Genomic DNA, 107,615 nt, shown 5'->3' with positions numbered 1-107,615 from the left:
TCATGGGACATGGCCCCTAGCGATGACCTCAGGGGAAGGGTCAGTCCCTGGGTTGATGCTGTGGTTAGTGATAACCCGGCAGGCAGGCCTCTCCCTCCGTGATGACGTCATGGGAAGGAGGCCAGGCCTCAAACAGGGACACAGGAGGAGGGATCTCTCCGCTGTAACATTCGGGAGGAAGGCCTAGGCTCTGGTGAAAATTTCATTCAATGCAGTGTCCTCAGAGGCAGCCCCGCCCTCCGGGCCACAGGCCCATCTGGGTCCCAGGCCGCTGGAGTGTGTTGGGGGATCCAGGCTGAGACGGGGCCCGGCGAGGCCGCAGCCCCCAAGCCCGGGGCCTGGCCTCAGACAGTCACCTCGTTCTTGCTGGCGGTGCGCAGGTGCTGGGGCAGGTGATGGCCAGGGATGAACTGCAGCTGCTCCAGCGTGCCCTGGCGCTGGAAGGGCGGCCTGCGGGCCAGCGTGCCCCCGCCCCCGCCGGCGTCTGCCATCCAGGCGGGCTGCGGAGAGCCGTGCAGGCCGTGGTGGTGGTGCGCGTGCAGGCCGGGCGTCGGGGGCAGCGCGTGCAGCGGCGTGGGGGGCCCCCCGGGCCCCAGCAGCAGGTTGGAGTGGGAAGCAGCCAGGCCGGCGCGGGAGGCAGGCTCCGGGGGCAGCGCGGGGCTGCGCGGGGGTGACAGTAGGTGCTCGCGGCTCTGGCGCAGGGCCTCGGGTGAGGACAGGAGCAGGTGCTCCTGCGAGACGAGGCGCGCGCGCGGCAGCGTGAACTCGTAGCGGGCCCGGCCCCCGTCACCCAGCAGGTGCTCCTGGGACATGACCCGCCGCGGGTTGGGCGCGGGCGCCAGGCCCAGCTCCTCGGGACCGCCCCAGGCATCCATGCGGTAGCCGCCCCCGGTGCCCGGCCTCTGCAGCGTGTGCAGCGGCAGCGTCCCGCGGGGCATCTCCCCCAGGTGCCAGCGCTTCAGGTAGGCTTCGTCCAGGTCCTTCTCGGCTGGGGAGAGGGGGAAAGGCACAGAGGTTAGACCCAGCCAGCCTAGAACCTTCCTCCTCCCCGGGCTTCCCTACCTCCTACATCGGGGCTGGACCCACACCCGGCCGGGGACCCCAGGCGTCGCCCAGCCTGGCAGGGGCACAATTTAGTCCAATCAGGCTAGCCATGCGGCCCCCAGGCCCCCCGGACTCCCAGACCCCTCCTGCCATGCTGGGCAGGTGCCGGGGGTGGGGTGGGGGTCGTTTCCTTTTTTTCTTTTGCCTCGGAATATCTTTTCTTTTGGGAGTAGAGCACAACGCTTGCTTCCAAGGCAGCATTTTTGCTCTCTTTCATCTGTTTTTCAAACTTGGAGATGCGACCCATGCGTGGTGTGTGAAGTCTGTTTTGTGGGTAGTGACCGGCACTTTGAAAGATGAAACGGCAACAGAGACAAATGTAGTTGAACAATAAAAAAATAAAATAAAAATGAAACAGCACAGAAAATTCTATTTACCAGAAGGCATCTCCATGAGAAGGGAATAAGGGTGAATACTGGTTCACACATTTTTTTAGTTATGTGTTATTGAAATATTAATGGGTTGAAGTAACATAATCCCTGCAATTTGTTTAAAAATAATCCACCAAAAGATGGGATGTAGGGAGAATAGGTTACAAAACGTTGCTCACTGTTAAAGTTGGACGGTGGGAACATGGGAGTTCATGTGTCAATTTTCTCTCCTCTTGGATATGTTTGAAAGCGTTCTTTTATAAATAGAATTTTCTTTTCTTTTTTTATAAGTAGAATTTTAATAAAAAATTTATTTGAGCCAGAGGGTACTCCTGGAAGCAAGATCTCAACAGACCGAGATAAATGCTTCCAAAAATGTCCTTAGTAACAACTTCCAAAGCTTTTCTGTATTTAAAAATATGCAAATATACATAGATCTCATGGTCCATAATATCAAAAGCATTTCTTACTGTGGCTCTCAGTTTAAAATGTTTGAAGAACACGCCACTGCCAGGGGTAGGCCACTGAGCCAGAAATGTCCAATCAGAGTCACAGCGATTGGCTCAGGGGTGAATGAATATGTGATGTTATTTGGATCGAGGGGACCCAGGTCTGGGATTGTTACTGGGATCACTGGAAGAGACTCCTTTCTGTGGGTTGAATGGCAGCCTGAAAATTCTCCAGTCACTCTTTGCCACCACAAGGGGGCAATCTGCCTGAACACGAAGCCAGCCCACTGTTCAGCAAAGCTGAGGGTTGTAGAATCCTGGGGATAGCTCTTGAGCGCCTGGATCCAGCCACACCTGCAGCTCGTGATCCATAGCCTTCCCGCAGTCAAGCCACTTACTTCCCTTTGTTTTGTGTGTGCGTGCACACACACGCACACTGAAAATTGTATTTCTGTTAATTGCATGTACAAGTCCTGATACATACAGTACATCTTGGGGTGGCGCAACACCATGAATTTGCACTTAAAAAAGCACCCCAGGTAATTTTGATACAAAATACTTCAGGCAATTCTGGAACAAACTTGGAGAAGAGCCTGAGGGAGTATTTAGTGTATTTAAGTGTGGCCCAAGACAACTCCTCCTCTTCCAATGTGGCAGAGAGGCCAAAAGGTTGGACACCGCCGCCGCCCCTTTAGAGGTCTGTTGAGTCACTGTCCACGGTCCTGAACCCAGGCCCCGGCCCTGATCCCACCTCATCCATCTGCTGCTTCCCTTCCCAGGACTCACCCAGCCTCTTGAGGGAGGAGTAGCGGTTCAGTTCCGATTTCATAGCGGCCTCGTAGGATGGGGGCAGATGAGAGAGGTTGTGGAAGGACCGAGAGCAGGACAGCGTGGAGTAATGCAACGAGGGGCTGGGTGGTGGGCCAGCCCTCCAGTCTGGGACAGAGGGCACAGCTGGTATCAATCCAGCCCCTCCTCCCTCAGGCCTGGGAGTCCAGGCCCCCGGCCCCTCCGCCCTCAGACCCAGGAGTCCAGGCCCCCGGCCCCTCCTCCCTCAGACCCAGGGGTCCAGGCCCCCGGCCCCTCCTCCCTCAGACCCAGGCGTCCAGGCCCCCGGCCCCTCCTCCCTCAGACCCAGGGGTCCAGGCCATCAGCCCCTTAAGGAGTTGTGTCTGGGGTTCTACCCCCTCAAAGCTCCCACTGGCTGTCCAGGCTGCCTCTGCTCACATCTCCCATGTCAGGAGACATGCTCAGGACATGTAACGGGACAAGGGGCAACTGGCCCTTGCTCAGCACCCACTGTGTGCCATGCCCCAGGCTGGGGGGCAGATGCCTGCTTCTTCCCACCAGTGCAGGTGGGAGAGAGATGACCACTTCCGGTGTCCAAATAGGGAAACTGAGGTTTGCTTCGTTACCTGGCTAGACTGTGAGGACAGGCTCACAGGGTCTCACACCTGCTCTATCCCAGGCACCCAGCCTGAGCTCACTCAGGAGCGGGAAGGGAAGGAGCCCTGTGGTCCCCAGCCCAGTCCTGGTCCGTACCCAGTGCAGTGGTGTGGTGCTTGGGGCTGTTGATGTTGAGGTGCAGGTAGTTGTGGTGCAGGTTATCTGCGGGGAGCAGGAAGGGAGGTGGCGTCACCACTGTTGCCCGCTCCCAGCTGGCGCCGCTGTCCGGGTCTCAGGGAAGCCTCCCCACTTCCATGCCCTTGGTCCCCAGCTCTGGTCCTGCCTGCCTCCTGAATCTCGGCCCTGCCTTGGCTCTCCCACCTGGATTGTCAAGCCAGCTTTCTGGCCATTGACCATCACGTCCAAGGTCAGCCCTGTCATGGTACTCCAACACCCACACCTGTCCCTGCCCCTCTGCTGCTTGATGTGCTTCCCATGCCTTGCCATCACCCACCGGGGACAGTCCAAGCTGACGGTGGCGTTTGAGGCCTGCATGACTTGGCCCCTGGCTGATATGGGAAGTCCCACCTACCACCCTCCTCTGAGCTGCACTTCGCTCTGGCGCCTGACTGAGCCCAGCTCAGTCCTGCCACAGGACCTTTGCACATGCCATTCTCTGTCTTGAATGCCTGCCTCCCCTTCTTTGCCTGAAGAACTCCTACTCATCCCTTAAGATCCAGCTCAAATGTCTCTCTCTCGTTACCAGTACTCAAGCCCAGCTCGGGCCTGACCTGCGCAGCCTGGGTCATCATCCCAGCCTCTCCCCCTCACACAGGATAGTTTCCCCCCCCCCCCCCCCCCGGCTTCTGACTCTGCTCTAAACCCCTCCATGGCGCCGCACCGCCTTCAGGGCAGAGACAGAGCTCCTAGGCTCAACCTGGCACTCGTGTGTGCCCACCCTCTCTCTGGCCTCAGCCACCCTGCTCCAGCCCCCCAGAACCCCCCAGCCCAAGCGCCTCCCCTCACCCTCCCGGCCACTGCTCAAGCTGCATTTCCTGGAGGAGCCTTCCTCCTCCAACCAGACGAGACCCTTTCAGCCTGTTCCAGCTCCCTGACTTCTCCTGGAACTCACCATGGAATGTGAGGAAAACAACAACGGCTCACATTTACACGGTGCCTTTTCTGGGCCCATAAGGGCTCCCAGCGTTGGGCTCCCTTGTTTGTAGGCCTTTCACAACAGCCCTATCAGGGGAGTGCTGCCTGGTTCTCATCTTATGGGCGAGGACACGGGCTTGCCCCACATCACCCAGGGGCAGAGCCAAAATGCCCGCCTGGGGAGCCTGGGCCCCGACCAGTTCTAATTCGGTAGTTAGGCACGTGTGGTGTGCGTTGGCTGCTGGGTAGTCTGACATGGGGTTCGTCCCGTGCAGGGCCCGAGAATGTCTAAAACTAAGTCATCGTGGCTTCCATGGCACCCACCCTGTGGGTCCACAGGGGTGAGGGAGGGAAGGCGTTCTCACTGCGGGGGAGGCAGGGAGACTGCTGTTGGGGGCGGGGCCTGGGCAGTCAGAGGTGGGGCCACCCAGAGAGGGTGGGGCTACAGGGATGAGGGGCGTGGTCAGAGGCGCAGCCCAGGTCACACTCACCGAGATTGGAGGACTTCATGGTGTTGTAGAGGTTCTTGGGTGTTCTTGGGGTCATGCTGTCAGAAACCCCGACCCCCGGGGTCAAGGAGCTGCTTCGCGCCCGGTCCGGGCGGTTCCCTGGTCCTGCCTGATGCCTCAGAATGTCCACCAGAGCCCTAGAAATGGCAGAAGGATGGTCACTGGCCTGGCCACTGCGGGTGGGAGAGGGAGGCCCGGGCTTCTTTCCCCTCCCTATTCTCTCACCTTTGGGGTAATCTGTCACCTCTGCTGGGCGGGGCTTCTCGCCTTTGGCCACGCCTCTCGCTAATAGAATCTGAGCACTGTCAGCCCAGAGGTTCCTGGGCCCACACTTCCGGCTCGTCCGGTCCCTTCCCAGTACATTTGGATCTCACATCGCCCTCCCTGCGGCCCCACCCACCCTGCCCTGGGCGCTCGATCCTGTCTCTTCTGCAGCCTTCCCCAGGGGATAAAGGGTGCCCCATTCGCCCAGCTATACAGGCCCCAAAGCTTAGACTCGCCCTCGCCTTCTCTTTTTCTTTCCCTTGTGTTTCTCAGAAATCTTGTGGATTCGATCTCCAAACTGTATCCCAGATTGGACCACTTCTCACCACCTCTGCTGCTACCAGGTGGTACCTCTCACCTGGATTATTGCTACGGTCTCCTAACTGGTCTCCTGCTTCTGCCCTTGTCCCTTGCAGTCTTGTCTTGCCACACAGCCTAAGCTCAGGGCGCTGTGAGGGTTCCCCATCACCCTAGAGTAAATCTGGCTCTACCTGCTGCTGTCTACCTCCTTCCCACTGCTCTCCAGCTGTATCGGCTCCTTTGATGTCCTGCAAACGCTCCACCTCAGGGCCTTTGCACATACTGTTCCCTCTGTCTGAAATGCCCTTCCCACCGATATCTACTTGGTTTGCTCCTATCCTTCAATTCTGCTCAGAGAGGCCTTTCTTGGCCACTTTATATAAACCAGCGCCACCTCCCCCCCAACTCCTTACTCTGCTTTATTTTCTTCACAGCAGTTATGTGTATGTATTTACTTGCTTCCTGTCTTAGCTACTAACTTTTCTGATAATGGTAGCCAACATTTATTGAGGGCTTACCGTGTGTCAGGACTCGACATGAATCAACCCAGTTAATCTTCATGACAGTCCGAGTGGGTAGGGAACGTTTAAGAGCCCCATTGTGCAGACGAGGAAACAGAGGCACAGATAGTTTAAGCGAATTGCTCCCCCGGGTCACACAGCCCCAGGCAGCAGCCCCAGGCAGCAGCCCCGGGACGGGAAGCCGGGCTTAACCACTGGGGCAGAGGCCTTATTTTGCTCACTCCTGTCTCCCCAGCTCCTGGTCCGAAGAAAGTGCTCCAGAATTTAGGTATGTGGTGAATAAATGAGGCGTGAGCCTCCCCGACACATAATAGCCAGATATTCCCAGGCTCTAGAGGGTGGCAGCCGCCCTGGTCTCTGACCACGCCCCCATCCCTGTAGTCCCGCCCCCCGTGGTTCCACCTTCCACTGCCCAGGCCCCGCCCCCAGGCTCCATACCCTCCCGCCCGAGCACGCACACACCTGGGCACGTTGATCTCCCGGTGCGCCCTGGGCGCACGGGACGCTTTGCTGAAGGCCACTTTGGCGCCGACGCCTACGGCCAGGGCGAAGCTGATGACCCCGCACACTACGTAGGCCGTGCTGCCGCCGGGGCCCTCGCCCCCACGTACCCCAGCGCCCCCTGCCCGGCCCCCTTCCAGCCACCCGGCCTGGCCGGGCCCGGGTCCCCCGCCCGCACCCCCGACGCCCCCGGCGCCCCCAGCCAGTGGTGGCGGCGTCGTGGCCCAGCGTGGCGTGTCGTAGTTGGAGCAGGAGGCCTGCGCTAGGCGCATGTGACGGTGCTCGCAGCAGAAGCGGTAGTGGCAGGTGCCGCAGCAGAAGCGGTAGGAGCCGGTGCTGCAATTGAAGGTGGCGTCGTACTGGCCCATGACGTCGTAGTAGCCATGGCAGAGCTCCGCCGGAGGGGGTGCCCGTGCTGCCGCGCCCGTCCCGCTGGCGGGGCTGGTCCTCGTGCTATTGGCGCCCGGGCCCGCAGCGCCCCCGCCGCCGGTCAGGGCCCCCGTCAGGCGCCGCAGGTGCGCCAGCAGAGCGGGCAGCGGGCCCGGGGGCTCAGCGCTCGTGGCGTTGGACGGGCGTGCCGCGGCCTGGCCGGCGGTCGAGGCCAGGAGCAGGACGATCCCGAGGAGCAGGAGGGCCGGCATGGGTCGTGTAGGAGGTGCGACGGGGCCGCCAGGCTGAGCGGAGAACTGAGGCTGGAGCGGAGGGCGGGAGAGAGATGTGCAGAGGTGGGGAAATATGGAGACGGCTGGCCCGAAAAGATGAGGAAGAGGGGCGAGGGAAGGTAGATGGAGGGAGACAGGCAGGATGGGTGGAGCGGGGAGGCAGTCCCACCAGGCGGTCTTGGGGTGGGGCAATGGAAACGTGCCCAGACCAGGCCAGAGGAGAACAGAATGATAAATGATACCGGTGGATGGAAAGGATCAACGGGAGTGATGGATGGGAGGAAAGGTTGGGGAGGAGACATCAGACAGATGTGATGAAGGAGTGGGTGATGTGGAGCAAGAGGTGAGATGCGGTGAGGGAGAGGAGGACGCGCAGGTTGAGAGGGGAGTGGGAGGGGCCCCGTGGAGAGGAGTTTGGGATGGGTCGGTGGGGCGGGGGGGGGGGGGCGCGGGGGGGGGAGGGAATGGAGGGAGACAGGGGAAAGGGATGTGGGTGGGGGGAGGAGAGGAGAGAGAGATTGAAGTTGGGAATTTGAATTTGTAGACCAGGCAGGTGTGAAGAGAGAGAGCTGACTTTTGGGGACGGATGCTTAGCAGCATCCACAGCACACGGGGAGCATTCATGTTCCCCCACGATGCTGTGGCAGCTTCAGGTGCCTCCAGGCATTGCCAGTGGCCACTGGGGCACCATGGTCCCCATCAAGAACGGCTGGCTTAGATCCCTATGGTCCTCAGTCCCTCTAAACACTGTTTCTTTCCCTTATGTAGATCTAATAATCAAGGGACTTGAAGCCTGTGTGTCTGCCTGTGTGTGTGCGTGCGCTCTCTGTCTGTCTGTCTGTCTGTCTGTCTGTCTCTCTCTCTCACACACACACACACACACACACACTTCCAATGAGGACACCAAAGTTCCAGCACTTGCCCGAGCCCCGCAGTTCCCACGCGATGGAGCAGGGCTTCAAACAGAGAGCACAGATGACTGAATCCCACACAGAGCAATGGTTCACCTGCACACAGACAGTTGACAGCAGTGCCACACGTGCACACAGCGGTGTGGGTCCCTTCAGTCACCGAGGGCTGCCACCTATGGTAGGGCAGGCTGTGCCCCGCACAAGGGCATCTGGCTAGAATCAAAGAGGGGCTGCCCTCCCCACGGTGGGCCGGTTGGGCGGCAGCCATCTGCCGGCAGGGGCACCGTTTCCTGACTCGCACAAGGGCGCCACCTGCCGGCCAAACCATGGACTCCGGAGAGCCGTATGGGCCAGCAGTGTGGCTGCTCAGTCCCCATTCTGTGCCAAACCTCCCCTCTGCTGACAGAGTCCCACCGTCCCTCCAACGGCACACGTCAAGGGGGACACAGCTCCAGGCCATCGATAACTGGGGGGCGGGGAGCAGTGACAGACGTTCGTCAAACCCAGCAACGCACGCAGATGCAAACGCACACGCACGGCCCCTCTAGCCATGGAGGGACCCACAGTGTCCTGCTCCTGCCTCGTACCTCCCAATGCAATGCAGGGAAGCGCCTACTGGTGGGAAGGGGACACACATCTACGGACAGAGAGGCCTGTCCAGACACAAGGATATAGGCGGATAAGTTCGTCCCTTAGCTCACACAAAACTATGCGCAGACACACAGCGGAACTTATACACATGACGCACAAAACAGGACATCCGTACAGTGTCCCAGGCACAACATTCAAGGACAGCCAGTGTCATCCTGATGGTCCCCTTGGAGCCTCCTCTGAACACACATACACAGCTTTGCATGGACACAGCCATGTGTGTCTGTGTGTTTCAGTCCACAGCACACAAGACCCAGGCATGATCTCAGACATTGTGACATGCTGGGATCACACACAGCTCAGGAACACGGGCCAGGACCTGCCCAAGCCAGCTGCACATGGACACACAACCGCACACATCACAGCCCCCAGCCATGCAAACTTGCAGGTGCACACGCACGTGCAAACACACTCTCACCCAGCATGTGACACCCCCCCCACAGAGCCCCACCCCCGCTTGCTCACAAGGAGACACTTTCCTCCTCCCCAGGTGGAGAGGAAGGGGCCCCTGAGCCCCAATCTCCTCACTGCTTGCACCTTGCGTTCCCAGCAACTCAGGGCCAGGGGTCCAGTTGTGCCCCCAACCCCCTCAGCCCTGAGAGAACCTAAGAGACACAGATGGATGGACAGAGATCCGGGGAGCCTGCTGGAGGAGGGGGTCCCCCCGAAGACCCCCCTCGGTCCTCCTGCTCTTGAGAGCTCCCTCCCCCATCTGCCACCCTGCTCAGCACTTGGCCACAATCTCTGGTGGCCCCTACTCCCTCCTGCCCCTGCCAGCTGGGATTGGGAGCCAGGGCTGGGCGGGCCGGGTGGGGCCAGGTGTGTGGACTCCTGAGGAGCCTGGAGGCAGCAGAGACGAGGAGGAAGGGAGCAGGACCTGGGGAGGCCCGGAGAGGGAGGCTTGGGAAGGGGCAGGGGCCCAGGGAGGGGGGCAGAGACCCACAAAGGGGTAGAGACCCAGAAGGAGCATCAGAAAGCCCTGGTCCCACAGAGCTGTGGGCCGGAGGGGGGTCCGCAGGTGGCTGCGGAGGGGGACCAAGGGTCACGTGGCGGGTGGGCAGGGGCGGACCCCACCGGTCTGAATGCAAAGGGAAGGGCACCCCTAAAGACAGGGGGGCGGGGGGGCAATGAGGGCCGTTTTGGGGAGGCAGGGAAGCGGAAAGCAGAGAAGAGGTGGGGATCTCGGTTCAAGAGGAGGCGGGTCAGCAGGTGGGGAAAGGGGAGAGACAAACAAGGGGTCCGGGTGGGGAGCCGCGGGTTGGAGGATCCAGTTTGCCCCTCCCACCCCACCCCCACCTTCCCTGGCCGCGGGGACAGACGTGAACTCTCCCCAGAGGCACTCCGGCTGAGGCAGCTCAGACCGCGACCCTGCAGGCTGCCGTCTGCTGCGCCGCGGCCCCTAGGTCCCTAGGCCTTCTCACTGGTGTCTCCCTGTCCATCCCTCCTCCCGTGGCAGGTCTCAGTCTCTGACAGGATGTGTTCCGGGGTTGGTCTCTCTTTGCCGGTGTCGGGTACGCATCTCCTCGCGTCTCTGCGTCTCTGAGTCTCTGTCCCGCGTCTCTGCCTCTCACCTCGCTGTCCCCTTCTCCGAGTCTCAGTTTTCCATGTGCCAACATTTCCCCTCTTCCTTCTGCTCCCCATCCATCTCCTTCCCTCTCTCTAGCTTGTCTCTGTGTCTCCCGGTGTGCACAGCTCCATCTCTGTACCTCTCTGACTCCGGGTCTCTGTCTCTGCCTCCCGCCCGGGTCTGCTGTCTACAGATCCCTGTACCTCTGGGTGTCTCTGCTCTGACCCCCTCTCCGGACCCCCGGTCTCCTCCCTGGTCCCCCTACTCTCTCTCGCTCGCTCCATTTGGAGGGGCGGGGAGAGGAGGGGCGCTGCAGCGCGAGCTGAGTGTTCCCAGTGCAAAATAGACTCCTGTTGCCATGGCGACGCGAGCCGCGGCCTCCGAGACGCGAGGCTTCAGGCTGGGGGGTGAGGATGGGGGACACCTGGATCCGGAAGGCGGGGGCCGGGGGTGCTGACGCCTGGTCCTAGGGGCTCCTGGAAGAGGGAGGCTGGGACTCTTAGGTTCCTGGGGAGAGGGGGTACTGGGTGCTCTGATGCCTGGGTCCGAGCTTTCTGGGAGGAGTCTGGGGTCCAGGGCTGGGGGTCTCTGATTCCCCAGTGGGGGTGGCTGGCTGTAAGATCTGGCGCCTGGGTTCTCGGGGGACTCAGAGGTTGCCTTCTTAGGTCCTCAAGGTTGGAGGTGGGGTGGGGAGCAAGGACTTTGAATCTCAGGGGGCTAAGGGACCTTGACGGGGTGCGGGGGTCCGTAGAGTCCCGACTCCCAGGTTTCCAGGGGAACTGCAAAATTCTGGGAGCCCCCATGTGGATCCCCTGACTCGTGCGTCTCAGAAGCGCAGGGACCCCTCAGGAGAAGCTGCCTGTCGTCCTTCCCATCTGTTCATCCATTCATCCGTCTGCCTGTCTCTTCCGTCCTCCCGTGCCCATGTCCCCCGTGCCTCAGTTTCCCCCTTCACACCGAGTCCGGCCTCGCTCACCTCACTTTCCGGATGAGGGACCCTTGGGGCTTCTGGGGTGGCAGCAGAGTCGGGGGCCGGGCGGGGGAGGCCGAGCGAGCGCGTGTCTGCGGCCGGCTGGGCTGGGCGTGCGCGCGCTGGTGGGGGGCGGCCGGCAGCGTGCTGGGCGACCCTGCCGTCAGTTCTTTGCAGCGCAGATGTGATAGGGCCAGCCCTCGCCTTTGCCTCGCGCCGGCTGGGAGGCCCCTCCCCCTCCCCACCTGCTGGGGACCCCGCTCCCCCCCACCCACCCACAGCCCCAAGTCGCCCCCGGGGCACCCCCCAAATCCAAGAATGGTTTGGTCCACAGCTACATCAATGTTTATTCCGCGAGTCCGGGTCCCACACAGCCTGTGACACTCCCTCCCCCTCTTCCCACCGGCGTGAAGTGGCCCGGGGCCGAGCCCCGCCTCCTGCCCAGCCCAACCAACGGTCATCCAGCTTCCAGGAGTTACATTTGCATTTCCGGGAACTGTCACCCAATGGCAAGGCAGTCCCCGCCTCCCCTCCCTGAGGGGGCGGTACTCCCGGTTGGATTGCACCACTCTTGGGATCCACGGATGGGGGGCGGAGCGCTTCCACGGAGGCCTCAGAGCCAAGAGGGACGGAGGTCTCCCCTCAATGAGGAGTAGGAGTTCAGGGGTAGAGGAGATTCTGGCCTTGGAAGAAGCCGAGCAGCCCGGTGTCAGGGACGGGCTCCTTGATGATCTTTTGGATCTGTAGAGGGAAGAGAGGGGTCAGGCACGGTTCAGGGTCCCGTCTCCAGGGCACATTTGAGGGATATTTCTCCCTCTTCATCTCCCTTTCCCTCTTGACAGCAAATGGCCAAACCAACTCCCTCTTCCTGGAACTTCTCCTGGGGGCTCCCTTTCAGCACACCCACGTGAGTTAGCTTCTCATCACCTTCCATCTTGGTCTGCTCTGCTGGCTTGGGCTACTAAGAGGGATGGGCTCTGTCCTGGGGCTTCTTCTCTGCACCTGCTTTGCAAGTCATCTCAACTCTCCCATCCCCCAGCTCCCAATTCCATGCCTTGCCCCTCAGCTCCAGACTCATTTATCCAACGGCCTCTGAGAGGTTGCTCTCCGTGTGACCTCTCAATCTCGTAGTTCAGCCCACCTGTAGACGATACCCTGGAGCCGCCCTCCGGGGGCCTTCTCCCGAAGCCCCACACTGTGCCCATGGGGACCCCATGACTGCCTCCCGAAAGTAAACAAAAATAAGAAAAACCTGCATCCCCACTGCATGCCCTCTGGTGCCCCTCATTCCTGACACCTGCCTAACCGCAGACCCGACCAGAGCCAACGCCCTGCACTGGCCCCCCGCGGCTGCCCCTGGCTAAAACCCCAAATCTCTGGGAAGACACGGCCTGCCTCCTCCCTGCCTCCGCCCCTCCCCACTCACCCTGTGCCCCGGGGGCCCTGTTACGGTTGCTGGATTGAGGCAAGTTGTTGCACCACCAGGCCTCTGCCCCAGCTGGTCACTCTGCCAGGAACACTTTTCTGGATGGCTGGCTGTTCCTCCCCCCACCCCCGCCCCGGGGAGGGCCTTCCCTCTTGCCTATTAGCTTATTTCTCGCACACACTGCTCATTCCCTTCCCAGCTGCGGGCCACAGTGTGTAACGGGATACTGATTGGCTTTGCCGTGGCCCCAGGACTCGCCACAGTGGCTGGTACACCGCAGGTGCTCAATAAGTGCTCGACTGAACCAAGAGGAGAGGGAAGGGCGGAGCGCAGGCAGCCAGGAATATCAAATTTGGGCATGTCCTGTGACCTGGCAGGCCAAGGGTGTGCAGCAGTGGGCACCACCCCGTCAGACCTGGGTGCTAGGAAGCCACTGGGCGACAGGCTTGGAGGCGAGGCCTGAGCGCCAGAGGCCGCAGAGGGAGACGGAGGGTCGAGAGGCCCCACCTATGGGGCCTCTGCTGGCCTGTTCTTTCCCGTGTCTGCCTGGCTCCCTTCAGGCCTCACTTTGCTCCAGAGTCACCTTCTTCCAGGAGGCCTCCCCGCCCGCCGCTCTATCTGTCTCTCCCCAGTCCCTCCCTGCCTGCCATCAGCTCCTCCTGTCATTGATTTATGGTTGACAGGCTGTCTCCCCGTAAGGATTTAGGCCCCCCTGGAGGAAGCAGCCTTCTGTGTTCCCGGATGTATTCTGCAAGGCCGTCGTGGGTGCTGAGAAGACATTTGCCAGGGAGGAGCATGAGAGGTGGGTGGTTGGGGGCCAGTACCTCCTTGAAGCAGGGGTGTGTGGAATCACCCACAAGCTGCAGAATGAGCCCTTCGCTGGTGGACAGGAAGGCGCCGCTCTGTCGCATCCGGGCTAGTGCCACCAGGCGGTCCACCTGGCTGCAGAGGGAGGGAGGCGTCGGTGCTGTGGCCCTAACGCCCAGAGCCCTGGTTCTTCCTGGGAGTCCCGTCCACATCACACGTACCCGCTCCTTGGGGGACCCTCTCACCTGCGGGAGGAGCAGGCGTCCGCCACCACGTGGACTTGCAGCCCCATGTCCAGGAGGTCCAGGGCCGTGTTCTAGGGGCAGAGAGAGGTCGGGGCCGACCCCCGACAAGGACAGGGGACCCGAGTGAGGAACTTAGATGCTGCGAGGGGGTCAAGGGAGCTCAGAGCAGGGCAGAAAGCCCCCGGGTTGCAACAGGATCTTAGGGCAGGACAAGCACCTCAGGTAGAGAAGGGTCCTGAGTGAGGAGCAAGTCTCACGTCTGGAGGGGGTCATGGGTCAGGAAGGGTGTCGTGCTGGGAGGACAGAGGGTTCTGAGTCAGGAAAGGATGTCCTTTTTAGGATGGGGAGATCCCAGGTGAGAGTGGGGGTCCCCAGGGGTCAGCGGGGGCGGGGGGGTCTTACCAAGATGCAGGCCTGGGTCTCGAGTCCACAAAGGAGCACAGAGCGCAGCTGAGGCTGTGCCTCCAGCTCGTGCCGCACCGCGGGCACCATGCTGAAGGAGGTCTTGGCCAGTGGCCGCAGGCCCTGGGCCCCCAGCTCAGGCACCGTGGGGCCCAGGCCTTGTGGGTACTGCTCTGTCAGCACGGCTGGCATCTCCAGCAGCCGGGCCACCTGTGCCGGGGACGGGGAAGAAAGGCCTGAGCCCGAGAGCGGGGTCCCCTCCCCGTCCGAGGGAGGAGAGGGCTAGACCCCCGGTCGAGAGTGGAGGGTGCTAAGCCCCTGGCCTGAGGGAGGAGGGACCTGTACCTTGAGCATGCGGGCAGCCACAGAGATGACCTGGGAGAAGTAAACGATGCGGTGGCGGAAACTCTCCTGCATGTCGCACAGGAAAAGGATGGATGACCCGGGGAGGATGCGGCCCAGGCCATACTTCGCAGCCGCCATGTCCTGGGGGCGGGCAGAGGGGTGGAGGGGCGGAGTCAGGGCGTGTGTGTGGTTTCTCTGCAGGTCCGGGGTCCACGCCCTTAGACCCAGGAGAGCCCTCCGCACCCCTTCTTCCCAGCTGCAGGCTTTGCACCTGCTGTTCCCCCGGTCTGGAACGCACTTCTTCCTAACGTGTCCTATTCAGCCAGAAGGTCACGTTTCCAGTAAGTCTCCTCTGACCCCGTCCATCCCCAAGACCCCAGCCTTGCTGCCCTGGAGCCCTGGGAAGCCTTCCCCTTTCTGTAAGGGCATGCAGATTTCTGCCATCTCTGTTACCGACTGTCCCATCACATCCCAGGCTCCAACTGTGACCCTCACCCCATCCCCAAGGGGACACGGAGCCCTGAGCAGCGATGTGACCCGCCCAAGGGCCAGCTGCCAGTCACACAGGGAGCGGGATGTGATTTCTGAGGAAACAAGAGCCGAGCTCTCCTGGGCTGCGCCTCCTCCCTCCGCAGGCCCTGACCGGCAGAGCGGCCATGCTCCGGGAGCCTTCCGCTCAGCTCGCCCTCTTGGCATCCGAAACTCAGTTCAGCCCCGTGTGAGCAGCCAGCTGCACTCCCTTCCAGGTCTTAGGAGGAAAGGCTGGAGACAGTGCGGCGGAGCAGCCTTTAGCCGCAGAAAGGACGCAGGCACTGACACCCGCTACGTCGTGGGTGGGCCTTAACGCAAGCTCGGGGAGAGGCCTGTCACTAAAGGCCACCCGACGTAGGAGTCCATGCGTTCAACACGCCACAGCGGTCAAGTCCATAGAGACAGCGGACACCCTGGTGGCTGGGGGAGCTGGGGCGGGCAGCGGGATTGAGCAGGGACTGCCTCACGGGTAGAAGGCCTTTGGGGACATGAAAACGTTCTGGATTAGACAGCATGATGGTTGCATGTCAGGAAGGTAACCAAATGCCAGTTAAACGTACACTTTAAAAGAGCAAATTCAATGTTATGTGTATTTTACCGTAATTAGAAAGAGTAAGGGCGGGGCTGGTGGAGTTGCCCCCCCCCAACAGCCCTCCCACAGGGAGGCGCTGAGAGGCAGAGGGTGACTTGCCCAGGGTCCCGCAGGGACGGGAGGCCTGCCCGCCTCCCCGCGAGAGCGTCTGGGGTCCTGGGCTCCTCCAGTCTTGGCATGTTCCAGCTGCGTCCCTGTGCCCCTGGGTCCCTGAGTTGGCTCTCAGATAGCGTTCCAGCCGAGATTCTGTTTGCAGCTCCCTACCTTTATGTGGCTCGCCCATTTATTCCTTCATTTACTTGGACCCAGGGGACCCAGGGGACCCAGGGGAGGGCAGGTCCACTGGGCTAACCTGGCTGGCCCTCCGGGGGAGGGGTTAAGCGGGGTGCTGTGTACACGCAGGTGTTTACACTTATTCTTTCAAACCAGCATGTCTACCACAGAAAATGTTCCATGTGAGTGACACCTGGAATTTAAGAACCGGTGGCTAGTTGAAATGACGAACTTTATGCCATGTGAATTTTATCTCAATAAAATATAATGGAAGCAAAACCACACCAGGTTCATTAATCGCATAATTACGACCATGCTGTGCACTGGGGCTTCTAGGGAAACTGATCTGTCTAGGCAGGGTCGGGGGATTCTCCAGGAGGACGTGAACAGAGAGAGGAAACAGTCTTTCTGAAAAGACAAAGCTGACCCCTTACTCCCCTGTCTCCCGCCTCCCCAACGCTGGGGACGCTGGGGGCCCTGGGGACCCTGCAGCCGCTGCCCAGCCGTGGCCCACCTCGGCGCCTTTGCACAAGCAGCTCCCTCCACCCGGAGTGAAGTGAAGCACCCGAGGTTGGGGTGCTGGTTATGCAAGTCATGGTATATCCATGCCATGGGATTCTTTGCAGCCAGGAGAAACGACAAGGAAACGCTTTCAAGAGCAATATGGAAAGGTGTTCAAAAGATGTTACCGGTGCAGGGAGGGGAAAGCACAGAACACTGTGTATAGCGGTGCTCCCATGTGCACCCCCCAAAAAGGAGGAAACACAGTCTGTGCACAGCAGCCATCTCTGTTTACTCTCGCTGGCCGGCATGAGAGCAGCGGGGACCTGAGGCGAGGAACGTCACTGAGGACAGCCTTGGAGGATCTGATTGTCACTGTGTAATGTTCTGTCTTTGTTGAATGTTCAGTGCATAACAGGCTGTGTATACAGGTTGTCATCAGGAATAAATACGTAAAGATGGAACCCGGAAAAACCTGTCTAGCATTAAAATGATGATCATGGTTATCCTTGACGGGGGTCAGGGACAAGGAGGTATGGTGGCTTCTGCGGTGCGGGGAGTGTTTGACTCCTGGGTCTGGATGATGTCTCCGGCAGAGCGTTCACTTTGTGAAGAGTTATTTTGACCTGTGTATCTGCGATTTGTGCCCTTTTCTGCATATATGGTATACGTCCATTAAAAGCCGTCAAAATGTAAAATAGAACGGGGAGGCCGCACTGGCTGTGAGGCTGGACTGGAGGCCGAGGCGGGGGTCGGGGTGGAGGGTGTGCTAGGGTGGGGGCAAGCTGGGGATGGAGTCCAGGGGGCAACGGTGAGTCCTGGGCTCCCGTTCAGGCAGCAGCACGGGGAGGAGGAGGCAGGACCAAGAGATTCAGGGGGCGGGTGGGACTGGCCGTGGGGGAAGGAAACGAAGAAGACCCCGCAGGTTTTGGGGCGGCAGGAATTAACTGGGGACCTTGGCAGGGAAATTGGTTTTTGGGAGAAGAGAAATTGGGCAAAGGGGAGTGTGTGCCTGTGGGGAGGGGGCCTGCGCTGGAGACAGACGTGGGGGTGCCGTGGGGGAGCGCCGGGAGGGGCCGGGCCGGACCTGCGGCTCGGGGGAGGCCCAGGCCGAGGAGGAGGTGCGGAGGGAGGCCTTGAGAAGTGAGCCGTTTGCATGCATGAGTCTGGCGACATGAAGGGGAACATAGACACACGTTCACCCTGGCATGACCGGCAAGCTGGCAGGCAGAGTGTCTTGGAAGACACGCCGCCAACAAGTGAAGTATCTTGCGTGTTCCTTGGAGTGCACTATAGGCAAGGAACGGCCTTGGTTATAGAAACACTTGAGCCCTAAATAGCTGGGAGTGCACGTGACTGATAACATTTGTTTTTTGCTTTGAGTGTGTTCCTATCCACCCTCGTTCTTTTTCCTGTTTAATAACTATGATGAGATAACCCTGCTCGGGGCTCTTCGGCCTTGAGCTGCTGAGTCCCCTGCTCCTCATCATCCAGATCAGCGATTGGTCCTTGTTCGTCTCCGTTCTGACTACCACAGGGAGGGGCGGCCCAAAGTGGGCACAAACCGAGGCGGGCGGGTGGCGATGCTTAGATCCCCCCATGGCTTCGGGGGCGGGGGGGTGGGCTCAGCCCTGCAGACCGGACTTCCGAGCTGTATAACTTCGGACAACTGTCGTGCTGTCTGAGCCTCAGTTTCCCCCTCGGAGTCACGGGGGTCAAACTCACCTACCCTGCAGGGAAGAGGAGAAACCTGGCGCAGAACACAGGGACGGGGACGGCACGCGGAGGCCCCTGGCCAGCCAGCTCTGTGGGCCCGGCGGGAGTCCCGCCCTTGGCTGTGTGACACAGGCTCGGGACGTCCCGCCAGCCTTCAGCTCCCCCACCGACGGAGTGGCAAAGTCGGTGTCCCCCAGTGCCGGGGCGGGCCTTCCCCGGAAGGCGCAGGGTTCGAGCGCGGCTCACCGCTTCCGCAGGTGAGTCCTGGAGTCACTCACCTCTCAGAGCCCGGGCTTGCGCCGCTCACGTCCTCTTACCCGGTTCCCGGCCCGCGGCCACTCTTAGGGTCGCGGCAGGCGGCTTAACCCCGGCGCGGTCGCGGGCCGCTGACTTTAGCGGAGCCACCCAATCGGCGCTCACCCAGCTCGGCCCGGCCCCCGCTCCCAGCCAATCCGCAAGTGCCGCTGCTCCGCCCTGGGCGGGAAAGCGGCGCTTCAGACCAATGAGTAGCGGCAGAAGGTGTGAGTGGCGGGCCCGGCGGAGAGGCGCGGTGGACGCGGAGAACGCGGAGACCGCGCACTCCAGCTGGGGAGGTGGTTGGCGGTCGGCGGCACCCTTCGGACCCGACCGCTGAGGCCGGGACAGACCGGGAGGGCCCGGGGTTCCCACCCTGGCCCGTTTGGCTGGGCCGAAACTTACAGCGACCCAAGAAGCACTTTGCAGTAAAGGTTCAGGGCGCGATGAAGCCTGGAGCTTAAGTCTCCGCATCCCCGTCTCTGCAGCCTCAGTTTCCCCAGCTGTACAGCACCTGCCTCCTAGGGTGGTGTTCACAGTATGTAGACATTGTACTTGGAAATGGGGCTGAGAGAGAGGGAGAGAACTTCCCGTCATCGTTGGAATAAAATCCAAAGTCCTCCCCAGTTCACCGCCTGCTTTTCACCACCTGAGTCAACCTCTCAGATCTCACCTGTCGCCTCGCCCCACTCCGGCCGCGCTGGCCTCCACTGCAGCTCCCCAGCGGCCCGCTCCAGGGCCTTTGTATATGGGGTTCCCTCTGCCTGGAGCCCCAGACCTTCACATGGCTTCGTTTTTTTGTCTTTCAAGGCCTTCCCTGAACACCCAGTGTTAAATGGCAATGGCCACTTGGTAAGGTCACGGTTTTATCTTCCTCACAGCACCCGTTCGGATCTCAAATTGGAAATTTACCTTGTGCTTAAAAATGTATGGAAGTACTCATCTATTGTTAGTCCCCTGACCTGCCTCCCCGAAATGTGAGCTCCACAAAGGCAGGAATCATGTCTGTTTTATTCACTGCTGAATCCTCAACACATAGTAGGTGCTCAATGCATCTTGGAGGATCAATGAAACAAGGCCAGACATTCGGCAGCAATGGGCCACGCGAGAGCAGCTAGAGTGAGGGCTCTGAGGAGACGGGCCTGCCAAGAGTGAAGGGAGAACGTGGGGGAGTGGGAAAGCGAGGGGGCCTGCATGGAGGAGGCAGCGGTGAGGCTCTCGTCTCAGGTGGGAGTATGGGCTTGGGTCATTTTCGCAGAAGTTGCCAGGACAGGAGTGGAAGGGGACTCCTGGCAGAAGGCGGGGGTTAGAGAGCTGTCATGGGGGTGCCTCTGGTTTGTCCAGGCCTGAGCTGGGCTGGGATTGGGTGTCATGGGAAGCAGGTTCCCCAGCCCTCGGGGATCCCCTGAGAATGGTGGGCACAAGGCGTCTCCCTCCTGCCCCCCCAGCCCTCCTCAGGAGCCAGGAGCTCTTCCCCTTCCCCCAGGGCATGCAGCGTCAGGGGCAGAGGGCCACAGGGATGTTGGGTCTGCCTGAGGCCTGGCCGGCCTGCGGCATCATGGGGCAGGTCATACAGCCCTGAGGGAGGTTCTGGGGTGAGCGCGATGTCATCAAAGAGGTCCAGGGGGGAGGCGTCCAGTGCAGCGAGGCTCAGGCTGGGGCCTGCATGGGCTGCCTCGGCGGGGGCCACAGCATGGGCCACCCCCAGGAAGGGGGATGGAGGTGGCTGGGCTGGTCTTGGGGGCGAAGGTCTCTGGGGAGGAGCCTCCTGGGACAGGATGGACAGGGCCAGGCGCTGGGTGGCGGCCTCGATCTTGGCAAACTGCCTGTGGAGAGATGGGCATCAGCTGGGCGACCGCGAGGGAGTCTCCTCCTGTCTTTCATCTGAGAAGCGGTCTGTTTCCTCACGCCCTCCTCCGTTTCCTTTTCGATGCTAGGTCCCCTGCCCCGTTCCCATTTTCTTGAGCCTGACCATTCTATTTGTGCACTGTGTACATTTTTGACATTTAGATTTGTTATGACCACGTTCCAACATATGAAGCAAAAAAAAAAAAAAGTCTTAAGGAAAGGGTGCCTTTACAAAGTAATTTCAGCCCGGACTGGGGTGGCTCAGTGGGTTGGGCATCATCCTGCTAACCAAAAGGTCACAGGTTCGATTCCTGGTCAGGGCACAGCCGTGGGTTGTGGGCCAAATTCCTGGTTGGAGGTGTGCGAGAGGCAACTGATGTTTCTCTCTCTCTCCCTCCTTTCTCCTCTCTCTGAAAATAAATAAATAAAAAAATTTTTAAAAAGGAATTTCATGCAAATGTGCACGAAAAAGTGCTCTGGGCTAGCAGTGCGTCTGTAACAGTAGTGCCTATGGGTTCCGCTTCCTCTTAGCTCTTGAATCTGCTCACCTGTGAGCATCTCCATCCACCCCCAGCCGGAGTCTCCGGCTCCTCCCCCCTGGATGGCTGCGCTGGTCTCCCCTCAGTAACAACACTGATGGGTCTCACCAGTCGTGATGGGCTGAATCGTGACCCTCCTGAGATTTACACATTGACGCCCTAACCCCCAGTACTTCAGAATGTGGTTGCATTTGGACATAGGGTTTTCAAAGACGCGATTAAGTTAAGATGATGTTATTAGGGTGGTTCCTAACCTGATAGCACTGGCGTTAGGACACACAGGGAGAACCGTGTGTGGACACAGGGACAAGTCAGCCGTCTACCCCTGCCCACCCCTTGATCCCAGGCCTCCAGAATGGCGCGAAAGCAAGTCTCCGTTGTTCAAGCCGCCCGGTCTGTGGTGTTCACAGAAGTTCTGGCAAAGTAACGTCCGAGCATAATGTGAGCAAAAGTGGCGAGACTCACAGTTAGTAGCCACGTGGCCCTACTGATCGCAAGTTCAGAAGCTGGTTAAGCCGCTGGACGGTGTGGGCAGTCGGAGGGCGGCTGGTGGGAAGGAGCTGCAATGGGCCCAGGGGCAGGGAACGCTCTGTCCCTGGGTCCGAGGGTTGGTCACATTAATGAAAACATACCTGATACTGTATAACTCTGTTTATAGGAAATGTCCAGAATAGGCAAATTCCTGGAGACAGAGAGCAAATTAATGTTTGCCAGGTGCTGGGGGAGGGGAATGGGAAAGGTCTGATAATGAGAGCAGCAGCTCCCCTGGGGGTCATAAGAATGTTCTGGAACTGGATGGAGGTGATGGTCGCAAAACATTGTGAATGGACACAACGCCACCGAATCGTTCCCTCGGAACGGTTAAAGTGGAGAATGTTATGTTTTGCGTGTTTTACCACGAGAAAAAGAAATATGTATACCTGGCTCGTAAGTAAATTAGCGAGAGCTGCAACTCTGACATGGTCTTTGGTGCCAAGGAGGGGAGTTACGCGCTCTGGGTGCCCCGAGGAAAACGGGGAGAAATGGGAGCTCGCGTTAAGTGAGAAAGACAGGGAGAGAGAGAGAACGAGAAAGGCAGAGCTGGAGCTCGGGCTAGAGCCAGAGATGGAGGGTGAGAACGAGAGGGAAGGTTCGCAACCTTCTACGCTCTACAGGGCCCCCGACTTCAACAAACTGAGCGTAGTGACATTAGGGCGGATGAGTCATGACGTTTGCAATTCGCTCTACACTATTTTTAAAACACAGATGAAGGAAGAATGCTAAGGCATGAGGGACATCAGAGGCTAAGTGATGGTACGGAGTGGGCATCAGGTTTGGGGTTCTCAGCAGGACACCTGGAGGGCTGGTGAGAGGGCTGGTGAGAACGCAGGGTCCCAGACCCCCAAGTATCTGCTTCTGCAGGCCTGGGGGTCTAAAGGTTTTATTTATTTACTTTTAGAGAGGGGAAGAGAGGGAGAAAGAGAGGGAGAGGAACATCAATGTGTGGTTGCATTTTGCACACCCCCTGCTGGGGACCTGGCCCGCAACCCAGGCGTGCGCCCTACACTGGGAATCAAACCGACGGCCCTTTGGTTCACAGGCCGGCGCTCGATCCACTGAGCCACACCAGCCAGGGCTGAGAGTCTGCATTTCTACCACGATCCGATCCGAGGAGATGCCGAGACGTCATGCTGCTGGTCTGGGACCACCCTTGAGAACCACTGCAGCAGACAACTGCCTTGACTTTTCTGTAGTTTTGAAATGCTTCACAAGAAAGTGTCAAAAATCCATACGCAGGGGTGGGAGGGGTCTCCAGCGGGAGCCAGCCCCAGGGGAACCTGGAGGGAAGACGAGGCCGTGGCTGGGAGGCGCTGAGGAGAACTTGCTTCACAACCTGGATTTCTGACCAGGCTCAGCTGGACGCCGAGGGGACTGGGCGCCACGCTGCCCCCAAGGCTGCCGGTGGGTGGGCTGGATCCCCGGGGAGAGCCAGGCTCAGGAGGCGGGGATGGCTGGGGTGGTGCGGCAGAGAAGTGAGCCCAGGGAGCACGGGGCGTGAGTGGGCGGGAGACCGGGAACCTGGGCGGGGCGGGGGCGGGGGCGGGGCCGAACGGGCTGGGGTAGGGAGCCCTGATGGGCGCCAAGGATGGCAGAGGCCCTGGAGCAGCTGCTGAGGAGGCCGAAGAGGAGTTAGAAGGCCCCCTTTGGGGAGACACGTGCTTTCCTCTTCCGCGGTGGGTGTGAGCACTTCGGGTGTGGCCGGCGCTGGGCAGCCCGGTGGAAGCAGGTTGTCGTGCCGGGGCAAGGGTTAGACAGGACCAGGCTCCCCCATGTTCACAGCTGGTTCTTAGACCTCCCGGGGCGAGGCCCTGGGCTGGATGGGAGGACTACCTACTTGCAGAAAAGCAAGTCCTTGAGCGAGGCACTTTACCTCTCTGCGCCTCGCTTTTGTCAGTCAAAAATGAGGATTACTACCTGCTCCGTAGGGTTGCTGTGGGGGGTTAATGGTTCTTACCCCTTGTGAGCGACCATTACAACTGAATACCAAAGCGCTCAGAACGCTGCCCGACACACACTGTCAGATGAGTGATAGCCACTGTAACTGTCATTATGATCGCTGATATCCTCATCGTCACCACGGTCACCACCGTCACGTCCCTGAGGGGCTGTCCCCGGGCCGGACTGCAGGCCGGACTGCGGAGCCTGAACTGGGACTGCCTGGGGCTGCCCCGGGCAGGTGGCCAAACCTCTCAGCCTTCCTGTCTGGAGGGATAAACACAGAACCTGCCGAGCAGGTTCGCTGGGAACTTTAAGTAACACCTAGGCTGGGGCCTTAGCGCAGAGTACTTGGCCTGTAGCCAGGGCTCAGACCGGGGTTACTCCTGCAGGGGAGGGGAGACTCTGCGGGAATGGCCCTGCTCAGCAAAGGGAACAGCCGGGCAAAGGCCCCCAGACCGAATGACGGCAGCGGGGAGCCCTGGGAGGCCCTTGAGCAGGAGAGGGGTCAGACGGGGCATGGGAGTTAGAAAGGCCTATCGGGAGCAGCCAGTTTCTTGCTGCCTCCAGAAAGACCCACGGTCGGACCGTGCCTCCGCGCCCCAAGCCCCCACCCTGGTCAGAGCTGCCACTGCGCCTCGCTTGGTCTCTCCTTTCCGCCCCTGTCCCCGTACAGCCTGTCCTCCACCCAGCAGCCAGAGGGATCTTTCAGATCCCCCCACAGCTCTGCTCAGAGCCCGGGTCCCTCCGGGGACGCAGGAGGTCTCCAGCCCAGTCCCCGATTCTCCTGGACCCCAGTTCCCTTCTCCTTTTGCTTCCCTCGGCCACACGGGCCTTCTCCGGGATGTCCTGCATCAGGGCCTTTGCACCCGCTGGGCCCTGCCTGCGACGCCCTCCCCTCTGCCACCTGCGGGCCATGCCCCACGCCGCCCCCCCCCCCCCCGCCAGCCTCTGTGCCCGCATCACCTCAGCGCCGCCTCTCCCCTCCCCCCCACCTCACCGAAAATGCCAGCCCTCCCCGCACCCCTCCGCAGCACTTACCGCCCCCTGGCACACCATATAATTTTAAAAATCGAAGTAAAATTCACATGACTTAAAATGAGCCATTTTGAAGCACACAGTTTGGTGTGCAATTTCATATATTCACCGCCATGCAACCGCCGCCTCTGATCAGTTCGAGTTTCTCGTCACCCCGAAAGGAAAGCCACCCCCCACTAACAATCGCTCCCACCGCCTCCCCAGCCCCTGCCAACCGCGGACCTGCTGCCTGCGCCTGTGTGCTTGCCTTTCTGGGCCTTTCAGACACGGGAGCCGCCATCCGTGACCTTTTGTGTCTGTCTTCTTTCCCTCAGTATCATGTTGTCAAGGTTCATCCACATTGTCACACCCTGTGTATCATTTACTGCCCGGCTCCCCCACGGGACACGCGTCCAGGAAGGCGAGGAGTGTGCTCGGCTTTGTTCCCCGCTCGGTCTCCTGGGGGCCCGGCACACCGTCGGCGCTTAATACATGCATGCTGTGCGTTGATTGCATCCAGCCCTGGGGGCCACTTCTCTCAGTTCTGTCTGGGCCCCATCTCCCCCAGATCCAGGGCCCGTCACCGCTCCATCCCCTTCCGCCCCATTCCCCCCTCACCTGCAGATCTGGTTGTGAAGGAACCTCCTGTGGTTGGGCCTCCTTTTGGGGGGCCGGGTCCGCCGGGGGTGCAGAGTGCGTAGCACGTGGGCAGCTGCCCCGCTCACAAAAGCACACAGCTCGCGGGGGCTGGGCTCCGAGACCGCAGGGGCTGTGGGGGCCCCGGGGTGCATGGCCTGGGTGATCTGGGGGTGACCTTCCCCTCTATTCGTGCTGGTCAGAAAGCGCCCCCCGAAATCTGTGAGGAGGGGCAGCCAGGACTGGGGGCTCAGGGCTGCAGAGCAGAACAAGGAGGGATGGCCTTAGGGAGGAGCGGGTGACTTGGGACAGGAGGGGGCGCAGGGCCCCGGAAATTAGGACCCGGAGTCCTTCCTGTGCCCTCCTGGATCCTACATCCCAGGAGCTGGACTCTGGGGTTTGAGGGGCGATGCTAGGGTGGGGGGCTGATATAGGAAGGCACGGTAGGCAGGGGAGGGGGCTTTCTGTGTGCCCCCCCTCATGGGCCCAATTAGCACATAGTTGGCTCTGGGATATGGGGCAGGGTGGCGTGGGTGGGGAGTCAGAGAAAAGCGCCTGGAGATTGCCAATTAGGGTGACAAAGGCCTCGTCAGGGAGGGGGGGCCAGGAGCGGAGTCAACTGCTGCGGTTAGTGTCGAGGACCCTTAATTGGAGGAGGGGGGCCGAGGGGGGCTTGGGTGCAGGCTCGGAGGGAGGGGAGACAGCGCAGGAGCCTCTGCTGTGCAGCAGACACCCCTCAGCGGCCCACCCACCTCCGTGCACTGCGGTGCCCTCCTGCCTCCCTCGGCTGCAGGGCCAGCGTCCTGGGGACACTGAGGCTTGGGGAGGGGCTCACTGTGCTCAAGGCCTCCAGCCAGCTGGAGGAATTGGCTTCTGGGGGTTTGATCTGCAAACTCTGCATTTCCCACCCAAGTGCAGCCAGTGAGCAGGGGAGAAGGGAGGGGCACCTGCGGACCAGGCTGCTACTGGGGAAGGGGGGCGCGACGTCGGGGGCTGTTTGGGGTGCAGCCTGGCTGTGGCGGGAGGGGAGGAAAGAACAGGGGCACCGGTTCCCCCCCAGGCATTTTGCGGAGGGACTCTGGGGCCCCGAGCATTTGGGGAGGAGAAAATGAGTGCCTGGGGCTGGCAGGCTGGGGACCCGGCTGCTGGGGCTTGGAGGGGAGTGGGGTCCTCTCGTCTCTGGGCAGGGTGGCCTGGTGGGAAGGAGCGTGTCAGCGTGGCTCCAAGGGGACCGCGGCAGGAGGTGCATGTGTGTCCCATGGCTGTTGTAACGCAGGACCGCGAACTGAGTGGCTTAAAAGCATGCTCACTGCCCCAGCCGGTGTGGCTCGGTGGATCGAGTGCCGGCCTGTGAACCAGAGGGTTCCATTCCCTGCCAGGGCACAGGCCTGGGTTGCAGGCCTGGTCCCCAGCAGGGGGCGCTTGAGAGGCAACCACACACTGATGTTTCCCTCCCTCTCTTTCTCCTTCCACTCCGCTCTGTAAAAATAATAAGTAAAATCTTTTTAATTAATTTATTTTTTTAGCATGCTCATTAATTCTCTCGCAGTTCTGGAGGTCCAGGGTCCAAGGTGGCTCTTATGGGCTAAAGTCGAGGCGTTTCTTCTGGAGGCTCCAAGGGCAGAATCCATGCATGCCCTTGCGTCTTCCAGCTTCTAGAGGTGCCCCCATTTCTTGGCTTGTGGCCCTTCCTCTGCCTTCAAAGTGTGTCATCCCAACCTCTGCTTCTGTTGTCCCATGTCCTCCGGACTCGGAACCTCCTGCCTCCCTCTTAGGAGGATGACACCTGAGGCCCGCGGCAAACCAGCATCATCTCCTCCACTCAAGATCCTTAACTCAATATCATCTGCAGAGCCCGCTTTCCTTGTAAGGTAACAGAGTCACGTGTCCTGTGGGTTAGAGCCAGCGTCCTCGGGGGCTGTTTTTCAGCCACCACAGGAGGGCAGAGGGGGCCTCAGAGACAGCTCCTTCTGGGGTCCCCTCAAGTCTGTGTTCCCTGGGCCAGCGGTTGCAGCTGCTGAGGCTGGACCTGGGGCTACCCCGGCGCCCCCAGCATCTGCAGAGAGAGGCACAGAACAGTGAGGACGCTTCCCTGGGGCCCCCAGCGCCCAGGCAACTCGCTGGGGTCCCCATCCCCGGGACACAGACTGTCCCGTGTTCTGCAGGGGAAACCGATGTCAGCGCGGGAACCCGCGGTCACCCAAGGCCACAGCCGGCAAAGCAGCGATGTCACCCACGTGGGGAAAAAGAGGAGGGACATGAAGGATTTCTAAAAGCCCTTATAGTCATTAACTATTAAAGGGTGATATTTCTAAGTATCCTCACTAGAAATATCCTTTTCTTCTTCCGCAAACGATACCCTGATAAAATTAGCAGCAGCCCATTATGAAAGACTATGGGAGGAAACCGCCTCTGGCGGGGAAGAGAGAAGGAAACGAGAGCCTCCAGATGTGAATGCGCCGTCACCACACCACAACGTGGAATGTGATGAAATTTAAAAAGTTTATCCCGGCCCCACTACCTGGACACTCCGCCGTCCGAAGCAAGCAAGCCTCGCGGCCGCGGTGCCGAAGCTGGGATGCGAAGCTGGCGCGTGGGAAGCTGCGGCTCCGCGCCGGCGCGCGCTCACACAGCGAGGCGCTTGTGGCACAGGGCGGGCGCGAGTCCGGTCAGCCGAGGCCCCGGGACCGCGCCCTGGTGGGCCCGCAGCCGCGCGGTCAGGGCCAGCGCCCTGTTGGCAGCCCGGCGCCGCCAGCAGGCGGCCAGCGACGTCACCAGAAGTCCAGTTTGCGGTGAGGGAGGGTGTGCGAGCCGCGAAGTGCAGTGAGGTCAGCGGCTGTAGGTTGACCAGATGCCCAGGGTCACCGTCCGTTCCCCGGCCCCACCTGTGTGCCAGGTAACCTCGGAGGACGGGCAGCCGTGGGCACAGGCTGGGGCCTTGGTGTGTCATGCCGCGGGGTCAGAGGCCTCAGGGGCTTAGCCGGTCGAGGGTCTCCAGTGCCCTCACTCCCGGCCTTTGCTGGAGGGAGTGGACGCCCTGGTCTGCGGAGGGTTGGAGGTCAAGCCCTGAGGACAGGCCGGAGGTGGCCGCCATGTGGCTCCAGGGCGGGCTCGCATCCGCCGCAGGAGCCAAGGGCGGCCTCTGCGGGCGGCTCTGCGTCCCTGCCAGGCCAGGCCTGGAACCCACCCAGGGCCCCGGCCCTGCAGGCTCTGACCCGGGGCGCTCCACCAGGGGGCGCCAACACCCCGGGCTGGCGCCGCGCGGCACTTGAGGCCCTGCTCCGGTCGCCGGGATTGTTAAGAATCATCCACAGCTGCGCCCACCCTCATCTGGTGTTCGTGGCGGACCTGCCCCTGCGGGGAGTGGAAGGTGTTCATTGACAGTCTCCCTTCCCCTCTCCCAGTCCCTGCAACGGGCAGGGCATTTAGTCATTCAGCAAACATTTATGGAGCACCTACTGGGTGCGGAGATGGAGGGGTGCAGCTGTGAGTAAGACAAGTCCCATCCGTCCCCTCAGGAGGCCGCACAAGGAAATCCCAGCGGGGGATGTGCTGAGACTGCGCAGCAGGTTGGAGGCTGGAGGGGGGAGAGGTGCTGCTCCAAACGGAGAAGCCCCCTCCGAGGAGGTGACAATTGTCCTGCAACCTGAGTGGGAGACATGGCAGCCAGGAGCCCCCCAGGCAGAGGGCACAGTGGGTGCAAAGGCCTGGAGGCAGGAGCAGGCTTGACTGGAGTGCGAGAGAGAGCCATGGGACAAGGCGGGTCAGAGTGAAGAGGGGCCAGACCCACAGGGCTTCGTAGGCCAGGTAGGAGTTGGGTTAGGAGCGAAGGGGAGCCGTGGAGGGTGTGGGGCAGAGGTAGTGCCCAGACCTTACGGCCCTGCCCCCGGCCTCCTTTAGAGGCCTCACTGCACCTGGAATGGGAGACCCCCACCCTTACAGCCCCCTCCAGTCTGGGGAGCGGGAGCGGGGAGCTGAGGCGTCAGGACCCGTCAGCCACCCAGACGAGGCTCGTCCCTTCCTGCCTCCATCCTGCTCGTCTGCTGCTTCTCTCAGTCCTAGACTGACTCCGTTTTCCTTAAAATGTATGGTAAATATTTACAGATGGCAGCTTCCTGTTGTCCCCAACTCAGAACTCAGAGGGGCCAACCCAGCCATGTTTTTTCCATCCCGTTTCTTTCGAGACAGAACGGACTGTATTTTAGAGATAAGGTCTTTAAAGAGGTCGCTGAGGTAAGATGAGGATATTAGGGTGGGACCTGGCCCAGTGTGTGTGTCTGTGTCCTAACTTTAAGAAGAGAGTAGGACACAGACGCACACAGCGGGAGGGACGGCCGTGTGAGGACACAAAGACGCCGCCGCCCACATGCCAAGGAGAGAGGCTTCCGCGGGAAGCAACCCTGCTGCGCTGTGACCTGGGACTTCCAGCCTCCAGAAGTGAGAGGAAATACATTTCTGTCATGAAGGACCCCCAGGCTGTGGCGCTGGGTTCTGGCCGCCTGAGCAGACTCGCACAGGAAGTGTGCTAGTTATTCTGCGTAACAAACGGCCACACGTCCAATGGCTTCAAAAACAGACACCTTTTCTCACAGTTCCTGTGGGTCAGGGCCCCAGACCCCAAGGCCGAGCTGGGCCCTCCGTTCAGGGCCTCAGGGGTGTATCCAGCTGTCGGATGGGGCTGTGGCCTCCCCTGGAGCCAGGGCCCCCGCCCAAGGTCACGTGGCACAACTCACATCCGGGCACCTTGGAACCCATGGAGCCTGTGTCCTCAAGGCCAGCAGGAGAGTCGCTGAGGCTTCTCACCTCTGCCCTCTAGACCTAGCTTTAAGGAGCTCACCTGATTAGACCAGGCCCACCCGGGAAGTGTTCCTGTATCTGCCAGGGTTCTCCAGAGATACATCTACATAGACACAGATACATGTCTGTGTCTACGTTTATCCACTTCTAGAGAGAGAGGAGTTACATGCATTACTTTCCGTCTATAAAGAGATCTGTTGTAAAGAACTGGCTCATGTGATTATGGAGAAATCCTGTGAGGGGTCCCAAGACCCGGGACAGCCAGCGGTGTCCTTCCAAGGCCTGAGAACCACAGAACCCACGGTCTAGTTTCCGGTCCGGGTCTGAAAGCCTGGGCACCAAGGGCAGGAAAAGATCCACGTCCCCGCTCTCCGGGGCAGGCAGAGAGCGAATCCAGCCACCCGCCCATCTCTTTGCTGTATTCAGGCTCTCGAGGGGTGGATGAGGCCCCCCCCACAATGGCTCTTCCCTCAGTCCAATGATTCAAATGCTGACCTCTTCCGAGAATACCCTCATTGACACCCCCAGAAATCATGTTAACTGGGAATGTGGCCGTCCTGCTGCCCTGTCAAGGGGACACATAAAATGAACCATTACATTCCTTATTGATCAACTCAAGGCCAGCTGAGTGGGAGCCTTCACTGCACCTGCCAAGATCCCTTCCCCTGTGTCCTGTGACGGAACCTGCTGCGGGGGAACGGCCACCTAAAGCAAAGGCACTCGTTATACCAGGCCACAGCCCGTTGGGAGCATCACAGAAGGTGGCGGCCAGTCTTGGGGAGGGGTTTGGTGTGTATCTGTCTGTGCCCACATCTTTGTACTTAAAACAGAGGGATCCGTGTTCCCGGGGGAATGACTCCTGCGGGAGTTGTCGGGCTGGGGGAAGCATCCTCCCCGGCTCCAGGCTGTGGGCAGCTCCATGGCTCCTGCCCATGCACATGAGACTCACCACAGAAGCCTCGGATGGGGGCTGGCTCTGGAGTCTGATACTCTCCCACTGACATCACTTCCTGGTTATAGGAAGTTGCACCACTTCCTGGCTCTGTGCCTGGCGGAGAGACCTCAGAGGGCCTTTCTTTACCTCAGTGAACTGGGAACCACACCCTTCCCAGGCAGCTCCAGCTGGGGCACCCCATGGGAACCCCCAAGATGTCAGAAAGGAACACCCTTAGCCTGTGGGGGGTCGGGCCAGCCCCCTGGCTCCACTCCTTTTTTTTTTTTTTTTAAATTTTTTTTTATTTTTAGAGAGGGAAAGGGAAGGAAAAAGAGAGGGAGAGAAATATCAGTCTGTGGTTGCCTCTCATGTGCCCCCTACTGGGGACCTGGCCTGCGACCCAGGCCTGTGCTCTGACTGGGATCAAACCCGCAACCCTTTGGTTTGCAGGTGGGTGCTCAATCCACTGAACTATGCCAGCCAGGGCTCCCTGCCCATTCTTGCTTCAAATACATCCTCTTGTGTGAAAAGGGATATTTTATTTTTATTTATTTATTTTTTTGTTTGTGGTTTTATTTTTTATTTCTATTGATTTTAGAGAGAGAAAGAGAGAGAGAGGAACATCAGTTTGTTTGACTCATTCAAGCATTCATCGGTTGATTCTCGTTTGTGCCTTGACCGATGATCGAACCCACAGCCTTGGCGTATCAGGACAATGCTGTGACCACCTGAGCTACCCAGCCAGAGTCTAAGGATATTTTATTTTTAGTCTCTGGTTCTAGATTTTCTGTCTTTCCCCCAGATACTTCCTCTGGGCATACCTCTCGCTCCAGCCACCTAATTCCTGCTTCTCCAGCGACCACAGGCTGTGACCTCACCAAGGCGACAGAGTGGCCAAAACCAGAATCAAATGTCTGCCACAGAGGGTAGGGAGGTGGGGTGGGGGTTCAAGTACCTAGGGGCCAGGGGCATGCGTGGGACATACCCCCCAGCCCCCGCCGTGATCAAAGAGGCAGGGCGCACAATCTGGTCCTGGCCGGGCCCCCTTGGAGCTGGACTATCCCAGAAGCTGGGGGCACATCGCCTGTGCAGGGCAGGACGTGGGTAAGAAAGCTGGCCTGACAAAGGCCTAACAAGGGCAGGCGCCGGGACTCTCTCTCTGACCTCCCCCGTAACACCTGAGGCAAGCAGGTAAACGGGAGCTGGCCAGAGCTCTTTTTACTACTGTGCGGTCCCCAGGGCCTGAGGCAGAGGGTCGGTGGGGGCTCTGTACCTCTGGGCCACCCCTGCCCAGAGCCCACTGGGCAGCACATTCCGCATCCGCAGCCCCAAGGCGTGAGCTCCTCCCTCTTTCTGGGAGCCAAGGTGAGGGGGCGGGGCCTGGTGTGTTTGGCAGCCTCAGATGCAGGAAGGGTCCGCCCTCGGGTGGCAGGGGTCGAGCTCCCAGCACTATCCCTGGAGCTGCTACTCTCCTGTCTTGCCCTCTTCACCCCTCTGTAGCTCAGGCGCCCCTCTCAGGGCCTCTGATAGCCTCCTTTCAGGTGGGGGAGGTAGAAGCTGAAGGGAAAGGGATGCTGCGGCTGAGCTGGCAGCCAAGGGTATTACAGGCCACCCATTCACAGGGCCTTCATAAAAGCCACGTGGGGACAGGTCCCAATCAGCTCAGGTCAGGACTGGGCTCCAGCCTGCCTGTGGGCCTTGGGGCACTGTACCGGATGGAGGCTGTAAAAATGCACTCACTCTGAGGCCGGAGAGAGTCAGGAAGGAGGACACTCCAGAGGTGCCCCAAGGCTGAGATAGAGAACACGGAGGAAGGGCGGAGGCCCTGTTCTAAGACCGGTAGTTTTTGCATCTGGAAAAGCATGAAATCCTAGTGGATCAGGAATGCACCTGCGCAGATGCTACCTGACCCCTGCCTCATTATAATAACATTATAATAAATTAGCATTGTGGGACCCCCTTCCCAGTAGCCAATCAAGGAAATCGTGGGAAACCCACCCTAAGGAATAAAAGCCCTCTCGCGCCTGAATTCAGGGCTGCTGCTGCTGTTCAGCTCTGCTCTGCTCTGCTCAGCTCAGCTCAGCTCAGCTCAGAGTTGGCCTGCTCCCATGTTCTGTGTGGCTTAATCTGCTTTCTCTCGCTTTCTGCTATGAACTCTGTGTGTTTGGTTCAATTTTTTGTCCGCGATCACCAAGAACCTGGGTACCTGCGCCCCCTCTGGTGACAATTCTGCAAAGAGTACTGCCTGCTTCTGACGAGGCCCCTTGCTGGTTGTTGGGGACACTTGGGTAGCAAAGACTGACCTGCCCCTGCCATTGTGGAACGCAGATGAGAGCCCGTGAGCATGCACTGGGACCCCACCTAGCATCAGGGCTCTCTAGTAGCAGTTGGGAAGGGGACGGGCTAGGAGTAGGAGGGCGTTCTGGTCTGAGAAACAGTACGTGAGGTGGCCCTCTGGCTAAGGGGGAAGGGCCCGAAGCAGTTGTGGTCATCAGGGGACATGTGGCCACGTCTGGAGACAGCTGTTATTAGGTGCGGGTCGGATGGGGGAGGCAGACAGAGAGGGGATGCTATTGGCCTGCGTGCAGGCCAGGGGTGCTGCCGACCACCGTACAACGCAGAGGACGCCCCCACAGCAAAGTCTGATCCAGCCCAAATGTCAAAAGTCCCATCGTCGAGAAACCCTGTGTTACATGCCTCGCAGAAAAGTGTGGCTGGGCTGGAAGGCCGAGGCCGGCGGGGTCTGTGTGGGGAGTAGGGAGAAGGCTTGGAGGGCCAGAGCTCTGGGCAGCCAGCCCTTTGCTCTGCAGGGCCCGGGTTCCCGCACCACCGCACGCGTGCACACTGAAGGAGGCCCGGAACGGCGAGCACGTGCGACCTCTGAGGGAGGCAATCCCTATTCTGGTTTCAGGACTGGGAAAGGGAGCTCCAGGCCCTGGGTGTGGGACCAGGCCATGAGTGACTGCACCCCTGGTGGGTGAGGCCCGCTCCAACCGCACCGCCGAGGAGGGTGTCTACCACAGACGAGAAAGACTCAGTCCTAACAAAGGAGAACCCGCATCCAGACCCGGCTTTTCAAGGCCCGGGGCTGACCCCGACGACCGCCAGCGGGCGGGGTCCGGGGAGAACTACGATTCCCAGAATGCCTCGCGCCCTGGAAGCCCGGGAAGCGCCGCAGCGGCCAGAGACCAATGGGGGCGGGGCTTCGGCGCACGTGGCGTCATGATGCACCGACGGCGACGTCGGGGTTTGTGTGCGCGAGTGGCGGCTGATAAAGGTTGGGTGCCTCGCGCCGGGGGCCGTTGGGAGGGAGCGCGCCCCCGCCCCCCTCCCCGGCCCCCCCTCCTGCATTGCCGCCGCAGGAGCCCAGCCTTCCCGTCGGCCCCTGCGGGAAGGACCTGGGTCTCCGTTCGTTCCCCGGGTCGGGGCCGCAGGTGAGAGACCGGAGGGGTGGGGTGGGGGGAGGGACCGGAGGGCGGAGACGTTGGGGAAGCGGCGAGAGTGAAACCGGAAGGGATGCCTTAAAGGGAAGGGCGCTACTTCACCTCCGACTTTTATCGGCCCGGCCGGCTCCGCCCTCTTAAAGGGCAATGGACTGTTTTTAGAGGGGCGGGGTAGGTCCGGCAGTGTACAGGAGCTTCCTGCTTTCAACCCTACTAAGAATGGATTATCTCTTTAAATGCTTGTGACAGTGTGTCAGACACCGACGGGAAAAACTTCTGAACCCAGATGGCTCCAAAGCAGCTCCTGGTTTAGCTCAACGAAGGTGGAGATGGGGGTGCAGCAGGAGCACCCTCTTAAAGGGGAAGTCGGGCTTGATGGAAGGGTGTGGTCCGGCCTTTTGGAAGGGGCGCTCTTTATTGGAATAGGATGTGTCCCGGCTCTTCCAGAGCCGGGTGTCTCTCGTTTAAGGCATACCCAGCCTTCTGAAAGGCACGTGCAGCTTCCTGGGATCATTGTCTCTTCAAAGGACTTGTTTACATTTTAAAGGGGACCGCTGGTCGCTTTACAGGGAATTTTATGACCTGTCCAAAGGGGATGCCCAGACTTTGTTCAGTCAGGCTACGTTTACTGAGTACTCACTATGTGCCAGGAGTTATTCTAGACGCTAGGATGCAACCCTGAATAAAATGTCGCTGGACTCTAGTGGGTAGGGACCAGGGATGCTGATAAGCACCCTACAGTGCCTGGTACAGCCCCCTGGACACTGGTCCAGCCCCGATTATAAAGCAGGTTAGAAGGTGATAAATACTGTGGAAAAAGCACTGAGTCCATGAGTGGAGTTGGGGGAGGAGGCCCTGAAGCCAGGTCTGAGACGGGAAGGAGTAGGTATTGACAGCAGCTTTGAGTTGCTTTGGTGCAAAGGGCTGTATTTGGTGCAAAGAAACGAGGCTGTAGCTGGAGGGGGAGGTGGGCTGAATTTTTTTTTTTTTTTTAAGATGGGAGACACAGCTTGTGGGTACACTGATAGGAGGGGTCCAGGAGATGAGGAACATTGCAGTAGGGGAGAATGTAGGGTCCATGGGCCATAGGCAAGCAGCGGGGAGGGGATAGTGCGGGATTCTCAGCTTCAGCACCAGTGGCGTTTGGACCCATCGCTCCTTGCTGTGGGGCGCTGACTGGGGCACGGCAGGCTGTGGAGCAGCATCCCTGCCTCCCTCCACTAGAGGAGGCTCCAGTGGACAACCTCACAACCAGAACAGTCTCAAGATATTGTCCAATGTCCCCTGGGTCCAGTGTGCTTTGGTCGGGGGGGTCTCCCTTGCCTCACTGAGAACCATTGGTATAGAAGTTGAAACATGGTAATGTTCTTTTCTGTTTGCTTTTACTTTTTCAGTGCTGAGATCAATGGCAGGGTCACCTGGGGAGAGCAGGAGGGGAAAGGAGAGGGGAGTGAGGGAAAAAGAAACATGTGGGCATCCTCTGGGGCGGGCAGTGGGCAGTGAGTGGACCAAGCAGTGCAGACAGGCGGGGTGGGCTGGGGGCCGGGGCCTGGTGGGGGCGGGGTTGGGGGGAGGCCTGCAGCCCACCGGAGCAAATGCAAAGGGATGCGGAAGCCCCGCTGTTTCCGGCCACCCGCAGCCCTTATGCTGGGCGGGGAAGTGAGGAATCTGGGTGGGGGTGGAGTGCGTGGCGCCGGCAGGGCCAGGTCAGTGGGCCGGAGACCTAGAGGAGTCTGGGGAATTTTGGTCAGGGTACCACGAAGGAGCGGTCGAGCAGGGTGGGCGGTGGTGGGGAGTGAAGCTCACGGGGCTTCGTTTACAGTGAAGGTACTGAGGGTCCTGCAGGGGGCTCGGGTGTTGAGGCAGGCGAGGATGAGTCTTTTCAGTGAGAGGGGTCATGGGTCTGAAGCCGGGGTGCTGGGGAGACCCTGGCCTGCCTCCAGGACAGGCCATCCTCAGAGCACAGCCTTCTCAGGCCCGTCCAGCCTCCTGGAGGGGATGGCAGACCTCCTGAGGCTGGCAACCCACTTGCCCCAATTTGCTGGAGGCCCTGCGTCCTGCGGCTCCGCGGGCCGGGGCCTTGGTCCCGAGGGAGGCCGCCGCAGTGGCCGCCGGCAGGGGAGGAGCCCCTGCCTCTGGAAGGGCAGCGTGCCGGTGAGGGGTGAGATGGCTCCACGCGTGAGTTGGGGGGGGCTCCACGCTCCCTTGACCCGGAATTCCACTCCCCCCAGGTGTGATGGTCGGCCCCCACGCTGACATGGCGCCGGCCTCCACCGAGGAGGGCGCAGGGGAGAAGCCCGGCCCCGCGGCCCCGGCCCCGGCGGCCCAGTACGAGTGCGGGGAGTGCGGCAAGTCCTTCCGCTGGTCCTCCCGGCTCCTGCACCACCAGCGCACACACACGGGCGAGCGGCCCTACAAGTGCCCGGACTGCCCCAAAGCCTTCAAGGGCTCGTCCGCCCTGCTGTACCACCAGCGGGGCCACACCGGCGAGCGGCCCTACCAGTGTTCCGACTGCCCCAAGGCCTTCAAGCGCTCCTCGCTGCTGCAGATCCACCGCAGCGTGCACACCGGCGTGCGGGCCTTCACCTGTGGCCAGTGCGGCCTGGCCTTCAAGTGGTCGTCGCACTACCAGTACCACCTGCGCCAGCACACGGGCGAGCGGCCCTACCCATGTCCCGACTGCCCCAAGGCCTTCAAGAACTCCTCCAGCCTGCGGCGCCACCGCCACGTGCACACGGGCGAGCGGCCCTACACCTGCGGCGCCTGCGGCAAGAGCTTCACGCAGAGCACCAACCTGCGGCAGCACCAGCGCGTGCACACGGGCGAGCGGCCCTTCCGCTGCCCGCTCTGCCCCAAGACCTTCACGCACTCCTCCAACCTGCTGCTGCATCAGCGCACCCATGGCGCCACCCCCGCCGCCGCCCCTGTGCCCCCGCAGCCGCGGGAGCCGGCCAAGGTCTTCACTGACCCCTACCTGCAGCCGCACATGCCCTCCCCTAGCCCGCCGGCCCCCCCTCCGCCGGCGCCCCCGCCCATGGTGCCTGAGCTCTTCCTGGCGGCGGCTGAGACGACGGTGGAGCTGGTGTACCGCTGCGACGGCTGCGAGCTGGGCTTCGGCAGTGAGGAACTGCTGTTGGAGCACCAGCCCTGCCCAGGGCCCGAGGCGGTGGCTGCCCCCCGGGACGCGCCCCCGGAGACCCCCAAGACCGCCCCGCCAGCTGCGGAGCCGCAGCCGCCGCCTGCCACCGCCACCCCCAGTTTCCCCTGCCTTCCCTGCGGGAAGTCCTTCCGGACGGTGGCCGGACTCTCCCGCCACCAGCACAGCCACGGGGCAGCCAGCGGGCAGGCATTCCGCTGTGGCAGCTGCGACGGTGCCTTCCCACAGCTGGCCAGTCTCCTGGCGCATCAGCAGTGTCACGTGGAGGAGGCGGCGGCCGGGCGCCCACCCCCGCAGGCCGAGGCCGCGGAGGTTACCTGCCCGCAGGAGCCGCTGGCCCCCGCGGCGCCAGCCCCACAGCCGCCTGCGCCGGCACCTGCGCCCGCCTCCACCGAGCGGCCCTACAAGTGCGGCGAGTGCGGCAAGGCCTTCAAGGGCTCGTCCGGGCTGCGCTACCACCTACGGGACCACACAGGGGAGCGACCCTACCAGTGTGGCGAGTGCGGCAAGGCCTTCAAGCGCTCCTCGCTGCTGGCCATCCACCAGCGCGTGCACACGGGCCTGCGGGCCTTCACCTGCGGCCAGTGCGGCCAGACCTTCAAGTGGTCCTCGCACTACCAGTACCACCTGCGGCTGCACACAGGCGAGCGGCCCTACGCCTGCGGAGAGTGCGGCAAGGCCTTCCGCAACACGTCGTGTCTGCGGCGCCACCGCCACGTGCACACGGGCGAGCGGCCGCACGCCTGCGGCGTCTGCGGCAAGAGTTTTGCGCAGACGTCCAACCTGCGGCAGCACCAGCGCGTGCACACAGGCGAGCGGCCCTTCCGCTGCCCGCTCTGCCCCAAGACTTTCACACACTCCTCCAACCTGCTGCTGCATCAGCGCACCCACTCAGCCGAACGCCCCTTCGCCTGCCCCATCTGCGGGCGCAGCTTCGTCATGGCGGCCTACCTGCAGCGGCACCTGAGGACGCACACCCCGGCCGCCCCCGCCGCCCCGGCCAGCGGCCCCCCGCCTCCTGCCCCGCTGGCTGCCGCCCCAGCCCCAGCAGCCACCCAAGATGTCCACGTGCTCCCCCACCTCCAGGCGACACTATCCCTAGAGGTGGCAGGGGGCCCAGCCCAGGCCCCGCCCCTGGGCCCAGCAGCCCCCAACTCCCAGACGTTCCTCCTGGTGCAGACCGCCCAGGGCCTCCAGCTCATCCCCAGCAGTGTGCAGTCCCCGCCGCCCCCGCCGCCCCCCGCCCCCGCGAAGCTCATTCTGTTGCCCTCCAGTACTGGTGGTGGGGGCGGCCGGGCAAAGCAGGGCCTGCGGGCAGTGGGGAAAACGGGGCCGGGGCCTGGGGTAGTCTGGCTGCCGGGTCCTGGGGGGCTGGGGGTGCAGGGAGGAGGCAACACAGGGGCCAGTGGGGCAGGGCAGAGCCTTATCCTTCTGCAGAATGTGGGGGGTGGGGAGGCGGGGCCGCCGGAAGTGAGTGGGGTCCAGCTCCAGCCCCTCCGGCCAACCCCAGAAGTGGCCACAGTCCAGCTGCAGCCGGCACAGGAAGTAACCACAGTCCAGCTGCAGCCGGCACAGGAAGTGACCACGGTCCAGCTCCAGCCCGCTCAGGAGGTGACCACAGTCCAGCTCCAGCCTGTGGCTGGCCAGCTGTCTAACCCCAGTGGGGGGGCGGTGACCACTGAGGCCCCCAACCTGCTGGTGGTTCAGAGTGAGGCACCCGAGGAATTGCTGGCGGGCTCTGGCCCCGGGGAGCCGGGCGAGGGCGAGGCCACCACTGGTGTGGTCCAGGATGTGCTCTTTGAGACGCTGCAGACGGACGAGGGATTGCAGAGCGTCCTGGTGCTGAGTGGGGCGGATGGGGAGCAGACCCAGCTCTGCGTGCAGGAGGTGGAGACCCTCCCCTCAGGGCTGGCCGAGCCGCCCGCCCCCGGGCCGCCAGGACAGAAACTGCTCATCATCCGCAGTGCCCCGGCCACCGAGCTTCTGGAGAACAGCAGTGTCGGGGGCGGTGCCGCCACCCTGCAGCTGCTGGCCCCGCCGGCAGCCAGCCCAGCCTCTGCCCCTGCCGGCGTCCCCGCGGCTCCCACCTCCCAGATGGTACAAGTGGTCCCCGCAGGAGCTGTGCCTGGGGGCATGGCCTCGCAGGGCCTTCCCTCCATCCAGATTGTCCAGACTCTGCCCGCGGTCCAGCTGGTGCACACTTTTTGAGTAGAGCCGCTGGTACCTCTCCCTGCCCCACACAGAGACCCTGACTTGACTCACTCCTGCCTGGGCCGGAGCGCTGCAGGTAGGGCTTGCTAATAAAGGCCAGAATCTCCTCTCCTATGTTTTGTTTTATTGGGAGGTGTGGAGGCTTATCTCTTGCCGCCGGACTCGCAGGTGACTTGCTCTGCGTCTTGAGGCCAGCCACTTCTACACGGGGTTCTGTATACCCTTAAAAAGGGGATGCACTAGTCACTGGAACGGGGAGGCCGAGGAATCTAGAATGCAGGCTTGCCACTTGTTCGCTCTAAGTCACCCACACCGCCCCTCATCTGAAAAGTGGGTGGGAGGAATGCTTGTCCCGAAGGTCACTGAGCACGGGTGGGCTGGGGCGGAAGTCCCTAGGGTGGGCGAGTTTGGGAGCCCTTGGGGCTCATGATGGTGACGCAGTCCGGCTTGAGCACGTGCGCCAATGAGAATGATTTGCTCCCATCCTCGCCCCCGCCTCCACGCCCAGGTTGCTTAGCAACCAGTGAACGTCGGGAAACGAGCGTGAACGCCCCCTCCTCGGGCCAGTAAGGACCACTCGCCGCCCCCACCCCACCGGCATCTGCCCGGTAGTCCGACAAGTCCCTTTTCTCCGTCGTTCCTTCAGCCACTACCCCATCCCCGCAGGGTCTCCGAGCCCTACGCAGCCCACCCCCGCCAGGAAGTTTAGCAACGGTTGCTAAGGCCTAGTGTGGGTATCGCCCCGCCCCCAGCGTGCGCGAGTATGACGTCACTTCCGTCGGCGACCCCTTCCCAACCCTGCCCCCCCAGCACGCACACACCTTGTCAAAGGGGCAGAGCGACGCGCAGGGGTGCTAGGAGGTCCTTGTCCTGCGGCGATTGTGGGAGAGGGGCGTGGGGAGCGCGGTCCATCCCCTGGCCGTTGCGTGGGATGTTCCCTGTCCCCAGGGCAGCCCTGAAGCCTGGGAGGGAGCATCGCGTTGCCAGGTGTTGGCGTCCGCACGGGTTTTAGGGGTAGATCGCTGAACACCCGGGGGTGGGGTGGGGGGCCGGATCCCGGGAGACGTTAGGAAAGTCGCCGGGTGGAGGAGGGCGCCTGTCCTGCCTCGGCCCTCGCTTGGGGGGCCCCGAGCGTCCTCAGTGCCCTCATTTGGGACATGCTACTGCTGGCCTCTGCCCGTGGGGCGCTTGGGGACCAGAGGTGCATTCCTGATGCTGACCTGCTTGTTTTCACCAGGTGCACGCTCGCTCCCTTGGGGGCACCGGGGCTGCCATGGCCCCCAGCCACCTGTCGGTGCGGGAGATGAGGGAAGATGAGAAGCCCCTGGTGCTGGAGATGCTGAAGGTGAGGGCCGCGGGGGGCACCTTGGGGGCTGCCTGGTGAGCGGCCTCGCCGCGGCCTGAGCCCGCCCAGAGAGCCCTGGCGAAGCAGCTTTCCCTCTGAGCCACTTCTGGCCTGGCCCCTTCTCCCTCTAGTGCCTCCTTCCTTGTCTCAGCGTAGGACGGGTTGTGGGGGACACCGCCTCCTGCCCCGCACGCTGCAGAGCAGAGCCGCAGGAGCCTGCGCCCTGTACCGAGTCCCCCCCCCCCCCCCCCGCCGCGCTCCCGGCTCCGCTCTTGCTGCCCAGGACATGCCCGTTTTCTGGCCTGGGGGCAGTGCCCCATCCCGGTCTGGCGTCATCCTCCCCTGGTGCCTCCCACCTGTCCCTCTCCTGAATCGGGTGACCCCAGAGCTCCTAAGTCACTCACTCACTCACTTTCTCTCTCTCAGTGCAAGGTGCCGGATGTGGCGTTGGCTGGGGCCTAGCGCAACCGTGGCGCCGGCTGCACCGGCTCTGCCGGCCTCTGCCACAGGCCCCGTCACAATGCCTGCCCTGCCTGGGTCCCTCCTGGACAGGGTCAGGCGCCTCTCCTAGTCCCGGGTGCCCACGGGGGCCCTAGTGGGCGGGGAGGCCAGGACCCCGGCTCTGAACTATCCTTCCTCCCCACAGGCTGGCGTGAAGGACACGGAGAACCGCGTGGCCCTCCACGCCCTGACACGGCCGCCCGCCCTGCTCCTCCTGGCAGCGGCCAGCAGCGGTCTGCGCTTTGTCCTGGCGTCCTTTGCTCTGGCCCTGCTCCTGCCCGTGTTCCTGGCCGTGGCGGCCATGAAGCTGGGCCTTCGGGCCCGGTGGGGCTCGCTGCCTCCTCCGGGCGGCCTGGGGGGGCCCTGGGTGGCGGTGTGTGGCTCAGGTGATGTGTGCGGGGTCCTGGCCCTGGCTCTGGGCTCCAGCGCTGGGGACGGGGCCCGGGTCACCCGCCTCTCAGTCTCCCGCTGGCACCGGCGGCAGGGCGTGGGCCGGCGGCTGCTGGCCTTCGCGGAGTCCCGGGTGCGCACCTGGGCAGGGGGCGCGGGGGAGCCCCGAGCCCGCCTCGTGGTCCCCGTGGCGGTGGCAGCCTGGGGCGTGGCAGGGATGTTGGAGGGGTGTGGCTACCAGGCAGAGGGGAGCTGGGGCTGCATGGGCTACACGCTGGTGAGGGAGTTCAGCAAGGACCTGTGACTCTGAGCTGAGCGCCTGTTATGTGCATGAGCGCCTACTGTGTCCGTGAGTGCCTACTGTGTGCAGGCACAGTCACATCCTCCCTGTGTGAATGCTCAGCGCCCCCGCCCCCCGGGGCCCAGAAACTCAGGCCTGCAGAGGGCAAGCGACCCGGCTGCAGTCTCAGGTCTGCCCGTAACGTGTGCACTTCTCGGAGGGGGCAGCCTGTCCACGCCCTGCCTCGGGTTTGTCTGCACTGGGGAATCTCTCCGGTCCGCCTCCCGGGCTGCAAAGTCTGCACCTTTTGTGCTCCCGGCCGAGGAGAGAGAGGCGGACAGAGGAGGGGAGGGTGAGCACGTTTGACACCCGCCACCCAAGGGTTAGGACTGGAGGCAGGGGTGCCCGGAGTGGGACGAGGCCCCTGCACATGGGGTGGGGTTTGATGCGGGCGCTGGAAGGGGATGGGTCTGGAGCCAGAGCGGGTGAGCGGAGCGTCGGGCGGCGGGGAGGTTTCTCAGAGCCGGGGCGAGCAGGGGCGCGTGCGGGGCTGCCCAGCAGCCCCTCCCTGGGGGAAGGGGGGCTGAGAGGGGCGGCTAGACCCGTCTGGTTTTTTACACCCGGTGGTTAATAAAGCCTGAAACTGCTCCGCGCCTGGCTCCCTCTCTCTGATGCCTTTTCCAGTCTGTTTCCGAACCACCCCCTTCTGTCTGGCTCCTCCTTCCCACGAGTTGACATTAATTGTTGGTGGGGGTGCTGGCCCAGGACAAGGGGAGGCGATGAGCTCACAGCAGCCCCGCGCCCAGCCGGCCCTCTGACTCACGCTCCCCATTACCGAAGTTTTCCGCCTGCCCGCTGCCTGGTGCGGAGTGTGAGCGCGCCTGAGTGGTGTGCCGCCTCCCGCCCAGGCCTCGACCTTGGCTCTGCCCATCCCCCACCCCAGCTCCCCCAGGGGACGCACAAGGTCGACCCCTTCTCCCCGAGATGGGGGGTTTTGCATGCAGCTGGGGGAATGGAGAGAGGGGTTTCTCCGTCTCCTTTCCCAATTCAGGAAGTCCTTCCTGGTGTCTGGCTGGAAGCCCTCTTGCTGCTGAGCCATGATCCCCAAGCCCAGCCACTCCTGGGGATCCAGGCTCCAGCCCCTCCGCCCTGCTCCCAGCATGTGGATTCCCCGGGTGGACAAGAGAGCAGGCAGAGGGTGGGCACCCTGCCCACCCCTCCTCCACGTGCACCTCGTCCCTTTCCCCGCAGCCTGCCGTCCCGTCCCTTAAGCATCTCTGCCCCCCCCCCCCCCCGCCGCAGCGAGCCTGGCCGGCTCTGTGTGGGTGTTTGCAGTTGGACACCCTCCCTCCCGCCCGCAACCCCCCTCCTCCCCAGGCCTCAGCCGCTGGCCAGCCCCCTCCCCGCCCCCCCTCCTGTCCCCTGCTGCCTCCTCGGCAGCCTCCCTGGCTCCTGGCAAAGCGTCCGGCTCCTGCCTGCTCCTCCCGGGTCCAGGGCGCCTCCGCAGGCGCGTCCCCCGCCCGCCCTCCGGTGGCTGCTGCCTCCTCCCCTCTCTGCTCCCATCCCCTCTCACCCACCCCTGCCCCGGACTCCGCAAACATGAGGGTCTTGGCCTGCCTCCTCGGTGAGTGGCCCCTTCTCCTTGCAGGCTCTGGGGCCTGGGCCCCACCCCCTGACCCCTGAGCTCATCCGCTTGAGGAACTCAGACTTCCGGGGCCCATTCCCAGTGCTTGGGGTGCAAGGCATCTGCCCTCCCTGCCTGACTTCCCCAGGGACCCTGCCTTCTGCACGCCCGGCCCCAGTGTCTGCGGGGCGCAGGGACCTGCTGGGCCCCCACCACCAGCCCTGACCCCTTGGGGGCCTTGACCCACCATTTGACCTCTAGCCAGGCCTCGGGGGAGCACCAGGGCCTGGTCCTGGCCCTGACCTGCGGCATCTGGGTCCCCTCCTCCTGGGCCCCGTCTCGTTTCCCTGCCAGTGGGGGTTTGCTGGCTCAGACGTGTGACGGGGTGTGTGTGTAGGGGGGCCGGGGTGGTGCTGGGGTGTTCGAGACCAGGGGCCTGCGCTGGCGAGAGGACCCCCAGGCTTGCCCCTCACTGCCTCCCACCCCTCCACCCTCCCTTCCAGCTGCTCTGATGGGGATCCAGGCCATCGGTAAGTGGCCCTGAACTGTCCCCCTGCTGGACTCGCCCGGCCCCGAGCCCATCCCGTTCCCGGCCCTGCCCTTCCGTGGGACCCCGGCCGCCCTGATCGGGCTGTGACCTCGGGCCACCTTTCCCCTCAGAGCTCGCTGGGCGGCCTGCCAGCCGCTCCCTTACAGCAGGGACCGCTGCTCCGCGGGGCGCCCGGGCCGAGGGGTCGCCAGCAGCAGCCAGGGCGCTGGCCTCCCGGTCACGCCCTGTAAGAGAGCCCCTGGCCCCAGGCCTCCGGGATGTCACGGCTTCCCCTCTGTCCCCGCAGAGCGGCTGCGCCTGGCCGACGGCCCCCACGGGTGCGCGGGCCGCCTGGAGGTGCGGCACGGCGGGCGCTGGGGCACCGTGTGCGACGACGGGTGGGACCTGCGGGACGCCGCGGTGGCCTGCCGGGAGCTGGGCTGCGGGGGGGCGCTGGCCGCACCCCGAGGCGCCTTCTTCGGGGAGGGCGCCGGGCCCGTGTGGCTGAGCGAGCTGGCCTGCCGGGGCGCCGAGGGGCAGCTGGGCCTGTGTCCCCACCGCGGGTGGAAGGCCCACGTCTGCTCCCACGAGGAGGATGCAGGCGTCGTCTGTGCAGGTGAGGACCCCGAGTCTCAGTGCAGTCGCTCGGAGGGGCCGGGGGTCCTAGCACCCCCGCTGGAGCCAGCGGTCTCCCTCCAGGACCCTGACCTACCACGGCGGGGGGTCCTGCCCGGCCCTGCGCAGAGCGCGCCCTGCCTTAGGTCCCCTGCTCCCCGCAGGTCAGCGTGTGGCCACCTCGAGGGACACAGAGGACGTGCCCTCACTCCTGGATGGAGACCGCTGGCCGGGGCTGTCTGGGGAGCTGCGCCCCAGCTCTCAGGAGCCCCCTGTGACGCAAGGTGAGCCCACCTGCCCGCGCCCTCTCCTGCTCGGCCTTGACGGGGAGGGGCCTTCCCCTCGTCCCGTGGCCCAGGGGACAGACCAATGCCCATCTCCACCCCAACCCTGAAAGTCCCCTTGGCCGCCCCCCAGGCAGGAGGAGGGATGAGTGGCTGCTGACCTTCCTCCCTGCCGTCTCCTCTTCCAGCCCCCCACCAAGTTGGGACCCCCCAGAGCAGCTCCCGGAAGAAGAGCCCGCGGCCGCCCAAGCAGGCCAAGTCCACCAGGGCCCCCTCGCTGACGGCCGGAGCCCCCCGCCAGGGTCAGGCCCGCCCGCAGATCTGGATGGGGGGAGGGGACCCAGCCCCGTCTGGACCTGCCTGGGCCCCGGGGTGCCCTCCTGCTAACCTGTGGCCCTCAGGGTTCATAATCAGGCCCGGCCCCCCGCACCCCTGAGGGAACCCAGGGGTCTGCCCGCGGCACCCAGGCACTCGGCCCCGCCCAGGTCCTTGCTCTCCCTGAACAGCCTGGCAGGCCGGCCGCCCTCAGGCCCCTGCCCCCTCCCGGGGGGGGGGGCGTTTCCATCCGCTGCCCCCCTGCCTCACACGGGCCCTGTCTGCGTCTGTCCCCGCAGAGCGGCTGCGCCTGGCCGACGGCCCCCACGGGTGCGCGGGCCGCCTGGAGGTGCGGCACGGCGGGCGCTGGGGCACCGTGTGCGACGACGGGTGGGACCTGCGGGACGCCGCGGTGGCCTGCCGGGAGCTGGGCTGCGGGGGGGCGCTGGCCGCCCCCGGCGGGGCCCGGTTCGGCCAGGGCTCTGGGCCCGTGTGGATGGACGACGTGGGGTGCGGAGGCGGGGAGCAGGCCCTGCGGGACTGTCCCCGGAGCCCCTGGGGCCGCAGCAACTGCGACCACAGCGAGGACGCAGGGCTGGTCTGCACAGGTGCGTCCTGCGCCCGAGCCTGGGCCCGCCCCGCCGCAGGGCCAGGCCTGTGGCGTCCCCCTGGGGCGCGAAGCACAGGGCGCGGGGCGGGCGGAGGCCGGAAGGACCGGGTGGGGCCCAGAGCTGGGGCGGGGGCAGCCAGGGGTTGGCACGTGGGGCCACAAGCAGGGCCCAGCTCACGGGAGGTAAGTTGTGGCTTCACAGACGGCTGTTGTCAGGGAGACGCGAACCCCACGGAGGTGCCCGGGGAGCTCGGCGCCTTAACACCATGAATTCTCAGAGTGACCTGGTTCGGGCCCTTGTGTCCGTTATGAGAAGGAGTAAGAGGAGACTTAGGGCAAGTTTCTCAGTTGCCTCTGGCCTGCTTCCCGCCCTAGATCACTGACTTGGGGTGGTCCCCCCATTGCCAGCGGGTAGGGATGGACTCCCCCGCAGCGGGGCGTCCCGGCTCCGACCGATGAATCCCCAGCCCAGACGCTCCCTAGAACCGACAAGAGGCCACTGTGCGGACTGGCAGTTCTCAGTGGGGGGCGGCCACGCTCTCCCCACCCCCAGGCCCCCGGGGGTGTCAGCAACAGCTGCAGACATTTTTGGCTGTTGCCGCTGTCGGTGCTCCGGAGCCCAGGCTGCTGGCCAGATGTGCTGGACGGTGGCCAGGACAGTCCCCTCAGACAGGGACGGTCACCCAGGGGTCACTTCAGGAGACCAGGGAGGAGGATGGCGGGGGCAGGGCAGCCGTGCCTGCTGCCCCGGGGCGGCGGGGACACAGGCGCGCCGGCCGGGCTTGGGCGCTCAGAGAGGGGCTTTCCCGGGGCCGTGCCCTCGCCCGCGGCCGCACCGTGGGCGGGCGGCGTCACCGTCCCGTCTCTGTTCGCCTCTCTCTCGCACGTGCAGGCCCGGCCCCCCGGCTGCGCCTGGCCGACGGCCCCCACGGGTGCGCGGGCCGCCTGGAGGTGTGGCACGGCGGGCGCTGGGGGTCGGTGTGTGATGACGCCTGGGACCTGCGGGACGCCGCGGTGGCCTGCCGGGAGCTGGGCTGCGGGGCCGCCCTGGCCGCCCCCGGCGGGGCCTTCTTCGGGGAGGGGGCCGGACCCATCCTCCTGGACGACCTTCGGTGTCGGGGAAACGAGACGGCCCTGCGGCTCTGCCCGTCGAGGCCCTGGGGCCAGCACGACTGCCACCACCAGGAGGACGCGGGGGCTGTGTGTGACGGTGAGGTGCCCGCGGGCGCGAGGCGGAGGCTCGAGGGGAGGGCGGGCAGTGGCGGGCTCGTGTGTTTGCCTCGCACTCGCCAGGCCCCACTCCCTCCGTTCAGGCTGCCCATGGGCCCCAGCTTCCCCGAGAAACCCCCTCCTGCATCCGTGGCCTCGGGGGGCGGCCGGGGCGGGGTGGGTGGTGACCAGCCCCGCCCCTGGCCCTGCTCCAGGTGTGCCTCTCGTGTATGTCCCTCCCACGGTCCCCGCAGTGGGCGGCAACGGCTCCGTGTCCAGGGAGGCAGCGTCCCGGCCCCCACCCCCCACAGCGCGCCCAGCCTCCAGGACGGCGGGCATTTCGCCTCCGCCTGCCTCCCCCGCTGCCCCTTGGGAGCCTGGGCCCGAAGCTGGTGAGTCCGTTCTCTCCCCTCAAAACAGGGCCTTAGCTTCTGTTTGCTCCTCTGTTCGGCCTCAGTCAGAGACTTTCACGGGGACCAGGAGAAGACAAGCATGTGCAGAGGGCACCGGGCACAGGTCTGGAGCCCAGAGGCCTCGCTCGCTTTAGCGGTCTTGAATGCATGACCCTTTCTGAAGACAGCCTCCTTCTCACCACTACTGAAGGGATTGGTCAACCGTGGCTGTTGTTTTAAAATCTAGGCTTTATTATTTTACCCAGGGACGGTGAGGCCAATAGACCGGAGAAAACTGTCCTTGCAGGGGTCGTGGTCTCCATTCCCCCAGAAGAGGGGACATGCCATGCCACACATGGCCACATGGGGGCACAGCAGGGCAGCCAGGAGGCAGAGGGAGGTGGGGAGCCGTGGGCGGAACCCTTGACTGGTTCCCGCCGGAGAAGCAGGCCGCGGTCCGGTGTGTGGTACCTGCCCTGGCGGATGAGGGGTGTGAGCCCCACAAAGGAGGTGGAGGAGTGTGGGCTCTGAGTGGGCTGGTTTGCATGCAAATGGCAGGATGCAGCCGTTTCCTATCTCTGGAGTTGGCCCCGGGGAGGGGCAGACCCTCCGGCGTCAGCAAGGCCCCGAGATGTCTAAGCCTCAGAATTACAGAAAATAAACAAGCATGATTAACACAGCTGTCTCTTCAAGGCTGGAAGAAGCGGGGACTAGTTCCCTGTTAGTGAAGGCTTCTTCCTGCTTTTTCTTTCTTTTTAAAAACATTTTATCTATTTCCAGAGAGGGGGGAAGAGAGGGAGAAAGAGAGGGAGAGAAACATCCGTGTGTGGTTGCCTCTTGCGCCACCCCCAACCGGGGACCTGGCCTGCAACCCAGGCACGTGCCCTGAGTGGGAATTGAACTGGTGACCCTTTGGTTCACGGGCCAGCGCCCAATCCACTGAGCCACACCAACCAGGGCCGTTTTAACCATTTTTTAGTGCACAGTTCAGGGTATCATGTGCCTTCAAAATGTTGTGCAGCCATCACCACCACCATCTCCAGGGACCCCAGACCCACTCCGTGCTAACTCCTCATTCCTTGTCCCCAGGCCCCAGCACCCACCACCACGCCTGGCTGTCTCTATGAATTGGGTGACACGAGGAACCTCATTTAAGTGGAATCATAGAGTGTTTGTCCTTTTGTGGCTGGTGTTGTTTAGTATAATATGCTCAAGGCGCGTCCATGTTGTGGCAGGTGTTGGAATTGCCTTCCTTTTTCACGGCTGCATAATATTCCCTTTGTACAAACAGACCACGTTTTGTCTGTGCACTTATCCGTTGATGAACTTTTAGAATGTTTCACCCTTTGGCTTGTGAGTAGTGCTGCTATGAACCTTTGCATGCCAGAGTCTATTTGAAAACCCGGTTTCGCTTTTTTGAGTAGGTTCCTAGGCGTGGAACTTCTGGGTCACATGGTAATTCTAGGTTTAGCTTTCTAAGGCACCACCGGACTGTGCCTGGCTCTTTATCCCTGTGCCTAATGCCAACAAGGGCAGAACGCTGGCCTCAGGAAATGCTCGCTGCTGGGAAGGAAGTTTGGACAGAGGGGAGGTGGGGGAGGATTCCAAGAGCGGATGGCATCCCCAAATCTCATTCTTTGGGTCTCCCCCCCGCCAGGGTCCCCCCAGCTGCGGCTGGTGGCCGGACCCAGCAGGTGCTCAGGCCGGCTGGAGGTGTGGCACGCCGGGCGCTGGGGGACAGTGTGTGACGACAGCTGGGACCTGCGGGACTCGGCTGTGGTCTGCCGGGAGCTGGGCTGCGGGGGAGCTCGGCAGCCGGACCCTGATGCTGGCCGCTTCGGCTGGGGCGCCGGCCCCATCTGGCTGGATGACGTGGGGTGTGCAGGCACCGAGGTGTCGCTCCTTGACTGCCCCGCCGCTCCCTGGGGGAAGCACAACTGCGCTCACAATGAAGACGTTGGTGTCACCTGCACTGGTGAGGAGCCCCGGCCATCCGCTGGCTCCGGGAGGGCTTCCCGGGGGAGGGGACTGCAACTAACATCCACGCTAACGTGGACTGAGCACCTGCCTCCTCAGCCCCGGCCCTGGGCCGGGCATTTTCACACACGTGTGACTGTATTCACACCTCACCGTAAGTCCCGGGTGGGGGATGATATCTTCATTTTTCTGTTGAAGACCCTGAGACACAGAGTGGCTTGCCCAAGGTCACACGGCAACTAGGTGACAGTGCAGGGGTTCTTCCTCCTCCCCCAAGAACCAGGGAAGTCTCCCGCACAGAGGGGAGCTTTGTCCTCCCCAAGACGAGAGGCCGGGGACAGAGGGGGACGGGGGCGTGGGGAGGAGCCAGCGTGGAGCCCCGCTTCGGTAAACACGGGCCTCCGGTCTGTCACTCGCTTAACGGCATTTCCTGAGTGCCAGTCACTGAGCCGGGCCCTCTGCACGCGGTGACCACGGCCTGGCCTTTGAGAAGCTCCCAGCTCACGGGGCAAAAGAGGCACTGACAAATCGCGCAAACCACTGCGACGTGTTAGAATTTGGGAGGTCCCAAGACCGTCCGCAGCTTCTGTAATATTCTGGAAGGACTCACAAAAATCAGAAACACTCATAGCCAGGGTTATGGTTAATTGCGGCAACAGGACCGAGGCTACCGTCCACCGAGGGAGCAGGCGTGTGGGGCAGGGTCCAGGAGGCGCGGGGTGCAGCCTTCTGCCATCCTTTCCTGGGGGGTCTGGCAACATGCATGCCAACCAGGGAGGCCCCCAAGCCTCCCCGCCCCTGCCATAGTGTCAGAGTTTTCATGGGAGCTCGGTCAGGCGAGCAGGCTGGCAAAGGTGACACTGTATCAGACAGGACGTTCCAGGGGCTTCAGGTCGCCCCCAGAAGCCAGGGGCCAAGGCCAGACCTTCCTTTGGGCAAAGTTAACCCTTCACTGCACACAGTGCTAATCCGAAAGACGTGGGGTGAGTAAGTGGCAGCTGGAAAGACGGCGTCAACCACTGGCCTTGAGCTGAGGTGCTCTCCCTGTCCTCCCGAGGGCCACAGGAGCCACAGAAGGGTTTTAGGCCATGCAGTGACCCGTCAGGCCTGGTGCCGCTCTCGTGGTTGGTGACAGCTGGACGGGGAGGAGGGGGGCCCACCAGAAGGTACTGGAAGAAAGAGACGGGGGACGGAAGGACGGGCCGGGTGCGGAAAGTGAGGGGCGTAGGCCAGTCCCATCATGAGCGCGATGCCCAGGGGGCGGGGACGGCGTCGGGCTCGGCCGGCCACTGCGCCCAGGTCAGGCCCATGCCTGGCTCACGGTGGGTGCTCCAGAGATACGGTGACAAGAGTGAATTGGATGAACGGGGGCTCGGTGACTGACTGGGGTGGGGGAGATGAGAGGAAGGCGGGGCGAGGATGGGTGACCTCGGCGCTATGGCGTCTGCCACCGTCTGTCTTCCGTTCCGCCTTCCAGGGACTGCCGGCGTGGACTCCATCTCAGACCCCTTCAGCTGGCGCTGGTTCCCCGGCCTGGGCCGAGACCCAGATGCCTGGCTCCCCGAGGAGCTGGCCACCAAGCCCTCTGCAAGGCTGACCCCCAGCGTTCCTGAGAAAACCACCAAGGCCCCCGGGAAGATGCCCAAGAGCACTAAGAAATGGGTGGCCAAGCACACAAAGAGGCCGACCACTGAGGCCCCCGGGACGCCCACCCCTAAACAGTCCAGGGTCCCGGGCGCCCAGGGTCCCCCAGAACTGACCTCCCAGACCACCGCAGCCATGACCTCCGGGGCCCCCCATGGCCCGACCTCACGCACCACCACAGCGCCAAACCCCTGGCCCCCCTGGGAACGAACCTCGAAGACTGTGACAATGCCAACCACTCAAGATCCACAAGAGATGACCTCTGAGGCCACAGCCATCAAGCGAACGCCTCCATCCTCTGCAGAGCCATCAGCCAAGACCCCAGGAGAAGGTTCTCCAGAGTCATCCAAAGACCCAGCACCCTCCCCGCCTGGGGGCACCCCTGGGGGGTCAGGTGAGCGGAGGGCACGCGAAGGGGTGCGGCTGACCTAAGGGGACCCCTCCTGACCAAGGCCTTCCACTCCAGGCCCCTTCCGAGTTCGTCTGGCCGACGGGCCCAACCGCTGTGCTGGCCGGCTCGAGGTGTGGCATGCTGGACGCTGGGGGACAGTGTGCGATGACAACTGGGACCTGCGGGACAGCACCGTGGCCTGCTGGGAGCTGGGCTGTGGACGTGTCCGGCCCCGCGTGGGCAAAACCCACTACGGCCCTGGGACCGGGCCCATCTGGCTGGATGATGTGCGCTGCAAAGGGACCGAGACCTCGCTGAGCGACTGCCCTTCCGGGGCGTGGGGACAGCACAACTGTGACCACGAGGAGGACGTGGGGCTGACCTGCACTGGTACTTGGGACGGTGGGGTGTGGGGGACACAGAGTCAGGGTGCCGGGGGTCGGGGGCCCCAGACGCTCTCCAGGAGATTCTGGAAGGGGAGTTTGAAGAGCAGCCGGGACGTCCCAGGCCAGTCCGGGCTCAGACCTCTTCCAATGTCTTCCAAGGCCACGCTGATGAGGAGGACTATCCCCCCTGGACCTGGGACCCCACCTCGGGAGAGGACCTGACCCAAGGGACCACTGCTGCAGGGGCACCTGGACACACTGTCTCCTGGGGCAGCACCCGGAGCCCCAGGGCCCCCTCCCCAGCAATGAGGCGCCTTCCAGGCCCAGGTGAGGAGCACGGCCAGGTGGGGCGGGGCCTCCAGGCACCAGCTCCAGGGTTTCCAGAAAGACCCTCCTAGATGAGCGGGTCTGGGTCTCCGAGACTGCGGGCATGTTTTCTCCGCTCCAGAACCTAAAACCCTTCCCTCCTGGGGCTTGACCAGAACACCCCTCCAGAGGCTGGAAGAGGAGACCCCCGTGTGTCTCCGAGAACAGATCCGGCTGCGCCCAGCCGAGCCCGCGTCCTCCCCCTAACCCGCCAGGGCCTCTGGGGTTCCGCCGCGATACCCAGAGCCGGACCCCACAGCCGGCGCCGCCCTGTCGCCACGTTGTCACCCCGACCCGGGCCCCCTCAAATCCTTTCAGGAAGTCCGTGCTCTGGTCTGGGTGGGACTGTGGCTCAGAGGTGGGGTGGGGACACCTGGGTGGAGGGCTCTGTCCGCAGCCTGACCTCTCCCTCTGGCCAGCCCACACCCTCTCTCCCCTGTGTCTGCGCTACTTTGACACCTTCCGTCTCGGCTGCCACACTGGGGCTGTCACCTGCCTAAACCCCGTGTGGTCACCACCTGCGAATTCTCTCCACTTTCTCTGCTCGTCCTCCTGTCCCTGTGTGCGCGCCCGTAGGTGTGTGCACCTGCGCATGCGCGAGATCCACGTTCCCGCCCACCTTTGTGCTCGGGTCCACGGCTGTTACTTCCGTTTCCGGTACTCACCATCCGTTTCTGTGTCCCACCACCTGTCCCCTGAAATGCTCCCTCCTCAGGGTCCCACCTTCCTCCCTCTCGCTCTCAGCCCACTCCCCTTTCCTTTAACCCCCTTCTCCAAGCCTCAGGACCACTTTGTCCCCTGTCGCCCCCTCACTCCCTCACTCCCTGTTCCTCACACGTGGCTTCTCCCCCGGTTCCCTCAGGCTCTCAGGCATCGCCATTTCTGCCCCTTCTAGTCTGTCGCACCAAATATGCCCCTGCGAGCTCTCCATTTCTTCATGCATCTCCCACACTCTCCCTCCCTACCCCCCACAATGCCCTGCCTCTGCCCCTGTCCCCTGCCACTTGCCCCTCCTTCAGTCCTCAGAGACTCGCCTCCTCGGGTCCCCTCAGGACGGCCACGCCCCTCGTTCCCTTTCCCTCCTTTTCCACGAGCTCAGCACGCATGCGTACACCGCTGAGGGGCGGGGCACAGTATAGAAGGGTGGGAGGAGCCAGCGTCAATCAGCCTCCCGTCTTGTGGAGTCACCGGCACGCTGCGCCTCTGATTGGCTGGCTGGTCCACGCCAGAGGCAATAAAAGCCAGAAGAAGGTTGTCCAGGTCCCAGAGGTAGCTGCCAGTCTCATGGCTGCAGGCCCAGTGGGGCAAGGAGAAGAGGGGTGGGCACCAGGGCCTCCACGATTTGAGGGCACCCAAGTTGTGAGTTAGGGTGTAATCTGCCAAGTTTCTAGAGGTGATTCTCCTCGGTGCATTGTAGTCAGGATTCCAGAGCCTTTGTTCGCTGCCTTCCGGCTCTGCCTCCCTATCCCGTAGCGCCCCCTCGTGGCGGAGATTGTCATGCCGGGCGCGGGCAGCTGCAGAGGAGGCCAGTTCCCGCCCTGAATGGAGAGGGTCCCTTCTTGGTGCGAGAGAAGGCAATGCATGAGCAGAGATCCGTCCAGAACTACACACTGCGCAGGGGAAATCCTCAGGAGAGTCACAAACACAACCTCAGTAATGGGAAGACTTGGAGGGAGGGGCGGGGGTGGTATGTGGGGAGAAACCACAGACATGAATTCCTATCCTCACTAGCAAGGTGACCTTGAAAAATATGACTGCCTCTTCGAAGCTGTTTCTTCCTCTGGAGGGGGGAGAAAAACAGCTCCAGGACTCCTGTCTGGAGCCTAGGAGAGCTCGCTTACTCTGCGCTACGCATGCCTGTTCCAACAACTGGGCGACAGAGGTCTTATTGTTACCGCGCCGCACTTGAGATCATTTTAAATGGTTTCACACACATTTTGCTCATTGGGTTGGCAAAGATTCCCGAGTTACTGGAGTAATGACAGACGTGAGTTCTGGAGTCCAACTCCCTGGGGTTCAGCGGTGGCTCCACCGGGATTAGAACTAGCTGGGTGACCTTAAGTCATGGAGCAAAATGTGTGTGAAATTGTCAAAAACCACAAACGATTACTCGAGTTATTTACCCACAATGAACAACAGCTGCAGGCTCCCTGGGAGGGAGTGACTGTTTTAGTTGAGCAATAGGGGAGACCTCACAGAGGGGGTGGCATGACCTGCACCCGCGACCCCAAGGGGGAGGGCATCCTCGGGGCAGCAAAGGCTGCAGCCGAGACGGTGGCACTGCCGGTCCAGGACGTGGCCATCTCCCCGAGACTGTCAGCGCTACCGTGCATTCAACTGTGTCCATTTCTATGGCGGCCATAACACCGCCACACATTCCGTGGCTTAAGACAACACTATCTTACCTTGCAGTTCCGCGGGTCAGAGGGCCAACAGACGCCTCAGGGGCTGCGTTCCCTCAGAAGGCACCAGGGGAGAATCAGCTCCCTTGCCTTCTCCTGCTCCCAGAGGCCACCACGTTCCTTAGTTTGTGGCCCCTTCATCTTCCTCCAGAGCCAGCAACTTGCATGCGTTTGACCCTTCTTTGTCTTCACCTCTTTCTCTGTCGCTACGGCTGGGGAAAGTTCTCCAACGTTGAGGATTTGGGTGATTATATCGGGCCCCCGTTGGTTTAATACAGGATAATCTGTTCATCTCGAGGTTGGCCCTGCTAGTCACATCTGCAAAGTCCCTTTTGCCACCTAAGGTCACGTACTCACGACTTTGGGGAGCATTATTCTGTGTGCCTCAGGATCTGAGCTGTAGAGACTCAGCAGAGACTTTTTACGTGTTCGTTGAATGAATGAGAGACCAGCGTCGATCTATACAGCGCATGCAGGAGATGAGGCTGGAGGCTTGCCCAGCTTGGAATGTCGTTTTCCTTTTTCCGTAAAGCAGCATGTCGTGAGGCTTCCTGCACGGTGGAATTTGGAGACGCAGACACTGATCCGTGTGTCAAGGGTCTGCGGCGTGGCAGGCATGGGTGCTCATCCCTGGGGACATAGCAGTGGCAAGTAGAGCAAGGGAGGGGACAGGGAGGCTGAGTTAAAATTTAAACTTGGGTGGTCGACAGATGACTCACCAAGGAAGTGCCATTTAAGTGACCACATCAGGGAGGAGACGGAGAAAACCACGCAGATATCTGTTTGGAGGGCATTCCATCCAGAGGGAACAGCATGTGCGAGGCAGTGAGGCGGGCGTGCATTTAGCTGGTTCAAGAAACAGCGACGAGGTCAATGGGGCTGAGGTAGAATGGTTGATGGGGGTGGTGGCCAGAGAAGAGATCGGTGGTCCGTTGGCTGGGAGTGGGAGCCTGGGGGGAGCATTCCAGGCAGAGGGAGCAGCATGTGCAAAGGCCCTGAGGTGGCAGCTTGGGAGACCAGCGTGGCTGGAGTGGAGCGAGCCAGGCAGGGGGCAGTGATAGGTGGTGGGGCCGGAGTCCCGTTGTCATTGTATGTGCAAGTGACAGGCCTTGGCGGAGCATTGCAAGCCAGGAAGCACATGACCACACGCGCATTTGCAAAGCAGTGACTCGGGATGACGCATGGGGAACGCGTGCAGGGAGACCAGGAGGTCTTTGGAGAGGCGACAGTGGCCTTGACCGGGGTGAAGCGCTCGTGTCCAAGCTGTATCCGGGGGTTGAGCTGATGGGGTCTGGCGGTGGGGTGAGGAGAGGGAGGCAGGGGACGGGGTCCTGCCTCCCCCTGGGTGGGGAGCGCTGCAGGGCGCGCGCAGGCTCCGCGGCGGGAGTAGGAACAGGTGCAGGGGCCGTGACGTGTGGCACACCCGGACGGAGACGTGAGATGTTAGACACGCAGTCCTGGAGCCTGCGGGCACCTGGGCAGCCGCCGTAAATTGGCGGGATGGAACTTGAAGCTGTGGGAATGGACGAGGCCAGGCAGATAGAGGGCTGTGTCTCATGTTGCTCCCACGCTCGGCGGGGAAGGCGCGGTGACTCATGAACTCGGGATATCACTGTTTGTTATGGATGCGTGAGGTCATAGGGAGGGGAGGAGCCCCAGGCTGTGCCAAGGCGCATTTAGAGGTCAGAGGGTGGTAACAGAAACAGTTGCTAACGGTCACAGCTTACTCTTCGTGTGCAAGGTGCCATCTAAGTGGCTTAATGCACTTGCTCCCCATGGAAACTTGCGATACAAGTACTGTCCTCAGCCCCATTTTACAGATAAGGAAATCGAGGTACAGAGAGGTCAGGACGGCAAAGGATGACCGAGGCAGGGAAGGTGCGTGCGATGGAATCGGTTCTGAGGAAGCAGGGGCAACAGAACAGGGCGCCACCGCGTGGAGGGTGAGTGAAAGCTCACCAGGGAAGGCGTGGGGTGAGGCTCGGGACGTCTGCACCCAGAGGGAGCGAGGTCCCCAGTTACAACCGGGTGCAGCTGCCCGGGTCTGAAGCTTGATGTTGCCGCTTAGCTGTGTGACCTTGGGAAAACTCCTTGCCCTCTATGGGCTTCAGTCTGGTGGTCTGTAGCGAAATCGCGTCTCCTCCACCCACCCTCACCCCATGAGACTGCCAAATGGCGGTGTCTGATGGCGCCAAGGATGTGGGGTGAAGTGGGGCAAGGTCACCCGCACCCTCTTGGGAGGCCGTTCGCCTCCCGCAGCAATCGCGCAATCGTGTGTTGAAGAATTCTCGCCCGCGCCCGAGGACAAGGACTGGGGTGCAAGGAGCTCCCTGGTGCCATATTTGTGACAGCGAATCTTTGGCCACAGCCCAACTCCCGTCAACAGGGGCGTAGCTAAATCAGCGCTTGTGTGTTCTGATGGCAGAGTATTACCGAGAGGTTAAAATAAAAGAACGGGAGGTCCAGGTATTTCATTCGAAGAACAGTTTACCATGTGCCAGGCCCTGGGACCCCATGGAGAACAGGGCAAGGTGGTCCCCAATTTTACAGGAAGCTGAGTCACGGAGAACTGAAGCCATGCGCTCACACAGCTAGGAAGGGGCCCAGCCAAAAGCAAGCGGCAGGAGGGCGTCTGCGGTGCACACACGAGCGCAGTCTGAGATCGGCCGAGGGAGCCACGGCGCGGAGAGGCCCCATGGAGTCCTACGTCTGTACTTAAGGGGCAAAGACATGCTTGGGCATAAGCTAAGTTTCGGGCAGTGGTTTCCCCGGTGAAGGAAAGGGGTATAATTTGCGCTCACAAGGGCCAAAATCACTATGCCCTGCTGCTTTTGAAGAAATGTATATTTTATATATTTACTTATAGAATTTATTTATTTATTTTTAGAGAGAGGGGAAGGGAGGGAGAAAGAGAAGGAGAGAAACATTCATGTGTGGTTGCCTCTTGTGCGCCCCCTGCTGGGGACCTGCCCCGCAACCCAGACCTGTGCCCTGACTGGGAATCTCGAACCAGCGACCCTTTGGTTCGCAGGCCAGTGCTCAATCCACTGAGCCACACCAGCCAGGGCAGAAATGTGTATTTTAAGGAGTAAAATTCACACGCTATGGACCCTGAGCCGGTGGCCCTGTGTCTGAGCCTGCCGCGAGTGCACAGACCCAGGAGTGTGCCCGCAGCTGCTGGGCCGACATTGTAACAGGAAGACAGCTTTAACTTGTGTCGTAAAACCCAGCATCTTGAGAAGACATCTTCAGTGATTCACCACCAATGGCTTTTCCCCCAAAAACTTTTCCCCATTTTTAATTTTTCAGGTCATCGTGCTGCTAATGTTTTCTTTTTTAATCCTCACCTGAGGATATGTTTATCGACTTGAGAGAGGGAGGAAGCAAGAGAGAGAGAGGGCAGGACGGGGAGAAAGAGAGAGAGGGAGAGAGATGGAAGAGAAACATTGATCAGTTGCCTCTTGTACGTGCTCTGACTAGGGATCGAACCCACAACCTAGGTATGGGCCGTGGCTGGGAATCGAACCCACAGCTCTTTTGATGTGCGGGACAGCGCTCCAACCAACTGACCCACCCAGCTAGGGCACCGCTAATGGTTTTTTTAAATTTCTAATGAGTACGGCCATCGGGTGGGATTTCACAGCTGTCCCCTTGCAGCGCTTAACAGGCACAGGGAAGGCACTTCGCTAAGAGCAGTTAACAACATGCTCTTACTGAGGTGCCCGCTGTGCTGGGCGTCACAGAGAAAACTGGCCCTTGTTCTCACCGTGTCATGTCTCATCGGGCGACAGAGCAAGGGACGTCCGCCGTGGGGACGGCTGGCCCCGGAGCCCACGGGAGCACAGCCAGCACCCCTGGTGTCTCAGACACCGCTGTCCTGCCTGGTTTGTGTGCAGAGTGGGGAGGTGTCTTCACGGGCTCTCGGGGACAGAAGACGGGGGAAGGAGTTGCGGGCGGGCTAACGGAGCAGGCGAAAGCGAGAGGTGCGGAAGGGCTGGGTGTGAGCAGAGCGAGGGGAGGAGGAGGCGTGGTGAGAGCGGGCGCGGCGGAGGTGGGCGGCACTGGGCGCTGGAAGTCGGTCAATTGTCAGATACGCAAGTTATCTCTCAGCAGAGCTGCTGTTAAGTTTTCAACCAAGCAAGAGGACTGAGTTATCTTCCTATTCTCCCTGTATAAAATGGTATATGTAATATATACATATTACGGAAGGATAAGTTCTAGAAAGTTGTTAGGTAGAGATGTCCATGAGTATTCAGCCAAAAAACGTAGGGAAAATAATATTATGGAACTATTCCAGGTAGTTTAGTAATAAAGATATCATTGGGTTGTTTTCCTGGGGGAAAAATGTTCTAAATGGGCCGCTTTCTTCCCAGTTTCTGTTGTTGATCGCCGAAACATCCCACCTGCGTCGCCAAGGTGGCTGCAAGGTCAGCAAGGAGATTTGGGTGATGGTCCAGTTGGACCCACTGAGGCCTGAGCGGGGGCCCAGTGGGAGCAGAGGGTCAAGATCAAGGGCAAGGGACATCCAGTGATCCGATCTCTCGCCAGGTGCTGAGGATGGGCACGAGCTTTCCCAGACAGCGGAAATGCCTTCAGGAGGGGCCGTGGCCAAGCGGACCCGCCCCACGGGCGCGCCTGGACCCGCTCTTACCGCCGGCACCTCCAGGAGCCCCGGCGATCCCTCGCCAGCTCCAAGGGTCCGTGGAGACGCAGGTAAGGCTCGCGGCTGGGGCGAGGGGACAAGGACGTTCGCGTGGCGGGCTAGAGAGACGATGCACTCCAAATTCCCCACTGGCGACCCACGTCTTACCCCAGGAAGACCGAGCAGAAATGTGCCCTGATACTTACAGGGCGGTACTGTCCACAGGCGTGGCCCTCCACGGGGGGCAACCGGCAGGCGATCTCCGAAGATGGTTTGGAATGTCACGACCGGGAACCTAGTGCGGGGCGGGGCGGGGCGGGGGGGGGAGCCCAGGGATGTTGTGACACGACCCACAGTCGCAGGGCAGCCCCCCACTGAGCAAAGAATCGTCCAGTCTCAAACGTCAGCAGCACTGAGGTTCAGAAACCCTAGCCTGTGCTCTGCAGGGCACTCGGACAAGCCCATGGGAAAGTGGGTAAAAGTAAGGAACAGGTTATTCCCAGAAGCGGAAGCCCAAATGGCCAACGAGAACAGGAGACACGCTCACCCTCACGAACAGTCAGAAGAGTCAAAACAATGCCAAGCGGGGGAAAACGTGAGAGATAATACCGTGCGTGGGTGAGGATGTGGGGAGACGGGCCCTCCCGCTGGGTGGAGCTGCTTGATAGAAGCCAATCCAGCAGTACTGAGTGAAGTTAAAGACAATGATGAATTGTGACTCAGCAATCCTGCTGTTACAGAGAAACCCTTGCCCGAGCCTGCGGGGAGGCGTACATGGGCAGGTTCCTTGGCATCTCGCAAGATCAGGGAGTTGGAGGCAAGCTAAGTGCCCAACAGTCGGGGAACGGCTAAGGGACAGGCCGTGGGACTCTACGCAACAGCTCGCGCAGTGACCAGCTGTATATACACGGCAGCGTGGATAGGCATTAACAACATTTGAGGGAAGAATGAGGTTTCTCACAGCAGGCGATTTGCAAATTCACACACGCAAAAGCACACACACACATGTACTAACATAAATACATATGTGCCCCTGGCTGGTGTAGCTCAGTTGGTTGGAACATCCTCCTGTAAAACGAAAAGTCATGGATTTGACCCCCAGTCAGGGCACATATCTGGGCTGCGTGTTTCCGTCCCTGGTCAGGGAACGTAAGGGAGGCAGCTGATTGACATTTTTCTCTCCCTCCCTTCCCCTCTCTCTAAAAATCAATGAGCATGTCCTAGGTGAGGATGACAAGGAAAACAAAAAAAAAAGGAGTGTTTGGAAAAAATAACAAAACAGGAGGAGACATTGTCGGGGCTGTCGGTGACAACATACAGAGCAGCATGATGAGCTTAGCTCTCTGACAAATTAAAAACCGCCACCGCTCTGGGTATCTGAACCCTGACAGTGTCTAAGCAAGCTGCGCTTCTCGAAATAATTAAAAACGGCCAAGATTTATCGAGCAATATGCTACGTGTCAGGCACTATTCTAAGCACTCTCTACACTTTCTTCCTTTCATCCTTGTAACCCTTTCTTCCTCGTCCCCATGGAGATGCTGTAATTGTGCCCATTTCACAGCTGAGAGAAATGGAGGCACAGATGTTCATGATTGACAGTGTAGATAATCACGAGTGCGCTTAATATGCTCCAGGCATTGTGCTAAGTGCTCAGCACACACACACAGTCTCCCCGAATCCTAATGACAATTCCATGTGGAAGGTTCGAGAATCACCCACGGTTTATGGATGGGGAAGAAACTGAGATTCCAGGCAGTTAAGTAACTTGCCCCCAGTCACCCAGCTGGGCTTTCACCCAGGCAGCCTGGTCGGAGGCCAAGCTCCTTCCTCAGCTGCTTCTCCGAATCTGCAGGCAGATGGCAGGGGGGCGGGGCGTACCTCAAGGCCTACAGAACAAGTGGAAGCTACCCTACAGCTACCAACGTGGGTGGCGATGTAAACTTAAATGGGTCAAAAATGTGAGACAGAGCCCTGGCTGGGCAGTGTAGTTGGAGGGTCCCCCAGTGCACCAAAAAGTTGCAGGTTCAATTCCTGGTCAGGGCACATACCCAGGTTGTGGGTTCAGTCCCTGACTGGGACGTATACGGGATGCAACCGATAGATGGCTCTCTCTCACGTCGATCTCTCTCTCTTTCTCATATCATATAAACATAACCTCCCATGAGGATTTTTTAAAAATGTGAAAAAGGCCCTGGCTGGTGTGGCTCAGTGGATGGAGCACCGGCCTGCGAACCAGAGGGTCGCTGGTCGGATGCCCAGTCAGGGCACAGGCCTGGGTTGCAGGCCAGGTCCCCAGTAGGGGGCACATGAGAGGCAATCACACATCAATGGATCTCTCCCTGTCTTTCTCCTTCCCTTCCCTTCTGTCTAAAAATAAAAAAATAAATAGATATAAAAATGTGAAAAAGAAAACAGTTTCTTAGTGGAACTAGGCACATTTTCAGTAACCCCATGTGACCACGCAGGACAGCACAGAACACTCCTGTCACTGAGAAAGTGATACTTAATGGCCTAGACTCTGAGTACAAAGCACCTGGGTTCAAATCTTGTCCTTTGTGAACCTTGTGTGTGCGCGTGCGCATCGCAGGTGCATGACTTTGGGTAAGTGACCTACCTTCTTGGCCTGATTTTCCTCATCTGTAAAAAGGGTTAAAATTCACACTGACCTGGAAAAAGGGACTTCTCATTCGGGCCCACAATTTAGGGGGCGCTCAAACCCTCAGTAATCAAGGTAAATAAAATCTTTAAAAATATATATATATATATTTTTATTTAGTTTTAGAGAGGGGAAGGGAAGGAGAAAGAGAGAGAGAGAGAGAGAGAGAGAGAGAGAGAGAGAGAGAAACATCGATGTGCAAGAGAAACATCGATAGGTTGCCTCTCAGGCTGCCAAGCCCAAGCCCAGGCGGCGGCCAGGTCTGTGGGGCCACGCCCAGCCCACGGAGCCACACCAGTCAGGGCAAGAAAAACAATCTGAATGCAGTCGCTTTAAAAATGAAAGTTAATGCAAAAATAAGCCACAGTGAACTACGTATCAAAATTTTAAATAAAGGACAGGATCCGACCTACCTCACCAGACTGCCCCTGATCTCGCCTCTGTCTTGGGTTGAAATTGTAACTTTTTGTTCATTGTGGATTTTGCATTCGTTTTGCTGGGTTTAAATATGACATACAAATATTGGTCTCGATTACTGAGGTGACCCTTCGGAACCCTCCTGCACCACCCCTCCCGGCGGCATCTCTCACACTGCCCCGCGCCCCGCCCGTTTATCACCACCTCATCCTCCTCCGCCCTCCCCGACCCCATCCTGCCCTGCACCCCTCTACACCCCCACATTCCCCAACTTTCCCGAATTCGCGCATTTCTCGCATGCTCCCGCACCCCCTCGTCCCCCACCGACGATCCGGCATCCTCCCGCATCCATTACCCCGCGCCCCCCCGCCCCGCCCCCAGCCCGCGGCCCCCGATCACCCATCCCAGCATCCACCATCAGTGAGGGCCGCCAGGTGGCGCCTGGAGACGTCGGAGGAGGCGGGACGTGGAGAGCAATGGGGCGGGGTGAAGTCTGCCGGCGACCGATGACATCACGAGGCTCTGCATCTTCCTATTGGCCGTTCCGCCCCTGGGCGGGGTGGGCCGTGGGGTGGGCGGGGCAGGCTGACCTCAGCGGTCCATCTTTCCTTCTCCAGGTTCTGGGAGGAAACCGTGGCCCGGTCCGCGGCTGCTACGGCCCACAGAGGCTCGGACCGCGCCCCCCGCCCCTTCTCCGGGCCCACCACGGACCTCCCATTCGGCGCCACAGCTCATCCCCGACGCAGCGTCGCCTTCGACGGAGGTGACCTCGCCCCCTCCAGACACTTTGCCACCCAGCCCAGACCTGGCCTCCTGGAGGGACTCTGACCTCGCCCAGACAACTTCTGGCCTTACGTTGTCCACCCTTGATGCCACCGTGGTTCCAGCGCTGACCCCTGAGCTTTCACCCACCCCACCGCCCACCTTGCCCAAAGAACTGACCTCTGACCCCTCCGCACCCGCAGTTGTGACTCGTCTTTCCCCGAGTTCAGAGCTGACCCCAGAATCTGACACAGCCCCGGGCTGGGACACCGCTCCACACCCCAGCACAGTCCCAGAACCTTCCAGATCCCCAGACCCCTCCCCAAGCCCTCCCCCCGCCACCACGCCTCCCTCTACGACGGCGTCCCACCCCACCATGACCCTTAACGCTACCACGACCCCTCACCCCACCACGACCCCTCACCCCTCCACGACCCCTCACCCCTCCACAACCCCTCGCCCCGCCACGACCCCTCGCCCCGCCACAGCGTCTCACCCATCGACACCTTTCCCCGCCATGATCCCGCCCCCCACCCCTCATCCCACCACAACTGCTCAACTCACAACCCCTAAACCCATTACAGTCCCTGACCCCGTCATGACCTCTCACCCCACCACGACCCCTCACTCTACTACAGCTACTCCCCTCACCTTGACTCCTGACCTCACCTCAACCCCTGCGATCACTACTAAGTCGCTCCTACCATCCTTGGAAGCAGGACTTCCCTTTCCCACTCCAGAACCCATAGTCAAGCCCAGCCTGCGCCCCCGGTTCACCTTCATGAGGGCCCCGCCCCCCTCCACACCCCATACTTCGAGCCCAGAGTCCTCTTCAGCCTCAGAGTCCAGCCCCTCCTGGGCTTCTCCAGCCCCAACCGCGGACACACCGTCCACCGAGGACTTCACAGCACCCAGAAGCCAGAGCCCCAAACTGACCCCTCCACGTCCTCCGACGCCGCACTCAGCCTCCGACCCCACCACCGAGCCCCCCGACCTCCCCCAGCCCCCCACAGCCCATCCCATAGATCAGCCTCCTCCCGACAGGCTCAGTCCAGGGCCCACCTCCGGTCAGAGCCCAGGCCCCGTTGGCCCGTGTGTGGCCCCAGAGCCCCCGGTAAGGGTCATGGCTTGTGAGCCGCCTGCCCTGGTAGAGCTGGTGGCCGCCGTGAGGGACGTGGGTCGCCAGCTGCAGAGGCTGACGCAGGCCCTGGAGCGGGAGCGGCAGGAGCGCCACGCTCTGGGACTGGGGCTGACGCAGCTGGTGGAGGCTGCCCAGGGGCTGGGGCAGCTGAGCGAGGTTGTGAGGAGACTGGCCGAGGCGGCCTGGCCCCCCAGCACGCCGGCGCCCACCACCGCCGCCCCCGAGGAGGAAGAGAGGCCGCTGAGGGGAGACGTGTGACCCCACCTGGGACTCGAGGGGGCTTACGACCCTCACAACCAAAGAAGGAGAACCAAAGTGTCACATTAAAAACAAGAGGTGGATGACCTTTCTGGGGGACTAGAGGAACCCAGGAGAGATGGAATCGCAAGACTGATCTGTGTGTGACTCTCGCAGATACTGTGCCCGGTGGGGAGATGCTGTGATTCTGGGGGTGAAGATGGTGCCCGTGAGGATGGTGGTGGCGGTGGCGGTGGGCGTGATGGTGGCTCTGAGGGTGGTCATGTGACGAAGATGGCCATGGTGGCCGTGGCAGCGATGGTGGTGAGGATGGCTGGTGGTGAGGATGGTGGCGGTGTCGACGGGGGTGATGAAGATGAACGAACGCGGTCCTGGCGGCGCCGGAGATGGGCGGGGAGCGCGCGGAGGAAGCCCCCCGAGGGCAGAAACCTTTGTCTTGTTTACAGGCGTAAATGAGAGGAGGAACAAGCTGGCCTGGCCGCAGGCCCGCGCCCTGGGAATCTGTCGCACGCCTGAGTGCATAATAATAACAGCGGTGACTAACCTTCGCGGGGTCGCTTCCATGTGTGGGGTCATCCTCTCTTCTGTGAACACCTGCTGAGGAGGGTACTGTTCCGGCAGCTCAGCAGAGAGGTGTGAACTTGGGAGCCTGAATGCCTCCGTTAGAGTCCCTGTGGGTGTGAACCTGAGCCGCTTACTTAACTGCTTGGTCTGAGTTTCCCCGGCTACGGAGGGGATAACCTTGGGTTTACTGCGTGAGGCGCTGGTGAGCTAATAGGCGTGCGAGAGCGCCTGGCACGGCGCGGGCTCTGGGTGCGCGCCCATCGCCCATCCTGTGAGGGCGGTATCGTATTCGGCCCCATCTCACGGCTCAGGTTGCTCCGGGAACATCAGTACCTGGGTTGGTCTGACCCAGGGCCCTTGCTCGCAAGAGAGTTGTTGCCCGAGTCCACCTCTCCCGGGTTCAAGGCCGCGTCCTGGCTGTGGGACTCCGGCATCTCCTTTACTTTCTCTGAGCCTCTGTTTTGTTTTTCCCTGTCCAATGGGGCTGTGCTAGTTCCAGCCTCCTGCGGTGACTGTGCGGATTGGATGAGTTAGTGTGCGGGAGGACTGGGCTCTGCGTGTGGCGTGTGCTCAGTGACCCAGTGTGACCGCGGCTGTGCTTCTCTGTGCCTGACACAGCGCGGGCCTTCAATGCCTGCGTCTTCCCCGCAGCCCTCCAAGGGACGCCGGGACTTGGTTCCACTTCGGGAGGAAACAGAGGGCCACCCCTTGCCTCAGGCCACACAGCAGAATGGAAACAGCTCCAGGATAACCGATGCCGATCCCCGGCTTTGACCTTGGCCTGGGGTCCGAGGGACAGAGTTCTGTGATGGCCCGTTTCTGGGCGGGGCCCTTCCCCTCTCTGCACCCCAGCCTGCAGACTAGGGACTGATTTGGGAGACCCCCAGCTCTGCTCCCGGCCTCTGTAGCCTCAGGCAGGAATCCGTTCCCTCTCCCTCCAGCCTCCAGCGCGAGCCTGGCTTGCAGGTCTCGGAAGGTCAGGCTGCTGGCGCCCCCGCGGTCCTGCAAAGGCCAGCAGGGTCCAGTTACCCGTGGGGGGGGGATAATGACCGGGGGTCCTGATAGATGGACTGTCGGCCCTGCCAGCAGGCCTAGGAGCACGCAGAGGATTGCTGTTCCCTGGTCCTCATTAAGCCCTGAGACGTAAATAACCGCTGACCTCGGAGGGCGGAGGGGACGCCTCCACCTCGTTCCCCTTGCCCTCCTGGGTCCTTGGGGTTCGGAGGATGGCGCCTGGCTGGGAGGCAAAGGTCTGCTTTTCGCAGCTAAGCAAGTGAACCCTGGCTCTCGGGGTCACCCCGCGGGGCCCCGCTGGGGGTCACTCCCCTGGCCCGTCTCTACAGGCCAGGGTTGTGGGAGCGGTGGGGCCCTCTGGCCCAAGGTCCCTCCACCCCCTGCCAGCCCTGAAGCAGCGGGTGCTTAATTATCTGGTCACTCTATCCCTGTTTGGCCAAGCAGCTAAGCCCAAACATCTGGCCCCAGGGCCCAAGGCCAGGAGGGGTGGCCAGCCCCCACCTACTGCTGGCCCTGACGCCAGACACCTCCCACGGGACAGCTGAGCCCAGTGCTGTGCCTGCCAGCTCCAAACAAGCTGAGAGCAGTACCTTGCAGCGGCCTAGCGTGCTCCGCGCGGCAGAAAGCACCCTCGCAGTTGACAAACGTGCATGCGCGCTCTCAGCGAAGTCGGAGCACAGGTGCTCCCTCAATCAGACAGAGCGTGGCACGTTTGACCGAGGCCTGTCACTTCCCCCAGGAGATAGTACTGTCCCCGTTGAAAACTCCAAGGAATAAAGCGGCCCCCGGCCCGTGTAACCGACAGTTCAGCCAGGGTATTGGATCATTGCCCCGAGAACGGGTCCTCCCAGGTCCCTGCACCCGCAGTGCAACCGGGGATGGAGCTGGTCTGAAAAGCAGAATTTCGGCGCCCCCCCAGCCCCCCTGGATCCGGCTCTGCATGTGGACAGCGTGGGCGGGCACCCCTGAGCCACCGCCGATATCCCTTGCCTGTCTGTGCACCAGCACTGAACGCAAGTGAGCTGCCAAAAAGGACACAGTGTTTACAGAGGCCTCACGAGGCTGGCCGTGCTCCTGGGCCTCCGGTAGATGCTGTCCCGCAAGCAGGCTGTGGGGGGCGCTGCCGCAGGCTCCACGCTCTGATCTGTGGCCGCTGCCCTGACCGCCCCTGGATTTCTGACACTGTGTTTTGTAAGTGAAGTTGCTGGGACAGTGAAGTCTGCTCTGAGCACCTGGGGCCGGGGCTCATGCAAGGTCCCGGGACTCCTGGCCTCCTGCCTACAGGCAGGCGCCTCGATTCCCCCACCTGCCTGAGGGCTGGCCAAGAGAGAGCCACACTCAACGACAAATAGAGAGAAAGACAGAGACAGAGAGAGGAAGGGGATAGAGGCACAAAAGTGACAGAGAAAAAGCTTTTTTTTTTTTTTTTTTTGCCATTGTTCTTTTTAAATAAGAAACGCCAGCCCTGGCTAGTGTAGCTCAGTGGACTGAGCACCCACCTATGAACCAAAGGGTCGCTGGTTCGATTCCCAGTCAGGGCACATGCCTGGGTTATAGGCCAGGTCCCCAGTAGGGGGCGCATGAGAGGCAACCACACAACGATGTTTCTCTCCCTCTCTTTCTCCCTCCCTTCCTCTCTCTATACAAGTAAATAAATAAAACCAAAAAAAAAAAAAAAAGGAAAAAGAAACCCCACATTTTCACTTTGCACTAGACACCCACGAATGTAGAAACTGGTGGTGTGTGCAAGTGTGGGGGTCCCCAGCTGGGCGGGCCCCAGAACCCCCTTGGCAGTCACCAGCCCGGTGCATTTTAGGGGTGCTGTGCAGGGAGGGGTGTTGGGCATCAGGCCAGAGCTGGGGCTGCACCCAGACTGATCTCTCTTCCTGGCTTCAGGAGGATCTTTGGAGAGCCGGCTCCCCGCGGGGCGTCTTCTGTCAGCGGGGAGAGCAGCGGTGGGCAGGTCCTGCACGCAGGGCTATGGGAGGGGGGTAGGGTTTTTCTTTTCTTTTCAATGGCAATTAGAGACTCAGAGAGGGGGGGAAACAGTAGGGGAACCTTGGAAATGCCTGTTTTTGTTTGTCTGTTTTAAGCAGGCTCGTTGAGGTGAAATTGACATGCCATGAAATTCACCCTTGTTACGCATCCAATTCAGTGGTTTTTCGTGTGTCCCAAGGATTGTGCAGCACCGCGATGTCCCCGTCGGCCACCTCCCCCGTGTGTCCCCAGCCCCCCCACCCCGACAGTCACTGATACCCCTTTACAGGGTTGCCTGTTCTGGGCCTTTCCTGTAAGCGGAGCCGTGCATCACACTGTCTCCGGTGATGGCTTCTTTCCCTTCAAGATGTTTCCAAGGTTCGCCCGTGACTCAGCTCCTGTCAGGGCTTTTCCTATGGGTGAGGTATGTTCCACTGTGCGGATGGACCGCATTTCATGCATCCGTTCGTCCGTGGATGGACAATTGGGAAGTTTCCAGCGGCTGGCTCTTGTGAATAATGTTGCTACGAACACTGTTACGTTCACCAGGTGCATGTTTTCATTTCTGCAGGCAGAGCCCAGGAGCGGAATCGCTGGGCCACGTGGTAACGCCGTGTCTACCATGGGCAGGAACTGTGCGCCGACTCCCCCCACGCCTGCCCCCCTTCCCCGCTCCACCAGCGCCGTGTGGGGGTCCCACCGTCTGCACCCTCGCTGGCGTGCTCGGTCACCTGCCTTTTGATGGTGGCCTTTTCGTGGGTCTTTTGCAGCCCCCACTTTCTGTCTTCATTTAGGTGCCGCGACTCCAGCCTCCTGCCAAGGAGGGGAGTACACTGCATGGACACACACACACACACACACACACACACACACGCTCACACACACACACGCTCACACCGCTGTCACCTACAGCCTCACACATGTGCTCGTTGAGCCACACACGCTTCCGTCCATCCAAAGCTCACGCGGTCTCATGTTCTCACACGCAAGTGCACACTCACTGTCTTGCTCATGCTCACACACACTCCTTCACCTCCACGCTCTCCTATCCACACGCTGTCACACACGGCCGCCCTCCCCCACGCGCACACACTCCTGCTCACTCAGCCCTACGCATTCGCTCACACTCTTACACTCTCACACACACTCTTGCCTGTACGCTCACTTCCACACTCTTACAGCGGACTCCCTGTCACGCACACGGACACACGCGTGCTCGTGGTGACACACACTCATGCGCTCGTGTGCCCAGCCCGTCCCCTGCATGATGGCAACAGGACACCCCTACCGTTCACGGGCCGAGGCCCGGACAGGAGCCGGCCCAGGTTCAAGCGCCACCTCTGCCCTGACCTGCTGCCGCCTTGGCAGCGCTGGGCTGTCACTGCCCGCCTGTGACGAGGGCGGCTCTGAGGGACCCAGCAGGTGTGCCTGCCAGGAAGCTGCTTGAGGGGGAGCTGCTTCGCTTCGTTAGCACCAAGTGCTATGATTAGCATTCGGTATCAATTAGCTAATAATTAATCAGCATCGCCCCGCCCCCTCCCGGCCCTTCCTGGGAATTTCTGTCCTTCCCTGCCCCCTGTGCCCGGCCCATCCCGGTCATTGTCACCTCCCAGTTAATCCTCAGCTGCTGTCACCAATTAACACCGTCTGCAGCCACCCCCTGCCCTCCGCTGGTCCCCACTCAGCTCTCACTCGGCCCCCCCACTCTCCTGGCGCCTCCAGCTTCTTCGGGACACATTCTTGGCCTAATTGCTGGGGCTATTTCAGATTCATGGAGAAGGCGGCAGGAGGCCCTACTCCTGCCCTCCCACACTGTGCCCCCCCATGACCCCGACTCCGGGAAGCTCGCCTGGATTGCCCAGGACAGGGGCCTGTGTCCCCGGCTCTCTGAACTGAGCCCAGGTTCCGAGGGCCCTTGGGGTCACCGCGCACAGGCCGCCACACACTACCCCCAGGCAGCGCCTCGTGTCCGCAGCAGGGGCGGGCCGCGGGGCGTGTGTCCCGGGGCCCGGCCGAGAGTGACACCTGATCCAGCTCGAGTTGTAGCTTTGCGCTGGGCTGGCGGCCAAGCAGGGCACGGAGAGGAAGACAGAGTGTTTGCAAACAGGGCGGCTGCCAAGAGGGGCCGGGAGAGAGGGGAGGGTGTGAAGGGGCAGGGGCCCCGCGGGTGACTGGCAGCGGCGCCGGCCAGGGTGACCTTCCTGCCCCTGCCACACACGCACTCGAGACCTCGTGGACACAGGGAGACGGATCCGGTGTCCACACAGGGGGCCGTACTCCAGCTCCCATTCTGTCCCCGCGTACACATTGACACCGTCACCGCAGACACACGGGGGCTCAGACGCACGTGCACGCGCAGGCACGCGGAAGTGCTTGCTCCGGGCCAGCTCCGGGGCCTTCAGGCTCCCTTCAGTGCGCCCCTCCGCCCACCCACGGGCCTGCAGAAATGGGCCCGGACGACCCCCACGGGGCAGCCTCGCCCACACACGTACAGCCAGAGCCAGCCCCCCGCACCAGCTCACGCAGGCAAAGGGAGGCTGTTTCTGCCCTGCTCTCTGTCTCGGTCTGTCTGTCTCTTTCTCTTTCTGTCTCTTTCTCTTTCTGTCTCTTTTCTTTCTGTCTCTCTTTTTCTCTCTCTTTCTCTTTCTCTTTCTGTCTCTCTTTTTCTCTCTTTCTCTTTCTGTCTCTCTCTTTCTGTCTCTTTCTCTTTCTGTCTCTTTTCTTTCTGTCTCTCTTTTTCTCTCTCTTTCTCTTTCTGTCTCTCTTTTTCTCTCTTTCTCTTTCTGTCTCTCTCTTTCTCTTTCTGTCTCTCTCTTTCTGTCTCTTTCTCTTTCTGTCTCTCTTTCTGTCTCTTTCTCTTTCTGTCTCTCTCTCTTTCTGTCTCTTTCTCTTTCTGTCTCTCTTTCTGTCTCTTTCTCTTTCTGTCTATGTCTCTTTCCCTTTCTGTCTCTGTCTGTGTGTCTGTCTGGCTCTTTCCCTTCCTCTCTCTCTGTCTCCGTCCCTCTGGTCTCTCCCTCGTGCAGATGCTCTCTGGTGCACGCATGCGCACACACGCTCGACGGCCTCCCCTTTCCCAAGCAGACAGACCAGCAGGTGTGAGGAGGTCTCGGTGCCAGATGGGCTTTATTTGCAGAGTGTGGCTGGGCTTAGAGGAGAAAGGCCCTTACCTAGAGGGCGTCGCCCAGCGTCGGGGGGAAGGGAAGAGCTAGGGCGCAAGGGTAGCCCCAGGGAGAGGAGACAGAGACAAGGGAGGGCACGGTGCTGCAAAGCCACGGGGTCTGTTTACCTAACAAGCCTTTGCTGCCCCCCTCCACCCACGGCCAAGGCGGCCCGGGTGGGTCACATCAGAGAACAGGACAGGCCGGGATCCCACTGTCCAGGAGCTCCCACTCCAGCAGGACGCGGGGTAACCCCACAAGTACATCCTGCAGCGCGAGGGGACCGAGCGTCACTGGGGAGACGGCGGGAGCAGCAGCTCCGCATTGGGGCCCCTGTAGGGCCACCCAGGGTTGGGGGGCCCAGGAAGCCTGCGGAGCAAGCATTTCAGGTTTGCAGGAGGTGAGGGCATGAGCCAAGGGCACTGCAGGCTAAGGAGGCGGCAAGTGCCAAGGCCCTGGGGCAGAGAGACACAGGTGGGCGTAGATGTATGGGGACTCCAGAGACCCCACAGGCCCAGGCACGGAGACAGGGAGACAGAGAGAGGGAAGCAATGACACAGGCAGGAGAGAAGCCAAAAGCCACCACGTGAACACCCTGGAGACCTCAGGATGTGGGGCCCAGTCTCCTGTCCGAGCCTCCCAGGCAAGCGGGGGTGCAGGCCGCCCCAGCCTTCTCATGCCCCATCCTCCTCGTCGACCTCCTCAGCCACCTCTTCCGCCTCCCCCTCCCGCTGCCTCCAGGGCCGGCCCAGGTAGCCGTGGACGGAGCTCACAGGGCTCCTCTTGCGGGGGTGGGGATCCAGCAGCCCCCACAGGAGGGTGTCGGCCACGGGCGTCAGGCCGGCCCAGGGCTGGGGCCGGTCCTCGGGCTGGCCCGAGGCCTGCCAGATGAGGAAGTCCTCGTAGAAGGGGTCGGCCTCGGCCAGGGGCTGGTCCCAGGGGAAGTAGCCGGTGAGGAGGCAGAAGAGCAGGACCCCCAGCGCCCAGGCGTCCAGGGCGGGCTGGATGGGCAGGCCCTCGGGGAGCGGCGGGGGCGCGCAGAGCTCCGGGGCCGTGTAGGGGATGGGCGGCCCGGTCAGGCGGAGCAGGGTGCCGCGGGGCCGCGTGTGGCCGAAGTCGGCGAGCTTCACCCGCTGGCACTCGGGGTCGCACACCAGCACGTTCTCGGGCTTGATGTCCCGGTACACCAGGCCGTGGGAGTGAATGTACGCCAGGGCCGAGGCCAGCTGGGCCGCGCAGCGCTGGGCTGCCGGCTGCGGGAGGCCCACCTGCGGGGCAGGCGCGTCAGGGCCGCTGACCCTCCCCGGCCTGACGACGGGGTACAGCCGCTCCCCGCCCCGGGGAGCCGGCCCGGGAGAACAAAGGGCCTCTAACTCTGGCGTGGCCCGGTGAGGCCCAGCGGGGTCTGGTGGGGGCCAGCGTGACCGCAGCAGCAGGGCTGGCGGATCCAGGGGCCGTAGGGTTGGCTCAGTGGAGTGAGGGACCCCAGAGAGCACTGGCGACGCCCTGAGACCGGTGGGCCCCACGGGGCGTGCTGGGGCCGGGACGGGGTCGGGGGGGGACACCGGAGGCCAGAAGGCCTGCTCAGGCCGACGCAGCGAGCGCGGTCCCTGAGTCCCGGCGGCTCAGAGCCATTCCCAGAGGCCTAGGGAGGCGCCTGGGGGCCCGCTGGGGGGCTGCGAACCCACCTTGGGCTGGATGAGGGCGATGAGGTCCCCGTGCAGGACGGGCTCCGTCAGGAAGCTGTAGGAGTCGGCGGACTCGATGGCGATGCCGTAGGCCGCCACCACGGCCGGGTGCGCGCCCAGCGAGAGGCCCACACAGAACTCGTACAGGAAGCCGCGGAGGGACGTGGAGGCCTTCGGGAGCTGCTTCAGCGCCATGGGAGTACCTGGGGCAGCGGGGACAGGTGTGGAGACGCCCTTGCTGGCCCGTTCCCCCCCTCCCCCCAGGAAGAGTCTTTTCCAAGTCCCCTCTCCACCTCCTCCAATTCCTGCTCCCTCCCACGCCTGCCCCAAATAATAACGATAGCATTGAACAGCAGTAGCATCTGAGTTTCTGCTCTGCTCTCTTCAAGTCCACCGACTGGGAGCCGACGAAGGGATGCCGTGGAAGCTGAACTCGGAACCTCCGGGGACCTACGGTGGCCCCTGGGCCCAGCTACCCCCAGCCGAAAAGCCCTGTTGGAAGCAGTGGGGGAGGGTGCCTAGCACTGGGTGTTAGATCCCATGAAGGAATCTTCAGGAATTCCATCCCACAGGGAAACGGCTTCCTGAGATCTGCGTCTCCAGGACCGGAAGTCTGCTCTCTCTGCCACTTCATCACCCCCCACCCGCCAGGGCGCAGCCTCAGCCCCTGGGGGGCCGTGCGTGCGGGAGGGAGGCCACCTGCTCCCCTAAAATGCTGGCCCGCCCCCTTCCACTCTCGCCACAGCTGGATGCAGCAGCTGGGTGCGTCTGCCACACCCGTGGCCCTTCTGTTCGGCTGAGCTGCGCCTGCCCAGCCGGCCTGTTGTCCAAGACAGCAACGGCTCCTCCGCAGCCCAGCCCAGCCGGGGGCGGCTCCGGGAGGAAGCCTCCTCGCATCCCCTATGCCCTGTCACCGCTCCGCCTCCGAGTCCTGCGATGACCCGGGTCCGGGTGTGTTTCTTTCTTTGTTCTGGGCTGAATCGTGTCCCCTCAAATTCACGTGTCGAAGCCCTCACCCCTGATGTCGCAGAAGGTGACTGTATTGGGAGAGGGGGTCTTCAAAGAGGTAAAATGAAGCATTGGGTGGTCCCTAGTCCGATCGGAGGACATTAGGGCACAGGCGCACACAGAGACGGCCGTGCGAGGACACACGAGGAGGCGGCCCTGTTACACCGTGACCTCCGACCTCCAGCCTCCAGGACTGGGAGGAAATAGATTTCTGCTCGCCACGCCGCCCTGTTCCCAGCCCTGTGGCAGCCCCCGGGAGCTGCAGGCGGGCCCACAGGCCCCTGTCTGGGTCCCCAGCGCCACCCAGGATGGGCTGAGCCCTCAGGGGACCGCGGTAGGCGAGGCTGGACTGACGCCTCCACTGAGAGCCACCCGCAGTGCCCGAGCGTCATGGGGGAGACGGAAGACGCCAGATTGGGGCCGGGTGTCCCGCCTTGCTAGGCGCCCAGCGCACAGCCCGGCTCTGAACCACCCTCAGGGTGGCTGCTGAGCCGGCCACGTGTGAGGGCGCGGGGTGGGGGCCCTCTGCTCCCCGTGCTCCCGGCAACGACAGCCGCGGCTGCGCTCAGAGAGGGCGTCCGTCCCAAGAACACACAGCCGGAGGCAGAGGCAAGGCTGTCTCCGGCCTGCAGGCGCCGCAGCCTGGGCTGGTCTCACCCGGCCCGTGCCCCACCCCCGCGCCCCGCCTCTGTCCCCAACCCCGGTACCTTTCTGACGGTGGGTGACCAGCAGGACCTGGCCGAAGCGGCCCCGGCCCAGGGGACGCACTTGCTGGTACAGCTCGTCCACCTCGGCTCGGACCAGGGTCTGGGCACTCAGGGCCAGCATGTCCTCCAGGGCCAGCGCCGCCTCCTGGCCCTGCCGCAGCTCCTCCGCCGTGAGGCCCCCCAGGTCCTCCTCAGCTCCGTTCTCGGCGGCCCCCTCCTCTGCCTGCCGCCCCTCTGGCCGTTTGCTCTGCATGTCTGCAGGGCAGAGCACAGGGGGTGGCCACACCCGGGCCTGAGCGGGAAGGGGGGGCTGGACTCCTGCGCCTGAGGGGGAGGGGCTGGGGCTGTGACACTGGGACCCAAGGTGTCTCGGGGGCTCGGGGGCTGCTCCCAGAGGCGTGCCCCTGCCTGGGACCCAGGCGTCCCCGGGGCCCTGGTGTGCGCAGCCCCGCCGGCCCGGCCCCTGGGGGCAGAGAGCACCTGTTTGTGCGCTTCGCAGACAGAGGCTGCTCATCCACCCCCTGGGCCCAAGTCTGTTTGCTTTGGAAACAAGATGGGGGTGTCTCGAGTTATCTGGTTCATCTTTCACCCTTGGGCCATCGGGTGACTGTGGGGGCGGGGGCGAGGGACATCTGTGATCGCAGGCCTGACCTCACCCCAACTCGCGCCTCGTTTCCCGCGCCTCGGAGGCCTCCGAGGAAGAGGGAGACGGACGCACATCGGAAAGTGCCAACGAGCCCCCGATGGTCCTCCCTCCGACCCAGGAGCCCGGGCTCCCGGTTGCTCCTCCCGCGGACCCGGGAGCCCAGGCCCCCAGCCTGTCTTCACTCCGATCCTGGGGTCAGGGCCCCTGGCCCCGTCTCTCCTGTACCCTACACAGCTCACACATCTTGGGACCCCAAACTCTGTGTCCCTAACGCTCAACCGCGCTAGAGCCTTAACATTCAGCTCCTGCTCCCCTGAGGGACCCAGGGCTCAGACCACCTGCCTGGCTTCCCTCTCAGGTGCCGCCCCCTTCAGCCCCTTTAACCCTTGCTCCCTCCTGACCTGGGCTCTGACCTCCGGACCTCACCTTCTCCAAGGCTTGCCTGACCCTTCGGCTGCCGGCTGTGGTCAGTGTCCAGTGCGTAGAGCCCATGCCAGCAGAGGCCTGCCCAGGAGCAAGACCCCGCCCCCACCTAGGGGTCCTAATCCCGCCCCTGGCCCCGCCCCCTCCACCCCACTAGGGACAGAGCGACATCGTGTGTTGACTACCAGAAATGGCTGTGGCCGGACAAATGTCCCCGGCCTAGGAGCTCAGTGTCTCATCCACCCATCCCTGACCTCCGGCCTCCTCCTCCCTCAGACCCAGGAGTCCAGGCCCCCAGCCCCTCCCCTCTCGGACCCAGGAGGCCGGACCACCTGTAGAGAATGAGGTCATCTCTCCCCGGAGCCCCGGCCTTGTGCCCCTCAGCTGCCCATCAGTGCCCCACTGACAGGTCGGACGCAAGTGTTGCTGAGGGGTGTCCTGGGGAGAGACACTGGGTTCCCTTTGGGGAAAGGATGAGACAACGGGATTCCAGAACGATGCGGTGAGAGATGACCTCAGACTTGGGGCCGAGGGGAAGCAGGTGCTGGACAACTGGGAAGACAAGGGGCCTGGGGGGAGGGGGGCGGGGGTCCGAGTCCGAGCCTGCAGGCCTCCCGGGTGGGGCGAAGCTGCGCAGGGACCCGGCCTGAGCGAGGAAGCTGCACCCGCTGCTCAGGTTTAGAGCGACATGGCAGATGGGAACTCAGTTCTTTTTCAATCAGCTTTTACTTTGGAATAACTTGAGATCTTGAGAACAGTTGCGCGGAGCACTCCCGCGCCCCTTGGCCCACCCCCGCGCGGGGCCAGGGACTGTCAGCCAAGGGCGCCTGTGTCCGAGCTCAGAAGTTCACCATCAAACGCGTCTTATCTCCCGGGTGTGTCTGCCAACAACCTCGTTCTGCCCCAGGGTTCAACCCAGGACGCGCATTGCGCTGAGTGAACGCACTTTCTTTCTTTCTTTCTTTTTTTAAACAAAAGCACTCAGGGCAGTGTCCCAGGAGGAAGCACAGTCCCCGCCAGCGCCCTCCGCACGCGGCAGGACGGCCGTGTTGGGTGCCGCCGGTGGCTGGAGATCCATCCAAGCCAGCCTGGCCCTGAGCCGGGGCGGCCACCCGCCACGCGCTCTGCGCTGTCAGTGTGGGGGCCGGAGCGAGCGGGCGTAGGGACGGGAGACCGAGTCCAGGTCCGGAGCACCTGAGCGGAGCCCGGAGAGAACGGAGGCCCGGCCGGCGCTCGGGTGCAGTTCCCGGCGGGGCCGCAGAGGGCGCCGGCGGGCGCTTCTGGAGGCAGGAGCCCCGCGGGCGCGGGAAGCTGCGCGTGTGCGTGCACGCGTGCCCTTGTGTGTGCGGGCAGGCTCGGGCCCCCGCAGGACTGGAGGCGCGGGAGAGGCGAGCGGAGGTTGAGGTTTCCGTGGCGTCGGACCCTGCAAGCCCAGATTTGGTGCCGTGAACAGTGGGAGTCATGCGAGGTCTTAGAGGGGAGGAGGGACCTCCTCGGAACTCTTCCGTCCCCACATTCAGCGCGTCCCCGCAGCGCAGAAACGCCTCTACAGGGGAAGCAGCGCCTTGGTTCAAGCAGACACATTCAGGACAGAAGGAAAAGGCAGGGTGCTCGAGGGAGGAGGGGCTGGGGGCCTGGACCCCTGGGTCTGAGAGAGGAGGGGACGAGGGTCCCGGGCCCCCAGGGCCTCAGCGGGGAGGGGACTAGTGCACCCAAGTCCAGCCTCCAGCAGGGAGAGACGCAATGTGTCCCCTCCCCGTCCTCGCCCGAGCAGCTGTCTCTCCATCCAGGTGGCCATGGAGGCCGGGGGAGGGGCCTTTGGCTCAGGCTCCGGCCACCTGTCTCAGTCACCTGGTCTGGGAGTTCCCCCATCTGTCCCCATCCTCCCGCCACCTTGGTGCCCCTCCTCCTCCTCCTCCTCTTCCTCCTGCTCTTCCTCCGTCCACTCCTCCAGGCTTGACCCCCCCTCCTCCTCCTCCTCGTCCTTGCCGGCCACACTCCCTGAGCCCCCAGGTGCCCCCCTGTCCCCCTGCAGCCCCCAGCAGTCCCCCAGGAAGTCCAGGACAGCCAGCGGGGAGCCCCTCGTCTCAGGGTCCAGGTCCAGAAGCCCCTGCAGCAGGGCCAGGGCCGGGGGCGCAAACTGGCCCCAGGGGGGCGGCGGCTGAGGCGGCCGGGGCCTGGTGGTCATCCAGCCGGCGAAGGCCTCGAACTCAGGGTCGGAGGCCAGGGCCACGTCCCAAGGGAAACAGGCCGTGGCGGCGCAGAAGAGAAGCACCCCCAGGCCCCAGGAGTCCAAGGACGGCCGCAGGGGCAGCGTATCGGGTGGCAGCAGGAGACAGAGCTCCGGCGGGGCCGAGGGCAGCGGCCCCGGCGGGGGCGGGGTCGGGCTGCCCTCCGGCCGCGTCAGGCCCAGGTCTCCCAGGGCCACGCGGCTGCAGTCGGGGTCGAAGACCAGCACGTTGTCTGGCTTCACGTCTGCGTGGACCAGCCCCCGGCTATGCAGGAAGTCCAGGGCGCCGGCCAGCTGGGCCATCACCCGCTTCACCAGCAGCTCCGGGAGGCCCTGGGGTCAAGGAGAGAAGGGGAAGGGCAGGGTGGCTTGGTTCCTTCTTTATGTTTTGCTTCTTGGGGCTCAAGAACCCAGAACCCCAGACCACTGGCTACCTCGTGTCCCTGTAACTTCCCTCCAGCACCTTCTCCAGATCACCCGCAGCTGCCACGGGAGCCTCAGCTGCAACGGGAGCCGCAGCGGCAACAGGCACCGCAGCTGGGCTGCCCGAGGCCAGAGCCCATATCTAACCAGAGGCTCTCGGCTTCCAGCAGACTTGCTCCTGACCCTAACGCTTGAAACCGTTCCTTACCATCTCTTACTCATCTCCTCTAAACTGAATCCTCAGACCCTCTCCAATGGGAACACAACCCCCTAGTTTATTTATTTTGTATTGTATTTATTGTTGAGGCAGAGGGGAAGCGGGGGAGGAGGAGAGAGAGGGAAACATCAGTATGTGAGAGAGACATCTGTTTGTTGCCTCTTGCACGTCCCCAACTGGGAACCCGGCCCACAGCCCAGGCGTGTGTCCTGACTGGGAATCGAACCTGTGACCCCTCAGGTCACAGGCCAGCGCTCAAGCCAGTGAGCCACACCAGCCAGGGCAGACCCCATACTTTATACTTAATCCCATACTAATTTAGATCCCATCTTCAGCTCAGACCTGGCTCTAATTCCCACAGTTCACTCCATCAATCGATCCACACACACGTCTATCCGCGCGGCCGGCCAGCCAGCGGCCCATCCATCACTCCGTTCTCCATCCAACAGTCTCTTCTGCAGTGTTTCCACTCCACATCCATCCCACCAGCCACGCAGCAACCTCATCATTTATGCAACTATTTAACATCCAAAATCCATCCATTTGTCCTTCCTTCCTTCCTTCCTTCCTTCCTTCCTTCCTTCCTTCCTTCCACCCGTCCTCCTATCTTTCCTTTCCTCCTCCCGATTAGTCCCAACCCTACCTCAAACGCAAAACCTATTCCCAAAGATGGTCCCGCCCTCATCTTCCTACTCAGACGCTCCTAGAAGCTCATGGCTGTAGCTGAGCTGGTCTCCTTCCTAGAGGACGCCTCGCCACGGCCCACCTCCAGCGGGACCCGCACGCACATCCTGGCTCTCCCTGCCTCACCCTGCCCCCCATCCCCGCTCTTCAGGCTGGTCCAGATCTGCAATCAACCCTCAGCCCGGCTGGTCTGCTCCCTCCGTGCCCCTCCCACTCCCAGCGTTAAGAAGAAGCCCCGCTGGGTCTCAGTCCCCACCCCGTCATCGGACCTAACCCTCCCTCCACCCCATCCCCAAGCCGCTGCCCACCCGAGCCTGGGCTTGGATTAATTAGGATTAGGGTCAGGCAGGAAATCGCACCGAGAATTAGAAATAGGGAGGCCGTCTGGGGGCTGAGGGCGGAGCTGGGCCGGGCGCTGGTTTGGGGGTCGGGGTTGGAGATGGGAATGGGGTTTGGGACGAAGCCGCTCCGGGCGTAGGCAGCCCGCCCTCTGGGCCCGCCTGCCTCACCCGCTCCTGCAGTATCCCGCTGAGGTCCCCGCAGGGCGCGTACTCCTGGGCGAAGGCAAAGTGCCGGGGGGTCTGCAGGGGCCCCGCCAGGGTCTGGAGCAGGCCCGGGTGCGCGGAGACGCAGCGGCCCACGCAGAACTCCCTCAGGAACGTGCTCCTCAGGACCGAGTCCCTGCGTAGCAGCTTCAGAGCCACGGCCGGACCTGCCGGGGGGGACGGGGGCCGAGGGGACTCAGGCCGGTCTCCGAGGCCCTCTGTGTGGGGGCTCTGTTTCTCGGAAGACCACAGGGCTTTTAACTTTCTGAGAGCCCCGGTCCCACGGCGTCCCCATCAGCAACCCCTGCCCGTGGCGCTCCCTGTCCGGGCAGCCTCGGCGACCCCTCCTCGGGGGCCCGCGGATGCGCCTTCCGCTGGCCAGACTCACCCCCCTGGCGAGGCTGAGCGAGCAGGACGCGGCCGTAGGAGCCCGAGCCAAGCTTTCGGAGGAGGCGATACCGGGCGCGCAGGTTCCTCTCTGTGGCCACGCGGGGGGCTGTCAGCTCCACGAGCCGCTGCAGGGCCGCGGCGGTGTCCTCCTGCAGGGGAGGGACACGGGTGGGGAGGCCGAGCCTGGGGCCCGCTGCGGGCAGAGGGGAGGCCGGCTCCAGGCCTGATGTGGGGGGTCGGGCGGTGGGGTCACTGTCCCCAGAGAGGAGGATGAGTCACAGTGACTCACCCAGCCTCAGGCCACCTGCTTTCGTGTCCTGGCAGGGTTAGGGGCCGTTGCCTCAGAGACCCCCCACCCCCGCCGCCATCTGTGGAGCCCAGCTTCAGCGGGGGCTGCGTCTTCCCACACCCCCCGCGCCGCCTGCCTGTCTCCGTTCTCCTCTCACGCTGAGCAGCCCGTTCTCGGTCCCGGGCCCACTCCTCTGGCGCCGTGGCCTTGCTGTGTGTCCCCGGGTTTGTCTCATTCTGGATCTCCGATGTTTCTTTGTTTGCCTGTCGTCTCTTCCGTGCCTCCCCGGCCCCTCCGGGCCTGCTCCCTGCCCTCACCCTCTCTCTGCCTCCGTCTCTCCCCGCATCTGCCTCTGGGTCTGTCTCTCTTCCTCCCTCGTGTCCCGCTTCTCACCTCTGGGTCTGGGTCCCCATCCTCATGGCTCTTGGGGTCCCTGAGCTCCATCGCAGGGTGGCCTGGTGTCAGGGCCCCCCCTTGCCTGGGCTCCCCACGGGCTGACCGGCCCACTCAAGCCCGCTGCGCCCCACAGGTCCGAGGTCCAGCGCTCGCTGGGCAGGTCTGCCTCGGTCTCCCCCTGCGTCCGGGGGAGCCTCCCTGGCTCTGCGTCTCTGCCCCTCTGGCGTCTGCGGGTCCGGCTCTGGGTCAGCCTGCGGGTGCCTTTCACGCCTGCTCACCCCTTCTTCCTCGCCCTGACCTCCCCCCACCCTCGCCGTCTCCGCCTGGCCCTCGCTCCAGCTCTCGGGTTTCTGGGGTGGGTCTCCCTGTCCTCGCTCCTGTCACCACGTTGTCTCCACTGTTGTCGCCGCAGTCTGTGGCCCAGGACGTCCACACTCTGCTGTCCCCGCCCCTTCTCTAGGTCTCTGGGTTCCCCTCACTCTGGCTCCTCTGTGGCCTCCTCTCCCCGGTGTCTCTCTGTCTCCTCCTGCCTTTGTTCCTGACTCTCTCACAGCCTTTTGTCCCTCCCTTTTTCTGGGCCTGGGACAGGGGTGTGTGTGACAGCTCAGAGACATCCTGTCCCCCCACACACCCCTCCCTCACCCCCTCTGACCTGCTGCTCCCTTCCTCCCCCTTCCAAACTTAGACCAGCCTGGAGTCTGGGCTCTAGTCCCAGGACAGAGGGGACAAAACATATTGTGAACCCCCAGGGAGCAGGCCTGAGGGCTGCAGGAAAAGGGGAGACAGGCCCCTTCCCCAACCTTACCTGGAGGGGGTGACACAGAGCTCCATGCATTCCGCTTCCTTCCTGGGCAGGGAGTGCTGGCCGGGGGGCCAGGGAGGCCATTCCCAAAGCCCGGGACGGTGACACGGAGGGCCCAGGACTTCAGCCCCGCCTCCCTCAGACCCAGGGGTCCCGGCCCCTGGCCCCTCCTCCCTCAGCCCCCCAGCCCCTCCTCCCTCAGCCCCTCAGTCCCTCCTCCCTCAGACCCAGGGGTCCAGGTCCCTGGCCCCTCCTCCTTCAGACCCAGGGGTCCAGGTCCCCGGCCCCTCCTCCTTCAGACCCAGGGGTCCGGGCCCCCGGCCCCTCCTCCCTCAGACCCCCCCAGACCCTCCTCCCTTAGACCCAGGGGTCCCGGCCCCCAGCCCCTCCTCCTTCAGACCCAGGGGCTCAGAGCTCAGGTGTGGGGAAAGGGTGACTCCCCTGTTCTCAGCACCTGCTCTGAGCCAGGCTTTGAAGGGGGCGGTTCTTTACACGGGATCCTCCCAGCCACCCACCAAGACGGGGATTTATCCCCAGTTTACAGAGCAGGAAACTGAGGTTCCGAGAGCCCGATCGCCTTACTCGGGCCGGAGGTGTCAGCGGGCAGGGGGCCAGGCTGACTCAGGGCACTGAGGCCGGCGGCTCGGATTTCACCACTACTACAGCCTGCTATTAATAAAGACAGCAGCAGCCGTCACCGACACTCTGGAAGGGTCCCCGGAAACTGGCCGCGGTGTTGCCCCGGGCCCTGCGCGGTGGGGGTAGTAGCAGGGGGTGTGGGCAGAGGGAAAATTTCCTTTGCTCTTTGAGGTGTGATTGTGCACAACTGCCAACACACAGAAAAGTAAGAAGAGCCACGGTGGACAGCCTTCGGCCACCAACTGACCCCCGCCAGCGAGAACGTCACGCCCGCCGCCCTTGCATTATCTGTTTTCTCAGCGGGGAGAGAGTGGGAGGGATCAAATATTTTAAAGTAAGTTACAGCCAATGGAAAAACTCCGGAGTGAAATGACATGCTGCCCACTGCGTGCTTGCAAACACTCCGGCACCAGGAACGCGCGCGTGCGTGGGGACGTAGTGACGGGCACACACTTGTGGATACTTGAGAACAAAGGATTCCCTCCTCCTTATTTTTGGTTCTGCTGAAAACGTTTCCCTCATTAGAAAGCTCGAAGCGATCAAAGTAAGCTGCAGACATCCTCATACAATGGGGCCCCAGCTCTGCGGTTTACGGCTTTATAAAAAGTTAGGGCGTCCTGGCCGGGTGGCCCCGTGGGTGGGTGCGGCGTCCCCCGAACTGACAGGTGCAGGCTGGGCCCCCTGTGGGGACCTGCGGGGCCCGTGGGAGGCAACCAATCAGCGCTTCGTTTTCACAGCGGTGTCTCTCCCCTCCCCCACACCCCCTCAAATCGGTAAACGTATTCTCAGGTTAGGACCAAATATAAAAAAATTAGGGTAATTTCCGGCTGGACTACGATACTGAGAATCCCAAGGCAGGGCCTTAACAGTTCCTTAAAGTCAACTGCTCCCCAGCCCATAGCCAATGTCCCTCAGTGTCCCCGAGCTGAGTGGGGTCAGTATCCACAGTCCCCGCGCAGCTTTGGGGGACCCTGAATCACCTTGGCGTCTGGATGTTCCTCCCGGCATCTGCTGCCTGTTCGCACAGAAAACCAATGAAATAATGCCGCGATGCCTAGTCCCTGCTGTCAGGTGCCAGGCGCTGGCTCGTTGTTGTTGCCGTGGTTGTTCTAAATTCATTTATGACCTTGCGGGGTCCCCCCTGCAAGCCCTGCCCTGGGGGAACGACAGTGCCCAGTTTACTGGTGGGGACAGCGAGGCACGGAGAGGCAGAGGCGTCGGGCGGCAGGCCCGGGGAGGCGGAGCCGGGGCCAGGCCCCGTGACCCGACCGCGACTGACTGGAGGCGAGCGCCTCCCTCGGGGCCCGCCGGCAACGGCGCAGCGTCGGCGCAGCCGCTCGGCTCGCCGGCCGGAGTCCGAAGGTCAGGGCGCGGCGCGGCCACCTGGGACCCCAGCAGAGGGTTGGCGGCGCGGCGCGGGCCGGGGCCCTCCGGAGCCCGCCCTGCGCACACACCCACCACGGCGAGGCTCCCTGATGATCCCGGGAGCTTTGCACCTCCCCATTTAGCAACGGCCACTCTGCGGGGTCACCCGGAGTGACCTGCGGAGGCAGGTGTCCAGCCGCGGCCTCAGCACGCACGCACCGCTCTCTGCAGCTGGCCCCTCCGCCTCCCGCCGCCGGCCCAAGGGCTCCTTCCGTGACCGCTCCTGGCCGTCCCGGCCAAGGTCCCGCCGCCTGCGTGCCTCAGTTTCCCCCTTACCAACTGGGGGCCGCTGCCGCGCCTACCCAGAGCATTGCTGTTCAAGAGACATCCACACCTACCGTGCACTATGCACCTCGTTTCCTTGTGCTTCACACGCGTGGCGTTTTTTATAAATTGAAGGCAAGACCTTCCCGTAGCAAAAAGTACAATTGCCTTTATTGCCATGGCGTGGGACCCTAATGTCTCCGAGGTATGCTTGCGTATAATATATTGAGATAATAATAATAAATGTGATCTACATGACCTTGTAAAATCATACATTATATAGTATATATGGGAGAGTATATACAGGGAGGGGCAAAGGTAGGTTTGCAGTTGTTTGTATGGAAAATAATATAATAATTAATAAATAATACAAGAATAAACTGTGTTTAGCCCTGGCTGGTGTGGCTCAGTGGATTGAGCACTGGCCTGCGAACCAAAGGGCCGCTGGTTCGATTCCCACTCAGGGCACAGGGTGCGGGCCAGGTCCCCAGTGGGGGGCACTTGGAAGGCAACCGCACACTGATGTTTCTCTCCCTCTCTTTCTCCCTCCCTTCCCCTCTTTCTAAAAAGAAATAAATAAAATCTTTAAAAAAAGAATAAATGGTGTTTCACATACAACTGTAAACCTACCTTTGCCCCGCCCTCCTCATACTTATATTTCTCAATATAAAATGTAAAAAATGTATTTTATATATTATTCACCTATATTTTATAGTTTTTCACATAAATTTAATGAATGAAATATACACTGGAAGACCACATAACAATTTAACTCACATGTCAAAGGCTGTGCCATCCTCGGGCCAGAAAAGATAAAAACAAGAGAAAGCAGCAGAAAAAGGCCCGGGGTTGTCGCGTGTGTCCCCGGGGGTGTCGTCTGCCGCGTAATGACTACACATGGTGTCAGCTGGGGACGTGGCTTGTCGGGGCGGCCACTTAATAAGTTGTATAAATGCCTAACCCCTCTGCTGTACACCTGAAACTAATAGAATATTGACTGTCAACTGTAATTGGGGGGAAAAATGGTAACGTGGAAAACGCGGAAAGAAAGCAGTAACATGAAATTGATTTGTTTTGCCTGGAAAGACAAAGATTGTCCGTTAGCCCACGGGAGCCCTGGGGGGGCAGGGGTTTTCTCTTGTCGCATGGGGTGTCCGGGGCCCAGATTTACATTGAGGAAGTGCTGTTAAATAAGATAATAGGTGAACGTTCTAAACTCAGCCCCTGGAAGAGAGAGCGCTCCAGGGCCTACACCATTGTTACAAATACCCCTCCGGCCCTGACGGCGGGGCGGGCGCACCTGCACCGGACGCTCGTTTAACCCTCGCCCTCTACCTGCGACGCAGAGACGGCTCCTTTCCAAGGCAGACAGGCCACAGGTCCCCCCTCCGTGTCCCTGCCCAGGCCACACAGAGCCTTGCTATGGTTCCCGTGCAACGGACTATTCCAGGCAAACACACGCCAAAAATATCCCGAATAACAGAACGAGCCCATCCAGTTGAAGAAAGATAACTTTTCCAATAGAATCAGACCCCTCTTTCAGTCCCTTTCCCTCCCAGAAGTAACCTCTGTCCCTCAGGAGGGGTCTGCAACTTTCAACAATGCTCTTGCTACATATGCATAAGCCCATAGCGCTATAGAGAGTATCGCCTTGCGCGTTGTTAAATGTTGTATAAATAGTATCAGGCCCGTGACCTTCTGCAGCTGCCTTTGTCCTCATCAGCGCAACACTGTGTGTGTGAGTGTCTTCCGCGTTGCGACATGAAGCTCAAGTTCTCTCCTTTGCAAAGATGTTGGCTGTTCCAGCGTGTGGACATGCTGTATTTTACGACTCCATCCTTCTGCTGATGAACATTTTGTTTGTCTCCAACGTTGCGCTCTCCCAAGCCGGGGTGCGAAGGCTCTTCTTACACGTGCTGACTTGTGCTAAGTGCACGCCCTCTCCCGGCCGTGGCCCCCACGTGGAATTCCTGGGTCGGAGAGAGAACCGGCGCCTTCCTTGGCTACTGCCGCACAGCGCTCTGCGGCGGTTATATCCGGCATGGACTTTTTGTTTTTCAAGTTCAAAGGTCCCTTTCAGGATCGGAAGAAGGCTAAGAGGCAGAAGGTGTCCGATACAGAAGCCTCTCGCCAGGCGTGGCGGTAGCCCGGGGCACGGGGCAGGTCCTGATCGAGACTTGAGCATAAAGGACACAAAGGATTTCAGCAACTTAGCACGAAAAGGAGACAGCAGATGACCTCCCCGGTGGTCCTTGGAGCAGCGACAGGATGGCCGCTGTTTCGGATACACAGCCCCCCTCCGCCTTCGCAGACTCCCAATTCGCAAGCTCGCCTACCCGCGAGCATTCACACGCGCAAACGCGCAACCGCAGCAGGGCGCGAAACTTGAGTCGCTGACGCGTGTGTTCCCGGCCCAGAAGGAACAAGACAACGCCCGGCCTTGTGCGCACTGTCACTCTGTGAACGACCGTCCCCGTGCGATCGGGGTGGTGCCACGTGCCGCCCTTTGTGGTCTCGTGGTTTTCAATGGCCCCCCGGACTGAAGCGCCCGCTGGGTAGCGTCCTGATCGCAGGAAAGCTGTTCTGTGCGTCCCGGAGAAAGTCCGCGTGTTGGGCGAGCTTCCTTCGGGCATGAGTGGCGGCGCCGTGTTCTGCGGCCGGGAATCGACACTAGGCGCCTAGGAAGGCGTGTGTAAACGGACGCACTCACAGAACGCGGCCACGTAGTCATCAGTTAGTGAATGAATGGTGACCAAGGACTCGTAGGCACCGCGCCCTGTGTTTAGCCCGGGATGGCCGGTCGGTATCAGTAATTCCGTGCTCCCCGTGTCTACAGACCAGAACTACCGTGAGTGAGGAGACGCGGCCAGACTGCGCGACACCAACGATCCACTAAGGAGAATGCGCTGTGCTGAAAGAAATGAGACTATTATCAAAATTATTTTCACCTTGTTATTTTTTTTAACCCTCACCTGAGGATGGAGATATATATATATTTCAGAGAGAGGACCAGAGAGAGAGAAAGAAACATCCATGTGAGAGAGAAGCACCAACCAGTTGCCTCCTGTGTTCTCCCTGACAGGGATGGAACCCACCACCTAAGCAGGTACCCTGACTGGGAACTGAACCCACAACATGTTGGTGTTTGGGATGACGCTCCAACCGACTGAGCCGCCTGGCAAGGGCCACCTTGTTACTTTCGGACATTTCAGAGTCACCTCTGGGCTCCACTTTGTCATCTTCATTAGAACAGTTAACACCCAGCATTCTATTAAAATGGAAACATAGTTTGGCAGCCAGCATCTGGGGATTACAGAGCAGACCTGCTGGATCCTTCTAGAAGCCTGGAGACATGGGCTCAGAATCACTGCATTTTCCACGCCCACTGGGCTCCAGGCCAAGGTGCCGGTCCCAGTTCTATGCAGCCCAGCGCCCTGGCGGCCGCAGCCTCTCTCCCCGGGAGCGCCCGCCCCCCAGCCTCCGTTCTGACGCTCAGGCAGGCTCGGCCCTCACCTTCTCAGGAGCGTCTCCTGGCTCCCTTTGCCCTGGGACCCAGGCCAGGCTCCGGAGCCCACACCCCATGCACACGGAGCGCCTCCCCCTGGGGCACCTGCATCCCTGCTCCCCGTCCTCGGGAGACGTGTGAGCCGCCGTGGGGCTGAAGGGCGGCCCAGTGAAGTGCATTTGTAATGGCTGTAAACCTGCGAGATTAGCCATAATGACAGTGTTTACTGAACTCGGTGTATTGCAGCCCTGGGCTAACCCTGACGCGGCCCTATTATTAGCTCCGGGTTACAGCTGAGGAAAGGGCAGTCACGGGGGTCGCGTCTCTTGCCTAGTGTCTCGATTCGGGTCCCCGGCCGAGTGGGGACTCGAACCCCGAGGGCGGACTCCCCGCTTCACACCCCAGGGCCTCTCTGTGTAGATGTGTGCAGGAGCCGGGCAGGCGTCTGTCCAGGTCGCTGGCTGCCCTGGTTTCTGGTCGGATTCGCACACAGTTCCTGGGGCCTGCGTGGGGACGGAGGCAGGCCGGCAGATCCCGTCCCTGCCCGGTGCCCCGGGGAGCCAGGGCGGCGCCCTGGGCGGAAGCCGGCGTCAGGAGCCGGGCGCTACCCGTTCCCATGGGGGTGGCAAAGTGGGACCCAGAGGCGACTCTGGGAAGTCCAGATGGGACGGCGGCTGCGGAGGAAGAGGCCTTGGAGGAGAAGACGCTCCCAAGTGGGATTCGAACAAAAGTGGACTTCAGTTACATTACTATGGAGCCCGCCTACCTGCTTGATGGGCCAGGCAGCTTTGCAGGTTCTGGGGACACAGCAGAAAGAGCAGAGCCAGCAGCCCAGGCCCCCAGGCCAACCCCGGGCACCGGGAGCCATGGATGGGGGGTGGGGGCTGGAGGGGGCGGGTGGGGGGCACATAAGGGGTGAGGTGCTGCTTTCTGGGGTGGTGGAAACGTTCTCAAATTGATCACAATGATGGTCGCACACCCCTATGGCCGCGCCAAAAGCCTTTGAGTTGTACCTTTTATTTTATTGTTTGAAATGTTTTAGTTAATTATTTTACAGGGGGAGAAACATCGACTTGTTGTTCCACTTTTTCATGCATTCAGCGGTTGCTTCTTGTATGTGCCCTGACTGGGGATTGAACCTGTAACCCTGGCGTTTGGGGACGAGGCTCTAGCTAACCGAGCTACTTGGCCAAGATGAGATGTGCCCTTTAAATGGGCAAATTGTGTGACTGAGGAAATGGCATCTCAATCAAGCTATTAAAACCCCTGTCCCCAGGGAGAGGGAGGGTGATGGATTGGGTCCCCAGGTCATTTTAACACCACCCCCCACCATATAAACGACTATTTTCAGTAACAGCCACGAAATAACCACCAGCATCACTTTCTTGATTTGTGTTTTCTGTCTTTATTTTTTAAAGATTTTACTTATTCATTTCTAGACAGAGAGAAAGAGAAGGAGAAAGAGAGGGAGAGAAACATCAACGTGTGGTTGCCTCTCGTGCACCCCCTACTGGGAACCTGGCCCACAACCCCGGTCTGTGCCCTGACTAGGAATCGAACCAGCGACCCTTTGGTTCACAGGCTGGTGCTCAATCCACTGAACCAGGGCTTAGTTCTTTTTCCAATTAATACATTTTATTTTTTAGAGCAGTTTTAGGGTCACAGCAAGATGGAGTGGAACGTGGAGAGATTTCCTATACACCCCCTGCCTCCCTCCCCACGGCCATCGCCGGCCGCAAGCACAGCCGCCTCATCATCGGCATCTCTCAGCGACGCTGCATTTGTTGCAGTTGAGGAGCCCACAGGGGCACGTCGCTGCGACCCGAAGTCCACGGCTGACACTAGGTTGGCCCCCGGCGTTGGGACAGTCTGTGGGTCCGGACAGACGTGTAATGGCAGGGATCCATCCCGCAGCATCACGCAGGGTCCTTTCACTGCCCTAGAGACCCTCTGCGCCCGGCCTGTTCCTCCCTCCCCCGCCCCGGCCCCTGGCAACGCCGCCGCAGCCGCTGAGGGTGGCGCCCCCTTAGGAGCCCAGGCGCGGGCGGCCGGGGCGTCCGCTCCGGAGGGAGACACTGTGAGGCTCCCCTCTCCTCGCCAACTCTCAGCCCGCGTCCCCTCTGCACGCGGAGACTGCCAGCATTTGTCACCACGGGGTGTCCCCTGCCCCCGCCCCACTCCAAAGTCAAAGAGGAGAACTCTGCCTCCTCTGGACTCCTCCCCACACGCCCCGTGTCTCTCTGGGGAGAGGCCAGTCCTGTTTAAGGGGTCGCCTGATTAGGCCAGGCCCACCCAAAGGCCATCTCCGTTTCCGAGGGTCCCCTGGGAACCTGCATTCCGCCGGCGACGCCCTTTGGAGCAGCGCCCGGGGGACCATGGGAAGGAAGAACCGGAGGATGAGCGGAGTGCGCCGGGGCGCGGGGACCTTCGGGCCGGCCCCGAGTTCTGCCCCCCGCGGGCGGGCGGCGAGCGCGCGGGGGCAGGCAGCGTCTCCAGGGGGCGCTCAAGGGGAGCCCCGAAGGGAGCCGCGGCGGTCGTGCCAGGCCGAGGCAACTGCCCGCCAAGGCCGCCTGTGCGAGGGACCAACTGCTGCAGCGCAGATGGGACCAGCTAATGCGGGTGACGTGCCTGGCACCGGAGAATGGGTGCGTGATGAATAGTGGCCGCAGATATTATCCCCTCAGAGGAGCCTGGAGGCATCGCAGCTCTCGCGCTCCCTCTCTCTCTCTCCCTCTTTCCCCCTCCCCTCCCTCTCCCAGTGACCTTGGGTGGGTCACTTCTTTCTGGTTCCACGTGCGGTTCCATCACTCCCCCCCACACTTCTCCTTGACGCGGAAGAGCTGACCGGGAGGGGCACGGCTTGGGCCTAGGCCCGTAGGGGGCAAGGGGGCGGGGCTCGGGCAGCTGGCTGAGTGGCAGCAAATATTTATGGAGCTCGAATCCGTGCCAGGCACAGCGCTGGGTGTGGCGAGATAAGGAGGCCCCGGGCTTGGCCTCTGAGGCTGGATTCCGAACCCTGGGCCCCGCAGGCCTGGAGGAGGGGTGGGCAGTGCCCTGGGGCCCGGTCACGGGAGGGAGGGAGGGAGGTCGCTGCTCTGGGAGGCGGGATGTCCGTGGGCAGCCGGCCGTCCCCTGGGAGCCTCAGAGCCCCTCTCAGGAGGAGTCTGGGCGGCGCTCTCCCTCTCAGGAGCCTGCCCACGCCTTTGCCCCACGCAGGTGTGCATCCCCTGGACTCCACGGGTGCCCCCCTGGCTTGCAACCAGGGGAGCGGTGGCGTGGCGGCTGCTCGTCCCGGGCTAGCCGCCGGCCCTGTCTCCAAGGCCCCGTTTTCTCTGGCTCTCCCAGGGGTTCACAGCAGCCCCTCTTGGCTCGCTTCTGTCACTGTCACTTGTATTTCTCAGTGAGCTGGCGGCAGCCCTGCCCCGGCTCCCTCTGGCTGCTTCTCCTCTGCTAAGCCCTTCCTTGTTTCACTGTCCCCAGCTTTAGTAAATACACATCCTCTAAAAAAAAAGAAAGAAAGAAAGAAAGAAAGAAAGAAAGAAAGAAAGAAAGAAAGAAAGAAAAGAAAGAAAGAAAAGGAATCTGTCTAGCTCCCTATTCGAGCTCCGCTCCCCAGCTCATCTGAGTCAGGTCTCAAATCACTCCTCCTCCAGGAAGCCCTCTTGGGTGCCTGGCTGAAGTCCCACCTCCGGTCACGCAGCAGCCCGGAGCCCCTGCTCCACCTTCGGCGCATGTTGTTTTCTCTTGGTGGCACCGGGTGGGTGTTAAAAGTAGGTGGACTTCCAGCAAATAAATAACGTCGTATCGGACAATAAGACATATTCGTATAAAACATGTAACAGTGTATCAAACAATAACATACGAAATAGATAATGTCATAGCAGGCTAGTATAGATATTTATGTAAAACTAGCAACATCACCCCTGGCTGGTGTGGCTCAGTGGATTGTGCACTGGCCTGTGAACCAAAAGGTTGTCAGTTCAATTCCCAGTCAGGGCACATGCCTGGGTTGCGGGCCAGGTCCTCAGTTAAGGGTATGCAAGAGGCAACCACACATTAATATTTCTCTTCCTCTCTTTCCCCCCTCTCTAAAAGAGAAATAAGTAAAATCTCTTAAAAATAAAAATGCATAAATAACATCTTTTAAAAAATAAACATGTACATAGTTTTACACGATTAAAAAATACAAAAATGTAATGAGTAACATCATATTGCATTATACTATATTTAGATGAAATTAGTAGTCCCATTGTATTATATGTTTATATAAAATAAATAATATTATATTGGACTAATATATTTATATGAAATTAATAACCTTGTATTGGACTATAATATATAATTATGAGCTACCATTGTATTTGACTATAACCTGAAGTACAAAATAAATATCCATGAATCTGTGCAAATACAAGCAAATGATGGAATAAGTAAAGAAATAGGCAGAAGGAAAAGGGACAGAAGCATTTTTTTTTTAATGTCTTCAGGAGACCTCCCCGCCGGGAGATGGAGCTCAGTCCCCCTCCCCCCACATGGGCTACGTTAGTGACTTACCGACAGAGCGGGGCATGGAAGGGGAGGGGCCCCTTTACAGTGGAGACACCTGCCAGCCCCACGTCATCACCCGCCAGGTGACCCAAGTTAACAAGAGTGACAAGTCACGAGGATGCGTGCACCTCTGAGAGCAGATGGCGAGCGCTGTGCTTCCCCGGTGTGGCCTTGCTCCCCAGGACCCTTCAGAAAGGCCAGGGTCACCGAGAACCAAGGCAAGTCTGAGAAGAGATCCCAGAGCCGACACTCAGGAGCTGTGTGGCCAGTCCCTGTGGGAGCCCGGGCAGGGTCCGGGGGCAGAAAGCAGACGCTGGCGGGAAACGCGTGCAATCCGAGTAGAGGGTAGCACTGGGCGGGGAGCCATCGGCCTGTGGTGGTGTCTCGGTTTTGCCGGACGGACCACGTCCACGGGGGATGATGACGTTAGGGAGGGGCTCACGGGACGCCTGCATTACCATCGGAACTTCCCTGTAGATCCAAACGCCTCTACGGGGACGAAGTTAGGTAAGGTGGAAAGGCAGGTGGGAGTGAGAGGGCTCTCGCCCAGGGGAGGGGTTCCTGCTGCTCAGCTGTAGGTCTTCTCAAACGTGTCAGACGGTAACCTGGGAAACGAACGCCAAGGACAAGGAGGCTCAATAAATATTTGCCAGCTTGTTGTGGTGTGCGTGCTGAGCGTTTAGAGGTGACACGCACCGGTATTTGCAAATTGCTTTGAAATGAATTTTTCAAAGATGTATAGGAACCACCTGTAATTTCCACTCAGTTTTGCTGTGAACCCAAAAGCGCTCTAAATCATAATATTTGTGAAATTTTTTAAAAAAGATTTTACTTATTTACTTTTAGAGAGAAGAGGGGAGAAAGAGAGAGAGAAACATTGATGGTACCAAACCCACAACCCAGGCATGTGCCCCGACCAAGAACCGAACCAGCGACTCTTTGCCCCGCAGGAGGACATCCAACCAACAGGGCCATACCGGTCAGAAACATTTATGAACTTTTAAAAAGATAGATACAAGGGCGGACGGATGGACAGGTTCATTATTAAACAAATAGAGCCCAAAGCTAATTGTAGAATCTAGGTGAGTGAGCATACAGGGAGTCCCTCTACACCCTTTCCATTCATCTGTGTTTTTAAATTTTTGTAATAAAATGGCCCTGGCTGGTGTGGTTCAGTGGATTGAGCACCAGCCTGTGAACCACAGGGTCGCCGGTTCGATTCCCAGTCAGGGCACACGCCTGGGTCGGGGACTGGGTCGTGGACCGGGTGCCCAGTAGGGGGCGCGCGAGAGGCAACCGCACATGGATGTTTCTCTCCCTCTCTTTCTCCCTCCCTTCGCCTCTCTCTAAAAAATAAAGTCTTCTTAAAAACAAATAAATTTTCATAATAAAATGTTAAAAGGAAAAAGGGAAGTGAAATTCTGCCAGCGCCCGTTGTCGTCGTGAGTCCCTCTGGAGCGCTCTCCCCACGTCCCGTGGAGCAGCAGCCAGCGTCCTCGTGAGTCCCTACGGGTCAGGACCCCCAGCCCCTTCCTCATCCCCTCCTGTGACTCCCTCCTTCCCTCTCGGTTGCCCTCCCGACGCGTGGGCCTCTCTGGTCCCTGACCACTCCAGTCACATTCCCACCCCAGGACTTTTCCAGCGGCTGTGTCCCCGCCTGAGACACGCCCCGTTGGTCTGTCTCCGCAGCACCCGTCCCCTCCTGAGCGGCGCGATCCTTCGCGGGCTGCCGGTGCTTCCCTGTCTTGTCGCCGCGCACCAGCACGGGAGCCCCACGTGGGGAGGGGTCTGTGTCCGTTTCCCTGGGCCACGGCTGTTCAGCACCTGGGACAGCGCCCAGCACACAGTGGGGCCTGAATCCTCGCTTCTCCCATCGATGTCCTGAGTCTACTTGTCCATCTGTGTCTCCCACCAGAATGTAACCTCGTCTATTCGTCCACCGAGGCTTCTCCCACCTCTGAGCAGAGCCCTTTGCACTTAGTAGGGCCTCAATAAAGAGTTTTAGGTTGAGCGAATGAATGAGGGTAAAAAGGAATCCTTGGGAAAGGGTTAGCATCACAGGCTTTGAATGACGTGTCCGGGTCATGTCCGAATCAGCTACTTCTTAGCCATGTGACCTTGGGCAGGTCGGTTCTCATCTTGGTACCTGACGTTCCTTCCCAAGAAAACGGGGTCCCTGTGGGGATGTATGGGGACCCCTCATACAGCGCTGGTGGGGCTGGAAGTAGCACAGCCCCCCTGGAGAAGTGGCAACTTCTTTAACAGTTCATCACAACCTCCCACATAGCCTCACAATTCCGCTCCTGGGAATAGCCCAAGAGCAATGGCATCGTATGCCCGCAGGGAGGCTTGGACACGCACGTGCATGGCCGCCCTCCTTACAACAGCCGGAGGGCGGGCATTACCCAATGCCCGTCAACAGGTGGATGGATAAAAACACACGCGGTCCACCCACACAAGGGAATACTGCTCATCCGTAAGAAAGGAACGAAGGACCGATACAGTTTACAACATGGATGACCCGTGAAGACATTGTGCCCAGTGAAGGACGCCAGACACAAAGGTCACGTGCAGTGTGACGCATGCCTGTGAATGTCCAGGAAAGGCAAATCCAGAGAGGCCGAGGGCAGGCGAGTGGGTGCCTGAATCCAGGGCGGAGAACGGGAAGTCACTGTGAATGCGCACGTTTTTCGGTGATGAGAATTCTCATCTAGGTGATGAGAATGTTCTCAAATGGAATCGTGGCAATAGTCCCATGATTCCGTACATTGACGAAACACCATGGAATCGCACACTTACAGTGAGTGAATTTTGTGGCATGAAAATAAATACCTCAATGACGTAGTCTGAGAAAAAAAAGGCGCCCATAATGGCCTCTATCTAAGGGGGAAGGTTACATAAGCTAATCCATGAAATCCCCTTAGAAAGAACCACTAGACAAATACTCGGTGTGTTTGGTGTTATTACTAACAAATGTGACTGAGACCACATATGTAAGACCTCCTAATAATCATGGCCTTTTGGTTATTTTATCAGTTCCTGAGTCTGTCCCGCGTGTCCGGGCCCCGGCTGTCTCATCCTCAGTTCTGTATTTTGTTCCAGGGAGGCTTCTCCGCGGAGGCAGCAGACCCCACGCATGAGCAGGCCTGGGGGTGGGGGTGGGCAAACCCGTGGGGTGGATGGTACCGCGGGGCTGGGCGACCAGCATGGGTGTAGGGAGGGGCCTGGAAAGGGGGGTTGTACGGCACAGGGCGGATGACGAGGGTTGTGTCAGCCTGGTCAACAGTTCAGGGCATGGAGCTGTTCCAGCCTGGGTTCAAATCCCACGTCCGCCACGTCCTAGCAGCGAGATCCTGGGCACAGGACTTCCTCTCTGAGGCTGTGGCGAGGATGCGCCCTAGTCCCCGATGGCATGCTGAGGACTGTCTGAGGCCCAGGCTGTGCCGTCCTGGGACAAGGGCAAGAACAAGGCAACGGCAGCAATAACTTGCTCCCAGGTGTCTCCTGCTCTCTCCATGAAGTTACTCATTTAATACAAAGGGCTCAGCTCATCGCAGTGACTCCAGGGTAGGAGAAGTGACTTCTGCCCTGGCTGGTGTGGCTCAGTGGATTGGGTGCCGGCCTACGAACTAAAGGGTTGCTGGTTCGATTCCCAGTCAGGGCACATGTCTGGGTTGCGGGCCAGGTCCCCAGCAGGGGGCGCACAAGAGGCAACGGCACATTGACGTCTCTCTCTTTCTCCCTCTCTTCCCCTCTGTCTAAAAATAAATAAGAAAAATCTTCTTTAAAAAAAGAAAAGTGTCTTCTTAGCCTGAGTCCTCCAACTGCCCTTTCTATAAACGGGCTGTTATTGAATTCTCTCCCTCCGCAGGCTCTGTCCAGGGCATTGTGTTAAACAGGCGTCCGGCCATGGGAGGTGCCCACTAAATGGTGGCCCACGTTCAGATGCGGCAATTGGGGGGACCCTGAACGTTCCTGGGGACAGGGCATGGCTTTGAGGTCATGAAAGCATAGCCCAGTGCCCCATCTCCCCAGCCCTCAAGGCTGTGGGGTCTAGTCTGTGGGAGACCTGGTTTCATCTGGCAATCCTAGTTTCTCTGTGTCGGTATTTTATTGCTTTCTCTCTCCTCCGCTGGTCTGTAAGCCCCGTGAGGACAGGTGTCCTGGCTGGTCTCACCATCAATCTGTTCCCAACAGCCATCCCCGGGTGGGAGGGAGAACAGCGATAATCGCACGGGCTAACACATACGGAGCGCTCACTACGTGCCAGGCACCGATCCAAGGGCTCAGCCGCGCCGCGCGACGCCTCGGACGCTGGGCCCTGGCACCTCTCCTCCGCTGACTCTCAGCCGCTATCGCCCCGGCTGCCCTCCCCTCTCCCGCGCTGGTGTTCTCATCACACCAGGGAAGATCCCCTTCCCTCCCGGGGCCCAGAAAAGGGGGAGGACCCCACCCTTCTCTCGCCTGGCCTTGCAGGTGTGGGGACGCCCAAGTGGCCAATAGCAAGAGAGAGCCATTCTTAGAGGAAACGAGGAGGGGTTTAGGGAAGCCTGGCTTGGTCACAACGTTCTTCCCTCCAGTCCTAGGACCGGAACACTTGCATGAAACACACACACACACACACACACACCCAGAGGACTTTTAAAAATGAGGCCCCCAATTCCTCCTTTTCTCGAGCGCATGGAGCCCCCCCCACCATTTCATGGCCTTTGCCAGAGCTGCTCACCGACCTGGCCCTTCACTCCGGTCACAAGTCACCTTGCCACAGCCTGGCCCTCCCTGTCCCGTCTGTCATTGCAGCGCCCTGCGGTCTCCTCGGGGGCCCTGGTCAATACCTGAGGCTAATTGCTTATCATCTCAGCTGGTGTTGTCCGCCCTCACAGAACGTTCTAGACCTGTGCTGTCTAGACTGAGCTGTGCTGACTGAGGAATGGAACTTCGAATCTTGTTCAACTTTGTTTTAACCTTAATGATTCTGCGTTTACATGGAGAGAGCCGCCTGCGGCTCCTGGCTGAAGGGTCTTGGACAGAGATTAGAATTCCAGCTCCTCCCGGCCAGGTGGCTCAGCTGGTTACAGCGCTGCCCCCATACGCCACGGCTGTGGTTCGATCCCCAGTCAGGGCGCATGCAAGGATCAACCAATGGACGCAAAGATAAGCGGAACAACAGATCGATGTTTCTCTCTCTCTCTCTCACATCAATAAATAAAAATTTAGAAAAAAACAGAATCCCAGTTCTTCTTAAAGGGGCCAGTGGCTTTGTCTTCAGCATCCTCAGAGCTCAGCTCCGGGCTGGGTAAATGTCTGCGGACTGAGCGCACATGCAGGAGTCCAGGGGGTCCGGGGCTCCCCGACGCCTCCCGGGCGGAGGGTAGCCTGCCTTCTCGTGCAGCCGCGCAGCGTGTGCGGCCAGCCCTTCCTCCTTCCTGCCCTGCACCCCCGTTCAGCGCCTGCTGGACAGAGCCGGGCCCTCCCAGACCCCTCTGCCAGCTCCCACCTCCACAGAGAGCCCCACTCTCTCGGGTCACGAACTCACATTTATTCACAGACAGACAAAGGGACGGGGACGGACCTTTGCTCACTGGGGATCCCCCAGGGTCTGGCAGTTCCAAAGAGGTGATGGTGTCCAGTGTGTACAAAGAGGGCAGCCGGCAGGGGGTCCCCCAGTCTCCATCCTTGCAGCCAATGTCCTGCCCCTCCTTTTCCAAGTGGTCCTGCCTCAGACACATGTTGGGTGAGCAGTTCCTAACCAGCATCGGGGACCTGGAGGGCGGGGCGGGGGGGGGGGAGGGGGAGGGGGCGGTCCAGGCCCCCCCTCCTTAGTGTCAGGACTGAGAGGGTCGGGGCGGGCAGGCGGAGGGGGGCCTCTCCTTCAGCTTCTCTCCTCCGTATTGCAAACCGGGGGCCAACTGGAGGGGCGAGGGTGCGCGCGAGGGTCAGGAGGCCAGGCCGTCCAATCCTCGCAGGTGCGCTTTGCTGTCAGTCTCGTCTTCCTCCATCTCGAAGGCTGAGTGGTCTTGGCTGTCGAAGCAGGAGGCGCTGAGGAAGACAGGGGGGGCCGGCGGCGATTGGGGCGGGGTCCCCGGGGAGGGCGGCTCTTCCTTGATGCGGGCGACGGGCAGGGGCAGCCCTTCTTCGTCCTGCCCCGCCGGAGGGGGCGGCGGGGGCGGCGGGGGCGACGGCGGGGCCTGGGCCTGGAGCGCCTGCAGCGCGGCCGCCCTCTCCAGCTCGGCGCGGTGGCAGCGCTGGTGGCGCAGGAGGCTGTAGGCGCGCGAGAAGCGGCGCGGGCAGTGCGGGCACGGGTGCGGGGCGGGGCCGCCCGCGTGCACCTGCGCGTGGCGGGCCAGGTCGGCCAGCCGCTTGAACTCGCGCTGACAGCGCACGCACTGGAAGGGGCGCGCCCCCGAATGGGTCACCCCGTGCTGCCGCAGGTGCGCCCGGCGCCGGAATCCTTTGCCGCACTCCGGGCACCAGAACCGGGGCTCGCCGGCAGGGGGGCGGGCCGGGGCCGCCTCGTCTCCGTTCTGCCCGCCTTCTCCCCCCTCCCCGCACTCAGCCCCTTCGCCGCCCTCGGGCCCCTTCCCTGAGTTCCGTGCGCCCGAGGCCTTGTCGTCCTTCTTGCCCGCCGAGGGCAGCGGGGCCAGCAGGCTGAGCGCACCGTGCACGCGGCGGTGCTGGCGGAGGTAGGAGGCGAGGCGGAAGGCCAGGCCGCAGTCCGGGCACACGAAGGGGCGGTCGGTGGAGTGGACCAGCCGGTGGCGGGACAGCGACCAGGGCCTGGCGAAGGCCTTGAGGCAGATGGGGCACTGGTGGCGCTTGGGGCGCGGCGGGGGCCCCCCCTCGCCCTCCTGCTCGCCCTCGGGGCGCAGGCACGGGTGCGCCTTCAGCTCGCCTTTGGTGGCAAAGGCCTCGCGGCAGCGGAGGCACAGCAGCGTCCAGTCGGCCTGGAGCAGGACCTGCTTCTCCTCCTGTCGCCCGGCCGCCAGCGCCAGCTCGGCCCTCAGCTCCGCCGCCCCTGCCTCGGCCTCCTGGGTCTCCGACTCGCGGGGCTCGTTGCTCGTGGGCGCCGCCGGTGCGGCGGGCTCCCCGGCGGGCCACGTCTCGGGCCACGCCGCCTCCTCCGGGGCGCCGGCGGCGGCCGTGCTGGGCTGCTCGGCGGCGTCGTCCTGCGGGCCCCAGCTGGGCTCGGCCGCCTCCTTGGCCGCCCTGTCGATGGCCAGCTCGACCTCGCCGCCCGCGTGTTCCTGGGCCAGGTGGCGCCGCAGCTGGGCGGGCTCCGGGAAGGTGCGAGGGCAGGCGGCGCAGCGCAGCGGGGGCTGGGGCCCGTGGCCGCGCAGGTGGCGGGACAGGTGAGCAGGCCTGCGGAAGGCCTTGGGGCACAGCGGGCAGGCGTGGGGCCGGAGGCCCGAGTGGCTCAGCCAGTGCCGCGAGAGGTAGTAGGGGAAGCGAAAGAGGCGGCCGCAGGTGGGGCAGGGCAGGGGGGCCCGAGGGGCTCCGGCAGCCCCCCTGCCCCGGCCCCGGCCTCGGCCCCGGCCGCGGCCCCGGCCCCGGCCCCGGCCCCGGCCACGGTGAGGCGGACTGCCCTGGGCGGGTGGAGGGGGCTGCGGATCCATGCCTGCGAGGGGGAAGGGGACAGGCGGAGAGGTGGCGAGGGGGCGTGGGGGGGTGGCAGAGAGGGAAGCAGAGACAGAGAGATAAAAGTGCAGAAGGTCAGGTATTCGGCCAGAAAAAGGAGGGAGAGAGCGACCGAGAGGTGAGACAGAGACAGAGAAGTAGAGACAGAGAGAGACCAGGGGACACAGAAAGACAGGACAGGGAGCCCCAGAGAGCAGGACACCCAGCAGAGACAGAGGTGACGAGAAAACAAAGGGGTTTAGGCAGGGACGGGTAAACACGGAGTTCAGAACCGCGGCCGGAGGGGTGGGGAGAGACAGGGAGACAGACAGGGAGACAGACAACAGGACACATTCAGACAGGAGGGGAGACAGAAGGAGACAAAGTCAGCGACTGCCGTTTCTCCAGGGGCCGCGCTTTGGGAGGGGCTGGGGCCGAGCCCCGGTGCTGGGGGGGCGGGGGTGGGAGTCAGAACCCGGAGGCCCCGGAAACGGGGTGTGGGTGCCCGGGCGCTGGGGCTGGGAGAGGCCGCGAGTAGGAGGGCTCAGACTTGGGTCTGAGCCCGGAGGGGGTGGGGGCCGCGGCTCCCAGGATGGAGGGCGCTGGGGGCTGTGGACTGGGACCTGGGCTCTGGGAGGTGACTGGGGTGCACAGTCTGGGCCCCCTGTATGTGCAGGGAACGGGTTGCTGGCTCGCAGCGGCAGGGAGGGCGGGGGAGGGGGCTGGGCTCCTCCGACAGGGGCGAGGAGGGCGCTGCGGACCCAGCTGCCCGAATCCTCCAGGGAGGAGGAGGCTGAGGGCCAGGCCCCGGGAGCCCTGAGGAAGGCTGCTGGGGGTCCCTAGGTCCCCCAGGGGGCCGATCTCACGGCTGGGCCCAGCCTGCTGGTCCCCGGCATGATCCGCGGCTCTGGGGCCCGGGAGGAGGCCGTGCAGGTTCCTGAGCCCGGAGCCTGGACTGGGCCCCGATCGCGGGGCGCCCGGCGCTTACCTCGGCCTCCTCTGCGCCTTTCTTCCTTCCCCGCGGCCGCCGAGTGGACGGTGGTGGCGGGGAGGGAGGGAGGGCCGAGCGTAGCGTGGTGGGAGGGGGTGGAGGAGGCTGGGCTCGGTGTCACTGCCTAAGCCTTCCCCCCGGAAACCCGCCTTCCCTCCTAGCCTGAGAGAGGAAAGACTGGCTGGGAAGCCGGAAGCAGGAGGATGAGGGGACCCGGGGCGCGAGGCCGGAGGGCGGCTGGGACTCGGGGTCCTGCCAAGGGAGGAGCTGGGAGCCTGTGCTCTGGGAGGGGGGAGGGGGCTGGGGGCTTGGGACCCGGGGTCCAGCGCCTCTCCCCTCAAAACAGACACACACATTCATTCATTCCTTCAACAAACACACATTTATCAGGTCCTGCCTGTGCCAGGCACTGTGTTGGGGGAGGGGGTGGCCAGAGGGAAGGGGAAGAATGAAGCAATGACAGACGCTTCAGGGAAAATACCGACCCTTTGGAGCAGAACCTGACTCCAGCCTTCACTTGGCCTCCCGAGCCAGCGACTCTCCCTTCTCCAAGCCTCAGTCCCCCCATCCCCCATAAGCTCTGCATATACACTCATTCCATCCTAAGTGAGCAGCATTAGCTGAGCACCTGCTGCTGGCCAGCGCATATTTTGCTCCCTATAGCCACGGACACTAAGCCATCAGGGTTTACTGAGCACCTACTGTGGGCTGGGTCTGTCCTCGGTGCTGGAGCTACAGAAGCAAAGAGAGGGGCGCTTGGAGCCCACTCAGACCCAGTCGCCCTCCAGGAGAGCGGGGCCTGAATGCAGTGAATGCAGCTCACAGCATGTGCATTGGGAACACAGAGAAGAGGGAGAGTAACCCCTGAGGGCTTCCTGGAGGCAACCATGATTCAGCTGAAATCTGCAGGATAAAAGCCAAGGGCTAGGAATGGGAAGGAGGAACAAATGGAAAGGTGCCAACAGGGCCACATCTCAATCAAACACTTCAAGTTGAGCAGAAAAGGCACGTGACAGTGAAGCTTGAGCCATTTGTTCAAGGTGAGACGCACACCCAGCATGCCTACAAGAGTGTGGGAAACAGGGCTGTTCGCGTGCGGCTCAGGAGGGTAAAATTTGGAACAGACTTAACTAGCGAGCAACTCCAGGGACGTACCCGTTGGATAGATGGACTCAGAAACATGCAAATTGTTGCCTATACCGGGATTTCATCTGTGCAATATGACCAGTCACTGCAAAAGAGCAGAAACCAGCTAAATGCCCATCAGAGGGATTTGGGTAGTAAATTGTGACTGACCCACCCAGTGGAATGTTAAGGTGTCCATTAAAAAAGGACGAGGAAGCCCTGGCCGGGTCGCTCAGTTGGTTGGAGTACCGGCCCCTACACCAAAGGTTGTGGGTTTGAGCCTCAGTCGGGGCTCTTACGGGAGGCAACTGATGGACGTTTCTCTCTCACATCAGTGTTTCTCTCTCTAAAGACAAAAACAAAAACAATGAACACATCCTCGGGTGAGGATTATAAAGAAAAGGGTGAAAGAAGCTCATTGTGCAAGAATACGGAAAAACTCCACGCGATAAGGTGAAGGGGAGAGGGGACAGGAGGCACCAGCCGCAGCCGCTGCTGTCTGTCCTCGCCTGAGGGCGGTCCCTGGGAGACCCGGAGGGAGAGAGAGGGAACTGGCAACATTGTCTCACATGCCCAGGACCGAAACTTCCACACTCCATCCCTTGGCACTCCCTGAACTGGAAACCATGTGACTATGTTCCACATTCCATCGAGTAAAGGAACAAGAAGCGGAGGACGATAAAAATAAGAGTAAAGTCCGTAACAGCTGACTCTGTCTCTGCTTGACAGATACAAGCTTGTCTGTTCCTCCCTGTTTCACGTGAACGAAAAGGAGCCACGCACAAAACCTGACACGCTCAGGGGAGGCCTTCGCGACGGCCTTACAAACTCAGAGGCCTAAAGGGACTGCCTTGGATGGTCTGAGGGGAGCAGCTTTCTAGGTCGGGTCCATCCGAGTGAGCGAGTCCGGTGCCCCCGGCAGCCGGAGTCGGCGGGAGCCTGGGTGGCTGTCTCTCTTGCGATGGTGATGGGCTGGCTGCTGGGATGGAATCCTGCCCGGGCACCTTCGCCAGCTCCAGCCCCCGGCCTTTGGCTTGGCTGCCTGCAGCAAACGGGGGACGGAGGCGGATTCAGAGACAAGCAGCCCTGGCGTGGTAGGGAGGTGGCTGCTGAGCCTCGCGTGGCGCTTCCTTCTCCCCCGTCCCCCCCATCTCTGGGACTCCTCCGAGGGCCGCTGCGGCGTTGACCTTCGCACGTGGCCGTGGGGGACGGGGAGCGCAGAAGGCATGGCCAATGACTACCAGGGAATTCTAAAAATAGATAAAAGTAAAAACTTTCTAACTCCAAGCGGGTCATGGCGGGGGCGCGCATGTCCTAGCGTAGAATCTTCCCAAGACAAAAGCCACTCTTTACCTTAATTGAGCCCATTTATTGTCTTTTTGCCTCTGTGATGACAGGCCTTTGGAATGTCACATTTCCTTTTGCCAGACCCCTCAAAGCACAGGCGCCGCCCCCCCGGGGAGGCTGCAGACCCCCTCGTTGTGTTCTCTTGTTAACTGTCGACTGTCCTATCCCCTGCCCACCTGTGTAAAAGAAGGATGTGTCTGTCATTTTACTTTTTATCCAATTCCAGAGATCCCCGCACCCTGCTTTGCTTTCTCCTGCCTCCCTAATCTATCACCAGCGGATTTCTTGTACCCCACTTCGGCTTTCTTTTTTCATTGTAATGTATAAAATAAAGTGCAAAACTGCCATTTTCTGGAGCATTTTTCTCGATCGGTTGACGCTTTGCTTCCCGGTGAGTGTCGTCGGTTCGGCTCAAATACATTCATATGAATTCTGACATATTTGGATATTTCTTCTCCTTCTCCTCCCCTGGGGAAATGCTTATTGATTTTAGAGAGAGGGGAACGGAGGGAGGGAGAGAAATAGGGGGAGCATCGATGTGGGAGAGAAACATCAGTCAGTTGCCGGCACGTGCCCAGGTTAGGGGACTGACCTGCAACCTAGGCACGTGCCCTGACTGGGAATCAAACCCACTCCCCTTTGGTTCACTGGACAACGCTCCAACCAACTGAGCCACACCAGCCAGGGCTGGACGTTTCTTGCATTGACTCTCATGAGGTAATGACTCTCTCATTTTAGAGACGGGTGAAGTGAGGTACTGAAGTTGTCCCAGCTAGTGAGTCTCAATAAGTCCTTCCATTTCCCGAAGAGATGGGAGAAAGGGTAGTGGCCAGAAGCATGACATTTAGAAGCTCACTAATACAATTTTTTTTTTAAAAAAAGGAGATATATGTAGGGAGTAAAAGTCAAAAAACGTCTGTGGAAACAGCCCCAAATTTGGAGTAGGGGTTACCTTTGAGGAGGGAGAGGCACTCGGTCCGGGGCGGCAGTGGGGGTCTATAGCTTTCATGCTGTAGAGCTGGAGTCAGCATATGGGTGTGTGTAGTGTGTGTGTGTGTGTGTGTGTGTGCACGCGTGTGTGTTATGGAGTAAAGCATGTAAGGTTAGATTTACCATTTTTAAAGGGTACAATTCGGTGGCATTAAGTATACTCGTATTGTTGGGTAACTATACCCACTATCTAGTTGCAGAAATTTTTCATCTCCCGGAAGCAGTCACTGGCCATTCGCGCCCCGCCCAGCCCCCCCTACGGGTTTGCCGGCTGTGGGGGTCGTTTCCGATCAGTGCGCCCAAAGCCGTGGGGTCTTTTCCGGCTGGCTTCTCACTTAGCACAACGTTGTAGAGATTCATCCACGCTTGCATCGTGTGTCAGCAATTCATTCCTTTTTTATTAGCTGTACAGCATTCCATTGTTTGGACGTACTGCATCTTATCTATTCGTTGCCTGGCGGACAGCTGGGTCGTTTCTACCCTTTGGCCATGGTGAATAGTTCTCTTGTGACATCCGTGCTTACGTTTTTTGTTTGGAAGGCTGTTTGCAGTTCGTTTGATGATATGCCTAGAAGGTGCGCGTGCTATTTTATCATCCAAATTTTAAAGGCTTTTTTTTTTTCTTTTTTGGAAACAAATTCAGGAATGGAGGTGATGGGAAAGAAGGTGTCAGGCAGAGAGAACGGCACGGTGTGCGTGTGTTGGGGGAGCCCCGGGGCCTCGGGTTGGGGCCGCAGAGGCGGCCGGTGTGGCAGAGAGGCCGGCGCTGAGGAGCGACTGTGTCCGGCCTCCTGGTCCAGGCTGAATGCTGGACGCATTCCTGGGGCACTGAGAAGCCATTGAAAAGGTCTGAAGCAGGAGAGTCACATGATCCGATTAGCGTTCGAGAGAAATTCCTGTGGGACCCACGTGGAAGCCTGGCCGGATGCAGGGGAGACCGAAGCGGGAGCAGAGAGGAGGCGGGGCGCGCGGCCAGGTGAGAGAGGCCAGCCTGGGCTGGGAACGGGCTCCGGCAGGGGGCGGGACCTAGCGCTGATTGGCTCAGACCTGCACGGCCGGCTGCCAGTCCCGCCGCAGGTGCCTCCTCATTGGCTCTCCTGCTTGCCGGGCAGTTCCACCGCGCAGAGATCACTTCGCGTCACTCTCGCCTGGATACCCTCCCTGGGCTCCCAGTCTTCCCCCGGCGCGCTCCTCGCCCCCTGCCTGGAAGGCTGCGTGCGCGGCTGGCCCCTGGGGCCTGCCTCACCTGCTGCGTCTCTTTCTGCTTCACCGGCTTCAGCCACACCGCCCCCGACAAACTTTCCGGACTCTGGGCCTTTGCATGGGCCGTCCCCCCTGCCCGGAATGCCCTTCTCCTGTATTTCCCTTATTCCCATCTGGCTAAAATCTCCTCCCTGTCACCGTCTAGTCCGTACACTGTTTGTATTTTCAACACTGCACTTACGTCCAACAAGCATTAGGCTACTTGTCACTACCCACTAATTGCCTATCTCCCCTCCTACTGGAGTATGAACTCCTGGGGGGCGGGGATGTTGCTGTGCCTCCTGACGCCATAGCCTCTTCATGACAACCCTGGTCCTCTGCTCAACTGTCCAGGTTAAGAGGGTCTCTGAATGGGCGGGGCCTGTCCCAGGGGCGGAGCCTGTATCTAAGGGTCCTGGCTTTATTTACCCAAGGTAGATGGGCTTTTTGTTTTTGTTTTTGTATTTTTTTTAACCCCAAGGGGAATGAGTTGGGCTCCTGGTTCCTGGGTGTTGGTGGCAGAGTGGAGAGGACCCAGACACTTGACTTGGGTCCTTTTCAAATGGGCAATCGTAGATCTCCAGGCCATAACATCTTCCTTGAAGGCCAACTTGGTACTTGTTTTCTCTCCCCCCATATATAACCCCTCCTTTAAAATGTTTTTCCTTGTGAAATATATATGCATAAGTTAAAAAGGTACTGTACAAACACACAATTTAACAAATAATTATAAAAGTGTCACCAGGTTAAGAAATTCAATGTCAGCAGTTACTCCAGAGCTCATAGAAGGTTCTGGCATGTCCCACTCCCAGCTTAACCTGTGCAACCCCACTATACTGAGTTTTGTGGGGGGGGAAATGTTTTCCTTGCTTTCCTGAATGGTTCGGTACCCACAAAGCATCCTAAACAATACTACGGTTTAGACTTGCTCGCTTTTGAATGTTATAGAAATGTACCTGGCTTCTTGTGTCCAGCTTTTGTGTGACTTCCATTTTTGCAATTATGTGTATCTGTACTCATTCAATACACCACCGTTTATATACCCGCTGTATTGTTGATGAATCTCTTAGTCCGTTTGGGCAGCTGTAACAAAATGCTACCAACTGGGTGGCTTGTCGACCACAGGCATGTATGGCTCACAGTCCTGGAGGCTGGAAGTCCAGGGTCAAGGCTCCACCAAGGTCCCGTTCTGGTGAAGGTCCCCTTCCTGGTGCATGGCTGGTGCCTTGCTGTGTCCTCCCGCAGGGGGAGGGGCGAGGGCCCTCCCTGGAGCCGCTTCTATAGGGGCATAAATCCCATTCATAGGAGCTCCACTCTCCTGACCTGAGCGACTCCCAGAGCCCCCACCTCCAAGTATCATCATGGAGGCATTAGGGTTTCAACTGACGATTTGGGGGGAAGCGAACATCCCGACCCCAGCAAGGGGCGTGGCAGGTCCAAACTCAGGGCTGTGCATTTCGCTGCTGTGGAAGTTGTGAGCTGTGTCTCCGGAGGGGAGGGCGGGGGAACACGAGTTTCTCTAGAGCCTGCGCCCAGCAGTGGGATTACTGCCTCACAGGCTGTACACACCTTCAGCCTGATTCGGTCGTGCCAACCTCCCAGGCCTCTCAGATCTGAGGAGCTCACGATGGAACTTTTTTTTTTTAAAGATTTTATTGATTTATTTTTAGAGAGAGGGGGAGAGAGGGACAGAGGGAGAGAAACATCGATGTGAGAAAGAAACATCAGTCGGTTGCCTCTCACATGTACCCCGATGGGGGACCAAACCAGAAACCTAGTTATGTGCCAGGACCGGGAATTGAACCCACGACCTTTCACTTTGGAAGGTGACACCCAACCAACTGAGCCACACGATCAGGGCAAGATGGAACCCTTGATCCCCATTGCCCCTCCCCAAGCTTGTTCTCTGGTTTTCTGGTCTTATTACACCCATCACCCAACCAGTTTCTCCTGATTCCTCCCTTTCCAGCACACACACCTGCACACGCGCACACACACGTTCTACCTCTAGAATTCACCTTGAATTCACCCATTTGTCTCTGTCGCTCTGGTGCTGACCCCACACCTCTCCTGGTGGACCGAAGTGGTCTGCTGCTTCTACTCCGCACGCCCCTCAA

The 107,615-nt window shown here is 61.0% G+C and overlaps 9 protein-coding genes across 12 annotated transcripts; 3 read left to right on the top strand and 6 right to left on the bottom strand.

Annotated features, from left to right (window-relative positions):
- Positions 1-344: 344 nt before the first annotated feature.
- Positions 345-7,216, bottom strand: SHISA7 (shisa family member 7). Of its 2 annotated transcripts, XM_054588200.1 has the most exons (5): positions 6,522-7,216; positions 4,957-5,111; positions 3,467-3,532; positions 2,711-2,860; positions 345-988 (listed from the first exon to the last, which is right to left on the bottom strand). In XM_054588200.1, exons 1-5 carry the CDS (start codon positions 7,199-7,201, stop codon positions 345-347), a joined length of 1,695 nt encoding a protein of 564 aa, XP_054444175.1. In that variant the 5' UTR covers positions 7,202-7,216. The 2 variants fall into 2 exon arrangements, with proteins under 2 accessions (XP_054444175.1, XP_054444174.1); XM_054588199.1 differs by lacking the exon at positions 3,467-3,532 and having other exon boundaries at positions 6,522-7,201.
- A 4,440-nt stretch (positions 7,217-11,656) lies between these two features.
- Positions 11,657-18,550, bottom strand: ISOC2 (isochorismatase domain containing 2). The gene is made up of 6 exons (XM_054588201.1): positions 18,438-18,550; positions 14,547-14,687; positions 14,202-14,411; positions 13,800-13,870; positions 13,572-13,689; positions 11,657-12,062 (listed from the first exon to the last, which is right to left on the bottom strand). Exons 2-6 carry the CDS (start codon positions 14,682-14,684, stop codon positions 11,982-11,984), a joined length of 618 nt encoding a protein of 205 aa, XP_054444176.1. The 5' UTR covers positions 14,685-14,687; positions 18,438-18,550; the 3' UTR covers positions 11,657-11,981.
- A 1,272-nt stretch (positions 18,551-19,822) lies between these two features.
- CUNH19orf85 (chromosome unknown C19orf85 homolog) lies at positions 19,823-25,123 on the bottom strand. Its single transcript, XM_054588148.1, has 2 exons — positions 24,951-25,123; positions 19,823-20,279 (listed from the first exon to the last, which is right to left on the bottom strand). Exons 1-2 carry the CDS (start codon positions 25,121-25,123, stop codon positions 19,823-19,825), a joined length of 630 nt encoding a protein of 209 aa, XP_054444123.1.
- An 8,798-nt stretch (positions 25,124-33,921) lies between these two features.
- Positions 33,922-39,588, top strand: ZNF628 (zinc finger protein 628). The gene is made up of 3 exons (XM_054588147.1): positions 33,922-33,976; positions 34,062-34,133; positions 36,374-39,588. Exons 1-3 carry the CDS (start codon positions 33,922-33,924, stop codon positions 39,505-39,507), a joined length of 3,261 nt encoding a protein of 1,086 aa, XP_054444122.1. The 3' UTR covers positions 39,508-39,588.
- A 721-nt stretch (positions 39,589-40,309) lies between these two features.
- Positions 40,310-42,472, top strand: NAT14 (N-acetyltransferase 14 (putative)). Of its 2 annotated transcripts, none has more exons than XM_054588198.1 (3): positions 40,310-40,371; positions 40,748-40,855; positions 41,502-42,472. In XM_054588198.1, the coding sequence occupies exons 2-3, from the start codon at positions 40,784-40,786 to the stop codon at positions 42,048-42,050; spliced, it is 621 nt and encodes a 206-aa protein (XP_054444173.1). In that variant the 5' UTR covers positions 40,310-40,371; positions 40,748-40,783; the 3' UTR covers positions 42,051-42,472. The 2 variants fall into 2 exon arrangements, with proteins under 2 accessions (XP_054444173.1, XP_054444172.1); XM_054588197.1 differs by lacking the exon at positions 40,310-40,371 and adding an exon at positions 40,406-40,499.
- Positions 42,473-43,625: 1,153 nt separating this feature from the next.
- SSC5D (scavenger receptor cysteine rich family member with 5 domains) lies at positions 43,626-64,720 on the top strand. 2 transcript variants are annotated; one of them, XM_054588195.1, is made up of 15 exons: positions 43,626-43,650; positions 44,154-44,180; positions 44,487-44,795; positions 44,959-45,078; positions 45,267-45,380; positions 45,693-46,001; positions 46,896-47,213; positions 47,428-47,604; positions 49,262-49,579; positions 51,059-51,619; positions 51,692-52,006; positions 52,162-52,329; positions 59,319-59,483; positions 63,104-63,728; positions 63,897-64,720. In XM_054588195.1, the coding sequence occupies exons 1-15, from the start codon at positions 43,626-43,628 to the stop codon at positions 64,645-64,647; spliced, it is 4,302 nt and encodes a 1,433-aa protein (XP_054444170.1). In that variant the 3' UTR covers positions 64,648-64,720. The 2 variants fall into 2 exon arrangements, with proteins under 2 accessions (XP_054444170.1, XP_054444169.1); XM_054588194.1 differs by having other exon boundaries at positions 63,104-64,720.
- Positions 64,721-71,287: 6,567 nt separating this feature from the next.
- SBK2 (SH3 domain binding kinase family member 2) lies at positions 71,288-75,900 on the bottom strand. The gene is made up of 4 exons (XM_054588193.1): positions 75,836-75,900; positions 74,764-75,018; positions 73,049-73,251; positions 71,288-72,628 (listed from the first exon to the last, which is right to left on the bottom strand). Exons 2-4 carry the CDS (start codon positions 75,014-75,016, stop codon positions 72,035-72,037), a joined length of 1,050 nt encoding a protein of 349 aa, XP_054444168.1. The 5' UTR covers positions 75,017-75,018; positions 75,836-75,900; the 3' UTR covers positions 71,288-72,034.
- A 639-nt stretch (positions 75,901-76,539) lies between these two features.
- Positions 76,540-81,345, bottom strand: SBK3 (SH3 domain binding kinase family member 3). Its single transcript, XM_054588192.1, has 4 exons — positions 81,004-81,345; positions 80,320-80,470; positions 79,896-80,098; positions 76,540-78,395 (listed from the first exon to the last, which is right to left on the bottom strand). The coding sequence occupies exons 1-4, from the start codon at positions 81,052-81,054 to the stop codon at positions 77,676-77,678; spliced, it is 1,125 nt and encodes a 374-aa protein (XP_054444167.1). The 5' UTR covers positions 81,055-81,345; the 3' UTR covers positions 76,540-77,675.
- A 16,644-nt stretch (positions 81,346-97,989) lies between these two features.
- Positions 97,990-100,823, bottom strand: ZNF579 (zinc finger protein 579). Its single transcript, XM_054588191.1, has 2 exons — positions 100,792-100,823; positions 97,990-99,804 (listed from the first exon to the last, which is right to left on the bottom strand). Exon 2 carries the CDS (start codon positions 99,800-99,802, stop codon positions 98,126-98,128), a length of 1,677 nt encoding a protein of 558 aa, XP_054444166.1. The 5' UTR covers positions 99,803-99,804; positions 100,792-100,823; the 3' UTR covers positions 97,990-98,125.
- Positions 100,824-107,615: the final 6,792 nt, after the last annotated feature.

Source organism: Pteronotus mesoamericanus, unplaced genomic scaffold (assembly GCF_021234165.1).
Source record: "Pteronotus mesoamericanus isolate MK-2021 breed Mesoamerican mustached bat unplaced genomic scaffold, CSHL_Meso_final scaffold_128, whole genome shotgun sequence".
NCBI lineage: Eukaryota > Metazoa > Chordata > Mammalia > Chiroptera > Mormoopidae > Pteronotus > Pteronotus mesoamericanus.
Note: the sequence above shows the minus strand (reverse complement) of the source record. Positions and strands in the feature narration are given on the sequence as shown.

Excerpts from the sequence above, each read along its gene's own strand:
- ZNF628 (XM_054588147.1), top strand. The coding sequence starts at position 33,922 with ATGATGCACCGACGGCGACGTCGGGGTTTGTGTGCGCGAGTGGCGGCT. Across the intron at positions 33,977-34,061 it reads GCGAGTGGCGGCTGATAAAG|GAGCCCAGCCTTCCCGTCGG; the intron begins GTTGGGTGCCTC and ends TTGCCGCCGCAG. Across the intron at positions 34,134-36,373 it reads TCCCCGGGTCGGGGCCGCAG|GTGTGATGGTCGGCCCCCAC; the intron begins GTGAGAGACCGG and ends CACTCCCCCCAG.
- SSC5D (XM_054588194.1), top strand. The coding sequence starts at position 43,626 with ATGAGGGTCTTGGCCTGCCTCCTCG. Across the intron at positions 44,181-44,486 it reads GATGGGGATCCAGGCCATCG|AGCGGCTGCGCCTGGCCGAC; the intron begins GTAAGTGGCCCT and ends CTGTCCCCGCAG. Across the intron at positions 44,796-44,958 it reads TGCAGGCGTCGTCTGTGCAG|GTCAGCGTGTGGCCACCTCG; the intron begins GTGAGGACCCCG and ends TGCTCCCCGCAG.
- CUNH19orf85 (XM_054588148.1), bottom strand. The coding sequence starts at position 25,123 with ATGCACCCCGGGGCCCCCACAGCCCCTGCGGTCTCGGAGCCCAGCCCC. Across the intron at positions 20,280-24,950 it reads CTTCACAACCAGATCTGCAG|GCAGTTTGCCAAGATCGAGG; the intron begins GTGAGGGGGGAA and ends ATCTCTCCACAG.
- SBK2 (XM_054588193.1), bottom strand. The coding sequence starts at position 75,016 with ATGCAGAGCAAACGGCCAGAGGGGCGGCAGGCAGAGGAGGGGGCCGCC. Across the intron at positions 73,252-74,763 it reads GGTCACCCACCGTCAGAAAG|GTACTCCCATGGCGCTGAAG; the intron begins GTACCGGGGTTG and ends CCGCTGCCCCAG. Across the intron at positions 72,629-73,048 it reads TCGCCCTCATCCAGCCCAAG|GTGGGCCTCCCGCAGCCGGC; the intron begins GTGGGTTCGCAG and ends CCTGCCCCGCAG.
- NAT14 (XM_054588198.1), top strand. The coding sequence starts at position 40,784 with ATGGCCCCCAGCCACCTGTCGGTGCGGGAGATGAGGGAAGATGAGAAG. Across the intron at positions 40,856-41,501 it reads TGGTGCTGGAGATGCTGAAG|GCTGGCGTGAAGGACACGGA; the intron begins GTGAGGGCCGCG and ends TCCTCCCCACAG.
- ZNF579 (XM_054588191.1), bottom strand. The coding sequence starts at position 99,802 with ATGGATCCGCAGCCCCCTCCACCCGCCCAGGGCAGTCCGCCTCACCGT.
- ISOC2 (XM_054588201.1), bottom strand. The coding sequence starts at position 14,684 with ATGGCGGCTGCGAAGTATGGCCTGGGCCGCATCCTCCCCGGGTCATCC. Across the intron at positions 13,690-13,799 it reads GACGCCTGCTCCTCCCGCAG|CCAGGTGGACCGCCTGGTGG; the intron begins GTGAGAGGGTCC and ends CTCCCTCTGCAG. Across the intron at positions 12,063-13,571 it reads CACACCCCTGCTTCAAGGAG|ATCCAAAAGATCATCAAGGA; the intron begins GTACTGGCCCCC and ends TTCCCTCTACAG.
- SHISA7 (XM_054588200.1), bottom strand. The coding sequence starts at position 7,201 with ATGCCGGCCCTCCTGCTCCTCGGGATCGTCCTGCTCCTGGCCTCGACC. Across the intron at positions 3,533-4,956 it reads CATGAAGTCCTCCAATCTCG|ATAACCTGCACCACAACTAC; the intron begins GTGAGTGTGACC and ends TGCTCCCCGCAG. Across the intron at positions 989-2,710 it reads CTCCTCCCTCAAGAGGCTGG|CCGAGAAGGACCTGGACGAA; the intron begins GTGAGTCCTGGG and ends CCCTCTCCCCAG.
- SBK3 (XM_054588192.1), bottom strand. The coding sequence starts at position 81,054 with ATGGAGCTCAGGGACCCCAAGAGCCATGAGGATGGGGACCCAGACCCA. Across the intron at positions 80,471-81,003 it reads ATGGGGACCCAGACCCAGAG|GAGGACACCGCCGCGGCCCT; the intron begins GTGAGAAGCGGG and ends CCTCCCCTGCAG. Across the intron at positions 78,396-79,895 it reads GCGGGATACTGCAGGAGCGG|GGCCTCCCGGAGCTGCTGGT; the intron begins GTGAGGCAGGCG and ends CCTTGACCCCAG.